The following is a 144,179-nucleotide window of genomic DNA, read 5'->3' on the forward strand; positions in this document are numbered from 1 at the left end:
TAGTGCACGCCCTATTTTTCATCACCGCTGCATTCATGTTACCTTTAGACGTTACGTATATTTCGTGTTCCCTTAGGTACTTGGTCCTATTGCTCATTCGTACACCCAGATATTTGTATGTATCTGCTAACTCTAGCGCGACCTCCTATATCCTAAGCTCACTACATTCATTATCATTAAAAATCATGACGACTGATTTTTTCCTTACTGAATCTGAAATCTAACCTATCTCCCTCATTACCGCAGATGTCTAATCAATCTCTGCACATCTTCCTTTTTGTCGGCCATTAGCACTATGTCATCTGCATACATCAATGCTGGTAGTGTCTGTTCAATGAGGTTTCCTTGTTTGATGAAAGAGAGGTTGAAGCCAAGTCGACTCCCCTCTAACTTGGCCTCTAATCCTTGTAGATTCATCATGAATAACAAGGGTTACAGAAGACACCCCTGCGTAAGCCCCCGTTTTATTTCTGTGGGCTTGGACACCTGTTTTTTATGGTATATCTACCTTCCCTATTGAAAATCCTGGGTTGTTGGATGCTTCATTCGTTGGAAGATATGGTGGAAATATTAGTGGACATGGTGGGAAGTGGAGTGGGCATAATGGTTGATGACGGTGAGAGTGGAAAAAATGATGGCAGATGCTGGTGGTGGCGAGCCAATGGTGGTAATGGTGGAAAATGCCGGCTGATGACGGCTAGAGTAGAAAAAACGGTGGCAGATGGTGGTGGTGGTGGCGAGCCAATAGTGCTGACGGTGGAAAAGGCCGGCTCATGGTGGCGAGGCAGAACGTGTTTGGTGGAAGGCTTGGTGAGCAAAGTGGATGACGGTGGCATGATGGAAGCTTGGTGGATGGCGGTGGCATGATGAAAAGCACATGACAGCAAGTGAAATCACTTATTTGTAGTGTTTCATTCTTGAATGCGCAGAGATATATGTTCATGGTCAAAAGAAACCAACGCTGCTCATTACGCTTTCTAGTACGTTTTTTTTTAATTCCTGTGGTGTCAACAACGCTTCAGTTTTTGTAGAGCATAGAGTATGTTGCCGGGAATATGTTTACGTGTCACGTACGTACTTTCACCAGTTTGACATCCGCGATGTGTTTTTTTTGTTGGTGTGTTTAGAAGACTGGAGTTGTCACTGTGAACATGACAATAAATGTTTTACATCGGCGCGCAGTTGTCAACAAATAAATGGGCTCCAGTTCGCAATTTCCCCTTTCAATGTTAGAACAGAACACAGTGCGGTCACTTGATGTCGCCACGCTAGAAACGCAAGTCTGGCAATTCTTGCACACTTTATTGCTTGAGCCGTACCTCTAATTTAACAAGGTGCGTGCGAATAGGCATAAACTTCCAACTTCCGACATGCGTCGAGATGAGCCCCAGCGAATTTGACTTTTACCCTTCTGTTCTACCACCATGATTTCCACCAAAGATTAGTCCAACGCCTCCTCTAGGAAGATGCCTGCCGCATGAGCAGAAAAACAGCTGCCACACCCTTCCCTCTATCATTTTAAATTGTTCTCGGTCGCTAGCGTCACCTGTGGCGGACGGTGCAACAACGCAACACTTTGCATAGCCTCGGAAACAGTAATGCACAGTTGCAGGTCTCGAACAACTCTCGACTGACGCGCCCCTATGGGCCGCAAATGAAGAATGCTGAGCTGGTACCGGCCGTCGCCGTGATGATCGATGGATGGATGGATGGATGGATATGGCCGTACCCTTTAGATCAGGCGGTGGCTAGCGCCACCAAGCCGTAATACCTAATGAACCAAAAACTATATTTATTTTTTTTCCTTAAAAAGTGAGTTTGAGGATTCGTACTTTGCAGTGAAGAGTTTAATTTTCACTCGTGTCTTGACTTTAGCCACCAATCAGATAACCTCCTTCTGGTTAAGTCTACCCGCTTAAAGTTTATTTTGCCATCCCGGTCCCTAAAGCCCAGTGCTTTGAAAAACTCTGCGCCATCATCCTGAACTATAGGGTGAAGCCCTTTACAGAACATTATCAAGTGTTCGGCAGTTTCTTCTTCCTCTCCACACGCACTGCATACTGTGTCTACCCCTTCGTATTTGGCCCGATATGTCTTGGTTCGCAGTACTCCCGTCCTGGCCTCAAACAGTAGGGAACTACCCCGAGTATTATCATAGATCCTTTCCTTGGCAATTTCCTGCTTAAAAGTTCGATAGATCTCTAGTGCGGACTTCTTAATCATGCCCATTCTCCACATGTCAGTCTCCGTTTCCTTCACTTTCTTCTTAACCGATAGTTCTTTTTGGTTTGGCCACCTGCTGTTTTCTAAGTATTTACCAGTCAGCTTCCTGGTTCGCTTCCTCCATTTTGTATCGACATTCTTCATGTACAAGTAGCTGAAAACCTTCCTAGCCCAACGCTCTTCCCCAATTTCTCTCAATCGTTTCTCAAATTTTATCTTGCTGCTAGCTTCCCTGCCCTCAAATGATGTCCATCCCATATCACCTTGTACTCCCTGATTTGGTGTATTCCCGTGAGCTCCTAAAGCAAGCCTACCTATTCCACGTTGCTTAATTTCTAATCTTGCTGGAACTTCTGATCTCATGCACAAGACCGCATTGCCGAACGTCAGCCCAGGAACCATGACCCCTTTCCATATTCCTCTCACAACATCATACCTATTGTAATTCCACAGTGCCCTATTTTTCCTGACTGCTGCATTCCTGTTACCTTTAGTCGTCACGTATATTTCGTGTTCCCTCAGATACTCGGTCCCATCGCTTATCCATACGCCCAGATATTTGTATTTATCTGTTATCTCTAGCGTGACCTCCTGTATTCTAAGCTCACTACCTTCGTTGTCATTGAAAATCATGACTGCTGATTTTTCCTTACTGAATCTAAAATCTAACCTATCTCCCTCATTACCGCAGATGTCCATCAATCTCTGCAAATCTTCCTTGTTGTTGGCCATTAGCACTATATCATCTGCGTACATTAATGCTAATAGTGCCTGATCAATAAGTTTTCCTTGTTTGACTAAAGAGAGGTTGAAGCCCAGTCCACTTCCCTCTAATTTTGCCTCTAATCCTTGTAGGTACATCATAAATAATAAGGGTGACAGGGGGCACCCCTGCCTAAGCCCCCGTTTTACCTCTGCAGGCTTGGATACCTGTTTTTCCCACTTTATAACTACCTTGTTACCTTTATAGATACCCTTTAAAAGATTAGTGACTACATGTTCCACGCCTAGTGTGTCCAGTATTCCCCACAATTCCTCTTGAACCACGCTATCGTACGCTCCCTTGATATCCAAAAATGCTAGCCACAGGGGCCTGTTTTCCTTTTCTGCTATTTCGATGCACTGCGTCAGTGAGAACAGATTGTCTTCCAACCTCCTGTGTTTCCGAAACCCATTCTGCAGTTCCCCCAGCACCCCCTCATCCTCTATCCACGCCTGCAGTCTTTGTTTTATAATTTGCATCGCCAGCCTGTAGACCACTGATGTCACTGTTGTAGGACGGTAGTTGTTTATGTCAGCTTTGTCCCCCTTTCCTTTATAGATCATGCTCATCCTGCTAAGTTTCCATCCATTGGGAACTTCACCATCGATTATTATTTTGCTCACTGCCTCTCTCAAAGCCTGCTTAGACTTCAAACCTAATGTCTTTATCAGCCTAATTGGAATGCCATCAGGGCCTGTTGATGTACTACCAGGAACCCTTTTCTCCGCCCTTTCCCACTCTTGTTGTGAAAATGGAGCCATTGCACCACTTGATTCGTCCTTGTCTATTGTGGTCCATAAAGTACTTCTTTGTTAAAATTTTTCTGTCACCCTTGTTCTTATATATTATAGCTTCGTCCCCTTCTAGCCTAGCACCTTGGGCTGTAGTTATAAAACTCTGCTCTAGGCTCGTCTCATTTCTTAGGGAGTTTAGATGGTTCCAAAATTTCGCAGCTGCCTTTCTATCTTTTTTATGTACTTCTGCCAGCCACTGAGCTCCCTTACTTCTAATCTTTTCATTGATCAGAAGGGATGCATCCCTTCTACAGCTTAGAAAGGTTGCCCATTTTCTTTCAACATCATCTGTTGGTTCACCCCGCTGTTTAGCATGTCTGTGTTCCCTAGAGATGAGAAATGAGACGAGAAATGAGAAATGGGCTGTAGTTATAAAACTCCCTAAGAAATGAGACGAGCCTAGAGCAGAGTTTTATAACTACAGCCCAAGGTGCTAGGCTAGAAGGGGACGAAGCTATAATATAAAAGAACAAGGGTGACAGAAAAATTTCAACAAAGAAGTACTTTATGGACCACAATAGACAAGGACGAATCAAGTGGTGCAATGGCTCCATTTTCACAACAAGAGTGGGAAAGAGCGGAGAAAAGGGTTCCTGGTAGTACATCAACAGGCCCTGATGGCATTCCAATTAGGCTGATAAAGACATTAGGTTCGAAGTCTAAGCAGGCTTTGAGAGAGGCAGTGAGCAAAATAATAATCGATGGTGAAGTTCCCAATGGATGGAAACTTAGCAGGATGAGCATGATCTATAAAGGAAAGGGGGACAAAGCTGACATAAACAACTACCGTCCTATAACAGTGACATCAGTGGTGTACAGGCTGGCGATGCAGATTATAAAGGAAAGACTGCAGGCGTGGATAGATGATGAGGGGGTGCTGGGGGAACGGCAGAATGGGTTTCGGAAACACAGGAGGTTGGAAGACAATCTGTTCTCACTGACGCAGTGCATCGAAATAGCAGAAAAGGAACACAGGCCTCTGTGGCTAGCGTTTTTAGATATCAAGAGAGCGTATGATAGCGTGGTTCAAGAGGAATTGTGGGGAATACTGGACACACTAGGCGTGGAACATGTAGTCACTAATCTTTTAAAGGGTATCTATAAAGGTAACAAGGTAGTTATAAAGTGGGAAAAACAGGTATCCAAGCCTGCAGAGGTAAAACGGGGGCTTAGGCAGGGGTGCCCCCTGTCACCCTTATTATTCATGATGTACCTACAAGGATTAGAGGCAAAATTAGAGGGAAGTGGACTGGGCTTCAACCTCTCTTTAGTCAAACAAGGAAAACTTATTGATCAGGCACTACCAGCATTTATGTACGCAGATGATATAGTGCTAATGGCCAACAACAAGGAAGATTTGCAGAGATTGATGGACATCTGCGGTAATGAGGGAGATAGGTTAGATTTTAGATTCAGTAAGGAAAAATCAGCAGTCATGATTTTCAATGACAACGAAGGTAGTGAGCTTAGAATACAGGAGGTCACGCTAGAGATAACAGATAAATACAAATATCTGGGCGTATGGATAAGCAATGGGACCGAGTATCTGAGGGAACACGAAATATACGTGACGACTAAAGGTAACAGGAATGCAGCAGTCATGAAAAATAGGGCACTGTGGAATTACAATAGGTATGATGTTGTAAGAGGAATATGAAAAGGTGTCATTGTTCCTGGGCTGACGTTCGGCAATGCGGTCTTGTGCATGAGATCAGAAGTTCAAGCAAGATTAGAAATTAAGCAACGTGGAATAGGTAGGCTTGCTTTAGGAGCTCACGGGAATACACCTAATCAGGGAGTACAAGGTGATATGGGATGGACATCATTTGAGGGCAGGGAAGCTAGCAGCAAGATAAAATTTGATAAACGATTGAGAGAAATGGGGGAAGAGCGTTGTGCTAGGAAGGTTTTCAGCTACTTGTACATGAAGAATGTCGATACAAAATGGAGGAAGCGAACCAGGAAGTTGACTGGTAAATACTTAGAAAACAGCAGGTGGCCAAACCAAAAAGAACTATCGGTTATGAAGAAAGTGAAGGAAACTGAGACTGGCATGTGGAGAATGGGCATGACTAAGAAGTCCGCACTAGAGACCTATCGAACCTTTAAGCAGAAAATTGCCAAGGAAAGGATCTATGATAATACTCGGGGTAGTTCTCTACTGTTTGAGGCCCGGACAGGAGTACTGCGAACCAAGACATATCGGGCCAAATACGAAGGGGTAGACACAGTATGCAGTGCGTGTGGAGAGAAAGAAGAAACTGCCGAACACTTGATAATGTTCTGTAAAGGGCTTCACCCTATAGTTCAGGATGATGGCGCTGCGTTTTTCAAAGCACTGGGGTTTAGGGACCGGGAGGGCAAAATAGACTTTAAGCGGGTAGAGTTAACTAGAAGGAGGTTATCTGATTGGTGGCTAAAGTCAAGGCACGAGTAAAAATTAAACTCTTCACTGCAAAGTACGAATCCTCAAACTCACTCTTTAAAGAAAAAAAATAAATATAGTTTTTGTTTCAATAGGTATTACGGCTTGGTGGCGCTAGTCACCGCCCGATCTAAAGGGTACAGCCGTATCCATCCATCTATCCATCCATCTATCGACCGAAACGAGACCTGAACGAGAGACTGCAAAGGGCATTCGTGACCGTGTTCGTGAGGCAGAGAGAGAAATGTGGCATTCAGCCATGCTACCTAAGACTACCTTTAACATCTACCGGGAAAGCAAGAGAGATATTGCGACGGAGCCAGCGCTGTACGAGAACAGCTGTGGTGGTACCCTCCTCCTCGAGGGTCGGGCGGGCGCGCTGCGCACTCTCGACTATCGAAGCCGTTATGATTGCGCCCCCAAGACGCGCGCGGCGGTGTGCAGGTCCTGCAGTGGCGAGCGGGATACTATCGAGCACTTGCTCCTACGATGTTCAAAGTTGACCCCCCCTACGGTAGAGGGCACCACCCTGCCGCAAGTCTTCGGATTTCTTGATGCGGAAGGAAACCGCTGTGGCAAAAGTGTGCGCACCACGAAAGCTCGCCTCGAAGTGTGGTGGAGGGACGCAAGACGGTCACCCACGGCGGACACACACGGCGCTGGAAGTGTATGACTTGTGAACCCTGACGTTTGTGTTTTTTAACTCATGTTTTCTTTCGTGTTTTTTTTTCTCTTTTTTTACAATATAGTTAGGACACTTCATTGAGTCCGCCCGTTGCAAAGGGTTGCTTGCCACATTATCTATCTATCTATCTATCTATCTATCTATCTATCTATCTATCTATCTATCTATCTATCTATCTATCTATCTATCTATCTATCTATCTATCTATCTATCTATCTATCTATCTATCTATCTATCTATCTATCTCATCACGGCGACGGGCGGTACCAGCTAAGCGTTTTTAGCTGCGGCCCGTAGGGGCGCGTCAGTCGAGAGTTGTTCGAGACCTGCAACTGTGCATCACTGTTTCGGAGGCTATGCAAAATGTTGCGTTGTTGCACCGTCCGCCACAGGTGACGCTAGCGACCGAGAACATTCCAAAATAAAGGAGGGAAAGGGTGTGGCAGCCGTTTTTCTTCTCATGCGGCAGGCATCTTCTAGAGGAGGCGTTGATCATACCGACCGAGCCAGTGACCGAGCTCGTACAGGTGTTATCGGCGCTTCTGGGTTTCAGAATACACAATTTCGACGAGTAAAAATGACAATACAGCACAGCTGTGGCCTCATTTACCCTAAATGAAGCCTTTCTTATTGTGTACGGTGTCCGCGCAAGAAGCGACAAACACCGATGCGACGCGCTTGGAGCACTTCCACCAAAGGTACGCCTCCCCTCACCGACCGCCGCCGGTCGCACAGGCCGGCGCTTCGCTGGCTCTTTGCGAGAACTTACACACGTCAATTCGTACGCTTACTGAACCAATATGATAGCATAATGTTTTTGGCGCACTGCATTCGCTTTGGACAAGTCGTTATGTAGCTGTTCTTAACGACAGAGCAACAGCGGTGCGCTGGCACGACTGCGGTGTGCGCTGCGCGAAAAACATCAAAATCAATCGAGTGGGCGTATCTATGAAAAGAGCATAGAAGCGTTATAAAGCCTGAAGTGATATCGCCCTCTGGGAGGAGCGAGAAACGAATAATAAACTTGCCAGTAGTAACCGCCGATAAATTCTACCGGCTCCTCAGTCCACTGAGTTTTTTTTTCCTTGCGGTTGTAAATTTTAACAAATACATAGCGCCGTTGCCATTATCGCAGTGGCAATCATTACAGGCAGCAGTGGTTCGTGTTTATCAAATGTGCAAAGTTTATTAGCAGGTGCAGATCCCGGCCCTCCCGAGTAAACAACAAATAGAACTGAAGTTAAACAGTGACTTTGGGAGTTGACTACTGCTTTAACAACCTACAGCCACCTGTCGGCGTGGTGCAGTGGCTAAGAAAGTATTGCAAGCTTCAGCTCTCCCAAATATCGAAAGTCGATAGGGCACAAATGTCTGGGCCTGTCGTTCAAGCTTAGGGACTTTACGATTTATTGCAACTTATTCATTGCGCAAGATTCTATATACAACGCTTTCATCGGATTTTCACTACTTTCATATGGTCCTTGACTTTTGAGCCCATGCGTCGTGATTATATATTCAAGCCAGTTAGTAAGGGTGGGTTAGGACCAAAACACCTTTATCTATGGCAAATAGTCCCGATTCTTCTTCTTTCGAGACAATTCCCATCCTGTAATCCGTTCCTTCTTGCAGGTTACACTTGTTGATTGCTTACCAGATTTAATTGTTTCATCCAATTTCTCCGAACGCCCATGCTTGTGGGGATTCATGCAGGAAGTTTACCTCGCAGTTCAGTTCCTTAAAGCTCGCTTCTCTGTTGAATACCTGTACACAGTATCGCGCAAGGTGCTGTATAAGGGCCTACTGAGTACACTCTTCCCACCTCCATTGTACCGTTCATTTTACGCCAATCTTCCAGGTCACGATGTGTTGAAGCGAGTGCGCAAAATGTACATTCCACCGAATTTAAAAACATTCTTCTATAAACTCCACTCTGAAACATTGGCGGTAAACACATGGTTCGAAAGAAAAGGTATTTTCATTCCGTCTATTAACTGCCGTCTATGTGATGTGCCGGAAACGGTTGAACATTGCTTTGTTAGCTGCAAAGATGCCATACTATTTTGGGATGTCCTTCAGCGAGCACTGAAAAAGCGTTTCGTAATTAATTCTCACACAATACGTTATCTTCTGCCAGCTGCGCTTGATGAAGTACCATATAATATGCTTTTCCTCATGGGTATGCACAGCTTGTGGAAGACACGAATGCAAGACCGCAATGCAGAGCCCACCACCTCTTCAAGCGCACACTTCATTCAAATGGCTATCCACCTAAAAAACATTTACGACGAGCTAGACTTTATACCGGACTGGTACTCCGTCTTAGAGAACTGTTTGACCTCACCCCTTTTTTGTTTGTATAACACGATGTGAAGAGCTCTCCATGTGAGGAACTCGCGCTGTATTAGCCATTTAGTGTTTATGAGTAACACTTGAACGCTTACTTTCGCGATTTGATTGTACTTTTGTTCGCTTGATTTTGTCTTTATTGCCCAAGTACTTTAATAAATACTATGAAGAAAAATTGGCGTGGTGCAGTGGTTAGTGTGCACGGTTCGTAATTTGAAGGTGGCAGGTTCGAACCCCCGCTGGTGCAGGGTTTTTTTTTCATGGGTGCTTGCTACATTCTTTTTTATACAATATTGTTTATTATTTCTTTAGTGGCAGCTCGTCACGGTGGTTCTGACGCTGCTTCGCGCTCCACCATTGCCGGCTTGAGCGCGCCATCCACTATCCGTTCCACCATAGCCACCATACAACATGTGCCACCAACATTTCCACCACCATAATCCACCAAAATGGTGGTTGTTGGAATCCACCATTCCTCTGGTGGAAGTTTTTTTTGATAGAGTTGTTACTATTATAGATATTTTTTAAACGATTCGTGACTTCATCTTTCATACCTAGGGTGTGCGGTATTCCTCACAAGTCCTCGTGCACCACGCTATTGTACGCTCCCTTGATATCCAAAAAATGCTAGCCACAGGGGCCTGTGTTTTTTTTCTGCTATTTCGATGCACCGTGTCAGTGAAAACAGGTTGTCTTCCAACCTCCCGTGTTTCCCAAACTCACTGTAAAGTTCTCCCAGCACCCCCTCATCCTCTATCCATGCCTGCAGTCTTTCCTTTATATTCTGCACCGCCAGCCTGTAGACCACTGATGTCAATGTTATAGGACGGTATAGTTGTTTATGTCAGCTTTGTCCCCCTTTCCTTTATAGATCATGCTCATGCTACTAAGTTTCATAGCCTGATATCACTCCACTGGATTTCTTACTATGAGGATACGTGAATGATTCTATGTGTACATGACCAAGACGAAGACTCCAGATGACCTGAAGGCCAGAATAACGAATGTATGCAGCAGAATTACTCCGTCGGTCGTCTAAAAAGCAACTGAGCATGTTTTGAAGCGGGCTCAGTATACTGTGTAGCTGCAGCTGCAGACACGTTCAATTTGGACATGTTCTGTAAGCGGTATCGAGTGCTCAATAGTGCTTGCAATTGCACCAGTAATGAAGCAACAATAAAATCTGACTTTTGCTTTTATATAGCGCAAATATCGTGTTTGTCAAATACGCACATTTGCCAGTGGCACGCTCAGCTTTTTCAACGCATCGATTTTCTTTCTTTCTACAAGTCGGTAGCTTTCCGGTGGGTTCGTTTCAGTTTTGTGCCACGTCGTGGTGGTCTAGTGGCTAAGGTACTCGGCTGCTGACCCGCAGGTTGCGGGATCGAATCCCGGCTGCGGCGGCTGCATTTCCGATGGAGGCAGAAATGTTGTAGGCCCGTGTGCTTAGATTTGGGTGCACGTTAAAGAACCCCAGCTGGTCAAAATTTCCGGAGCCCTCCACTACGGCGTCTCTCATAATCATGTGGTAGTTTTGGGACGTTAAACCCCACATATCATCGTTTCAGTTTTGTTTATATTTGAAAAATACCAGTTTTTTTTTGCGGCACGTAATTAGAAAAAAAATCAAGCCCGAACTTTTATTTGGCCTTGCTCCAAAGCGAGCTTCTGACACAAGATGTAGCTGCACGTTCACACTGCAATCGCGGTGGGAGTAGAACTGATATTTTGAATTATTCTACGTCTGTAATTTGGTTGTATTTCGGGTTTAGTCCATGATTTAAACAGCGCTTTGACCATGCTGTCGAAATCCATTCTTATCAAATGAATCAGTAAGTTTTAGGGTAAGAAAAGCGATGTATAACTGACAGGAATGAATCGCTGGTAAGCTGCCTAGCTTGCTCCTGCTTCCATATCACAAATAAGTGGATTCGCTGTCTCATCGGATGTGCAATCGGCAAAGGAACCCCTGTCAATCAGCTTATTCGGGGGCGCTGCTTTACGATGTGGCTAATATAAGTGCTTTGACGTGGCACTTATATTTAGCGGGGATCGTTTATAACCCAGAAAAATGGAGTATGGAATTCATACGTCACTGAAAATAGCGCAGTTTGGTGCCGCACGTAGTTAACACCAACTTCCTCATTGACACTACAACGATTAGAACAGTAGTTCTAGAATTGGCTGTTTGATTAATTCACGTAATCAAATGTAAATAATGAAAATTACTATTGGCTAATCCACTGGACTAAGAACAATATGAATAAGTTTGTTTGTTGCTTCGAGTAACGCTGGTGAGTTTTAGGGGCGAAGCTCCTTAGGGCGTGGGCTGTGCGTCCCCTGTATGTAGCCACGTCTAGTTTAGTTCTTGCAGTGTTCACTAGATCGCGGTACCGTCCCCTGTATGTAGCCACCTCTAGTTTAGTTCTTGCAGTGTTCACTAGATGGCGGTACCGTTTCCTGTATGTAGCCACCTCTCGTTTAGTTCTTGTAGTGTTTACTAGATGGTGGTACTTGTAGCTGATGATGAAAAGATGCAAGATGTTATAAACTAAAAAGCGGTACTTGTAGTTGATGAAAGACGCGAGATCTTATAAAATAGGAATGATGTCACATATGGCGCGTGTCATTGGTTGAAGGCAATCGTTCGATTTAGTGTGGCGACGTACGCTAAGGGGAGCGATGTAATAAAATCGAGTGGGCAAAATGCACAGAGGATTCATGGTTTACCAGGTTTACCTCCGGAGCTTCGCCCACTCATCATCATTCACTTCGTGGATATGGCGGCACTTTTCTTTATTGTGTTATATATATATATATATATATATATATATATATATATATATATATATATATAATTGAGATCTAACAGATAGTAATGCCAAGGAATGTACAGGGGAAGTTATTAGAACCAATAGAATGTAAATAGGAAGAAAGAAAAGTGGATGAAGAAATAACCAGTCGTGGGCAGGAACCTACGCCCTTCGAATAACGCGTTCGATGCTCTAACCACTGAGCTACCACAGCGGCCTTCCCTCCATCCACTTTTTTAGGTTAATATGTAAATTTAGAAGTAGGAGTGACAGTCAGCGCCATCCTTAAGCCAAACGACGAGTGTGAAAACACTCTTATGCGCATGTTTGGCGTCATGTAGCACGTGAACTTATTATGAGCAGGCAGCTGATTAATTGTCCCTCTTATACAACCTAAACACACCAAGTCTGCCAGTACGAGACCCTCGCTCAATGAAATAAGAGAAAGAAGTGTATACCTAAGGGCTCATTTTTCCGTGTTTTACCACAATAATATTGAGATCTAAAAGACAGTAATGCAAAGGAATGTACAGGGTAAGTTATTAGAACCAATGGAATGTAAATAAGAAGACATTTCTTCATCCACTTTTCTTTCTTCTTATTTACATTACATTGGTTCTAATAACTTCCCCTGTGCATTCCTTGGCATTACTGTCTGTTAGATCTCATTAATATTTTGTTAAAACACGTAAAAATGAGCCCTTAGGTATACACTTATTTCCTTTATATATATATATATATATATATATATATATATATATATATATATATATATATATATATATATATATATATATATATATATATATATATATATATTTACATATATACATATATATCCTGATGAAGGCCAGACTCTCTAGGCCGAAACGTCGAAATAAACCACGTTGTGACGCTCACGGAGGATCTACTTGACTATATATATATATATATATATATATATATATATATATATAGTCAGTGGGAGTAATAATTCAATGGGCCAGTTAGTCTTCGTGAAGGTATGGGATATGGCACAACGGGAGCGTTGTCAACAAGGATAAATATATTTATTTCCCAACAGTTAAATAAATATATTAAAATATATAAATATATACATATAAATATATTTATCCTTGTTGACAACGCTGCCGTTGCGCCATATCCCATATATATATATATATATATATATATTGTAGTGAATAAGAAAGACGTTGATACCATCAGCTCAAATATAATCAACTAAAAAAAAGGCTCGAGACCAGCGATCGAGCACCGTCATCTGGGTCCGCCTGCGTTCCTTTCGAGCTACCTACCGCTTGCTCAATTCCTTCAATAAACCCCCTTCACATTTGGTGGATCATGCTAGGTAACTACATCACCTACACCCTGGAAGTCCGATCCCGCACCCTGCCGTCAACCATAAAAGTTGACGCTGCCCAACAAACACCACCTCTCGCGGCCGCTACTTGCCCCGGCCCGGTTCACCAGCGAGACCTCATGATCTTTTCGGGTGCCAAAGACCTGTACGTCGAGGACTGGCGGTCGTCCTACGAAAAAGTCAGTGGACCAAACAGGTGGGATGACGCTGCCAAGTTGAGTACCGTCATATTTTACTTCGCTAATGTGGCGAAGCTGTGGTACACAAACCACGAATATCCCGGCTGCGGCGGCTGCATTTCCGATGGAGGCGGAAATGTTGTAGGCCTGTGTGCTCAGATTTGGGTGCACGTTAAAGAAACCCAGATGGTCGAAATTTCCGGAGCCCTCCACTACGGCGTCTCTCATAATCATATAGTGGTTTTGGGACGTTAAGCCCCACATATCAATCAATCAACAAACCACGAATCCGGTTTCGAAAACTGGGCCGCTTTCAAGCAGGCAATATCCTCTGTTTTCGGTCGCCCGGCCGTGTGGAAGTTGCACGCCGAACAACGCCTGCGTACACAGACACAAGAACCTGGCGAAACGTTTACCGCCTATATCGAACACATTCTCGGTCTCTGCAGGCGCGTCGACGCCGCAATGAGCGAAAGCGCCAAGATACATCACATTATGAAAGGTGTCGATGACGATGTATTTAAAATGCTCCTTGCGAAGTCTCCTGGTACGGTGTCTGAAGTTGTAACTCTGTGCCAGAGCTACGACGAATTGCGACGGCTACGAGCTTTCACCCATCGTTCATTTCAGCTTAACCAATCACTCGCTGCACTGGACGTCGTGCCTGACCAGTTCCGGCACAAATGAAAGACTTTGTGCGTAAGGAGGTCGCACGTCGGCTTTCTCTCTTGCCGTTTTGTCAGCGCCAAGAGCTCCCGCAGCCACAGCAAGAGCGACCACCGACCCCGTTAGCTCCCATGATCTGACATGTGTTTCAGGACCAGATTGCGGAGGCTATGCCAGTGCCCTTTCAGCAGCAAGTAGTCGCTGCACCTCTTACTTTTGCTGACGCAGTGAAGAAGCAGCAGCCACACAAGCCCTCGCCGTTCAATGGACTGCCGTATGTCACCGCTCCTACTCAGTCTTCCGTCGCATGGGCCCCTTCCCTTGCTACCACAGCTCGACTAAGCCGTATGTCGCACGGGCGGCGCCCCTCACTGCAAATGCCTGGCGAACGCGTGATAACCGGCAGATCTGTTTCGCATGCGGCGGCCCTGGCCATATCTCCCGATACTGCCGTCGTCGCGTGCCCGGCTACACAGGTGCCCGATCACGGAGCAACTACATGGACTGACCCCCTTTTGGTTATGAAAGTTTGGATCATCTGTCAAGCACGTATTCCCGTGACTATCTGGTAACTTTGTCTAGTCGTTTACCTTTACCCAATCGTCGCTCCTTGTCACCCATGCGTCCACGACCAGCCCCTAAAAATGAGGAAAACTAGCTGTCGCAGTTCAGGAGGCAAGAGCTGCGCTATCGAAACGTTCAAGTCCTCGCAGTTTGCCGTGAAATATCGTCGAAGTTTTTGTAGACGGCACCCATGCATACGCTCTTGTACATACCGGTGTTGCTGTGTCTGTTACAGACGCCAAACTTCGGCGCAAGCTCCGAAAGGTTACCACGCCGCTTGATATGATGTCCTTACGTGCAGCAAATGGAGAACCTCTTTGACCTATAGCCGCCTGCACTGCCCGACTCACTATTGCGGAGACTACATTGTTGAGTTTATCGCCCTTTCCTCTTGCTCTCATGACATAATACTTGGCTGGGATTTCCTATCGCCTAATCACGCCGTTATAGATTGTGCCCGTTCCGAACTTGAACTGCTTCCGTTGTTCGACCAGCCCTACAACGACACGAATCAAGCCGCGCACAAGCTAGTTGTCAAAGAAGACACTGACATTCCACCAACAACAGCTGTTTTGTTCCCAGTGGTCTCCGACTGCATGCGTGATGAAGTAGCATTTTTTGAGCCACCAAGCCTCTTTCTAAGTCGAAAACCACTTCTGGTCTCTTATTCAGCCCTCTCAATTTGTGATCGAGCCAGTGCTGTCTGCCTTACCAATCCGTTTCCGCATACTATCAAACTGTTTAAAGGCGAATCTCTTGGATGCGTACAGCACATCGATAACGAACAAATTTTTACCGTGCCGCAAGAATAATCGCAAAGTGGCCTCGCCACCGTCAGTGCTATTAACCAGTCTGACCTTTAGGCTTCGAAAGTGTTTGATTCGGCGATCGCAGAAGGACTATCACCATCTGAACGATCTTAACTCCTCCAACTGCATGCTGTACCAGTACCGCGAACCTTTCGATGTTGTTCAACCTTCACTTAGCCGCACTTCTGATTGATTGATTGATATGTGGGGTTTAACGTCCCAAAACCACTATATGATTATGAGAGACGCCGTAGTGGAGGGCTCCGGAAATTTCGACCACCTGGGGTTCTTTAACGTGCACCCAAATCTGAGCACACGGGCCTACAACATTTCCGCCTCTATTGGAAATGCAGCCGCCGCAGCCGGGATTTGAACCCGCGACCTGCGGGTCAGCAGCCGAGTGCCTTAGCCACTAGACCACCGCGGCGGGGCTAGCCGCACTTCTACCACTCTACATTACATCGATACCGGCTCCCACGCGCCACTTCAGCAACGACCATACCGTGTTTCTCCCGCAGAATCCCAAGTTATTACCGAACATCTGGACGATATGCTGCAACGCGGCGTCATTTAACCTTCACAAAGTTCATGGGCCTCACCTGTAGTGCTCGTTAAAGAAAAGGATGGTTCCGTTCGCTTCTGCGTGGATTACCGGCGCCTAAATAAGATCACTTGAAAAGACGTGTATACTTTACCCAGGATTGACGATGCCCTTGATACTTTACAAGGTGCCGAGTTGTTTTCATTAGATTTGCGCTCAGGGTGCTGGCAGGTCCTTCTTGCAGATGCCGATCGACCAAAAACAGCCTTCGTGACACCCGACGGTCTATATGAGTTTAATGTCATGCCCTTCGGCCTCTGCAATGCACCTGCCACTTTCGAGCGCATGATGGACTCGGTTCTTCGGGGTTTGAAGTAGCAAGTATGTCTCTGCTATCTCGACGATATTGTCGTCTTTGCGCTAGACTTTGCGACACATCTCGAGCGCCTGAAACACGTCCTCACGCGCCTGAAGAAAGCTCAGCTCCAACTCAACCTCAAAAAGTGCCACTTCGCTGCTTGGCAACTTACGATTCTCGGGCACGTCGTATCAAATGATGGTATACTTACAGTACCGGCTAAGTTACGTGCTGTCGCCGACTTCCCCAAACCAACTACTATGAAGCAGTTACGGAGCTTCGTGGGGTTATGCTCCTACTTTCGCCGGTTCGTGCGCAACTTCACCTCTATCATTGCGCCTTTGACCGAACTTCTAGGCAGGGCCACCGATCTTTCGTCATGGTCTTCTGAGTATGACCAAGCCTTCTGTACCCTTCGTCGTCTCCTCACGTCCACCAATACTGCGTCGCTATGATCATACGGCGGCAACTGAGGTCCACATTGACGCCAGTGGTGTCGGCCTCGGTGCGGTTCTCGCGCAACGCAAGCCTGGATTCACCAAGTATTTCGTCGCCTACACCAGCAGAACTCTCACCTAGGCTGAATCGAAGTACACCGTCACCGAAAAGGAATGCTTGGCGAACGTTTGGGCGCTTGTCAAGTTCCGCCCATACCTTTATGGCCATACTTTTGATGTAGTAACAGACCACCACGCATTATGATTTATGATGGTTGTCTTCGCTCAAGGATCCATTGGGTCGTCTTGCCCGTTGGGCTCTCCGGCTTCAAGAATATGATATCCGCGTTGCATATCGTTCCGGCCACAAACATACCGATGCTCATGCACTATCGCGATTTCCCCTATCCCCGGACATCGCATCTGTTTCCTCGGACAACACGTTGTCAGCTCTTGACGAGGACACCATCTCTTCTGCACAACGCAATGACCCATAGATCGCTTCGCTTCTTGACGCGTTATTCGAGGCACCGACACTTCCAACCACTCGAACCCTGCGCCACCAGGCTCCACACTTCAGTAATCGGGATGGCCTTTTGTGCCGTCGCTACTATTCAGCAGATGATAGGAAATGGCTTCTAGTTATTCCCCGAACGCTGCGCTCTTCTATCTGCGCGTCGTTTCATTTTGACCCGCAATGTGCTCCCACCGGTGTTTTCAAGACCTACGAGTGCCTACGAAAAAGGCATTACTGGCATGGAATGTTTACCTTCGTCCGCCTGTTCATTCGTGGCTGCCACGAATGTCAGCGGCGGAAAAACCCGCCACATCCTGCAACAGGTTCATTGCAGCCACTTCCATGCCCAGACCGCCCATTCGACTGAGTAAAAATTGACCTCTACGGACCACTACCATTGACAACGGCAGGCCACCGATGGGCTATCGTGGCTGTGGATCATCTTACTCGGTACGCTGAAACTACTGCTCTCCCCACATGTGCAGCACAAGACGTCGCAAGTTTCTTACTCAGTCGTTTTGTGCTTCGTCATGGTGTTCCTCGTGAACTCCTCAGTGACCGAGGGCGCGTTTTCCTTTCCGATGTAATCCAAGCGCTTCAACAGTGCCATATTGTACACCGGAAGAGTACATGCAGCCTACCACCCACAGACGAATGGTTTGACTGAGCGGTTTAATCGTACTCTGCGGAACATGCTCGCGACGCATGTCGCTTCTTATCAAACAAACTTAGACATAGTTCTTCCATTGGTGACATACGCGTATAACACCGCTGCGCAAGTCACTACCAGGTTTTTGCCATTTTTTCTCCTGTGTGGTCGCCAACCATCGCACACCATCGACACTTTACTGCCATACTCGCCAGATCCCTCCAAATGCATGCCTGTCTCGGAAGCCGCTCGTTACGCAGATGAGTGCCGCAAGCTAGCCAAGCGGCTTACTACAGCCGACCAACAGCGCCAGAAGGAGACCCGTGACGACGACCATCGTTCTGCACCAACGTTCGTTCCTGGAGCACTTGTATGGCTGCATGTACCACCCTGCGCCCCTGGTGTATCACCCAAGCTACTTTCTAATTATCATGGTCCCTACCGCGTGGTCGAGCGTACCTCACCCGTGAACTACGCCATTGAACCCCTCACGCCACCGAGTGACCGTCGTCGGCGTGGACGTGAGATATTGTTCACGTAAACCGCCTCAAGCCCTACTTCGACCCACTTGTCCCCACGTGTTAGATTGCCAGGATGGCTTCAAATTTTTCGCCGGGGGTAATTATAGTGAATAAGAAAGACGTTGATACCATCAGCTCAACTATCATCAACTAAAAAAAAAAAGGCCCGAGACCAGCGATCGAGCACCGTCATCTGGGTCCGCCTGCGTTCCTTTCGAGCTACCACCCGCTTGCTGAGTTCCTTCAGTAAAGCCCCTTAACAATATATATATATATATATATATATATATATATATATATATATATATATATATATATATATATATATATATATATATATATATATATATATATATATATATATATATATATACATATATATATATATATATATATATATATATATATATATATATATATATATATATCCAATAAAGTGGCTGAGGGGATAGCTGTCGTGGTAGCTCAGTGGTAGCGCATCGAACGCGTTATTATTCGAAGGTCGCAGGTTCGGATCCTGCCCACGGCAAGTTATCTTTCACCCACTTTTCTTTCTTCTCATTTACATTATAATTGGCCTAATAACTTCCCCTATACCTTCCTTGGCATTATTGTGTGTTATATCTCATTAATACTGTGTAAAACACGAAAAACGAGCCCTTAAGTATAAACTTGTTTCCCTTATATATATATATATATATATATATATATATATATATATATATATATATATATATATATATATATATATATATATATATATATATGTATATATATATATATATATATATATATATATATATATATATATATATATATATATATATATATATATATATATATGTGCAGAATCAGAGGAGATGAAGCTGCACCTATGCCCAGTTCAGCTTCCAATCATCAACTCACAGCATTGCAACTGGCCCACAAGGTGGCAAGCCGATTCCTTCGCGGTACTGAACATGGTGCGTGATTCCGTCGCGTTCCGCAGAACCAAATAAAGTTGTTTTAAGTTTGATTCACTTCTCTGCAGTTTTGGTATCCTCAGTAACGTGGGCGCTGTTAGTTTTGATTGTCCCAGTGCATAGATACAAATCGCGCTCAAATGGCATATTCTCGACGTTCACATAATTTATCATATTCGTGATTTGACAATAGCAGACCCATGAAATCAATATATGTTCTCTTTTTCACTCTCTCTTGTGCCCATTTACCTCGCATATCTCTTAGCAGCAGATCAGAACTGCTTCATGCCAGCACGCCACCACTTTTGACGGACCGTAAACATCTTGGTGTCAGATTTCTGTGTTCCTTTCATTTTTTGTTTTCTTAAAAAATATACATTACTGTATCGTTACTTTTTTTTCGTGCCCTTTTCATGTTGTTTCAACTATCTCTCGAACATTTATTCATTCGACACTGTAAAGGCGTCCTAATGATTTTCTTATATCGAAATGTTGTGGCACGTGCCGAATCGCAAGATGGAATAATTTCACGAAACATTTGAGCACTATACGACACTTTTTTTGTTCGCGCATTCTGTTTTCCTTTCTTTCAATGTTCAGAGAGTCGTATAGAATACAGCAACATGATCATCCTCATTACTGTTTTACTACGGGGCTTGCGGCTTATCAGGTAAACCAAAAGAGATCGAGAAAATAAGCTAGTGTATGACGAAGGCACGTATCTCAGACTCTATATGTTTCGTTAAAGGGAGGTTTGCATCGAAATGCGCGCTATAGAAGTAAGAATTCTGAATTTTTGGCAGCCGGTGAGCGGGGATGGTCCGCGGCGCTGACAGATAGTGACATATGTTTAATAAGTAGTACTCATGGTACATCATATATATAGTATGTTTAATATATAGTACTTTATATATAGTTTCATATATAGTATGTTTATATACCGTATATAGACTGTGTTACACTGACGTGTTGAAAGCTCCACGTAATGATAACTCCCGGAGTTTTCAAACCACATCCTGCATCTTATCTCCTGTCCTACAAGGTCTTTCTTGCTCATTGTGTGGTTCGCTTTCAAGCCAGTTAACGTTGTGGGGTAATTCGTAGAAGATTAAAAACTAATGTGCATGAATTGGGAAAAGTTTATTGGCAGACACTTCATTCAGCCAAACAGTGCAGTCGTCCGTCTGAGTGAGACTTGTGACGTCGCGAGGTGACGTCGGCGGGCGAGCGCTCCGCTCTTTTCAGCCGACGCATTGGCAGACGCCGTTCCTTCCGCAGAAGCCGTGGCGCTTGCCGGCGTCGACGCACTGTCTGACACACGCAAACTCGTTGTACGGGCAACCGAAGCCACGACCTGCGGGCAACAAAGCGGGGGTACGTCGTATATAGGTGTCACATACAAACAATTGCACATGAATGTAGAGTGTGAAGACGAAGGCGTGAAAACGCGTGGTCTCTCTTTTCACCTCTTTATTGGCTCTGATCTGTGTGCGCTCAATCTGTAGGTGACTGAAGCTAAGAACTAATATTTCTTGAATCATTTCTCTATCCCACTATTTGATAGATAGAAATCCAATGCAGAAATTCGATGGAGGCACTGCTGTAATAGTAAGGGTGCCGATGTTGTTGTGCATGGGAGCGGATTTGGGGATAAAATTCCTTAGTGGACTTAAAGTAAGCCTCTTATTTATTCAAATATATTAATTGCGAAGCATTTCTTAGGGAACTTCGGTGACTTTGACTGTATCTATTTATCTATCTGTCTATCTATCTAGCCGCTTAGGTTTGGGTGCTCTCGTGGTCGCCCACTTAATTTGGCGGGAACCAAAATTTGCATAGGAGGCTAAGTTGGTTTCACGAATACGACGGGCTGGTCAAGACATGAATGATGTAACAATCCCGTCGCGTACGTTGTCAAACACTTCCCGCCAGACAGTGGCACATACCCATGGGCGGCTATGTGCCGCTGGTATGTGACTGACACAGGTGATTGACACTTAGTATCTACCCAGGAAAGACGAGAACATACATGGGAAATTTTTATGTGCGAGTGTTAAGAAACACCCGACATCGGTAGCGTCGACCCGACGAATGCAAAAAATAAATGTCTGGGTCCAAGGTGGAATCGAACCCAAGCATTCTACGTGGCACTGAGGTATTTTATCAACGAGCTACGAGAGGTCTCGGAACTAATTTTCAAATAAACGCTAATCTTCATGAAACGCCAATAGTGGTCGCAGTGCTGCCTACCCAATTTTATAAACATTACACATGCCATACTCTTGTGATGCAGCCGTCACGTCGTGTTAACGTCAATTGTGGGTAGTTGCCATGCGCTGAAGTTGATTTATGTAGCAGTGTCCAGGGCCAGCATCTTTGAAAGTATCAGTGCTTCATATCAGCTTCAGGTGTGTCTAAAACGCATGTACCAGTTGTCATTGCTGTGCAAGTGCAAACAACTGGTTTTATAAACATCTGCAACTCTTCAATATATGCCTGTGTGTGCATGCAACATTTCCACATATATTTAGCGTCATTTCATGATGCGTCTTCCAATAAAATATTTGCAACACGTGGTCACCTTCCCTCCACATGCTTCGTAACACGTCAATTCCTGCCAAATGTTTAAATGTGATCAAAGCATTTCTTAGCGAGCCTGCCTGCCTGCCCGCCTGCCCGCCCGCCCGCCCGCCCGCTCGCCCGCCTGCCCACCTGCCTGTCTGACTGTCTGTCTGTCTGTCTGTCTGTCTGTCTGTTGAATGCATGCTCTTAGCAGAGTAGGAAATAATCGTCGAGAAACAAGAAACAGTTTACGACACCAGTTTCATGTTGCTAAATCTCATGTGAGGCCAGACTGATATTAACGCTTTTTGTGACGTAGAAGTCTGTGCGACTGACTTCAACAATGCCGAGCGACGCTTGAGGTTTTACGGTGCACTGTTTTAATAAGCTTTAGCTCTCACAGAGATGGTTGCAGGTGAGCGAGACCGTAACGGTGTGAATCGGTATAGCTAGCCACTTTCTAATACCATTACCGTACGTGTCACGGCAACCATAACGGGAATCCTCGAGAGCCTCAGGGAGAGCAAAAAATAATATACCAGGCGCGGTCATTTTTGTTGTAACAGTGAAAGTTGTAGACGGAAGCAGAATCGTTTATAATCTTGAGTTAAACGCATGCGTCACGGCTACTACAGAATGAGGTTACACATCACGTGCCAAATTAATTTCTTAGATAAGCCATCATGGCGTAGTCGTGGAAGCAGCTGGTGCTATGTAGTCAACTTTCGTATGTACTTGACTCATGAAAAACGCGTGGACATTGTGTTCCTCCTCAAAATATTGTCTACACATGATCATTTAGACAATAAGTGCCACTTCGATTGGCTGTATGAGTTCGTTTGAACTTCGTATTTCAGGTTGAAACGGTTCGGGAAGGGGGATTTGCAAATTGATCACATCCAACATTGCGATGGGTTTATAAATGACATAATTCGCAGTGAATATCTATGCACGCTCGCACGCACAGTCTTTTTTGTTTTACTATATCAATTGTTTTTTTTAAATCTGGAACTCTAAAGTGGATTTTGCTGTATGTGTACAACAACTAAATGGCCAAAATCATAATATTCATGTACTAATCACCACTTCTCTTATTTCGGTAGACTATTGCAGCGACCCCGTTCTGCCATGTAGCGTCTGCGAGAAACATTGTTCACCGGGGCGTTTTTTTCAACGTGTATACGGTGGCACATTTTGCCGACAGTCTACAGGGCTGACAAATGGTGCCTGTGAGATTGTTATAACTGCAGGAAGTGGCCCGCTGCCAAGTTGCATAGTCTCAGGTACACTGCAATACTAGGAATCGCGCCCTACATACAGATGCGCTTTTCACACGTTCTCGTTTTAAATTTTCATTTTTGCAAAACATATGGACGCTATTCTATGCGCACAAATACTGGTATTTATTTCTGCACAACATAAGCTCACTCACGATCATTAATAGGTGGACATAGCAAATGAATTAGAAACTACTTATGCAGTAATAAGTGCACGTTTCCATAATACAGCGATCAGTAAAGATTTCGATTTTGGTATATTTCAATATTTATTTATCTATTTATCTGTGGGGAACTCCTCAGAAAAATTCGGCATGGCTGGTTTGAAAATATGGCCTGTGGAAAGGTTGATTTTTTGCCAGTGTTGTACGGAACGAAGTTCCAGAAACTAGTTCTTTTTCGGAGGAACGAAGGAACACCACCGTCACATTCGGGATCGATAGAATGGTCACGGCAACTCGTTACGTCTAAGCACGAACGGCAGGGACAACGACGTTCCATTTCTAAACGTTCCATCGCGTTCAAGAGGCGCACGCACACAGCACATCATGCACAGCAGAGCGAATGGCCGATAGCGTAATGGACGTGACTATGCTGCATCGTGGTTTTCACTTCGAGGCGCCCGCCCGAGGCGCAGGAAAGTGCGCAATGTCGGGATCGACCTTGTGAGGGAACGACACTTACTTAATTTTGTGAGGAGAAATATGAAAAAGAGGAGAGAACGAGTAATTACAATAAAAACAATAAGAAAGAAATAGAAAGAAAACGACAGAAAAAGAAAGATGTATGAAGAAAGTGATACGAAAGAAACACTGATAGAGGAATTTTTAAAAAATAAGCTGGCCGACTGCTAACAGAAGACTTCACTAAGTTTTCATCATTATTTTCATTAATTTCTACTCACACGGAAATATTCAATGTGCACTCAATAAAACGCCTAAGTATATGCTGTCCCTTTTCATCTAATTTCCTTGGAAAGAAATTTAGTTATAGAGGTGCATTCGCGGAAATTTCCATTCGACTGTCCGGAGGAAATTATATTAATTGCACCTTTGAAGGCTGACTTCGAAAGTGTCTCGTGTGTGGGACTTGAAATTGACGAGCACGCAAGTTGCAGTTATACACATAGGCTTGTAGTATAACCGATGGTCTCGGAAAACAAAATGTACTGTAGACATTTTTTTTCTTCCTTTTTGTCGACGATGTCAAATTCGTGTAATATATGCAGCTTGATGTGAGCCATAAGTTCCAAACTTTACTTCGCTCCTGGATTAACAGACACTACATTTTTATATAAATCAAGTCAAATTTAACCTTAATGTAATGACACCTTACAATTTCGGAAACGTAACTGTTACGAGTTTATTTCGGATTAAAACAACTTTTGTAATGAGAACTCGTTCTAAAACTTGGAAGGAACGAGGAACACGCATTCATTCTTGTTGAGAAGGAACGTGTACTAAACTGCATTTTGCTTAACAACAAAATGTGACACTCACGCGATTGATAAACAGGCTTTCAATCACAGTTCTTTAATTTCTTTAATCGCTAGTTTTAGCTGTGAATCAGAAATAGGACGACATCGAAGTGATATTTTATTCATATTCCTGATTTGTACATCGTGTATACTCAGGCAATATTTTTCCTATATCAATAGTCAAAGCGTGCTGATTCCCGAATCGGTGTTACAACCTTATTCTAAGATAGCAAGTCATTTTACGACGCTGATAACAAGAACGAATATACAATTTTCATCATCATTTTTTTTTCATAAAACCACGAATTTAGGGTTGCTTGTTATCGCAATTTAAGCACAATAAAGGTGATTGACCGAAAAGGCTTCTTGAGCAGTTCACCTCAAATATTGAACCATATATTGCAATTTGTTGGGTAATAATCATCGTGACCACATAATGCCTCTCTGAACAACGTAAATAACTCTTGCACAGGCGTCGATGAAAGAAGAAAACTCAGTCACTGTGGAGAAATTGAGGGAGTTCTAAGGCTCCGAAGAGCTTTTTCCAGCTTTCATCTTTCGGGTGATGTATTAAAGTACTTACGCACCTTCACATCGGCCATCATTTGCCAAATTTATTCGCGCGAAACAAAGTCCTACCACAGGCAATATACAACGAACACAGCGTCAGCTGTCGGTAATCTCATGTGCGGTGTGGATCGTCGGCATTTACACATGTGGCATCAAAAATTTGAGATTTACTGGTGCTCGCGTACGCTCTAAAATAAACTTCGCTATTCGCTTGTAATTTTAAAAAAGAAAGAACTTTACAATCGCGAAGCTTCTAAAATATTGCGCCTTGGAAAAACCGCAATATCAACAAACAGTTCCATGACTTACCGCACTAGGCCACCACAGCTTTTTTCCAGTGTTACAACGATTTTTGGGAGAAAGGAGAGCTGCCTGAGGTTTGGAAGCACTCGGAGACCACCATAATATTCAAGCCTAACAAACCTATCAGCCTTGAGAACCTTCGCCCAATTTACCTTACCTCGTGTGGGAAAGCTATTGGAACATAAGGTACACGACCACTTGACCCGGTACCTAGAAAGTAGCGGGCACCTACTAGATATGATGTTTGGCTTTAGACAGCACCTCTCGACGCACGACGTGCTCCTACTACTCAAAGAAGACCTTCTGGATCACCTGAGTCACCGAAGAAGGTACTCAATACTCAGAGTCGATGTCAAAGAAGCCTTCGATAACATAACTCGTGAGACGATCCTCACCAACCTCGAAGGCACCGGCTGAGGCGTTAGGACCTACACGTATGTCAAAAACTTTATGACAGACCATACAGTAACTGTGGGCATCTGGAACACATCCGCAGCAGAAGCTTCCAACTACTTAAAAAAGGCACGCCGCAGGGTTCGGTCATGTCACCGCTATTGCTCAACGTGGCCTTGATCAATCTGCCTAAAGTTCTCGATAAAATACCAGATGTGTGGCACCCAATATATGCTGACGACATCACGCTCTGGACCAAGGCTTTGGACATCGGTAGACAATAGAGCTGCTTACAAGCTGCCGTAAACACCATTGAAAGGTATATCCGACACTGCGGCCTCAACTGTGCCCTCGAGAAGTCTGAGTACTTTGTACTCAAATGAAGGACGAGAGGCAGGGCTCCTATGTACGAAGAGCCCTACCCTTGCATCACCCTCGATGGGAAAATTATTCCGAAAGCTGGTACTTTGCGGGGGCTCAGACTTCCCATATACAAGATGTAGGGGTGCTGACCCGCCCTGTAGAGTTGTTTGCGCTGTGTGGCGCACGTGTCTGGCCCAAAAAGCTACATTTCGGGTTACAACTGCCGGGCGATAGGTGGAGTTGTGTACGCGAGCAGTGGCGTTGTATACGCGAGTTCGGTTCAGAGTGTCACGCTGGATGGACGTGTTTTTTGAGCGCTCCCGATCGACTGCGCAGATAAGTGTTTTTGCATGTTTTGAGCTTGTATTTTTAATTATAAGGCAGCAGTTGAAATCTTCGTAGCACTTGTTTTATGGTACAGCTTTTTCGGGGGCCAGTCACCAGGTATTTATTAGATAGTGTGTGTGTGTGTGTGTTTCAATTTTTTGTTGTTTGTTTGCCACCAGTGGGGGAGGTGCGCGTACATTGAAGACGCAAATTTTTGTAGTAGAGCTTAGACTTTCTTTTTTTGTAGTGCAGGGCTCGAGTTTAGTAATTATCAAGTATAGGAACAATTGGTGTCAGAAAGACATGGTTAAAAAGACTGTAAAGTGTTCAGGATGTGGAGTGGGTTTGAAAGTGGACCCAAGTGTTGACGCGAATAGAGAAGAGGCTGACGCGAAGTGTAGGCAATGTGAGGTCAAGGAAAAAATGATGGTTGCCCAGAGTGAACTGCTGATGAAAATCGCCGAGCTCGAGACTGCGTTGGCGACAGAGCAAGAGAAAACGAGGGCAATGGGAAAAAGACTGAAGTCCGCCGAGGAAGCACTAGCGAAGCTGAACAAAGGAGCGGCTTAAGGAGAGAACAGTAGGGAACCGGCAACCAGAACGGCGGAGGAGGAAGAGCAAGCAAGTTTGAAAAAAAAAACAGGTTCAGCCGGTTCAATTGTCGCAAGGCCCAGCTCCAGCGAGGTAGTGGTGGGGCTGGGAGGGGACAAAGCAGCCGGCGTCACAGGTGCGATCAGCCCCCAGGTGCAGGACGCTCCAGCTGAAAAGTCACAGGATGTGATAATTGCCGGAGACTCGAATTTAAATCGATGCACAAAAGCCATCAAAGAGAGGGTAAGAGGTGACAAGAGGGTTGCAGTAGGGGCGTTTCCAGGACGCAAGCTGGAAGCAGTCATGAGGCAAGCGAGCGCAAAACTCAAAACTACCGCTGATAGACGAAACCTCGTGATAATTTCAGGCGGTTTAAACGATGTCCTAAATGAAGATACAGCAGGACTAGCAACCACACTGGCGAAAGGCGTCGATGACATGCACGCCACTTCTCCTCAGGTACAGGTAGTGATATGCACGATACCGGAGGTACCAGTGCGGGATAGCAACCTGCAAAGAGCGGTTGTCAACGCAAACCAAGAGATATGGCGGATGAGTCGAGAGAAAGGCTTTGAGGTGGTGGAAATACACAGAGAGGTGCATAGGTGGGATGGTTTTCAACGAGACAGAATTCACTTCGATGGGTGGCAAGGTCATGAGGTGGGTTGGCGACTTGCAGGACGCACAGTAGCTTTTTCGGGGGGCTAGCGGGCCCTTCGGGGTGAAGGATAGCTAGTAACGAGGAAAACAACCAGGGAGACTCTTTGACAAGTGGTATGGACAGATACGATTCCAAAGTGGCACCAATATCTAAGCTAGGTAGAGTACGGGGAAAATAGACGTAGCCACGAGTGTCGAGCTAATTAAGACAGGGTATATTAACATGCAGGGTGGTAGGAGCAGGCTGAAGTGGGAAGAAATAGAAGAACAGCTAAGGGAAGAGATGCCGAAGGTATACGGTTTTGTAGAAACACATCTCAGGGACATGAAACCACCTCCGAACAATCCGGACTACGCGTGGGAATATTGTAATAGAACAGAAGGCAGCAGAAAGGGGGGTGTAATTGGGGCATTCATTCATAAAAGTACAGACTAGCAAAGGGTCAAGCAGGAGTGCAAGGAACATTTATGGCTAAAAGGGAAAGTGGCAGGCCAAATGACACTCCTTGGTTTTGTGTACTTGTGGACGGGAGCAAAGGCCAGAAAGGAAAACCAGGCAATGGTAGAGTGTATATCAAAGGACATTCAGGAGTTGAAAAGAGAGTGCGAGATAATTATACTAGGAGACATGACTGCGCACAAAGAAGATATAGATGGGTATACCAACCTGACAGGCAAAATGATCATGGATATGTGCGAAATGCTTGATTTGATCATTTGCAACAGTACCGAGAAGTGTGAAGGGCAAATAACATGGGAGGTAGGAAGGGTGCAGTCGACGATTGATTAGGCACTGATGTCACATAGGATGTATGATAAGCTCAGGGGAATGCACATAGATGAAGGTGGCTCTAGAAGTCTGGTTAGTGACCACAAAGGTATCAAGGTAAGTTTTGGAAGAGCAGTGAAAGTGGGAAGGAGACAAGATGAGCAACTACAGGAAAATGTTTATCCAGAAAAGCAAATTGAAATAGCCACTAAACAAATTGAGAAAATAATCACGGAGGACAATAAAACAGTGTGGACATACACGAATCTAATTAGACTGTTTAAGCTAGAGCTTCCTAAGACGAGTGACAAGTCACCCCAAAAAAGAAGACACAAACGCAAAAGTTGGTGGGATGAGGAAGTTAAGAGAGCCATAGGAAAACGTCAGGAAGCCTCTAGGGAACACAGACATGCTAAGCAGCGGGGCGAACCGACAGATGATGTTGAAATAAAATGGGGAACCTTTCTAAGCTGTAAAAGGGATGCATCCCTTCTGATCAATGAAAAGATTAGAAGAAAGGGAGCTCAGGGGCTGGCAGAAGTACATAAGAAGATAGAAAGACAGCTGTGAAATTTTGGAACCATCTAAACTCCCTAAGAAATGATACGAGCCTAGAGCAGAGGTTTATAACTACAGCCCAAGGTGCTAGGCTAGAAGGGGACGAAGCTATTGAATATATAAGAACAAGGTTGACAGAAGAATTTCAACAAAGAAGTGTTTTATGCGCCACAATAAAGAAGCATGAATCAAGTGGTGCAAAAGCTCCATTTTCAAAACGAGAGTGGGAAAGTGCTGACAAAAGGGTTCCAAGTAGTACATGCAGGCCCAGATGGCATTCCAATTATGCTGATAAAGACATTAGGTCTGAAGTCTAAGCAGGCTTTCAGAGAGGCAGTGAGCAAACTAATAATCGATGGTGAAGTTCCCCATGGATGGATACTTAGCAGGATGAGCATGATCTGTAAAGGAAAGGGGGACAAAGCTGACATAAACAACTACCGTCCTATAACAGTGACATCAGTGGTCTACAGGCTGGCGATGCAGATTATAAAGGAAAGACTGCAGGCATGAATAGAGGATTAGGGGTTGCTGGGAGAACTGCAGAATGGGTTTCGGAAATACAGGAGGCTGGAAGACAATCTGTTCTCACTGATGCAGTGCATAGAAATAGCAGAAAAGGAACACAGGCCCCTGTGGCTAGCATTTTTGGATATCAAGGGAGCGTACGATAGCGTGGTTCAAGAGGAATTGTGGGAAATACTGGACGCACTAGGCATGGAATATATAGTCACTAATCTTAAAGGATATCTATAAAGGTAACAAGGTAGTGATAAAGTGGGAAAAACAGGTATCCAAGACTGCAGAGGTAAAACGGTGGCTTAGGCATGGGTTTTCCCTGTCACCCTTATTATTCATGATGTACCTAAAGGATTAGATGCCAAATTAGAGGGAAGTGGACTAGGCTTCAACCTCTCTTTAGTCAAACAAGGAAAACTCATTGATCAGGCACTACCAGCATTAACGTACGCAGATGATATGGTGCTAATGGCCGACAACAAGGAAGATTCAGAGATTGATGGATATCTGTGGCAGTGAGGGAGATAGGTTAGATTTTAGATTCAGTAAGGAAAAATCAGCAGTCATGATTTTTAATGCTAACGAAGGTAGTGAGCCTAGAATACAGGACGTCACGCTAGAGATAACACATACATACAAATATCTGGGCGTATGGATAAGCAGTGGGACCGAGTACCTAAGGGAACATGAAATATATGTGACGACTAAAGGTAACAGGAATGCAGCAGTGATAAAAAATAGGGCTCTGTGGAATTACAATAGGTATGATGTTGTGACAGCAATATGGAAAGGGGCCATGGTTCCTGGGCTGACGTTCGGCAATGCGGTCTTGTGCGTGAGATCAGAGGTTCAAGCAAGATTAGAAATTAAGCACCGTGGAATAGCTAGGCTTGTTTTAGGAGCTCACGGGAATACACCGAATCAGGGAGTACGAGGTGATATGGGATGGACATCATTTGAGGGCAGGGAAGCTAGCAGCAAGATAAAATTTGAGAAGCGATTGAGAGAAATGGGGGAGGAGCGTTGGGCTAGGGAGGTTTTCAGCTACTTGTACATACAGAATGTCGATACAAAGTGGAGGAAGCGAACCAGGAAGTTGACTAGTAAATACTTAGAAAACAGCAGGTGGCCAAACCAAAAAGAACTATCGGTTAAGAAGAAAGTGAAGGAAACGGAGACTGACATGTGGAGAATGGACATGATTAAGAAGTCCGCACTAGAGATCTATCGAACTTTTAAGCAGGAAATTGCCAAGGAAAGGATCTATGATAATACTCAGTGTAGTTCTCTACTGTTTGAGGCCAGAACGGGAGTATCGCGAACCAAGACATATCGGGCCAAATACGAAGGGGTAGACACAGTGTGCAGTGCGTGTGGAGAGGAAGAAGAAACTGCCGAACACTTGATAATGCTCTGTAAAGGGCTTCACCCTATAGGTCAGGATGATGACGCCGAGTTTTTCTCAGCACTTGGGTTTAAGGACAGGGAGGGCAAAATAGACTTTAAGCGGGTAGACTTCACTAGAAGGAGGTTATCTGATTGGTGGCTAAAGTCAAGACACGAGTGAAAATTAAACCCTTCACTGCTAAATACGAATCCTCAACTTCACTATTTAAAGAAAAAAAGATAAATCTAATGGTTAGTTCAATAAGTATTACGGCGAGGTGGCGTTAGCCGCCGCCCGATCTAAAGGGTACAGCCACATCCATCCATCCATCCATCCATCCATCCATCCATCCATCCATCCATCCATCCATCCATCCATCCATCCATCCATCCATCCATCCATCCATCCATCCATCCATCCATCCATCCATCCATCCATCCATCCATCCATCCATCCATCCATCCATCCATCCATCCATCCATCCATCCATCCATCCATCCATCCATCCATCCATCCATCCATCCATCCATTCATCCATCCATCCATTCACCCGTGAGCACCACTATCATCATTATGGGTGGTAGATTGGTAGCACCGGCGGTAACCCCTGGCGGAAGGCAAGCCTTGTTAGCGGGCGAGAGTTGAGCGAGTCTCTTCTGCGCGTGGCGGTTGCCGCGAACGCTTGTCTCTAGCGTGGATCTCCGGCGCATGGCACCGCGGGCTGCGCGTCGGGGGCCCTCGTGGTAAGTCAAGCGTCGGCACCGCCGCCTTGGGTGTGTTATTGTGTTTGTCGTGTTATTGTGTGTTTGTCATGGAGTGTATGGTAGTATTGTGTAAGGATGTCCTAGCGTGTTGATAACGATTGATGTATCGATTTGGCAGACGATATCTTCGTTCTAAATTAGTTAAATAAATGCGTGTTGTTGTTTGGTTTGTACCGACCGCGTCTGCTGTGTCCGTTCACTCCAAGAGCATGGCACTCGCCATTTCGAGACCTCTCAAAGCATTGATCTGGAGCGGCCACCATACCGAGATTCCAAAAAACTCTCTCGGAGCTCACCGCACTTCTTCAAGAGGAGCGCAAACCAACGCAATGGGCTCAAAGAACACGACACTCTAGGAATAATGCAAGCTCTGCTCACCAGCCGCATCACGTACATCCCTATTGAAAAAAACTTCCACCATAGCAATGGTTGATTCCACTATGGTGGTGGAAATGGTGGCACATGGTGTATGGTGGATGGCGCGCTCCAGCGGGCAATGCTGGAGCGCAAAGCAGCGTCAGAACCACCGTGACGAGCTGCCGCTAATGAAATAATAAAAATGATTGCATGAAAAAGAATGTATCAAGCACACGTAAAAAAAGAAAAAAAAAAGGTGCGTCAGTGTGGAATCAAACCTGGCACCTCCGAATGTTGAACTGAGTACGCTAACCACTGCGCGACGCCGACAGATGGCGATACGAGTGGTAAAAAAGTGGTCAACTCACAAAGTCACTATTTAACTTCTGTTTGTCGTTCACTTGGGAAGGGCGGGATCTGCACCTGCTACTAAAAGTTGCACATTTAATAAACACGAACAACTGCTGCCTGTAACGATTGCCACTGCTGCAACAGCGCTCTGTTTGTGTTACAATTTACAACCGCATGAAAAAAAAAACAAAACAACTTAGCGGACTGAGGAAGAGGTAGAGTTTATCGTCGGTTACTGCCAAGTTTATTATCCGTTTCACGCTCTCTCCAAAGGGCCATATCAGTTCAGGTTTATGACGCTTCTATGCTCATTCGATAGATACGCCCACACAATTGGTTTTGATGTTTTTCGCGCAACGCACACCGCAGTTGTGCCAGTGCACCGCTGTTGCTGTGTCGCTAGGAACAGCTACGTAACGGCTTGTACAAAACGAATGTAGTGCACCAGAAACATTATGCTATTATATTGGTTCAGTAAGCATACGAATTGACGTGTCTAAGTTCTCGCATAAGAGCCAGCGAAGCGCCGGCCTGTGCGACCGGCGGCGGTCGGTGAGGGGAGGCGTACCTTTGGTGGAAGTGCTCCAAGCGCGTCGCATCGATGTTTGTCGCTTCTTGCGCGGACACCGTACACAATAAGAAAGGCTTCATTTAGGGTAAATGAGGCCACAGCTGTGCTGTATTGTCATTTTTACTCGTCAAAATTGTGTATTTTGAAACCCAAAAGCACCGATAACACTTGTACGGGCTCGGTCGGTATGAGTAAACTTTGGTGGAAATCATGGTGGTAGAACAGAAGGGTGAGAGTCAAATTCGCTGGGGCTCATCTTGACGCATGTCGAAAGTGAAGGTTTATGTATATTCGCACGCACTTTGTTAACTTGAAGGTACGGCTCAAACAATGGAGTGTGCAAGAATTAGCAGAGTTGCGTTTCTAGCCTGGCGACATCAAGTGACCGCTGTGTTCTGCTGTAACATTGACAGGGGCAATTGTGAACTGGAGCCCATTTATTTGTCGACAACTGCTCGCCGATATAAAACATTTATTGTCATGTTCACACTGACAACTCTAGTCTGCTAAACATAAAAAAACACATCGCGGATGTCAAACCGATGTAAGAACGTGCGCGAAATGTAAACATATTCCCGGCCGCACATTCTATGCTCCACGAAAATTGAAGCGTTGTTGACACCACAGGAATAAAAAAAAAGCACTACAAAGCATAATGAGCAGCATTGGTTTCTTTTGACCGTAAATGTATCTCTGCGCATTCAAGAATGAAACACCTCAAATAAGTAATTTCACATACTGTCATGTGCTTTTCATCATGCCACCGTCATCCACCAAGCTTGCGTCACGCCACCGTCATCCACCTTGCTCACCAAGCCTTCCACCAAGCACGTTTTGCCTCGCCACCATGAGCCGGCATTTTTCACCGTCACCACCATTGGCTCGCTACCACCACCACCATATGCCACCATTTTTTCCCTTCTCGCCGTCACCAGCCATTATTCCCACTGCAGTTTCCACCATATACACTAATATTTCTACCATATCCACTATTCTTTCCACCATATCCACCAACGATTCCAGCATCCACCAACCCAGGATTTTCAATAGGGATACCTCAGTTTAAAAACCACGACCATTGAAAAACTTAATATTATGATAAGAAAGGCAACCAAAGCCGTCTTGGGACTACCATTCAGTGCTTCCACTTAATGACGTCTTTAGATGTGTGTCCACAACACGTGGCAAGAGCTCGATGAGGCTCACAAGAACAACCAGCTGGAATGAATCAAGCTCACGCCCACTGGGAGGTTGGTACTCTGGTATCTCAACTACAGCGATTCATACATTGCGTATGCAGACCGGGAAAAGTGCATCCCGATGGACGTTCGAGAGTCCCTGTCCATCGTGCCTATCCCACGCGGCATGCACGCGATATTTCACACATGTAGACAAAAAGCTAGAGCCGAAGCTCTTCAACAAAAGTTCAGGCAAAACCTGAATGCCCGCTATACTGACGCGGCCAAGTATCCAAGTAGAAACACGTACGCTATAAGTGTCGTAGACTCTCAAGGCCAAGAGTTAGTGACGGCCACAGTCAAGGCACACAACTCAGACGCAGCGGAAGAAGCGGAATTTGCTGTCGCCACCACCACATGTAAAAACACCACGATGCTCTTCACTGACTCGCAAGCCACTTGCAGAACTTATGTGAAGGGCCGCGTTTCAGCCGAAGCAATTGACATACTACAACGGTGAAGCTCTCCACTTCCATATACCAGCGTAATCTGGGTTCCTGGACGGGTTGATATACAGGGAAATGAAGCTGCTCATGCCGTTGCCCACGAGCACGTTAGTCGGGCTGACCTGGGATTAAAAAATACCCGATCCGTGGCTGCATAGATGGGGATAGTAGGAAACACCTACTAGTCGCTACTTCAACACTAAAAACTGTAGCGACGGGTGTACTCTCCAGCCCATCCAAAACTAAGCAAAGAAGAAAGCATGATCTTCAGATGCCTGCAAAGCAACACGTACATACGTGGAATGTTAATGCACCGCCTCTACCCAACGACACATAGCTACATGTGCCCGCTCGCTAGTGTACCGGACACCCTGGCACATTTGCTCTTGGAATGCCAGTGCCATGCAAACTGGAGCGCGACCAAGCACCAAGAACAAACGTCGTCCACCTAATCAAAACATGAGAGGCCTAGCTCGCCCCCGAGGACCTGAAAGACCAGTGACAACTCGTCGCCAGGGCCTAGAGGGCAGTCGAAGCCAGAGGGTTACTCGACTAGGGAACCCTCCAGCCTTAGGGTGATACCGGTCCTCATTCGGAATACTGTTTCGAAAGGAACATTTATTTTTCTCTCTCGTTCTGCGCCTTGCGCTGCTAAGTCTCGGTCAGAGAAAAAGAAAACAATGAAATGCTTGGCAATACGTAGCAGGAATATAGTATCGCGCAGATTTGTGCAATCGTCATTTTCGTCATTGACATAATACTGATGTGGTAAAGGCAGCAAAATGTAGCGCAAGCGCAAGCAAAGGACTGCAACAACAACAAGAATAAATACAAGGTGGTGTTATCTTGCTTTTTTTTGACATCTTCTTGAACGCTTTCGGGAATTCCTTGCACGGGGACATGAATTCTAAGCACTCTTCGCAATGTATATCAATGTTTCTACACGGTCTCCCGGCGGAGTCTATTTGTCGAGGGGCGTTTTTCAAAAACCAAACAAATGGAAGTGAGAGTTTGAGCGTGCGCGAAATACATATACTGCGTCCGCGTAGCACCGGAATTTTGGATATCTTTGCCACTCTATGTTTTCGTATACCGCCGCTATACATGATCAATATTGCTTACTCATACAACACTTATTGTCGTTAAAGAGAACAAAATGTAGTTAATATCTGGAAGCACTTACGCAGCCTAAGGTGCGTGCCCTGTTGAGCATCCTGCATAGAACCTGCAACATCAGGGAACAAATATTACACGCGGCAAAATAAGTTTCGAGAAAGCAACACTACGAGTGAAGAAAATGTTCACAAAATAATATCATCTATACTACTGAGCTGCACGAATGTACAAATTAGTTCTGCAAGAGTTTTTCATTTGCACTGATGCGTACGAATTGACTAAGTATTTGGGAGAAAAATAAACTGTACACGACTCCTTAAAGTGATACACGCCCCGCCGTGGTGGTCTAGTGACTAAGGTACTCGGCTGCTGAGCTGCAGGTTGCTGGATCTAATCCCGGCTGCGGAGGCTGCATTTTCGATGTAGGCGAAAATAGTGTAGGCCCGTGTGCTCAGATTTGGGTGCACGTAGAGAAACCCAGGTGGTCAAAATTTTCGAAGGTCTCCGCTACGAGGAGTCTCTCATAATCATATGGTGGTATTGAGATGTTAAACCCTATATATCAATCAATCATCACTAAACTGATACACGAGCTCCTGAACTTGCAGATAGCCTGCAGAGTCACGGTTTTTAGTGAAATGCTCACGGATATCTCTCTCAGAAATTTGCACAATTTTTATAGGTAGCTCTTTGCTACAAGTGTGTCCACGACAGTTTCCATTGCAGTGAGAACACAGTGCAGGTTACCTGCGACCTAATAATTTTATGTAGCAGCTTCAGGCGTCGTGTATCATTTTTGTCAGCCTTCTACAGGTATACTTAGCTGCCTTCAGTTTGTTGATGACCAGTTTTATTAAAAAAGAAGTTGACAGATTAGGGCCTTAACAAGAAACCGGAAAGGTTGGCGTTGACAGATGCTCATGTGTTACACCTAATCAGAAAACGAGGTCCCCCGCCCCCCCTTTTCCCTCCCAAACATGCAAGCATGAGCATGTATTTGAGTACCGACCGTATATACTGCTCGTGCACAAAGGTTAATCGGCTGAAGGTTGATGTCGCTAAGCGCAAGATGATGCATTTCGCAACATGCACCAATAAAAGCACGCTGATCTTGACACGATAGACTGTTTGCTGCGCACACTTCACCAGAGCGGTTCATGTCACTGCAGACTTGACGAAGTGACCACAATATAATGCTTCAACTTGGCGCGAACACCGTCTATTTATACAAGTGTACAATCGGGCCCGAAGCGACTAATGAAGGCGGTAAGTTCATGCCAATTACTACTACTACTACAGGTAATAATAATAATAATAATAATAATAATAATAATAATAATAATAATAATAATAATAATAATAATAATAATAATAATAATAATAATAATAAAAATATATTAGCTACAAAAAGAGCAGTTTTTCAAAAAAACTCTGCGTGTTTCAGTTTTATTGTGATGAATGAAGCGGCTTTGTGTGCACTGCTCTGAATATACTCGTTCGGGCAAAAATGAAGCTGGCTGGTCGTTTCTGATGCAAGCTCTTGATTTCTATATGGGACAAAGGCGTGGTAGTTTCAGTTGTAGTGTCATTTACTGAAGTTTGCAAACGCCACAAAAATGAATAGCGACCCATTTCAGTAAAGTTTGTATACAAACGTGGCCTAATTTTTCTGCCAGTCAATGTTACTATACACACGCTCGTTCCGTGTATCCGGTATTTTCGTTTTAGAGATATTCGTTTATTCACAGTTGCCGCACTAGTTTGACTTCCATCTAAGATTTTAGGGTATGCTAATATGACAGGAAAACAATCATCCAGTTGCGCTTCAATTAAAAAACACCAAACTCTCGTGCACTACGAATATATTAAAGTTATTGCGGTTTTACGTCCCAAAACCACGAGATATACTTACGAAGGATACCTATGGAAGAGAGTGCTGCTTGCGATCGTTGCGCCAGCAATGAAACAATAGAGCACCTTCTCTGTCACTGCTCTCGTTACAGCATGCAAAGACGGCAGCTAGCTGCTGCGTTAGCCCGCCTTGACGACAGATCCTTGTCAAAACAGTCAGTGGTCAAAAGCCGACATGATCTGTTTTCGTACAGAAATTCAGTGAAGGCCTTATTAAACTTTTTGCGTGGTAGTGGCCTATTGAATAGGCTTAAACACCCCCGCTCTCTTTTTTCTTTTTCGCGCGTCTATTTTGCTCTTCGCTTTCTTCCTCGTCTTTCTTCCCCTTTTTCTTAGTAGAGGGTAGCAAACCCCATGGCCCAGTTTCTGGTTAACCTTCCTACATTTCCCTCATTTTACCCTCTCTTTCTATGAAGGACATCACATTAGAGGGCTTCAGAAGTTTCTCTCAGTAATTTAACATTTACCTAAATTCAGTACAGGCCATCTGCATGAGTCATTCATCAAAAATGCGGTCTCTGCGGCCGGTATTGGCGGGAGATCCCACGACTTTGGGGTCATCATTAGAGTACCATATACAAGGCCGCCGTACGTCTACTTTGTTGATAGATTCCGAAAAAAGCATAATCGATCAATAGAGCAGACGTGCGACCCCGCCCGCCACGGCGCCCTTGTGGTGCTCCGATGACCAGAAAGTCGCGGGATCTTACCGGTTCCCCCGGTCTCGCCTGGCCCTTTATCCCGGCCAGTATCCCTTTATCTTCCTAGAACCATTCTTGTTTCTTACCCATGAATTTGCGTGTGGGCTAGCACCAGCTCAGGAGTAAACGAGTCGGCTGAAAACAGTGAAGGCTGTATATTTGTAAAGCTAGCTTTTCCGCAATGCAACTTGCCTTGCTAATAGACGCTAACCACTTACCAGAAACAGTGTATTGAAGAGGAGTTTTTTCAAAGACGATAATCTTTCTTGGGGGCCTTCGGCGCAAAAATTTTGGTGTGTCTGTACATTTGTCTGTTTGTTAACTTTTAACGGCACCGAGTATTTGAAACGGCCGACCCCATCCGCAGTGCCCACCAATGTTGCTCAAGCTTTAGCGTTCATACTAGTGCAACTGTCAAATAATGAGCAATCATTGCGCAAGTCTATGGCATCATAACGACACGTATATAATCTGAATGTGCATCTTTAACGAGAAAATACATACATTAGTAATTTTAAGGACCGTAGCGCTTATCACGCTGCGCTGACCATGCAACGCTTGCACGAAAAGGTGAGTGTTTCCAAGGCTTTGCTAAGACGTGATCGTGGTGGCAACTACACATCGCCTTGCAGTCCTCCCCTTATCACCTCTGAGACGGGCGCGCACACGCGTCCGAAAGCCACGCGCTTCGTTTTCCAAGAAGACTGCCAGGTGGCGCTGATGTCTCACGTGGGAGGGAGGCATTTTACGATAATTCAAGGGGAAGCGCTTTACTGTTTGAAGCGAGATCGGGTTGCCTTAGAACGCGTAGTTATAAAGCAAGATTCAGTAAAGAAGAAGAACAATGCACATGCTGCGGGAAAGATAAGGAAACGGCGGAGCATGTTCTGATTGAATGTGGAGATATCCACCCAGGTGTACGTTTGGGCACGAGCCTACAGGAAGCCTTGGGTTTTAGGGACAACAATGGAAAGCTGAACACACCCGCGATTGAAATAAGTAAGAGACGGTTAGAGTATTGGTGGCAGAAAATTAGAGAGAAAGGACAAAAATAAATATTGGAAAAATAAAATATGGACAGTGTGCCGTAAATGGCAGAGAACTTAAGCTGAAAATTTACCTTTTTTTCCATTAAGATAGAATTTATCGAAGTAGAGGCATTAGGCCAACATAAAAAAAAGAAAAAATGTTTTTTTTTGTCGAGCCTGGTGGCATACCTGTCACCACCCCGTTATAAAGGGGACGCTCATAGCATCCATCCATCCGGACGTGACTTGATGCGCTCGTTCGCTTCCGCTGCACGCTCGAGGCACTCTAACGCAGAGCCTCCAGAATATCATTCACCGATTTTCATGCGCAGAACATCAAATTAATTGTTCACTCTCTCCACACGCAAGACTAGCGTCTTTCGACGACGTTTACACACTACATGCAGATACGGGGTCAATTTTTTTTTTCGCGCTATGAAGTGGGAAACTTAGACTTGGTTCTCCTGTCATATATTCATAATAGAAAAGCTCCAGTACGTGCAACTATGGGGCCTCGTCTCCACTGTATTGATGATTGATACGTGGGGTTTAACGTCCCAAAACGACTATATGATTATGAGAGACGCCGTAGTGGAGGGCTCCGGAAATTTTGTCAACCTGGGGTTCTTTAACGTGCACCCAAATCTGAGCACACGGGCGTACAACATTTCCGCCTCCATCGGAAATGCAGCCACCAAAGCCAGGATTTGATCCTGCGACTTGCGGGTCAGCAGACGAGTACCTTAGTGACTGGACCACCACGGCGGGGCCGAGAATGCAAGCAGATGCCTGTTAACGGGCGATCGAGCACATGCGCGCTTTCTCCTCCTACTTATCTCAGAGTTATCTGCTTCTCTTTTTTTGTGTCGTAGTCTGCGCAGCTTCTTACACAACAAAACATTCTTGGCTCAACGTGCTGAGCAATTCCATTCAGCACGGATTTTAGCTATCACTGCTGTGCCCCTCGAGACAAGTGTTGCTATTAGACGATGGTTTACCTGCAACCAGCATGGCCATCAAGAAGAGCAATGCCAGAGCCATATGGAATCCGAGCGGGGCAATACAACCCACTTGTGCTTTTTTCACCTGCTCTTCAAAGCGTCTTTCGGAGGCCGCCGAGGTCCCTCGTCACCTTATGAACGAAAGGGTTGAACAAAAAATAACTATAAGTGGTCGATTTGCGCATGCTCTGTGAAGCGAGCACTCGCTCGACGCAATTCGCTTTCCAACGGGCCATGCACGATGTCGCGAGCGTCGTAAACTTGGCTCGCGCGGCCAATTTGTTTTCTTCTTTCTTTGCCGCTCAAGCGCCCACACTTAAACGTGTCGTGTAATAAGTTTACTTTTGAGCGTTTCGTGCGTGACTGGCGAAAGAGCATCGCAAGGCCTCGTAGCACTATTTCTACGTGTTTATGTTATGTGCATACATAGCTTGGGCATCTGCATAGCATTTGCTCGGAAGCGTTTTCTGTTGATTTTCTCGCTGTGTTGGCTTTGGGTTAATAACTTGTTTCATTTTCGCTATTAATATTTTTATTCTCTTTCTCTTTTTCAGCTTCGCCTTGGTTGCAACAGCAGGGTCATGACCGTGGGTGGCCTGGCCATTCATCGTGCTTACGAAGGAGACTAAATGTTGCGAGTCTGCTTTCCGATGAATCAGCTTTGTATACAGCCCCATTTCTAAAACGTTTCCTGTCGTTCAGAGTTTTGCCTCATTCAACGAAGACCTTCATTAAAGTGGTGGTTTCATCGCAGCTACCAGTAAACGTTTCGCTGTTCCTTTCGTCCATTTCTACATATTTCATGATGCTTAGCAGGTGCGCTAAATAACGTGAGTTAACAAGGAGGCCATGGACCATTTTGTTCATTTGAAGTATATACTTTCTTTAACGAGCAACCTGGTATTCTTTGTATTGTTCGCATTGTGAAGCAGAAGCGTTGGGTAGGAATTAGAATATCTTGTACGTGATTTAACGGCCATGGCTTCATAAAATACTGGCTCACCAACATGATTACCATCATGGCATGTGAAGGCAACATATTCACACCGCGTTTAACCTACTTCAATACGATAACGATGCTACCAGAAGACGATTGGCCTCTGTGCGTCAATAACAAAATAGCTTGCAAGTGATTATTTATTTACCACGTGATAGTACAAACCATCCGTTTGCCTTGGGGTTTAACAACATGGCGGTCTCAGTGACATCAGTGCAAGAAATCTAATAAATGCTCCGAAACGAAAGGTGACAGCGAAGCTATGCGCAATGACTGCAGCAGTAACTGCGCGAACATTCGCCTGCTAAACCGAACACTATCATCATCACGAAGGGCTCTTGCGTTCAAAATAGAATAAAATAAAAAAAGTGATGGTAACCACGAAGAGAGTGCTGAAACAGAAACTCTGCAAACGAACGTTTTCGTTTGGAAGATAGGCTTGCAGGAAAGTCCACTTATACATACTTCTGCAAAGTACTACTTCAGACATGAACGAGGACTCTTGCACTGGTGTTTCAAAGAGGACATACAGCGCCACTGCGGCAGCTGCTGGCGAAATCTCCCTGTTCTCTCTGCACAGTCGTGCCTGGCCACCGCCGACAACCGCGCCTGGCCACAGCAGATTTCGTCCACACGTCCGTCCGTCCATCTAGTTAACACTCCAAATACCGCCATCTCACATATTTTCATCATCTATTCATCATATACAAGTACCGCCATCCAGTGGGCATTCTAAAGATTAAATGATAGGTAGCGCAGCTGGGCTAGACTGCACCTGCGCGCGCTTCTTATGACCTTTTCTCTCATTGCTAAAGCAATGAGAGACTGTTTCCGAGTATGCTTCACCACCCATCGGCGGTAGGGGCACTGCCACCCTGACCGTACATCTCCTGCGGCGCGCAGGCGGCACAAGGGTGCATGCTCGATGTGAAACCGCCGAATGAGGGTTCTCGACAGAGAAGAGAAAGAGGGATACTTCCAAAAGGGGTGGTGGCAGAGAGGCGCTCGTCTCTTTTAAAACAAAAAAACAGTAAAACTAATGTTATCAGACTGAGAAAAATTGCGCTACAATTACTGCGGAAAACAAAGTTAAGGAGGAGACAAAAAGAAGGGGACAGTACAAGCGCAAACTATCAACTGAAGTGTATGCTATCAGACTATCAACAGAAACTATCAACAGAAGGGCCCTAAATTTGCGCTAGAGCCAAGACTGAATGCTGCAGAATGCGTAGGAATGGTACGCACGGTCACCGACAAAGGTCTGAAACAAGCGAGATTGGCAGCCAATAAGAAAAACCTAAATGAAATTCACGTAAACAGAAGAGGGCCGAGAAAAAAATGAACCGCTGGAATAAAAGAATTGGTGACGTACTTCAGGCAGCATGACTTGAGGCTGCTTCTATCAGACAAGACGGGCGTGTTTGTTATAACAAGCAACGCCATGTACATTGAAAAAGCGATAGAAGCAGTTAACAAATATTTCGTGCAAGACAAGGAGATAAACCTAAACAACCTTAAGAAACGTCGCTGAGATGCGGAAAGTCTCTGCCTTGAAATTGGACTAGAAAATTTAGCAAGGAGCCTTAGAATGAGTGATAGAGACAACCTAAGACCGTTTTTTGCAGTCAAGACACATAAAGAAGGAAACCCGTTTAGGCTTATTCTAGAAGGATGCTCTACCTGGCAGAGCACCTTGGCATGCTTCTTCCAGAAGTGCCTGAAAACCTTGCCGTAGACAATCCTTTTCTCATTAAAACTCGGACCGTGTTGCGGAATTCCTCGAGACAACTTCATGCACATTCATTTTGTTTTCGTAGATGTGAACGATCTCTACTATAACATCCCACAAAAGGGGGCTCTCCGAGCTGTTGAAGAGTGCATCGGCGAACTTGGAACCGTTCAATTTCAAAACCAATGCGGGATAAGTATAGCGAACTTTATAAAACTTCTCGAAATCTACCTAGACTCGTTGTGGGTAGAATACAATAGTAAGGTATACAAGTAAATCGGCTGCCTATGCATAGGATCAGGCTTGACCCCCATACTCTAAGACTTGTTCCTGGCGGTGGGACACAAAACACAATACAAGCCATTTCAAGGATCCAACATGGTCAATTGCTTCAGATACGTAGACGACTACCGGGTGGCACGACCAAATCAGGCATTTACTTAGCCTTTAGTCGTGTCCCCCAAGGCAATCTTGTTCAATTTTGCCTTGAATAATCAAAGCAAACCAAACCAAACTACCTCGTATGCCTAGACTAGCCACAAAACAAAATCAGCGGGACAACAATAGTGAAGATATTTGAGGACGCACACGAAGGTTTGCAGTTTATGGACAAAGTCCCCGCCGAAAACTCTCTGCAATACTTACCTTCGTATTCTATAACGTACCTTCACTCAACGCTTCACCTCGACTTGAAAACGCAGATGGGAGCGCCGTCTCTAGGCAGAGGAAGTGACTGCATATCATCGATAATCTGCAGTGATTCTCGAGAAGCACAGCGTCATTATCAGTCAAAGGGTGGCGCAGTGATCAACGCTGTCAAGTGAAGGGTGAAATTCGAGTCGAGGAGCGCTTGTGAATACTGGGGTTATACCTCAACATAAAACAGAAAAGGAGCGACATGTGCTAAATGTACCGAACGAGAGGAGAAAATGGCATGCTTCGCTTCTATTCTGCCCAAACGAAACCAGTGAAGAGGGCCATTGCTCACGTTAGCAAGACACGGTCTGTAAGAAGATCCTGCACACACACATGCGATAATAGCTTCAACCCACAAATACAGCACCTAAGAGAAAGCGGCTACCCAGACGGCGTGCTGGCATCAGTTGGGGAAAACATTCTAAAAAAGATAAAACGAAAGAAAATCAAAGCACCGAACAAGCATGACAAAAATCCTGCAGTAATCCCGTATGTTCACAAGGCATCTCATAAATTTAAGAAGATTGGAGCCAGGCATGAGCTGAATGTTGTGTTCTCAGCTCCAGTCAAATTGAAAGGAATCTGCAAAGAGGTTAAAACTGGTTTCACAGCAAATTCGTGCAGGGCGGGGCCTCGCCTCGATGACCTAGGCACTAACATCAGGTTCGCGGCAAGCGTTCCGGGTGCTGGTGGTGTGGTGGTCTTTTTTTCTTTTTTTTCTTTCTTTCTCGCTCTCGAGCGCAGTTCGTTTGCTTCGAAGTGTGGCAGCTTGGGCTAATTGGTATGACATGACGAAAGTAATAGCGTGAGAACAGAACGACAACAAAGATTGATGGATTGATTACGTGGGGTTTAACGTCCCAAAACAACCATATGATTATGGGAGACACAGTAGTGGATGGCTCCGGAAATTTCGACCACCTGAGATTCTTTGACGTGCAACTAAATCTGAGCACACGGGCCTACAACATTTCCGCCTCCATCATAAACGCAGCCGCCGAAGCCGGGATTCGATCCCGTGACCTGAGGGTTAGCAACCGAGTACCTTAGCCACTAGACCACCGCAGTGGGGAACAACAACAAAGAGACAAGAAGCAAACGAAGGACACGAGCGCTAATTTCTGGCGCTCGTGTCCTTCTTGTCCCTTTGTCATCGTTCTGTTCCCGCGCTGTTCGCTTCGTTCGCAGCGTGCGCTGGGGACTTTTCTGCTGGGTTCACGGCAAGGTGGGGGGGGGGGGGGAGTGTTTTTAGGTGAAAAGAAAAGTGAGCCGCGTAACTGTTTCTCAGGGGGAGGACACCTCAACAGTAGCTCACGAGGGATGTGGATAGAGAAGGGATCAAAAGGATATGATTAAAAGGTAAAGAGATAGAGAGAGAGGAAGGAGAGAGCGAGGCGCAGGGACAGCGAACGACGGAAGAAAAGACAGGAAAGATTGACAGGGTTGCAGGAGTCCGAAGACGGGGCACCACTTGCGAGAGCTCTTGTCGGCGTCAGGAGATAGCGTAGAGCAAGTCGAGTAGGCCAGAGCTACGCTGTAGTCGAAGATTGGCGTCAGGATATGGCGTTGGGCCAGCCCAGTCGGCCAGAGCTACGATGACGTTGGAGATCGCGAGGGGCAACCGGTCGGCACGAAATCCAGCGAGCGAGTCTTCAGGTTCCCGTCAGGCGTCCAGCATGCGTTATCTCCATCGCTTGTTGCCGGAGGGCCAATACGACGATGTACGAGCCTTCTGCCCGGCAGAATTCTAGTTACGGGCCTGTTGCAAACGTTTCTGTCTCTAGCAAATATCCAGAAGCCTTTCTAAATAAAGATTGTGTGCAGGGAGTGTAAAAAGAGGGAGAGAGAAAAGGATGTGCAGGGAAGTACCAGACTGGTTTGCTACCCTACACATGGGGACGGGATGCGGGAGAAGAAAATAAGAGAGGCAGAAATTTCGCACATCATCCAGGATTATGTTACTAGAGATTAGGTTACTTCAGGTTGGCTCTAGAAATCAATGTTCTTGATTTCATTCACAGGGTTCCAACATCATTGACTGGCCAAAGGAGGTGTACGAAAAGAAGCGAATGAATTTTCAATGAACAAAGAAGAAGGGTTGTGCAGCAACAATGACCTTGAAATGGATAGAATTGTATCTAGATTATAAGGTACTTAATATTCTACCAAAATTAAAAATATTTGTCGCTTACTTTCTGGGGACCTTTAACATGGCCCTTATACCTGCAAACCAACAGAAATCAAGCAGTTTTGAAAAATTATGCATTGCCCTTGCCATGGCTTGTGAAAAATGAGGGCCTGATGTCCACTATCAATGCTTGTGCTTCTGGTGACATTATGAAGTTTTAGTAAAGCAATTGGATAACGATGCCTCTTCTCACCTCTGACAGTCTTTTGAACACATAATGTGTCTTGTTACAGTATCGCTATCGGGGCTTCAATATAGTCTGCTAAAAGTCTCTAATATTAACTTTTACTGTGTACCCTAGTGCACGGTGCAGACAACTTCATCTGGCATAAGGTGGGGCACATAAAAATTTGTAAATGTTTGCTTAAAACAGGTTTGTTTAGGGTAGTTGGTTGATAATCATTATGGTTTAAAACAGCGCTACAAGATGAGGACAAAGTGATGAATCGACAGAAGACTGGACTTAGCAACTGAAAGTTTATTGCCACTATTTGCAATATTATATATTATAGTGTTGTGTGGTAGATTGGGTGGGATGACCAACATCAGACCAGTGATGAAATCAAATCTTCCATTTTAGAAACTCGAAAAAGTGATTTATTTACATTTAGAGAAAATGTTTACTGGTCCTCATTGATGCCGCTTCTGCCATTACGGCATTTTCGGGTCCCTCATCTCTCCTCGCTTTTCGTACTTTTCACCTCCGTCCTTCCCACCTTTCTCGCTCTCCCTCGGTACCTAGGTCCATTTCAAAAAAGTCAGGGGTGGCTCTCAGTAAGAGGAAGATCAAAGGGGTGTGAATCGTCAACCCGGAGCCCGACTCCCCCTCAGCTCGAAGGGCACGATTGCTCAGTTCTGTTAAGTCGACCCATCCACTTCCAGAAACAGCGTTAACTCTTCCCCTTCCCAAAATAGCCGCCGCATTCCGCGGGGCTTACTTGTGGCGCCAGCCCACACGTATCACGACACCATGGTCAGCTTCTAGTAACAGTCGCTGAATCCGCGGAAGCGAGTTGTGGCGACAGCGCGCCCCTCTCGGACATGTAACCTTATGACAGAAACCACATGGCACAAAGAGCGAAACATGGACACAGCAACGCTGTACAAGCACAAAGATGAGCGCACCTGAGTCATTGTCGAGGACGCGCAGACGGCACGTGAACAGGTGTCCTGCATTAGCAAGCCCTCGGTGTCTCTGTCCGTGAAAGAACTTATACCCCTGTCACACGGCCACCACCAAACTCCATTGAACGCCGTCAACGTAAAGCTTCCCTAGGGGGTTCGACGGAGAAGGTGTTGTGGTAGTGTCACACGGCAATGACAAGGTTGTAACAGTCACCGCGAGGGGGCTCAGCTGGCGCTGTTTGATTTTCGGGAAAGTATTCTCATTTCATGTCTATTGATTTGTAAATCCTCGTTATGTGGTTTTTACAAAAAAACACTATTAAGTAGGTGTGCTACTAACAAATCGTTAAAAATAATTTCAAATAAAAACGCATTTGCTAAATGTAGCGACGCTGCTAGTCACGCTGGCCACATTGTGCTTTTAGTTGTTTTGTTGCCCGTGAACACAGAGAAAGGTGCCCGTGTACATGCCCGGCACGAAAATTTTTGTGCTTCCTTGCTTCGTGAGCGCAAATTTTGTGTTCTTCAGCCATGAGTGACACAGCGGACGACGTGAGGAAGTGGTACGATATTGCGCTGGCAAAGACGTTGATCGGCTCCATGGATATTGAGATTGAGGCTGCTAGAGCCCGTGTGCGTGCTATAAGGCACCGTCTCGTCGCGAACAGCCTGACGCTGAATGCGATGGCGTTGTCATCGAGGCGTGCGTCAAGGCGAGTTTGGGCATATCCACGATTCTCTCGCTGGTTTGAAGACACGCTCCCAAACCTAGGCGGGCAGAACTTCCGGCAGTCATTCAGAGTTTCACGTACTACGTTCAAATATCTCGTAGACGTATGCAACGTTACTAGAACCAGGTCAGTTTCGCAGCTCCCCGCGCGCGCCGGCACGAGCGGCTGACGCGTGAACTAATGGCGCTGCTGTTCCGTCTTGCTTCACATACCACGCCACGCGTCGCGACGCTCGTGTTGCCGCTTAGACACGACAACACGTTTTCGGCGCTCGGTTGCTTCTTCGCGCCATTATTTAGTGAACTGTCGTTCCTTACGAAAGAGTTCCAACATGTGACAAGAGCGCCAATAAACAATGCCTTATTGTTGTGCCCTGGGCCACAAAAGCGGCTACGGAAATGACATTGATCATTATTTCTTTGAGCCACCCTGGGATCGCGACGAGTTTAAAAAAAGCCACCCGCATTTTCCCGTGGAAAGAAGTCGAGTAAATGCGTCGCAGATAGGGGGTGGGGGTATCGCGTGTATGTTGCGTAATTAGGTATTGTTATTTCATCTTATTTACGGAATGATACGAAGCGCATCCTTCAAGGAGTGTTTGGAGGCTGATGTTGGGTTGCGCCCCATTACTGGTTAAAGGTACTGTTGCTTCCAGCGCATCTACTCGAGTCATGCAAAGCGTAGCCAGAAATTTTTTTCGAGGGGGAATTGGGCGGGGGGCACCTGCTTCATTTCGGGCAAGGCACCCCCTTGAAATGGTCATTTGTTATTCTCTATGCTATCGCGGATTAAACCAACCGGATTAAAAAAAAATAATAATAAAAAATCCGCGTGTTGATGGAACTGCATTAAGAGGCCTGGGGTGCGGCCTCACCGGCAAACACCGCCGAGAACGCACTCCCTCACCAGAGAAGGATTGGCCACCCTGGTGCAGTATCTGGCCACTACCTCCCACATGCTTACGTCAAATAACTCACGGCCCTCAGTCCCCAGCAGCTGCGAAGCAACTGACCATGGCGGCGGTCAGATCTGCAACGCAGCAGAGGGTGCTAAGAATCTCTGGATCCGGACAGGCCGCCATTGGAACCTGAACTTGGCAACGTTTAATGCTAGAACCTTATCTAGTGAGGGAAGTCTAGCTGTACTATTCGAGGAGCTAGAGGGTGTTAAATGGGATATAATAGGGCTCAGTGAGGTTAGGAGGACAGATGAGGCCTACACGGTGCTACAGAATGGGCACGTCCTTTGCTACAGGGGCTTGGCAGACAGAAGAGAACTGGGAGTGGGGTTCCTAATTCACAGAAACATAGCTGGCAACATAGAGGAATACTACAGCATTAATGAAAGGGTGGTAGGTATCGTAATTAAACTGAATAAAAGATACAAGATGAAGGTAGTACAGGCTTACGCGCCTACATCCAGCCATGATGACGCTTCAGTTGAAAGCTTCTATGAAGACGTGGAATCGGCAATGAGTAAGGTAAAAACACAGTATACTATAGTGATGGGCGACTTTAATGCAAAGGTAGGGAAGAAGCAGGCTGGAGACCAGGCAGTAGGAGATTATGGCATCGGTACTAGAAACGCCAGAGGAGAGCTACTAGTAGAATTCGCAGAACGCAATAATTTACGGATTTTGAATACCTTCTACCGAAAACGAGAAAACCGCAAGTGGACATGGAGGAGCCCTAATGGCGAAAATAAGAACGAAATAGACTTTATAATGAGTGCACAACCTGGAATCGTGCAGGATGTGGAAGTGAATGGCAAGGTACGATGCAGTGACCATAGAATAGTACGGTCTCGAATTCGCCTAGACTTGAAGAGGGAACGACAGAAACTGATACGCAAGAAGCCAATCAATCAGCTAGCACTGAGAGGGAAAGTACAGGAATTCAGAGTGTCGCTGCAGAACAGGTACTCGGCTCTTAGTGAGGAAACGAACCTTAGCGTAGATACAATGAATGATAATCTAACGAGTATCATTACGGAGTGTGCAGTGGAAGTTGGAGGCAGGGTAGTTAGACAAGACACTGGCAAGCTTTCCCAGGAAACGAAGAACCTAATTAAGAAGCGCCAACTCATGAAAGTGTCAAGTACAACAGACAAAATAGAACTGGCAGAGCTTTCGAAGTTGATTAATAGACGTAAGGTATGCGATATAAGAAGGTATAACATGGAGAGAATTGAACACGCTCTGAAAAACGGAGGAAGTGTCAAAGCATTGAAGAGGAAACTTGGGATAGGCAAAAGTCGGATGTATGCACTAAGGGACAAAGAAGGCAAAATAACTACCAATATGGATAGGATAGTTAAAATAGCAGAGGAGTTTTACAGAGATCTGTACAGTAGCCGTGACAACCACGGCCTTAATACTATAAGAACTAGCAGTAACCCAGATTACACCCCACCAGTAATGATAGAAGAAGTCAGGAAAGCTTTGGAGAGCATGCAAAGGGGCAAAACTGCTGGTGAGGATCAGGTAACATCAGATCTGCTGAAAGATGGAGGACAGATTGTGTTAGAAAAACTAGCCACCCTGTTTACGAGGTGTCTCCTGACGGGAAGAGTACCAGAGTCATGGAAGAACGCTAACATCATCTTAATACATAAGAAAGGAGATGACAAGGACTTGAAGAATTACAGGCCGATCAGCTTGCTCTCTGTAGTATACAAGCTATTTACAAAGGTAATTGCTAACAGAGTAAAGAAAACATTAGAATTCAATCAACCAAAGGAACAAGCAGGATTTCGAACAGGCTACTCAACAATTGACCACATTCATACTATCAATCAGGTAATAGAGAAATGCTCAGAGTATAACCAACCCCTATACATAGCCTTCATAGATTACGAGAAAGCGTTTGATTCAGTAGAAATATCAGCCGTCATGCAAACACTGCGGAATCAAGGCGTAGATGAAGTATATATAAACATTCTGGAAGAAATCTACAGGGGATCAACTGCTACCATAGTGCTTCATAAAGAAAGCAACAGAATACCAATCAAGAAGGGTGTAAGGCAGGGGGACACAATTTCCCCAATGCTATTTACCGCGTGCTTACAGGAGGTTTTCAGAAGCCTAGAATGGGAACAGTTAGGGATAAGAGTCAATGGAGAATACCTTAGTAACCTGCGCTTCGCCGATGACATTGCATTGCTGAGTAACTCGGGGGACGAATTGCAACTCATGATTACGGAGCTAGACAAGGAGAGCAGAAAGGTGGGTCTTAAAATTAATCTGCAGAAAACGAAAGTAATGTACAACAACCTCGGCAAGGAGCAGCGCTTCGAGATAGGTAATAGTGCACTTGAAGTTGTAAAAGACTATGTCTACTTGGGGCAGGTAATAACCGCAGAGCCGAACCACGAGACTGAAGTAACTAGAAGAATAAGAATGGGGTGGAGCACATTTGGCAAGCACTCTCAAATTATGACAGGTAGTTTGCCACTATCCCTCAAGAGGAAGGTATATAACAGCTGTATCTTGCCGGTACTTAGCTACGGAGCAGAAACCTGGAGACTTACAAAGAGGGTTCAGCTTAAATTGAGGACGACGCAGCGAGCAATGGAAAGAAAAATGGTAGGTGTAACCTTAAGAGACAAGAAGAGAGCAGAGTGGATTAGGGAACAAACGGGGGTTAAGGATATCATAGCTGAAATCAAGAAGAAGAAATGGACATGGGCAGGGCATATAGCGCGTAGACAGGATAACCGCTGGTCATTAAGGGTAACTGACTGGATTCCCAGAGAAGGGAAGCGGGTTAGGGGGAGACAGAAGGTTAGGTGGGCAGATGAGATTAAGAAGTTTGCGGGTATAAATTGGCAGCAGCAAGCACAGGACCGGGTTAACTGGCGGAACATGGGAGAGGCCTTTGTCCTGCAGTGGACGTAGTCAGGCTGATGATGATGATGATGATGATGATGATGCTATCGCGAAAAAAAGTTCCGTGGGGGGGGCATGGGCCCGGTGTGCTACCTCCTGGCTATGTCTGGCATGGACACAAACTGCACTCTGTGTAACGAGTGGGAAACGGTTAGACATGCTGTGAGTGAGTGCTGGGATCCGATATTCTTTTGGGATGTGGTACAAAACACCATGAAGAAATATCTGCCGATAACACCTCATGGCATACGTTATATTTATATACAAAATGAAAGTGGTGTTCCATATAATATGATGCGATTACTGGGCCTTTACAGTCTCTAGATAAAACGCATGGCCGTGAGGCACATGGATCCTAAAGCAAAATCGGCACTGGAAACTTCATTGAATGCGTAATATGTGCGGAAGATAGATCGAACGTTTATATAACCTCAAAATCGTATGCAGGTGTTTGATGAATTGGTGAAAATGAACCGTTCTTAAACCGTCAAAGTGGTGCGAGTAGACCAATACGGTTTTTATGAATATGTATTTATTTATTTCTCAGTAAAAAGGTTCTAAAAAGCACACGCGTGCCTGTGTAGTAGAACTCCCGCTCTCCCCGCAAACTGCCCGAGTTCGACCCCCACTCAGACCCAGAACTTTTTATATTTGCATCTTGCTAAATTTTCCAGTCGCGCCAAAGATGATTTTTCGCTCACAACCAACGAAACCGACGCCGACGCGAGAATTTCTGCGAAACAAACTCTTTAACGCTGTCGCGTTAAAAATGGGCACAGATGCTGTGCCGCAAGGATGAGCGGCAGACTCACAAGTCCGCTATATGTGAGTGACATTTTGAGGTGGACGATAATGTCAAATATCATAAGTACATTATAAATGGGAAATGAAATACTTCCACCTCGAGGAAAATGGGCGCTAGTGCCAAAACCATTACCTCACTTTTTTACCGGTCTGCCAGAGTGCATATCGAAGGCACATGTGATGACAAGAACAAGGAGGTCTCTCTCTCTCACACACACACACACACACACACACACACACACACACACACACACACACACACACACACACACACACACACACACACACACACACACACACACACACACACACGCACGCACGCACGCACGCACGCACACACAGACACACACACACACACACACACACACACACACACACACACACACACACGTGCTAGGGTGAGCTCATGCCAGTGCCAGAAAATGAAATAGAGAAGTCATGGTCATGGAGTCGGTCGAGTGATTTTAGCGACGACGCATCTCCGGGCAGATCCGACGTCTCGTCAACTACACCGTTCGCGCTCAATGAAGCGATGAAATTCTCGTTGACTTTCGCGTGCAGGAGCCAAAAATTAATCGATGATGCCGTGTCAGGGATGACGTGCGGTGTTTTTCTACTGCAGAAATCTTGCACCAAGAGCTGCTACAACAAAAAAATTGTTATTGTGGAATGAGGTGGTAGCTCTAGATTGCACCCACAACTATTAGTGTTCATCGTTAACACTGTACAGTGTTTACAAAGTGGCCTACTAGCTTTCTCTGCCTGTCCTACGGAGGCCACTGCTAGCCAGAAAGCCTTCAAAGGTGGTGAAAACCAGAAAACAAAAGGTCCGCAACCTCTCGAAGAGGTTTGCCTGTGCGGCTGCCTCAAAAAAGAAGAAACATAAGGAGATCTTGGCTCTTGAGCGAAAGCTTTCCGAAGTTTCGAATGAGGGAATCGAAAATACCCTTGCTGAGCTTCCTCATTTGCTAAGGCTTTCATTTATGACATCACTAATGTAACGAGTGTTCGGCAATAACCCAGCGAAATTATTTGAGAAAGATGGCTAATACTTTAGCCATCTTTCGCGCGAGAGTTGGCATGATAACTACAATTTTTTATTGCCCTCATGAGAGAATTCTCTCGCGAGAAAGATGGCTGATAACTACACATTATAAAAAATGCCACCTTGAGCAAACTGTATTTCTGAAAAGTGTTTTCATTATAGTGCAGTGAACATTTGGCTGGGAAATTTCGCAGGCCGACGAACACTGGAAAGAACGTGAAAGATGCACAGCTGATTACAAAATAAATTACGCTTAAGATGAGCCACCAATATAGAAGGACGATCGCATACTAACAACTCGTCCTGTGTACTTCTATTCTGGCGTCTTGTGTTTCGAGCACTCTATTTCTACAATGTATTGCAAACTAGCGCCCAACACAAGCTAATCGGGCACAGCCGATTCTGTTCGAAAACAGCGTTCAGGGCACTGTTTGTAAATAAATAATTAAAGAAGTGAAGAATAATTAGTTTCCCGATTGGAAAGGCTCCTGACTTTTAGTGGCGATTATGAAACAGATGTTTTACAAATTTTAGTTTTTGAAGTAGTTGAGTTTACCGCTCAAGTGTCAATGGCGAATCTCGGTTATCACGATTGACGAGAGCTGCGACGAGAATGCGAATCACTCGCGCTGCAGCAGACGACGCGCGCGGCTTGAAGCAAATTGGCACAGCAGCGCCACTAGTTCTCGCGTCGGCCACCACGGCCACTTCAGAGAGCGCGCGCCAACGGGGAGCTCCGAAACTGACCTGGTTCTAGTAACGTTGGACGTATGTACGCCAGTAATGCAATGACAGACTACAAACATGCGGGAAGCGGTGTCTGTGCAAAAAAGGGTCGCTGTTGCTCTCTACAAGCTGTGTTCCTCTGCTGAAGATAGAACAGTCGCCAATTTGTTTGACCTGGGCAGGTCGACGGTGAACACGATACATAGAAAGTTTTGTAACATCGTCGTGGAAGCCCTAGAAGATCAGTGGGTCAGGATGCTTGCAGCTGATGAAATGACCCACCACATACGTGAATTTTATGCTGTCACTGGCTTCCCTCAGGCAGTTGGAGCACTGAATGGCTGTCATTTCCCTGTCTCGCCTCCCAAAGAAAATGCCATCGACTACTACAATTACAAGGGCTGGTAAGTGTGTACAACTTACATCAAAGTTGAAAGCTGGGCTGCTTGATAGATTATTGTATACGAAAACTTGGTGAACACACAATGAACATAAAAATATCAGCCCATGGGTATAAACAGATAAACTCTTAAGTGAATAAAATATGAATTCGTTATTGAAAGCGACACTTAATAAAAAATCATATCAAATGTATGATGCCTGTTTTGGATAAGCTTTAGTATGCACTAAACAATATTTCAGATGTTAATCATCATCTATATTATGGTGTCTCATTCCAGCACACAGCTCAAGAACAGTTTTGTTCTAGCATGGCCACACATACATGCCACATCTCGCCTCATAATGCATGTGTACACGGCATCGGCATGTTTCTATTACAATTGTATACAATGTGACTGTGAAGTTGTTTGTGCACTGTCATCTCCTTATTGTGATGGTAATATACTTGCAGGTACAGTGTGATCTTACTGGCTTTGGTGGACCACAAATACCGCTTTCGATACATCAACGTCGGTTCCCCAGGCAGGTGCCACGACGCCCATGTCTAACACAGGCTTGCCAAGCATTGTGACAGGACCAACATTTCGGAGTCCTACAATTTCTATCAACAGTTTTGTTGTGCCACCATTATTATTATGTGACCAAGCATTCCCACTGACGCCCAATTTGATTAAGCTTTTCCCTGGTTCAAGTAAAACCTCTGCCGAAAGAGAATCCAATTACCAGCTGTCAAGGTCTAGGCGAATTGTGGAGAATGCCTTTGGAAGACTGAAGGCCCGCTTTAGATTTGTCATGAAGCGTATGGAGTGGGATGTCACGAATGTTGCTGTTATAATAAGAGCATGCTGTGTGCTGAACAACATTTGTGAACACTTCAATGACAGTGCATCCCAGCAATGTATAAATGAGGCAGACATGCAGAACGCACTGTACGAGCAACCACACCACACCACAGCCATGCAAGTTGGATGTGGCAGAGATGTTAGGGATGCACTCGTGCAATATTTTCAGCAGCACAGAGACAGCTAGGTTTAAGTTGAATTGGGTATGAAACAAAAAATAATATATTTGCTCTAAAAAGAGATCAAGAAGCTTCAGCTTAAAGCTCAGTAGGTTTACCAGTCTGCTTTGAAGGTGTCATTGAGCCTGCTGTATTGCTGTGTGTTTAAAAACATCCCGTGAGCTTCTTGGGATGTGCCTTGGAGTCGATATTGCTATTATTTGTGTGTGCACGAGCAGTTTCCTTTTTTTAAGTATCCATGTTGAATCTCTGTTGTGTAATCCCCTTTCCCCACCTAGTACCACACATATGTATGTTTTCTTTTTATTTTTGAAGTTTGTAAAAAAATTTCAAGTGTGCATATTTCACACATTCTTTTCTTAAATTTGCACATTTTTATCTCCATTGATCTGTTCCTTTTTGGACCTTGTAAAGTATGTTCACCGGGTCTGAAAAGCAAACGTTCGCTGTCATCTTTTGAAATTGGGAAGGACTGGAGATCATATTTTGAAAAGTTATGGCTTTTCGTAAATTGGGTATCATGTTTACTTTAGACTTTATGTTATAAATGTGTCTGTAATATTAAAAACATGTTGTGCCCTTAATAATTGTCTGCAGTTCAACCAGTGAAGCACATCAGTATGTATACTACTCAAACAATAGGGGCCTGAAAGAAACAAATGCTTATTGTAGTAATTAGAGAAACTTATTTATTGAAATATTTTGAAAACAGGTCCACAAGTTTTTCCTGTGTTGCCACCTGCCGTTCACGCAGATCCTGCTCAATTTGCGTGGCAGTCTCCAGTGCTGCAATAAGCTTCGCTTGCTGTTCAAGCAGCGCACTTTGAAATTTTTCATTGGTGGACATCCGCTTTCTTTTTTGTGCTCGACGCTTCCCATGTGGCTGGCTCGTGCTGGTGCCAGGTTGTCTCGTGCTAGGCTGGGGTTCCTGCTGGAGGTCCGAGGCACTGCTGCAGGCATCTGTCGCGGAGCAACCCTCAGTAGCCCCGTCTTCATCTGAGGACAGACTTGACCCAGTCTCCATGCCCCGAATAACCTAAAAGACAAAAATCTGTTAGTGCGTGCCACAACATCAAGCTGCTTTCAGCCTAATGTGGCATTTATGATGTTGCACATTCTTGAAGTATTGCAAGAATGAAGCATGCAAAAAAATGAACTAATCATATCGATTAGCCTTAGAAGGGCGTACTCCAAGCTTTAGTTGCGACAAAAAGCTTGTTCTTTGGGGGCACATTAGTGCAATAGTTTCATCCCATGCTGCTTTTTTATTGTTTCCATTGCTTGTAGATATCAAATGCCCTTTAGTGAAGTCTATAATCACAATTGACATTAGAATTTAGAGCTCAGTTAGGAGTGTCGCATTCTTAGGTTGCATTTTGCAATCACCAATTGGTCGTGGCACCGAAAATTTTTAGTTCTTATCGTAACGGCATTACCTTATACAAATGATTTACATACCTCATCGACATTTCCCCTTGGTGAAGGGCAACTCTCTTGCACGAGAGAGCGGTCGTTTATGGGCAGTGTGCCCAGAAACCTGTGAAGTTCGACGAAAAACGGCCAGGCGCTAGGTGCAGATCCGGTAGTTTTCTCCCGGGCTTCTTTCCTGATAACACAATTTACCATTAGAAAAGCAGTGATGTAATGTATAACCACATTCTCTCTGGACTTCCTACATAACTTTCGGTTAATTTCCTAGCAGGTGAGTGCGCTGCATTATACATTCGCGTCAAGCTCCATGTCACGGTTAGCAACGTTTGTTTCTTATTTTCTTGTGTAGACGCGCAAGCCTGTGCTGTTGCGTCATGCCAAAAATGAAAACGGTGAACAATGTATGCAAGGCAACCGCAAGCTATTTTTGATGTTTCAGAATGAAGACCTAAATAAAGACTAGTAGCTCGTGCACGCAATTTTACTCAATCATGTAGCTCATTTCGTAGGTTGCTTACCAATGCTCACAAATACTGGGAGTCCTAAAAGATAAGATAGGATGCGTACGCAGGTAATCAGTTGAATACTTCGATGTTCATGGTGACCCAAATGCACGTTTTTTTAGCCAGGTAACGCGCACGAGCTGCCTCATTGCTATAACAAAGCCTAACAATTGCCTCATTCCAGATAAACAAAGTTGAACGTTGAGTTGACACGCAGAAATAACGCAACGGCAGAATATCTACACAGAATTAGCCCCTCAAAATAACTCCTTGTAACGAAATGTGCTTCGTGCAATTGCACCAACTAGAACTGCCAACAAAAACTTACACGGGTTAGCACATGACTACACACCAGCTGTTAGGACACGCGTGCTTTTCTGCTGTATGCATTCAACAGTCTGCGAACTCACCTGTACTTCTGCGTGAGGTTGTCAATTTTGTTTTGCACTTGTCGGCGCGTCCTCAAAATACCCATCTTTGCAAGAGCGGCGACAATGGCGTCATACACTCTGGCGTTATGTTTTTCTCCTGGGAGCTCAGGAAGGTGGTCCTCCCAGATTCCAATCAACACCCAAGTGTCATTTTCACTCCATGTTACTCTTGGATTTGGTGGGGTCCCATTAATTGTTTCTGCAGCCGTCGAGGCAGGTGATGATGTTCCAGCGTTGTCAATCATTTCTTTTAAACGTCAACACGGCGACGACCACAACCACACACGTGCACGAAATATTTTTCAATGGCACCGGCACGCGCGACTCCCGAGGCACGGTGTGCAGGGCATCGGTATTGAGAGTAAGTAAACTGTGGCAGGCGTAAATATATGTAAACAAACACGCGTTTTGAACGAGTGCTGCAACGAAAGAACTTTTAATATTGCCAAAATGTATTATTCTTTTACTGTGGCCACTTTAGTGCTCGAAATTTTTCTCTGAACTCTAGACAACTGGGAACGAGAGTACCTCGTTTCGCTGCGAAGGGAGATCGTTGAACGTCCTTCGCGAAATGCTCTGTTCACCTTCGTTTGCGTTAAAGGTGGCCGTGTGACACCAACCGCATCTTCGTTGTCGTAAAGACGAGGGAGTTAAACGGTCATTACGGGTGCCCGTGTGACAGGGGTATTAGGTTCCTCCAAGGTTTCGGTGCGTGCAAGTAGTTATATTTCCTTATATTTCTGTTTCGTTTCCATATTGACTTTTCTTTGCCTTTTTCTGTGCTTTTATTTTTTGTTTTTCTCTTACTCATGTTTCGGTCTTTGTGCCATATGGTTTTTGTCACATGGTTACTGTCTCCTCTATATATTTTCGTGCTCTGCGCAATAAACTCAGAAAGATGGTTTTCTTGCTCAGCACTGCACTGGGTGCAATTGTGTTCCCCTCTTCAAGGACAAAGCGACGCTGTACAAGCACAGAGATGAAAGCACCCGAGTCATTGTCGAGGCTGCGCAGATGGCACGCGAACAGGTGCCTTGTATTAGCAAGCCCTCCGTGGCTTTGTCCGAGAAGGAACGCAGGTTCCTCGAAGGTTTCAGTGTGGGCAGGTAGTTATATTACCTTTACCTTTCTGTTTCGTTTTCTTCTAGATTTTTCTTTGCTGTTTTTCAGTGCTTTTGTTTTTGTGTTGTTTGTTTTTGTTTTTTCCTACTCATGTTCTGCTCTTTGTGCCATATGGTTTTTATCAAATGGTTACTGTCTCCTCTATATATTTTCGTGCTCTGCGCAATAAACTCAGTTGGAAGTTAGCGCTCGTGTCTTTCGTGTCCTTCTTGTCTCTGTGTCATCGTTTTGTTCTCGTGCTATAACTATCGTCATGCCATACCAACTAGCCCAAGCTGCCACACTTCTAAGTTAGCGCTCGTGTCCTTTGTGTCCTTCTTGTCTCTGTGTCGTCGTTTTGTTCTGGCGCTATAACTATCGTCGTGTTAACACCACCTGGAAATATTGATTCCAGAGATCCTAGGCCCTTTTGCATTCCTTTGTACTGCAGGCCACGTCCATGAAGAATGCGAACAAAGTACGCAGCTTCTTATGCTCGCAAGCCACTAGCCCCGGAAATAAAATTTTAAGGCAAATTAGTTCTGCCTTATCTTTCTAGTTCATAGAAGAACATGGTTAGAAATAGAAATTGACAACATTACAACTTTTCGACAAGTAAGCAGCTGTGTTTTCTGATAAATCTGTATAAAATATCTTGTGGCCTATTGCTACAAGCAGGTTGATGTGGATTGACTTTTATCTCCGGAGCGGCTTGCTTTATTCTGGCAATTACCCACCATGGCTGCATTTGATTCAGTGCTTTGTCAATGTTCAGTCTACAGTATTTTTTTACTGGAGAAGGCAGTCGCACAACTTTCAGTTCGAGCATTACGCACATGGATATATATTACCTGCATGAAGGTGTATTGCTGTGTTCCGTCACCGCCTCTCGATCACCGTGGTTTCGTATTGCAAGTCCCGTTCGGGAAAAACACCCGGTGTTCCTTCTCACCAATTCTCCAACAGTACTGAGATGTGCGCCAAGTGACAACATAATAATGTGAGAAACAACCTCATCGTCAACGACAAGTCCGCATCGACAGTCGTAAGCAGCAGACACTTGTGCAATGAATACTATGTGCCTGCGTTCCACATGAGAAAACTTATTCCTGACTGCGCGCGTGTCTACTCTTTCTCAGGGCTATCCTTTCTTCTTGACTTCAAGTGCATAGAAGCCTCGCAAAGATCCTGCTTCACGAGTTTGGCACCTACATGATACATCGAAGAAGCGAAAAGCGGAGACAGACGAAACAGATCGGGATGTTGCAATTTCGCAAGCCGCTTTCACTAAACAAAAAGCAGCGAGTGTTTGCACGCAAACAATAAACAGCGCCGCTCATCGGGCGGGTCGATACCAGACTGTAATAGGAGTGTCGCGCCATCATTTAAAATGCGAGAAAGGGCAGTGATTGCTGAAAGAAGGAAAAATGGCGTCCCAATATTATCGCGAGCAAGCACGACCCATGCGTTTAGAAAATCGCAGCAGATGCTCTTTGCTGGCTGTGTCAAAAGCCCCGAAGTACGCGCATGATCGTAGCCTCTTTGTGACAAAAAGTGGCATACCACACAGCCCTTACAAAATCGCCCGGGTACGCTGAATGTTTTCTTTCGTCACGTTCTATTTGATGCACATTCTATTTGAGGCAAAAGAAACACGGCCCTTTTCTCTCCTTTCTGTGCACTCTTCAGAGGTTTATAGGCGGAAGCCCAGCGTCATCAAGTATGAGCAATGCCATAAACGATTTGTGATTTTTCATTGAATAAGCAACACGCGGTGAGTGGAGAAGCGCGCCCAAACTCAATACTGGCGTTGCGCGTGCTATACGGAGCGGCGGAAGATGGCTCCTCCACTGAGTGGGGGCGCTCCCATCGAGGCACCATAAAGATGGCAGGGTCACAGCGCCTTCCTCAAAGGAGTGGTGAGAGGCATGTACACACTACACCCCAGAACACCTAACTACGCCCGTTGCGAAGATTCGCTCGGAGGATTTCAAGCTGGACGGTTGTGCCCTCGCGATCTCCGACTTCAGCGTAGCTCCCGCCGACTGGTTCGCCCTCCGCGGTCTCCTGATGCCGTGCAGCTCTCGCATTGTGGCACCCCGCCCTTGGACTGCTTCGACCGGATCCCCACTTTCCTATCTCCTTCTTTTTTCCTCTCGTTGGCTGGCGGCTTCTTCTCCGTCTATTTTCCTTCTATTCTTTTTATCCCTCCTTCCTTCTCCCTATATCTTTTATTCCCCATATCCCATTCCTCTGCTGACCTGTTGAGGTGTCCTCGTAAGGAGAGACAGTTACGGGTCGGCACCTTCCTTTTCTTTTCTTCTGATATAACCACTTATATAAAAGGCCGAGAGTAGAGCCGAGGCGGTTTCGACCGGTGGTGGCGTGGGGCTCGTTTTGAGTCGGCGGCGGCGGCGTCGTCGGCGCACGCCGGGTAAAATCATCGGCGGCGGCGCACGGCCCCTTTTCGTTGGCGGCGGCATGGAAACCGAAACCACAAGTTCAAAAAGCTCTTTACTGTGTCTTTTTTTCTCAATTGGCTGAAATTGAGAGCTTTTAGCACTAACTGCAAAAAACGAAATATGACATTACTAGAAGAAAATTGGCAAACGTTTCGTAAATGCTTTGTTTCTGAGCATGCACACTCATACTGGAGGAAAAAAGTGGGGCGAGGAGGGGTGCTTATCTCAAGGTGTGTGCAGTTTAATATTAATTTTTGGGGACGCTTTGATCACTCATTTATCGTTCGTCAAATAGCAATTACCGCGGCTGGGATTGAACACGCATTGGAGCACCGTGGCACCGCGGTACGTATGTTGAATGTATGTTTATTGCTTCCACAAGTGTGCAGCATTTTTTAAGGCGAAACTCCTTAGGGTGTGGGTCTGTCCATCTTCTAATGGTGTATGTAGCAACCGGTGCCACATACCCGAAAGAGCGGTCCTCGACATTTCCGCTGGATGGCTGCACTTTTATATGATGAATACACGATGAAAAGATGTGAAATGGCTGTACTTGGGAGTGTTCAGTAGATAGACGGACGGACGGACTGATGGACGCACAGACAGACAAAGGGGCGGACGTACGGACGGACAGACATACAGAGGGACGGCTGCATGAACAGACGCAGCAACAGACTTACGGACTGATGCATGGACGGAAGGACGGAAACAAGAACGAATGGGCGGACGAAAGCACGAACGGACTGACGAACGCTTCGCCCCACCAGTCATCATTCAGTCCGTGGATATGCTGTTTTTTTTTGGTACTGTCTTTGCATATGTCTCACAAGTTCATGGCGGTAACCTGCTGGCATATCATTTGAAAGAATGATGAACCCAGCCTTGAAGGACGCGCGCACACAACAAAATACAACACGCAAGCTTCGATGTCAGTATTTTTGATGAAGCAACACGGTTCGAAATAAAAAAAACAACAAGACGAACATGTGCCCCACGTGATGCAGCTAGTACAGATGAAAACACTGCGCATGAGACAATCAGATAATAAATAAGCAACACGTGGCCATGTGCCGTGAAAACCATGAAGATTTAACCCAAGGCACGATACATTCTAGATTACATTTTTCTGAAAAGATGATCAGCGTCTTTTCGTGATAACGCTATGGGAGGTACGCGATCAGGATTATCTTTTTTCTGCGAAGTTTATATACTTCAGTCAGTTACCGATCGCATATTGTGGCATTTGGTATATTCTTTCATCAGTTTCCTCTCGCATTTATTTCATTGCTGGGTATCATTAAAATCTGGTGAGTAACTGTAATTTCTGCAGTCTAGTCTCCTCCCGCTGATGTGACTACATTTTAGGTTCTTTGAGTATCCCGCCTGGTCTATGCACATTTCATCGCACTACAAGGATTGGCTAACATCCCTGTCCTTTCTTTCCTCTTCCTCCTACAACAAGGAAACGGTATGCGATACGTATGATATCTAACAAAATAATGAGACCTTAAATGTACACTTCTTTTCTCACATTTGCGAGTAATTCGGATAATCTATTACATGGCCAGTAGTGCCTGATTCTTTTTTTGCAGTTCTTGATGATTTCACAAACTTGCCAAAGCAACATGGCGCCAATGATTCGGCAACTTTTGTCACGCTATGAGAAATCGCGTACTACCGCTCGCCTACTGTACCCACTTTCACGCGTACCTGAAGTTCCATCTGTTTCTTTTTCAACTTCCTTTTCGTTTCAAGTTGACCTTGGCGCCTTACAACGGCTGACTCAAATGCTGCAGCTTCTCAACGAAGGCTGTCCAAGTGCCGCCTAATTCCCTTCACGATTGTAGGTTTCCAAGACCCCCTGAAAATGCACGTTATTTCTCAAGAGTCTTTCCAAACAAACAAAAAAGTGGAAATGCTGCGAGGGGTGGGGAGGGCAGGGGGTACAAAACAGTATTTACTTTGCCAGTGTCAGAAGAAATTTTTCAGTTTTTTTTCTTTTTTTCTTAAACTGGAGTAGCTAGGGAATCGGCGAGTGGGAGATTATTTAGACTCCAACCAAAAGATTTGAAGAAACCCGACGTTTCCGAACCGACTTGGTTACTTTCTCAGGGGTGACTGCGGAGGCTATGTAGCAGCGGCGTTTTCAAAGCACTCGCGGGTTGGCTAATGACCCCCTCTCTCTCTCATTCTGCCATGTAGCGCAGTCCATGTGAATACACTGGGGGAAGGGTTCCGAGAGAGCGATTGATGCGATGAGCTGTCCTCTGTATGGGCCACGACTCGAGTAACAACCTACCTTCTCCTCCATTTCGGCTCGCTTTCAAGGTTGGCCGTCGCTTTGAAATTTATTTTGTGATCCAACGTCTCAGCATGTTCGGCGACTGCGCCGCTTTCTTTGTAGAACTTCCGTACATCTTTGCCGTGTTGCTTCAGTCGTTCCGGTAGGTTTTTGTCTCGCCCATATACGACGAGGGGCGCTAGGCGCATGGAATTTTGTAAACGACACCGGGGCTCCTGTCCATTGTTGGCCGGTCTTTCGGGCGGGGGAGGAGGCGGCCCAGCGTACACGAACCCACGTGCGCGATGCCAACCCCTTCCTTCCTGAAAATCCCCGCCAACATCTCGCTGGTTACCTGAACCTGCCTGAACGTATGAAACCGGTACGCGTTTCGGGGGGCTGCCAGTCTAAATCATCTCCCAGTTTCATACCCAACCAGGCAGACTTCTTTCAAATGTTTGCATTCAAGCTATGGAATCGCACACATGCACTTGTCTACGGAACACGTTGTTGGGTCGGTCCGGGGCAGAGTCGTGGAGAAAGTGGTGACCCCTTTGCTTTTCCTTCTCATACAAGAAACAGGTCGCCGGACGGTTGTGGGCCTGCTTACGGCAGTCCAAATATGTGCTCCCGACACGGGAAGTGGGGCGCTTGCAGCCCGACGAGGCAAGGAGTTCGACGAAAACTATTGCAATGGTTTCCGGCCACACGGCCCTCCTCTAGGGGAGCGGTGTCACGGTGGATGACAACCAGCCTCGATAATTGAGCGTGGCGAGCGGCGGTCCTTTTCTTGCTCCGTTGCACGAGCCTGAGACCTATGCCCCAGCTTTTCTCACATAAAGAGGCATGTTAAACTGTGGTGGCAATGCATAGTCGAAGACGTCGACCTAAAGGCGGGCGTTGGCTCAGTGGAGACATATTCATCTGGTTTCATGATATGTCCATGGTGTGGCAAAACGCTTGTCCTGTAACTATTCTAAATTAACGTCAAGCTTTCTTCTACTGAAGGAAACTTAGTATCTTCTAGCTGCCTCGACCCCGTCTTCGCGAATCTCCCTGTGCCAGAACGACTGGACGCAACACTTCTAGAACCGCTGATATATCTCTTGAGAGTTTAATGCCGTTTCGTAATCTGTCATACAGAGGGTTCTTTTTATTTGGCATTTTTATCAGTTATTCGATTACTCGCATAACGATGATCTACGGTAAAACACTATGCACAATTCAGATTATCTTTTCGAATATTTCGTATAACATGTTGAAAGGTGGTTGATCGGTCTGTATAGTTTGTGGATCAATGGTGAAACAGATGACGTCGTGCGTTGATGAAGTCAATTCGCATATGCGCACGATGGCAAGTTATCAGAAGAAGAGGAAGTGCGTGAGGACAGTTGTTACGTCACTCGCATGACGATAAAAGGGATCATCGTTAGCGAACTATACTTTTTGAGAAACCATCCAAAAGCACGAAAACAGTGAAGGAACAAGACAGGACAAGTGCAGCACTAACAACTAAATATTTATTAAAGGAAGCCTCCACCTGCGTGAACCATCAGCGCATGCGCAAATGGGCTATCAGAGCCTTGTATGTGGCACATTTAACAATGCAAAGCCAAAAATTAGGCATGTCAAGGTTTCGCAAACAGCGTATTTCCACAAAGCCAAAATATCAACGCCACGTGCGCCCATTGACTAAAAACTGAGGCTTCGCATCGCATATGTCACGTTGCCTTTTTTATTATATTGATGGGCTTCGCAGCTTTATTATTATTAATTGTATGTAAGGAGAGGTTGGTATCAAATGTAATGTCTCAATTTCTTTTTTATGGCACCCTGATTTGAAATCAGGGGCGCGCAGCTACAGCCTTTGCAGCACAGACGTACGTAAGTTTCGAAGTTTGCTTGTCATATGGCCGTGTCTACAAAGGTCAGAAGAACCGATCAGCTTCAATGACAGACTGCGTGAACACCGCATTCTACTCCCTACAGGTACTGGTGGAAACTCACCACTGCACTGCAATAGCTCTACGTCCCTGATTTCAAATCAATAAGTGTCATTGGCAAAGGAAATAAAAATAGGCTTATAAGCTTGTACGTAAATCATTTAAACCCTTCAAAATAAAACAAAACATGGCAAACATCATGTGTAAATTGTCCATCAGTTTTCCTTACAGAGAAAGAATTCGCGTTGCTACATAGTGATTGGACGGTAGCGTCGACTCAATAGTGTTTCGTGAAAACGCGCTGTTTGTAACACCTGTGCACTGTTAGGTGTGTCATTGTCAAATGACTCAAATAGCACAATTTATGCACGCGTTGCTGGGTCTTGTGTGGCTGGGCTTTCTGCAATGAACATCGTGTTTGAAGTCCAACGCCTGCTCTCTGCGGTTGTTCTCCTTTGTTGTCTTCGTGTCTTTCAATGGATTTCTCTTCCGAATATTATGAAGCAACTTACACAGCAAGCTGCGTTAGCAATGTACTGTTTCAAAAACCGCTGAGAAAAATTGGCCTCTAGACTTAGTCGAATAATGGAGACGGGTGAAGTTCGGCGCAGATTACTCGGTTATCCTAACATGTCCACATGGTTATATACGTATAAAATCAGCTTATTCCTCTATTCTAAAAATAAATTCGTTTATGTAATTATTTGTATGCATTACATTAAGCACCACACTTTCCTAGGCTATCGGTAATCTTTCTGTTATACCTTTATTATTCCAAATCTGAACAGTAATTTTTAAAACCACTCGATCCTTTGCCAATCCACCACAGTGGGTAAGCGCCCCTAACAATAGGTGAACAAGAACAACAACAATTACTCGGTTTTATTGTGGACGAATGCATGTCAAAGCGGAGAAAGCACAAGAGCTTAAGTACTTAGTGTTGTATCTGCATTAATGACAAAGTGGTGCTCGAACCCGGGTCCACTGGGTGTCGGCCCAGTACTCTACTACCGAGCCACACCAGTGCTTGGGTGCAAGCTTGCCTTTGGCAAGGTTGATGTCGTGAAAGCAATCACGTTAATACGACTATTAAAGCGTTTTAAAACAGCGAAAGAACAATTAACCAGTCGTCTCACAGTGTGAATAGCGTAGCATGTGGGTTGTTCAAAGCTCCAACCAATTACAAAAGATTGTTCTTGTTCAGCCAATAACTGTGGCACATACTTGTCTTGTACCAACAATGGGGATTGGGTACACTGTACCTTATAATGAATTTTTTTTATACAGCGCTTGCTAAAAAAAGAGAGAAATTAGGTAAGAACAATAATAATGTTCCTTTGACAATGCGTGAAAAGTGCAGAATAATTCAATAAAATTGAATATTTAAAACAAATTAACAAGAATGAAGAAGGAGAACAAGGCATTGGATATACCTGGAAGTACCACTAGCAGCGTATTCTTCTGGTTGCCTGAATGAATATATGTAATGCTGACAGAATAACACTGCGGCCCACACCCAACTGCTGGCTCCAAACGATAAAAGGGTGGATGTATTAACTGGAAATCCGAGCATACCGATCGGTCTCTCAAGAATTATTCGGCGCAGTGAGGCGAAGCGGTGGCATGTGAGAAGAAAGCGATTTATTTTTTCCGGTTCATTGCAAACTGCACACTGGTTAGTTAACGAAAATCCTGATTTTTTGAGATCAAATTTAACCGAGGGACTCTACAGCGAAAGCTTTTGAGGGTCATCTCACATTGACGGGAAAGGCATTTTGCGGGGTTCCATGTGAATTGCAAGTGCTCAAATTCTTTAGATTGCAGGAGCAATGTTTCGTTGATTTTTAAGATTAACAGGCGTTTGAATCGTTCGACAGTAAGAATAGGAAACTGTGGAGTTACTAGTACCACCGGGAAATTTAAAGATGCTGGAGCGAGCGAATCAGCAATTTCATTTAGTGCAATTCCAGCATGGCCGGGGACCCAAAGAAACCGAACTTCTGATAGGCTATGCGGTACGAGAGACCAAAATATCATGAGAAGAGGAGACTGTTTCGCGGACGTTAGATGTGTACAAACAGACAAAGCATCCGAAATAATAATCGATTTTTATTGCTGAGAACTTAGTTTAGGAAGAGCCAATGTAATAGCCAGGAAATCTACGAGATAATTTGTTGTGAAGTCAGGCAATTGGAGCACAAAAGACCAATTAGGCTGAGGAGAAAAAATACCTACTCCAGCCTTCTGAAGATTTTGCGTTACATCCGTCGAAATTATTACGTAATTAGGAAAATGACTGAGATGGTCTTGAATAAGGCCCTCCAGAACATGCTTTGGAAGTAACTTGGCATTTTTCGGAAAAATCTCATCGAAAATAAGTCAACTGGCACCGAGCATAGGTTTTGGCGAGTTATATGCTGGAGGAAAACATGATGATTTGATAACAGAGACTCGACGAAAATGACTTGAGGTCTTTGATAATGACACCCCGGGCGCCTAAAGAAACTCGATATGTGGTGAAAACTGTCTGTGAACAGGAGAGGGGCGCATCATTGAGTTTTAAAAATATTCTCACAATAAGCTGTCAAAATCTTGCATCAAGTGGAATGATTCGAGCTGGAAAATAAAGCACGCTATTCGCAACACACCTATAGGTAGCCCGAGACACAGCCGCAGAGCTTGCCTTTCTAGCAATAATAGAGGTCTTAATTTGTACTCAGCACTTCCGGAAAACAGAACGCCACCTAACTCGAGAATTTGGCGTACGTAAAGTTTGTATATAATAAGTAACGTATCCCTGCACATTTCTGAATTCTTATTGCAAAACCGGCGTAGCAATGCTAAGGCGCATACTCACTTGAGGCACAATTCCTCATAGTCGTCAGTCACTGCATAAACAATTGGCACAATATTCCTTGCAAGTGTCTAGCGGATACCAAGCTTCTCAGAAAAATGACGAAAAATAGCAGAGCGAATGCCAGCCTACTACCCTAAAATTTTTATTATTCATGCCATAGTGGCTTTCAAGCAAGTGTGCTTGCAGCACTTACGCAATGAGTGTTTAGAAAAGGCTCTGAAAGGCCACTCTTCTAGCTCTCGCTGTGACTAGGCCTTCCGCGCAGGCCTGGCGTTTTTTCTGATCCAGTTATTTAACTGTCATTGGCAGGCAAACTCATTGCGATGCGTTTATTAGAGGGAAGAAATAGAAAGGACCGATAATTTACCGGTGACAAAATAAACTGCCAAAGAAAGCCAGCTTTACTAAAAAAAAATTATTCGGCGCGCCCCAAAAAACACGGCAGCGGCGCGCCGATCAACTGGCGTACTCAGTGGTGTGCATGAGGGCAGAGGTGCAATCGGGAATGGATGTAAATCAAAGGACTGTGGAACGCCTCGCGTTGGGTGCTCACGGGAAGACGACAAACGAGGCTGTAAAGGGCGATATGGGGTGGGCAGGTTTTGAGGCGAGGGAAGCGCAGAGCAAAATAAGGTTCGAAGAAAGGCTAAGAAATATGAAGGAGAGACGATGGGCAGAGAAGGTGTTCCGTTATTTGTATAGGAAGAGCGTGGACACACAGTGGAGAAAAAGAACTAGAAGACTCACTAGTAAATATACGGCTGGTATTGTGAGCCATATGTCAACAAAGAGCGTTAAGGAAAAAGTCAGGGAGGCGGAGAGGATTTACTGGATGGCAGCTATGGAGAAAAAACCGGCTCTGAGTAACTACCGAAAGGGCAAAAATGAAATAAGGAGGGAGGCATTTTACGATAATTCAAGGGGAAGCGCTTTACTGTTTGAAGCGAGATCGGGTTGCCTTAGAACGCGTAGTTATAAAGCAAGATTCAGTAAAGAAGAAGAACAATGCACATGCTGCGGGAAAGATAAGGAAACGGCGGAGCATGTTCTGATTGAATGTGGAGATATCCACCCAGGTGTACGTTTGGGCACGAGCCTACAGGAAGCCTTGGGTTTTAGGGACAACAATGGAAAGCTGAACACACCCGCGATTGAAATAAGTAAGAGACGGTTAGAGTATTGGTGGCAGAAAATTAGAGAGAAAGGACAAAAATAAATATTGGAAAAATAAAATATGGACAGTGTGCCGTAAATGGCAGAGAACTTAAGCTGAAAATTTACCTTTTTTTCATTAAGATAGAATTTATCGAAGTAGAGGCATTAGGCCAACATAAAAAAAAAGGAAAAAAGTTTTTTTTTGTTTTTTTGTCGAGCCTGGTGGCATACTTGTCACCACCCCGTTATAAAGGGGACGCTCATAGCATCCATCCATCCATCGTACAAGGTGATATGGGATGGACATCATTTGAAAGGAGGGAAGCAAGCAGCAAGATAAAATTTGAAAAGCGATTGAGAGAAATGGGGGAGGAGCGTTAGGCTAGGAAGGTTTTCAGCTACTTGTACTTAAAGAATGTCGATAAAAAATGAAGGAAGCAAACCAGAAAGTTGACTGGTAACTACTCAGAAGACAGCAGGGCGCCAAACCAAAAAGAACTGTCAGTTAAGAAGAAAGAAAAGGAAACGTAGACTAACATATGGAGAATTGACATTATTAAGAAGTCCGTACTAAAGATCTATCGAACTTTTAAGCAGGAAATTGCCAAGGAAAGGATCTATGATAATACTCGAGGTAGTTCTCTACTGTTTGAGGTCAGGACAGGAGTATTGCGAACCAATACATACGGGCAAAATACGAAGGGGTAGACACGGTATGAAGTGCATGCGGAGAGGAGGAGGAAACTGCCGAACACTTAATATGTTCTGTAAAGGGCTTCACCCTATAGTTCAGGCTGATGGCGCAGAGTTTTTCAAAGCACTGGGGTTTAGAGACAGGGAGGGCAAAATAGACTTTAAGCGGCTAGAATTATTTTGAAGGAGGTTATCTAATTGGTGGCTAAAGTAAAGGCCCGAGTGAAAATTAAACCATTCACTGCAAAGTACCAGTCCTATACTTCACTATTTAAAGGAGAAAAAATAACAAATCTAGTTGTTGGTGCACTAAGTATTACGGCTAGGTGGCGTTAGCCGCCGTCCGATCTAAAGGGTACAGCCACATCCATCCGTAGCTAAAACTGTCGGCCGCGGCGCGCCGACGTCTCGACGCACACCTCTAGCCGTAAGGGAGCTCGCAGGTTCCGTTCATATACTGTAACTTTAGTCTACACCCGGACGTGATAAAATAGGCGTTGTCACCAGTGACAGGTGCGCGCATCCTGTTCGGCAGCTCAGCCTGTTCATGGTGATAAATGGGCAAAGTGCATTTTACTATCCCGAAGGTTCAGCGGTGTTGTATGAAAGTTGCACTACCAATTCACGTAATCTTGTAAAGTCATCAATTTTACCGCTATCTGTAGTTACCCTATTCACTAACACCGTTTGAATAACGTTAGAACTCGCTAGAAAATGCGTCACGTCTTACAATCTGTTCAAATTAACGCAGTGAAAACGTGGTGCGAACTAAAAGAACACTGAAAAGTGACGCTTTACACTTGACATTTTTTTAATTTGAATGAAATTGCAAGGAAAAGAAGGTATTGATCTGCGTTTCTCGAAAGCACAACTACATCGACACTCCAGACCATGCCGTGGCCCGTAGGTGTCGACATTGGTACGGAATGCACCTAAGAAAGACCAAACGTCAACGTCAGTTTTCATTTTCTTTATTCACGTTTCTAGCGGGTTACATCACTATTTCTGGTCAGGCCCCTCAGTTTGCGGCAGCGAGTATTCTCCTGCCACATTATTTTCCCTCGCTTGCTCGCTCTTCATCGCCGAATCCGCTAAAGCAAGTCGCGTGGTTTGAAATAAAATATTTACTCGATAACCCAGACGCTTTCTTGCCGAATGAACGTTTCATTGTTGCATACTGTGGTGGGAAAACGGCGACGCGGTCGTGACAACTTTTCCATGGGACTGCGAAGACTGTTCAGTTACTTTGCTTCTCCAGAAATGCACATAATGTCCCTTCCGACTCGCTTCTTCGGCGGGTAACAGTGCTAATGTTCCCAGCTTCCGTATCGAGCCTAGTAGCTTCGTGGGGCTTTTCGGCCGGTGTTTCTTCGACGACTGGTGCGTTTCTTTGGCAGCTCAAACTTTGTTCTTCACTTTCGGAGGCAGCAGTGGGGATCACTGGCACGTCTCCGGGTTGTACCGAAACCTTCTGCTGCTCGCCGGCGTCACCGGTCAGAGTTTCACTACCGCAGGCCGCAGTCGGGAGCACTGGTACGTTTCCGGGTTCCACCGGAGCGTTCTGCTGCTCGTCGGCGTCACCGGTCAGAGTTTCACTACCGCAGGCCGCTGTCGGGATCACTGGTACGTTTCCGGGTTCCACTGGTACCTTCTGCTTTTCTTCGGTGTCACTGGTCAGATGTCCACACTCATCACGGAAAGACACACACGTGTCGTGCAAGTACCTGTCGCAGCCGGTGCATGGTGGCTTCTCACAGCGACGCTTCCCATGACCTACGTTGTGGCATTGGGAACACATCGGTACTCGCCCGTCCACAATGATGGGATATTTCTCGTTCTCGAAACATGACCACAAGTATGGTATATCTGTCATTTCCATCCCTTTGTGCAGGCTCACACGAAAGTAACGGGTAGTTGAGGCGGCTGTCTCTTCTCCGCAAGAAGACGTGAAATAAGTGACCGTTTTTGTACAGCCAAAATGACGGTAGAGCTCGTGCTCCAAGCTTGAATTCGAGCGCCAGAGTGGCACATTCAGTATCTTCATCAAAGTCTCGCGCTTACCGGGATCGCTAACTGTGCAAAACAGTCCTTTCACCTTGAAAGTACGGTAGCTCTTCAGCATGCGCCAAGCGTTTTTTGTCGTCATCTTCACCAGCCATGTTCTGCCGAAGGTCAGTGGCCCGATGCCTGCCACTTTTTTGACTAGGTTAAGTTTCTTCAGTGCATCCCGAAAATCCTCGTTTCTGTACGGACGCCCACTCGGGTCGCAGTGGAGAAAAAGACACAGGTTCCACAGCTCTTCTTCCGATATATCGGACGCCACACATTCAGCAGGCACTACTGGTTCGTCCCGTTCTGCGAGCGATGTTCCAGGTGAGGGATCACTGGTTGATGTGGCTGGTGACTTCGTCATCCTCGCTGCCGTAGGTGTTCCGCTATGTGCTTCTGAATCTTGGGCAAGCACAACGGCTGGTACATTCTCTTTTGCGGGTGATACGCCAGACTGCAGGTCGTCACTAGGAGACAAGCACTCTTCCACCTGTGAAACGGCCGGGGCTTCAGCACCATTAGCCAGCACAACCACTGATGTGTCTTCTTCCGATGGTGAAACAGCAGGCGCTTTCGCATCTTGAGCAGACAAAACCAACGTCATTTTCTCCTTCACTTGTGATAAGGAAGGCTCTTCGGCATCTTGAGCAGGCACAAGCGCTGTTGCTTCTTTTTCTGAATCACCGGACATGACCTGCTTTGTCGCCAGGCGACCCTTCGTACGCTCAGCTATCGGAAGCCACTGGTGGAATGGCAGCGCCGGCGTGGTTTCGAGTGTGCCCTCTTTCCTCTCTCCCCTCATCTCAGTGCAGGCCTCTCCCTCACGTTGATTGGCTGAGCCGCTGGGCACCCTCCTTTCAGGTGACGACGACGTCATGAATTTGTACTTTTCTGGCGCATTTTCACTCTCTCTTTCACTCTGCCTTCTCCCACTCCACCAAAGACGCTGGGCCGATGGTCGTGTTGGTCGGGCTCCCTCAGAAGTCGGCGCTTTTTTCTTTCTTCCTCAAACCACTACCACCCCCTTTTCCTCAGAAATAAGTGACTGTACTAACCTGGTTAATGGAATGTCTTCTGGACTTTTTTAACTACTCTCGCACCAACTGTGGTGGTCTGTTTTAGGTGCCTTTACCCCTTCTTCAAGAACAGCGCATTCATCGTACTCGACGGCTGAAGGTAAAGTCACCGAATCGAATTCCGGCAGAAGCGGCCGCATTTCGATAGAGGAGGAATACTAGAGGCCCGTGTGCTTCTATTGTGGTGGTTCCAGGTGATAGAAAGCCTTGGAACCATCGACAACGGCGTCTCTCATACTCTTATCGGCGTTTTAGGATGTAAAACCCCAGAAAATATTATTAAGGCGTCCCCAGTAATCATATCGTAGCGCGATAGCGTTAGAACGGTCGTTTCACAGAAATTCCGGCGTCGTTGATTGTGAGCAAAAACTCATCTTTGCGTGACTTAACAGTCGACAATAGTTATAGCGCGAGAACAAAACGACGACACAGAGACAAGAAGGACACGAAAGGCTCGTGTCGTTCATGTCCTTCTTGTCTCTGTGTCGTCGTTTTGTTCTCGCGCTATAACTATCGTCACGCCATACCAACTTGCCCAATCTGCCACACTTGACAGTCGAGACAGATCCATATAAAAATATATAAATTGGCGTTTCCGAGTGTGGATTGACCTCACGCCGTTTGCGTGGCAAGCACGTTTTCTACCGCACAGCCACGCGTTTGCTCGGAAATGCAGAGAAAAGAGCGCTCATGCTTTCCACACACACAGATGCTGTACACGACCTTCATAATACATATAATATCACAGTAATATTTCGTGGTACAAGCCTTCGTGATACGTTGCCACCGGGTGTCAGAACTTGTGATTATATCGTAGTGACTACGTGGTTTAAAACTGGCCACTCATTACAAAAGGCACACACGCCACAGCGTGTTTTCTCTTGAGACCGCCGAGTTCGGGCATAGAAAGTTCAGTTCGAAATTATTTCTCGTGGTTTCTGCCCATTACACAGAAGGTAGCCACATGCGAAAGCTTCACTGGTGCCAGCCACTTTCAACTTTATCTATTACATTGAAGTAATCCACAATTTGAACTTCTTCTGTAACATCATACAATAAAAAGTGTGCACAAAGAGGTTGAAGTAGGCAATATGGGGCAGTATATCGCTTTCAACTCATAAAGGCGAAGCTTCAAGATAATTGGTATGTGCGGTTTACCGTCCTAAATTCAGCATATGATTATTAGAGACGCCGTATAGTTGAGGGCTTCGGAAATTTTGACCATCCGGGGTAATTTAACGTGCACCCAGATCTGAGCACACGGGCCTACAGACTTTTTACCTCCATTGAAAATGCAGCTGGGATTCGATCCCACAACCTGCGCCTCAGTAAAAGGCGGAGCTTAAGAGTCCCCCATTTTTTTTATTAGGAGCTCTTTGTTGGTGCACTGAATGAAGGAGGTTCACTGTAAGTAAATTTCCACGTACCTTCTCGTCCAATAAATATACCGGGTGTTCAAAGTTAAGCTTTATAATTTCTGTTTAATTAGGAGCTCGAATGCACGCGAGCACCAGTTAGGCAAATATGTTAAGCAGCCAGGAGACAGAAAGTTACATGATAATTATTGCCGTCACCAGCCCAAATAACTAAAATCTAATAGTTGACATTTTACTGGCTGCGGTAAGGTGGCATGTTTATATTGAAGAAAAAAATGTAGACAGGGGTTTTTGTACACAGTTTCATTTGGAAGATTTTTTCTAGCACGCCAGTGCTGCAAGATATCCGACTCCAAAGTTTAATTGTCTTTCGTACGATTACGCATGCATGAGGGTGAAGGTCCGCGCCAAGCTTCTCCCTAAAGTGACGCATCCGTCGTGTGCGCTTTTTTGGTGTGTGAAGAGGGTGGAAGCGTAGGGCATAGGTGATAACGGTTAGCCTTGCCCTCTCGGCCGTTGAAATGAAAAATCGAAGAACCCCTGCAACCAGTGTCGTAACACGCAACTGCAGAGCCTTTAACGATAGTGACAGATACCATGGCGAGATAAAAGTGCGAGCGGAGAATCTGAATGTCAGTGCGTGTGCGTAATAAGGACCATGAGAAGCGTGCGTGGTCATTGTCTGGTCCACGCGAATAGCGTGGCTGCTGACCGTAACTTTTATTAAATTCAAGAGCAGCAACCCTATCAATAATAACTGAAGCAGTTTTATCCTTGCTAACACACATTTATTGCTGCTACATGTTTATTTCGGTCATGCACAAATCTCTTCGAAACTCTTCGCCTCTCAAACGTCGATGCCTAAAAAAGTGTTCAAAATGTCTGCCTTCGGCAGCAACGCAAAGAGTGGACCACTCTCGCGTCGTCTCAATGACTCGGAGCACTACTTCTGCAGGAATATTCGAACCGGCCGATGTTATTCTGTCCTTCATGTCCTTAACATTGCTGGGCTCTGTTACGTAAACTCGATGATTAACGTAGCCCCAAATGAAAAAAGTCGAGTGGAGAAAGGTCAGGAGATCTTGGTGGCCAAACATCGCTCCTGCGCGCCCAATCTACTGTTGTGAAAAACGTGTGTACAAACATTTCTTTACCCTGGTAGAAAAAATGTGGTGGTGCTCCATCGCGCTGAAACCATACTTGGCTCAGGGGAATAAGGGAAAGGCTGCAGACAAGGTTATCAATGACAACACCTAATATTCTTCTGTGTACATAATTCCGTTGAAGTTGTCCTCGAAAAAGTGAGGTCCGATGATCCTGTCCCCGAGTACGCCGCACCATGCATTCACACTCCTGCTAACTTTATGCTATGCTGCCTCAGCCAGTGTGGGTTTTCTTGTGCCCAATAACGGGCGTTAGAAGAACAACACTTCCATTTTGGCCAAACTGAGCTTCATGCAGTCCATATTATTCTTCGCTTAAAGTGATTTTCTTGATCAATTTTGATGGGGCCCCAATTGCAGAAGTCAACTCGCCTTTCAATATCCACCTTATTTAGGTCCTGATGAAGGTAAACGTGCTTTGGATGGAGCTTGTGCTTTCTTAGCTTTCTTAGCACATTTGCGACTGTTCCGATGCTGCAGGCACTGATCCGATATCTGTCGGATGCCGAGCTCTGGCATCGAGATTACGCACGCGACAACGTCAATATCAGTGTCTTCATTGACGATTGCCTTCGCGGTCCGTCTTGGGTGGTGGACAGAGCCTGTTGTGAAATAAGTGTCGAAATAGGTATATGAAAGTTGGCCTTGTTGGAAAGGGATGGTGTGGGTGGCGAGACGCATAAATCTCCATTGCGAATGAAGCGTTGCCAATCATCACAGTCATTGAAATGACCACGTTTACTTTTTCTTTGGTAGAATACCTCAGACCAGAAGCAGCCATGTCAGCTCGAAAGGACTTTACGTAGATTTCCTTGATAGGACTTCAATGCATGTAGAGACGCCGTGCTACCGAAGGCACCCTATACAGTACGGTCAAGCTAACGCGTTCACAAGATATCTCCGTGTGATCTAAAGTCACGAAATATCATCGCAAAAATTGGTCTCCTGTTGTCGTGTTCATCATGATAATGCGCAATGCTCATGGGGCGCCGCGCTTTCACATAGGGATTTCACTGGCCGACAGGGCACACGTAATTGTTATCATGTTCCTACGCTTCCACCCTCTTCACACACTAAACGCAACAGATGTGTCACTTCAGGGAGGAGCTTTGCACGGACCCTCATCTTCATGCATGCGTAATCATGTGAAAGACAAATAAACTTCGGAGCCGGATATCTCGAAGCACAGAAGTGCTAGAAAAAATCCTCCAACTGAAAGTGTATACAAACAGCATTGCCTACATTTTCTTTAATATAAGCATGCTAACTTACCGCAGCCAGTAAAAAGTTATTTATTAAATGTTAATTAATTGGGCGGGTGACAGTGATAATTATCATCTAACTTTTTGTATCCTGGCCGCTTAACCTATATGCACAAGTGGTTGGTTCTCACATGCCTTCGAGCACCTAATTTTGAAAAAAAAATCATTAATATTAAGTTTGAACACCCGGTATTTACCAAACGCTCACTCATTTATACCGAAGCGTCCTCGAAGAAAATCTGAGTCGGGACGTTTTATGGGAAGTATACGATCATTGTAAAACTGTCTGCCGGTATAGGCGATAAACTTTGGGTGCTTCTAGCTGTCGAGCCAAAACCACACCAATTTACTGCCGTATTCACAAACGCTACTCGACTCGACTTTCACCTTCGGTTGACTGAGTTGAGTACTGTGCCGCTGCTCGGCTGAAAAAGATACTTCGCTGCTCAAGAATTGCACCACATTATCGGTGATACACAGTGACTTGCCGTGCCTATAGAGACGGCGCTCCCATTGGCTTTCTCAAGTGAAGGTGAAGCATTGAGTGAAGGGATATTCTATATAGAATACTGGAGGGGAGGGGGGGGGGGGTTAGTGTCGCAAGTCTGGGGTCAAGTGAAGCCGCTGTTGTCGCCCGCAGGATGTCGTGGGTACGATGTCGTTTTGAGCACCACGTGATCAGAATTTCCGGAGACGTCCTCTACGGTGCGCCATATAATCTTGTCGTAATTTCGGCACGTTAAACTCCAGATATTGTTATCCCTGCATGTGTACACGGAAATCCCACCACATGGAACAGATAGATGCGGCAGTACCGACCAAATTCTATAAATTCGGCTTGGAGCAACAAATGATGATGCTGCCCCAAGATGCGTGGGAACTGCTCCGCTTCACCGCACTAACGATATTGGTCACGCAGCAAGAATCTTTCCAGTCACTTATCGAATGCGATAATTGTCTTTTCAAAGGCAAAACATGGTTGTTCGCATGAGTGTGCCATCTCGGTCTTAGATGAGAGCTTATCTTTTCAGATAAACAGGCGTGTTTGTAATGCACTGATTGGCACGTGGCGCTTAAAGCCTCGGCGATTGTGTTTACGAAAGTCGCGCGGCCAGTGGCTTTCCTTTATTAACATAGCTGTCTTTTCCATTCAGTGAGATTGTCTTCTTTTTTTCTGCTATTTCTCTCTGCTCTGAACCAGGTTTGAAGTCCAGGTTTGACAGGCCAAACAAGTAGGGGCATGCGAATATTCGAAAGTTTTGAGTAGCAATTCGAATAGCGCGCACACGGCAATAGTAGAGACATATGCGAGACATACGAAGTAAATGTTCAACAATTAACTAAGATCAAGTATATTTGCGACGGAACAAAATAAGATATCTACAAGCACATAAACTGACTTCAACGTAGACATTTGGACCATTGAGACCTAGCAACGCCCACTCGTCATCATTCACGTCGCGGAGATGCGTTAATTTTTTTTTTGTGCTCGTGTGTGTGTGAAAATGTGTCACAAAACGTTTGTGACTTCGCTAATGTCAACTCGCATGATTTTTTTCCTTTTAAGACAAAGCTTTTTTCGTGTATCCTACTCAGACGTTACCGACGCTGTTACATATCGGCAGCTAAAATATAATCAATCTGCAGATTAGTACCAATATGTTGTTTGAGTTTTTGGACGCGACATCTCCTTAAGAAAGATCCATATCTGTGATTATGTGATGTGGCGTATATGTCTGGTCTCTTTCAAAATTATTTTTCGATCTATAGCCCCCTCCCCCCCCCCCTACCGCTGTTGTTGCGACAGTATTCGCTACCCCTGCCTTTGCGGAGGCGAAATTGTTGACGGCGCCCGCCAGCTGAGCTGAGTTTGAGACGCCTGTTCTGGAGGATGTTTTATCGATACGCTATAAAAACATTGTGCCTGGTCTGATAAGGCCCAGTATGTTATGTGGCTCCGGGTTCATAGGCGTGGTGTCGAGAGCCAGTCCCAGTGTTTCAGTTGGTGGTGTATGACAGCAGGACGACATCTAGAAAGGGGGAAGAAGAGTAGTAGTCATTCGCGAGAGGCGTTACAGCGGTAGTCGCCATGCCCGTGAGATCGCGTGGTCGTCATCGTAGCAGTGCAACCAAGTTGCTCGATCGCTGCTGCTTTTTTTTACATCGTTTCTCATTTTTCCACCCGACATTGAACTGTCGTATGCAGTATTGCTGAACGACGATAACTATGATGTCCGGGCGCATGCAGGCACTCACTGGTAGTCCGAGCTTAGCTAGTAAACCTAGCCTAATAAGCCCCTCCCCCCCCCCCCCTCCTCCTGGTGTAAATGAACTTCACCTAAGTAGAATGGGATCTATTGGTATGAAGTCATTTGATGAATTAGGCTTCAGGTGACCGTTTGATATGTACTACGTGATACGACGATTCCTGCCGGGCTGTGTACACAGTTTCTTTTTGTCACTGTTATAGATTCTAATTTATTTGTCTTATTCCCGTCTGAAACAAGCCTTTCTTGAAATGATGGAGTGCTCGTGTATTTCATTTCATTTTATTACCTTAAATACCTCTCAAGGGGGTGTTACATAAGTGGTGGATATAGAGAAAGTATATAAATGGTAACCACAAATATGTTATTTGTGAGACAGGTAATGCGTTACACTTTGCAAGAATAAGGTCGGACAGGTATTGGCGGCAATGCTGTCCTTACATTGCGGTGTACTAAGTATTGTTTGTTTTTGGGGGACGGCAGCGGAGCCTCCCAGAAGTCTCGCAACGAGCCGCACCAACTGTCTCGTAAGCGATTCACTGGAACAAACCTTTTTCCAATAATGCTCAAAAGAATGGAATCTCTTTCGGAGGAACAGCGCACAACAGATATACGAAACATTTAGAACCACTAATGAGGGCGGCGCATAAATCGGTGACCCTTAATACGAGGGTGCCTCGATCGATTGTAGTGCACGCCGAACACAGAATATGAAAGCGCCAGTGGTGCCGTCTACGTTGGCCTCGCGTACTAACTCGGTGTGCGCATCACTACTATCTGACTGTCGGAATCATTGAATTGATGAAAATAACACACCATAATACACTGTCACTATAGCTTTGAAAAGGTAAATTTCTGGTGTTCTACGTGAGGCAATCGCCGTAAAGACAGCTCTTTCGTTTTCCGTTCTTTTTTTTTTCGCCAAATTTACGGATAGTTTGTCACAAGTTCTCTTGCAATCTCGGTGAAACCTAACCTAATATGTTTTTCCTTGCTCATTATTGGTCGTTTCTTGTGCCACAAGGGAAGCGGACATGCTGGATTTCAGGCAAAAGTAATTGTAATAAAATTAATTGGCTGAAGTGATTCACTCATTGTATGTAAAAGCTATTGAATCACTGTAAATTTACTTCTTCCACGTCGTTCCTGTGGCCATTTGTTTTTTCACGCTCGCCAGGACAGTGTTTGCCCTCGCCGTCAGCTGTGACGTCACCGAACCTGCTGCCGGCCGGATCGACAACGGGCGCTAAAAGTCGGCGACGAGTTGAAAAGTTGAAAATGATGGCTGGCACAGCACGTGATGCGGCTCTGTATTTGCCGTCAGCTCTTCTTTCGTAAATTTATAATGACCAAGCTTCAAGATTGCCACTCGACGCTCCTTCTTCTCAGCAAATTTCCTTCCGACCTTGGAACAGCGGAGAAAAAAAAACGACGCTTCGTCATGATGACATTCTTTCTATATCTATATTTTATCAGTTCTTGGTGTGATTTTGTGCCAACCACAAGAAGCAAAAACAGTGCTTATCAACGCAATGCGTGAAAGGTATACAGGCGTAGGTGCATCATTTCACGATACAACGTTCGGCTGCCCGAGTCGAACGTATTGCACGCCCGTGGTCCCAGTGTAGCGCTTGAAGAAGGCTCGCCTTACCCGCCATGGCCGTGTCGCGTAAACGGTCGTTCGACGTGCCTACCGAACACGTTGACCGTAGCATTTTGCTTTACTGCGATCCAGCGGACCGCCCGTACTCGCATCGGCATTTTCATGACGAATGGAAAGCAGCGGATGTTCACCGCAAGATTTTGCGCTTCCATCCGATAAAGTACAGCAACGCCTGGGTCTTGACGCTCAAAACGCCCGAGCACAAGCAAGAAGTGCTCCGGCTCGGTGCCCTAGTTGTGAACGGAGCGTACTGCAGCATGAAAGATGCCTCCACGCCGGAGCACCTCATCACCGTTCACTGGGTGCCCATTAGCGTCACAGATTTGACGCCCCTCCAGCGAGTGTTCGAAGAATACGGCCGAGTGATCGAAGTGAGACGCGTAATACGGCAAGCGCTCGGCTGGGACGAATACTACCACACCAGCGTGAAGGTTCTTATGTCTCTCGGGAAAGGAGTTACGGAGAGAGACCTGCCGTACGAGTTGCACATGAACGGCATGACCCATCTCGTGGTCGTCCCAGGGCGACCACCGTTCTGCCTCAAGTGCCGCGGTCGAGGACATACGTTCGTCCACTGCCATACACCGAAGTGCGCCGCGTGCGGAAGATGGGGCCACAAGCACCACAAGGCTCGATATGGACCCGTGGAAGGTATCGAAGCAGTTAGAATGAGTTCGTATTGAGAATACATCGCGCACAGAAGCAATGGTCGGTACAGGAACAATGGAACGTTGATTGGCAACAGAAACGCCACGGCAAATGGCGGATATAGCTTTCAGCTGTCCAGCGAGAGGATAACTCCTTTAGAGCGTGAACTTCCGCGTTGGATTCATTCGTTCGTGACAATGTTACGTTACTCTCTTCACATTGAAACGTGGCCTTCTTCACCAGTGAAGTTCTGAAATGTTTACTAAACCAGGCACCGCATCACACGTAGCGACCTGAAAATATCGTGTTCACGTCAGCTAGACACTTGGTTTTGTGCTATCTCATGACTTTTGTGGTGGCCAACGCGCAACGAACACTGCAATGTGTTGCAGGCTGGAAAAGATGAGACAAGGTTACTGCTGCTTAGAACGTATAAGTCTGGCGTATGGGTGGGCCTATATGTATACTCATAACACTGGCTAGCACGATGCATAAACCTCTATTATTTAGGTTCATCAAAGTTCGAAGTACTTAAGTAATGCAAGTGACTGAGATAAAAGCTCTCAATTTAGTGAATAAATTTCTGTTTGTTATTAGAATCTCGTGTGTCATCCGTCTGACTGTCCATACTAGTCCGATAAACTTAAGTGTCACTAGATGTGACAAACGACTACCACGAGGCCATTACGTTTTGCTCATGCGTGATAAAGATTACATGTGCACTGCCAGTGTGATAAACTAAACGGCTTTAAACTGGGTAGGTCGGTGGTGTGCAGCCCCATCTTCTGCAGGCCAGTATTCCAGTAAAAAAATATACTATATAAGGAGTGCCCAATCGAGCCTTTTCATGGCCGATTAAGAAAGAGTCCTACCAACTGCTAGATAACGTACCCATGTTCGCTTCTATTCCTTTGTCAAGACATGTAATAGCCGGCTCAGGTGGACAATCAAAACCCACGTTTGGCATCAAATTTTTTGCAAGAAAAAAATTTTATCGGTTTATGCAATTTTCTATATCTGCTCTAAATCATGTCACGCTGAGGTCGTTCAATGCTTTACCACAAAAATCATTAAAATTTGACTAGAAAGTGTCGTCTTTTAGCATTTGTTTTTGCGCAAAGGGTGTACGTTCATGTGGTTCAAATGTGCTGTACATGTATTCCCTTTATGGAAGTATGGGTGTGCTGCCTAGTGGTAAAGGCTTTCGCTTTCGAAGCATGAGGGTACGGGTTCAAGTACCAGCATTGGTAAAAATTTTTTTTGTTATTTTATTTATGCTGAAGACATTATCGTGCCTGACCAACCACTCGTGGCACTGAAAGCAGCGCAGTAGCTTGGCCGTAGGGCCCTACGGGAGTGTCCGCTTCTTATGTAAGTATGTTTTTCTTTGTGTATTCGTCCAGAATAGCCGTTTTACTTTCTTATACCACTCCAAGTCCGTTGCGCATAAAGATCTACCTTGCCTTACGCCGGCTGCGAAGGGAGCACATTCATCAAGGTGGTCATGCGGGTAGATCCTTGCTGTAAAATTATTACACTGTTATCAATACGCAACTCGTCATGTTGAAGCAATGCTATGGAGGTGTCCGCGATAAGGGCTGTGGCACTATAGGGAATCAGCGCTGGAGTTTCCACGACCGCCCTGGCAGTGTGAGCGCGCACTTCTCGGCTGCTCCCGCAGACTAGAGTGGCGGCTAGTACATGTGGTGCATGCGCACATCACCGTAAATAATTTAAAGAACGTTGGCGGTGCTACTGCGTATTCAAGTGCAGTAGTATATAAAAAGAGGAAGGACAAATAGGGGAAAGGGAGGACGTAGAAAGGGGAGGCGGCGTTGGATCCAAGTGGTCAGGCGAGCAAAGTTATCTCTCGCTCTCCTTTATAGTGCTGTCAGGCTCGTTTTTAAACCGAATTGCGCGTGCCTGCTATATATATTCGACGACGAGGACAGCCACCAGTAGAAACCATGAGGCCAAACAGTCGAGTTTAAGCGGCGTTTTGCCGGAAATAAAACGAGTGTGTTATGCAACATACGGCATATGTAAACTTCTTTTTTTTTTGTATTTGCCCCGCGGAGCTTAGAGTCATGCACTTGAGGACTAACAGAGTGTCCATGCGTCCATTCATCTGACCACCACCACCAAACTTCATCGGATGACACCACGTGAATTGTAAACAGTTGCGTGTAAAAGAAAGCTGCCTTGCCCACAAAACTTGTATGGGGCCACGGTCACCGACGCCTCTAAGCTGTTATAAAAGATACTATCGCGGCGAACACCCGATGTCGAGATGCCTCTGTTTACCTTAGTTTGTTCAGAAGATGGGGTTCTTGTTACGAACAAAACAGCGGACTACTCGAAGCTTAGTCTAATTTCTGGAGTCAGCCTATGCGGTAAGCGTTTTTCTCACTGGCTGCCATAACTAAGTAACATATAAATTTTTGCCTTGCTATAGAGAAGTATCAAATGTCTTCGATTTTTACTCGTCGTTTAGTTCGCCTAAGACACAGTTTAAGTTTCCCCGCTTGCCTGTGTTGGCCTAAAATTAAGGTGTCTGTTGAACATCGATAATTACAAGGATTTCATGTGCCAAACATGACATCATTTGGAGGAACGCTGTAGTGGGCGTATCAAGATTGTGACCACTCCGGGTTCTCCAATGCGCACATATATAAATAGGTTCATGGGTGTTTTTTTCATGTTTCACCTCCATCGAAGTACAGCTTCCATGGTCGCTAATCAATCCCGCACCCTCAAGAATAGCAGCGTGACACCACACGTGCTACGCTGCCATGGTGGTTTGCTTCATCAACGTCCACGCGTGCATGCATACCGCGGACAGGGCGTACAAATGATGCAAAAAAAAATGACGCAGTTACCACTTACCCCGCTTTCGTTTTGTTTTAGTGCAGGTTTTGGCAGCGTGGTGTCATCGAAGCATGGAATTATCAATGGGGGCATGCCAGCCAGTACTAGCATTAGCCCAAAAACCAGCACGCAACCATAAAATGAGGACGAGGGAGTTGTCATCATCCCCCTGAGTGGGCAAGAGCCATAGTGGAGGCATCATCATCATGATCCTAATAGCACAGCACTGTGCCTTCGATACCATATGTATAGACGCCATCCGCTTTACATGGCTTCTCTCCGTTTTTTAGTGTTTTTCATTTGAGAGTAGCCTTCAGACCAAGTTATTTCTCTTAACCACAGTGTAGCATTACTGGCCCAATGGCTTTTCAAACTGTTCTTTCCGAAATGAAACAAGGCAGCGGTGCATGCGCATGCTCTCCGAGTGATACATTGCAGCCGGTCGTCTGGGCGCGAGCAGCTGAGTTGTGTCGCGAGTTTCCGTCAGGTGCTCTTTTTCGGCGCGCCACCTATCCAGCGCTGGTCCCCCACAGGGCGCGTATTCCGTTCGGCGGCGCGTCTCGTCGGCGCTTATGGTACAGCCACCCAAGTTTATCTATCGTGCGTGAGCACCGACACCTTCTTCCGTCAGCTCCGTACGACGGCGCGAAGTTGAAAATCAGGGTGAGATTAAGCGCATGCCCACGAAACACGCTCAGTTAGGTTCATCGGCTGCTTGGCTATACCTCCGTGAAAACATGTTCTTTGATTGACATCACGTCAGGCGATCCGCATTTGTCAGCTTATTTCATGCGTGTGGGCGTATGACGTATCCGTGCGGATTTCATTTTCTCGGTTGCTTGCTGATCTTCGGAATATAAGATTCGGGCAAGATTCACTGCCTATTCGTCTGAATGGAGGGTGACGTTCTCACGACGGAAAAGCTGAGCACACGATGGCCCCAGGTCGCGGGATCGAATCCCAGCTGCGGGGGGCCGCATTTTCGACGGAGGTGGAAATGTTGTAGGTCCGTGTGCTCAGATTTGGGTGCACAATAGAGAACCCTAGGAGGTCGAAATTTCCGGAACCCTCCACTACGGCGTCTCTCATAATCATATAGTGGTTTTGGGACGTTAAACCTCACATACCCTATTGAAGAAACGTCCACCATAGGAATGGTGGATTCCACCATCCACCATTTTGGTGGATTATGGCGCTGGAAATGTTGGTGGCACATGGTGTATGTTGGATCGGATGGTGGATGGCGTGCTCCAGCTGGCAATGCTGGAGCGCGAAGCAGCGTCAGAACCACCGTGACAAGCTGCCACAAAAAATAATAAAAATAATTGTATAAAAACGATGTAGAAAGCACCCACACAAAAAAAGTTGCAACAGCGGGGATCGAACGTGCCACCTCCGAACTCTAAACTGAGCACACTATTGCGGCCCGCCGACAGATGGCGATGTCAGCGTTAAAGTGGTAGTTAACTAAGGAAGTCACTAACTTCAGTTCTGTTTGTTGTTTACTCGGGAGGGACGGGATCTGCATCTGCTAAAGTTTGCACATTTGATAAACACGAACAACTGCTTCCTGTAACAATTGCCACTGCAATAATGAAAACCGCGCTATGTATTTGTTAAAATTTACAACCGCAAGGAGAAAAAAAAACAACTCAGTGGACTAAGGAGCAGGTAGAGTTTATCGGCGGTTACTGCCAAGTTTATTATCCGTTTCTCGGTCCTTCCAAAGAGCGATATTAGTTCAGGCTTTAGACGCTTCTATGCTCATTAGATATATCCCACACAATTGATTCTGGTGTTTTTCGCGTAACGCAGAGCGCAGTCGTGCCAGCGCACCGCTGTTGCTCTGAGGTTAGGAACAACTACATAACGGCTTGGCCAAAACGAATGCGGTGCGCCAGAAACATTATTATATCATATTAGTTCAGTAAGCATGCAAATTGACGTGTCTATGTTCTCGCATAAGAGCCAGTGAAGTGCCGGCGAGTGCGACCGGCGGCTGTAGGTGTTGGGAGGCGTACCTTTGGTGGAAGTGCTGCAAGTGCGTCGCATTGATGTTTGTCGCTTCTTGCACGGTCACCGTCTACGATAAAAAAGGCTTCATTTAGGGTAAATGATGCCACATCTGTGCTGTATTGTCATTTTTACTCGTCAAAATTGTCTATTCTGAAACCCAGAAGCGCTGAAAACACTTGTACGGGCTCGGTCGGTATGACTAACCTCTGATGGAAATCATGGTTGAACAGAGAGGTAAAAATCAAATTCGCTGGGACTATTCTCGACGCATGTCGAAAGTGAAAGTTTATGCATATTCGCACGCACTTTATTAACTTAAAAGTACGGCTCAAACAATAGAGTGTGCAAGAATTACGAGAATTGCGTTTCTAGCGTGGCGACATCGAGGGACCACTGTGTTCTGCTCTAACATTGACAGGGGCGATTCCGAACTGGAGCCCATTTATTGGTCGACAACTGCTGGCCGATGTAAAACAGTTACTGTCAAGTTGACAGTAACAATTTTAGTCTTCTAAACATCGCAACAAAGAAACACATCGTGGGTGTCGAACTGATGTAAGTACGTGCGCGAAATGTAAACATATTCTCGGCCGCATAATCTATGCTCCACAAAAATTGAAGCGTTGTTGACACCGCAGGAATAAAAAAAAAAACGTGCTAGAAAGCGTAATGAGCAGCGTTGGTTTCTTTTGACCGTAAACATAAATCTCTGCGCATTCAAGAATGAAACACTATAAATAAGTGATTTAGCATACTGTTCTGTGCTTTTCATCATGCCATCATCATCCACCAAGCTTCCATCATGCCACCGTCATCCACCTTGCTCACCAAGCCTTCCACCAATCGCGCTTTGCCTCGCCACCATGAGCCGGCATTTTCCACCGTCACCACAATTGGCTCACCACCACCACCATTATCTGCCACCATTTATGCCACTCTCTTCGCCATCAGCCATTATGCCCACTACAGTTTCCACCATATCCACTGATATTTCCACCATATCCACTAATCTTTCCACCATATCCACCAACGATTCCAGCATCCACCAACCCAGGATTTTCAACACGGATATAAATCAATCAATTAATCAACGATGGCCCCAGCTGAGCGCGCTTCATGGTCATGCGCTTAATCTCGCCCTGATTGCAACTTGGCTCCACCGTACGACGCTCATGATAGTTAAAAATTTGGCGGCTCTACGTTGAGGCAAAGAGGGAGATTCGTTTCGCCATCGGTGTAGCTGGTTGTCAGCGAAAATTCAGTAAGTAAAAAAAAATGTCCGTGCAGTGGTGCTAGTCAAGCATTCCTATTAGTCTCGTCGTGGTTTTTTCTCGCATGTGCACAAGCCGGCTATAAACAGTCGTCACAACGTTACGCCGTATGGTTATTGACAGGATTCTGCAAAAAGCGCGTTCACTTTATCACAGTACGAAGAAAAATCTTTCGGACAACTGGACACGTTGTAAATGGACGAACTAGGACGTGCGACGCGAAATGCCATGGATAAATATTGAACCGCACAACGTTGTCAGTTGAGCAACGCACATGCCGCTCGCTCTTGTATTGTGTACCGCTTATGTTCATATATAGGTAACCATTCATTCCACGACTCATTTCCTTCCGTTTTGTTTGAATAACATTTATTTACCGTGGCAACTGAACCCGAACAATCGCTTTTTTACGAAAATGTTGAACCTTCTAGAGGGTATAGTGCTCAAGGAACGTCAGGAGGAAAGGGAAAGGTGTCGCTACCTTGAAAAATTGTTTCATCTAGGGACCTTAAAATTCAGTACCTTACAGCGCCACCAAAAGTTTAATGTATTATAATTACGAACGATCCTTAAACGACAATTAAGATAAGACAGGCCGGTAATTAGATCGTTCTATATTATCGGACTGAACTATAAGGTTTTCCTCAAATAAGATGTGGTTGGTGGATTCCCAAAGGCGTCATACAAATGGCGGAATGTACCTAACCATTTTTTGTGTTTACTAATTATTCAAATACAATCGTGCCATAAATGTCGAAATGCATTCGATACTATAGTTTAGCTCAGTGTTGTACGGAACGGTGTTGTAGGAACTGGATATTTTTTTGGAGGAACGCCACCATTCAATTTATAGGATCGGTGGAGCTGTTACGCCTGCAGAGGGAACAGCGTTACTTGCAAAATAGCGGCACATCATGCAGTTCAAAAACGTGCAAAATAGCGGCACATCATGCAGTTCAGAGAGGATCGGCGACCGCGTGAAGGGCAAAAAATGCATGTGACTGATGCACGCTGGTTTTCACTTCAAGGTGACCACCGTGGGCGCAAGGAAGCGTGAAACGCCGAGACCGTGAAAGAGGAAAAGCTATTCTGATTTTACAACAGAGCTGTTACGAATCCGCCATGGTGAAGCACTGGATAAGGCGTTCAGCTGCTGACCCGCGGCTTTAATCCTGGCCGCAGCGGTCGTATTTTGGCTACACGGTAGAGGCCCGTGTACTAACACATGTTGTAGGCCCGTGTGCTCAGATTTGGGTACACGTTAAAGAACCCCAGGTGGTCGAAATTTCCGGAGCCCTCCACTACGGCGTCTCTTATAATCATATAGTGGTTTTGGGACGTTAAACCCCACATACCGATCGATCGTGTACTTACACATACTCTGTGATGCCGAAATTTCTGGAGCCTTCCTACGTCTCTCACAGTCATAACGTGGTTTTGGGACGTACAACCCCAGAAACTATTAACAGTGTTCAAGGCCTGCCGTGTGTCAGATATATTGAAAGCAAGTTATCCTTATCATGAACTAGAACGCGCTGTCCTCGCCCGGGTTCACTTCACTCCCAGAACAAGCGCGCTCGTTTGTGCGATGTGGAATGCAATTACACTGACGGGCAAGATGACTCACACAGAGAGAAAGAAACAAATATACGAAATAAAGAAATCTTAGAGACAGAAAAATTCTTTGTGCAAAAAAAAAAATAAAAGAAGTCGGCAAGTTTCGAACGTGCCTATAGCCACGTTGGAACGTGGGTAAACTAGTTTGTAACCACTCGACTATCGAGTTTTTTTTTTACCTTTTCGGTATTTATTCAACGCACGAAGGCACTTGGAAAGGATTCATTTTTTTGGTATTTATTCAACACACATAGGTAACATGTTCATTCTGTTCGTATAGCGGCACAACGACAAACACAGAGCACTGAATAATTCGCATTGAACTCTATAGAGCGAATACATTAAGTAACAAACCTTATCTAATACAGTAAAACAGCAGCAAACGTAAACAGCTCGCCAACGCAATATACCGTTCCGGCTGACTTATTTTTTTTTTTTTACCTGCTGTTAGTTGAGTGGCCATCCAAATGATCCGGCTGTCGAGGAAAGTAATGAACATACGTTTGTCTCTAGCATGCCTGCATGCAAAAGCGTAGCATGCCTCGTATATAGCAAGAAGGTGGGGAAGGAAAGTTACGTTGAGGAGAAGAGAAACTCGAAAGGAAGAACTAGTATAGATTGAGAGAGAATAAATAGGAAGATATCTAAGCAAACGTTAGACAAAAGGGGCTGAGAATCACTGCGGAGTGAGATAGAAAAGGAAAGATATATGAATATTTAGAAAGAAAAAAAGGAAAAATATTGAGAAGAAATAGAGGAAATGAGAAAGAAAAAAAATAAGAAAAACGATAGGAAGACAGAGAAAAGATTCTACGCAAATACGTTTGCAGACTGCGAATACGAAAGTTTTCTAAGTGCAAATTGGTATACTGCATGTCATTTTCTACTCATAATGAAATATTGAGTGAGTGCTCAATAAACATTTGCGTCTTTTCGACACGGTTTCCTGTGCAAGACATTTTGTTATATTAGTGCATGTGCGGGGATATCTAGTTGAATGTCTGAGCGCAGTATTCTTACATCCCCTTTAAAACAGTTGGATGGATTGATATGGCTGTGCCCCTTAGATCGGCCGGCTGCTAACGCTACTTTGCCGTAATACTTAGTGAACAAACACTAGATTTTTCTTTCTTTCCATTGTAAATATTGAAGTTAAGGACTGGCATTTGCTGTCAAAAAGTTAATTTCCACTCGTGCCTTGATTGTAGCCACCAATCAGATAACCTCTTTCTAGTTATTTCTACGCGCTTAAAGCCTACTTTGCCGCCCCGCCACGGTGTTCTAGTGGCTAAGGTACTCGGCTGCTGACCCGCAGCTGGCGGGATCGTATCCCGGCTGCGGCGGCTGCATTTTCGATGGAGGCGGAAATGCAGTAGGTCCGTGTGCTCAGATTTGGGTGCCCGTTAAAGACCTCAGGTGGTCGAAATTTTCGGAGCCCTCCACTACGGCGTATCAGATAATCATATGGTGGTTTCGAGACGTTAAACGCCACATAGCTATCCATCCATCTTCTGCGGTAGCAGTGAATGATTTCGGGGGATAAGGACGACGCATATTTCTGCAAGCCGTATATAGGGAGCACGGTTCAGCGCCGTTCACCTCCTCGCCGCCGACTTCCGCAAAGAGACAACCATGCTTCCCGGCGCATGCTCCCGAGTGCGCGGCAACCGATTTTCTGCGCACTTTTAACTGTAACTCAATTACGCGCCTGATGATGAATTGTCGCTGATCCCTCCGTAATGAGCTGCCACCTTTAAACACCACACCCATTGCGCAGTTCGCATTATGTGATATCCGGTGCTTTTATACACACTTCGGCCACGTAATGTTACATCTATTAACGTGCCTCTTTGTCTGACATGACGACTGGATAGGCTTTTTCTGAAGGAGTTTCAAGCACTGCGTTTTCAAGGGCTAGCTGTGTTTACAAACGTTTATTCATTCCGACTCGAACCACAATTTTTCTTGGCATCCATTGGAACTTTTTTGTGACGGCGCACTTTTCGCTTGCCTCCACTCAAGGCCACCGACCACAGTTAGGCATTGGAGTTGAAGGGCCCTTAACCCACCGAGTGCAAAGGCGAGACAGCAGTTTCCCTCCCACTTTCACTATCTTTCCCACTAACGCTATCTTGTCCTCGCCACTTGTTTCTTCAGAAAACACGTGGAATGTCACTAATGTTGGAACTAGTCAGCATTTCGTGCTTTTCGAACATACGCTGTTATCACCGCTTGCGCTGCCTCAGACGCAGAAAACGAAGTGAAACCATTTTATCGCGCTCGATAGTGACGCGTGACAAGAAAGCAGGGCATGCGACTGCATAGCAAAACAGACGAGAATTCACAACAAATACTTCTCGTACATCTAACTATCGTGAGCTTATTTTATCTTGATGTCATGTGAACAAATAGCTCCATGGCGTCACAAACTGTGCCGCAAAGACGGAAAATGAAAAGAGGTAATAGGGAGTTTTAGAATACCGTTTGCAAGCGCTGCGCGCGCTGCGGGCGTAGCGGGAGCCATTTGAGTTTTAGAATAGCGTTTGCCCTGCTGCGATCCGCAATGCACGATCGCAGTGACACCGCAGCCTCGAAACCAGCGCTTGCGGGCCACATGCAGGCCGCCATCACCGCGCGCAATTTCGGATTTTTCGCGTGCGGTCCGCGAACGCGAACGCCGACTCGCATTACGACGCAGTAAAACAGTAACACTTTCAGTACTCTACAGGCCACCTTGCGGAAACAAAAAGGATTTCTTTTCCTATATGGATAAACTTCTATCTTACCTCAGCGAAACAGGCAAAATGTTCGCCGTACTAGGTGATACGATCATAGATATGATGGCCGAAAATGCAACAACTAGAGAATATAAGCAGTGGATGTATACTCTTACGCATGCTCGAATATGATAACCCTGCAAACACGAGTGACCGCTTCTAGTGCCACCCTGTTGGATGTTTGTATCACCAATGTACATGCTCCTACTGTGGCTGCTGGTGTCATGTCCGCCGACATAAGTGATAATCTTCCAATTTTCTGTTTTCTGCCCTGCTCCGAGAAATTCAAGCGTAGCACCTTTTCCTATCGTGTCATTGATGAAACGACGATAGCCCTATTTTGCTCACTTATTAGCGAAATAATCTGGGAATCTGAACTGCTTGAAAGTGACCCAAATAAGGCACACAATTCATTTTTTGGCGATAAAATGATTGCTAGTTACGATAAAGCCTTTCCGCAACACAGTGTTACAAAACGATCTAAAAAAATTAGGAAACGATGGGTTAATGCTGCGCTTATCACAAAAATCAAAAGAAAAAATCAAATGTACCACACATTCATTAAAACACGGAATATTAATCAATAATCCAAATTTAAGACTTATCGTAACCAAGTAAATTCAGAGCTAAGAAAAGCGAAGGAAAAATATTACGAAAGGGTTTTCTCGCGTATATATACGAATCCAAAAAAAAATGGCTAAAAATTAAGAAGTTGTCTGGAGCGAATGCTACTTGTAAAAACGTACGAATATCTTCGGTAAATGGTGCTCTTACTGACGGTGAAGCTGCCAGTGCCCTAAATACTCACTTTGTTGAATGCTGTAACAGCAATTCCTTTGAAAATCCCGAGTATGTAAGACTCGGTGTAACGAAACAATCTGTACCAAATTCTTTTGTATTATTTCCTACGACTGCAGGTGAAGTTGAAAAGGTAATCAGTAGTTTTAAATGCAATGCAGCTGCAGGATTTGACGGTATACTGGCATCTCCCATAAAATATGTATCGGATATCATATCTATAGCCCATATTATCAATGGAATGTTCGAATGCAGAATTTTTCCAAGCAAACTTAAAATAGCCCGTGTCTCTCCAATTCACAAAGGGGGTGCAGACAGTTCTGTAAACAATTTCCGACCTATTTCCATACTACCACTCTTCTCAAAACTTTTTGAGGTTGTTATTAGTTCATGACTGGAAGGTTTTTTAAATAAGTATGCTATAATTAGTGCATATCTCTACGGATTTCGGAAAAATAAATCATGTGAGGATGCACTCCTCAAAATAAAACATAAAATACTACAAAACATTGAAAATCGTTTATACACGGTTGGTTTATTCGTTGACCTCCGTAAAGCATTCCACAGTGTGAATCGTAAAATACTGTTATCTAAACTTTATAGCTATGGGATACGTGGTACAACGTTAGATCTCATGCGAAGCTACTTAACGGATCGTTTTCAGTATGTTTCATTAAATCAGGTGACCTCTCCATATCTTAGAGTACAGACTGGCGTACCGCAGGGATCCATACTTGGCCCGGTATTATTTAACATATACATCAATGACCTCCCAAGCATTTCACCTACACCGAACACAGTCATGTATGCGGATGACACCATCTTTTCTTTTCAAATTCATCCCTACAACAAATTGAAAAAAATTATTCATTATTCAGATTTATTATCTGACTGGCTGAAGCTAAACTGACTTCAATTAAATGTCAGCAAAACTTAGTATATAATATTTAAACCAATAAATAAGCCAATGCCTGTCAAGATTACTGTTTTATTTAAAGGAGAGCAGATAGAACAGGTAACAACGCAAAAGTTTTTGGGGGTATGGTTTCAAGAAAACCTCTCTTGGGACAATCATATCAATAAACTCAGCAGTGACCTCAGTAAAGTAGTAGGTTCTATGTATAAAATTAGTAGTCGTATACCACTAACACTAAAGAAGGCATTGTACTACGCCCTCTTTCACTCAAAACTTAGCTATTGTGCATTAATATGGGAAACAAAAACTGCAAAAATTTACAACAAATTAATAAAACTGCAAAAAAGGGCAATGCCAATTTTCGAAAACTATCACGGTAGACCGCGAGATTTACCCACACACAATCTTTTTGAGAAACACTTGTTAATCAGAGCTAATCAAATCTACTATTATAGATTACTTTTGCACATAAAAAAGCGCAGGCTCCATGTTAGTAGCCTGCCCGTTTCTCCCCCTCGATATCAATTACGCCACCAAACGAGAACTCCACCACTTATGCGAACGAACTACGGGCGTCAGGACCTTGAGTATCAAGTACCCCGGCTATTGAACAATCATATAGATTTTCATGCACCCCGCTTTAAAAAAAATACAAAGAACTTTCTGTTACATTCCACGATAACTTATCAATAAAATATATCTGTCTAATTTTCTACCTGTATACCGCATGTGCAGTTTGTGCTACAATTTGAAAGTTCACAATTTAATGCGTATAGGTATATATTCTTAGAGTGTCTGTATGATATGTTTGTTTTCATGAAGAGTTTTCATGTATGATGTCTACCTGTAATGCTTTATTTGCGGTGACAATTATGTACATGCATGTTTTGATTTTTCTGGTTGCTCTATTGTTTGTATACTGGCATCGCATGCAAACATATACACGCATGCCGAATGCGCATGGGAGTAGGAGCCTTTGTCAGGCCATACGGCTTTTAGCTCTTACTCCTCTTTCTGTATCAAAAAGAAATAAAATTAACTTCAAACTTCAAACGCATGCGCAGTGGCAGTGACCGCACCGCAAGGGCTCGCGGTGCGCTATTCTAAAACTCCCTAATAACGCGCTCACTTTTCGCATTTTAGTGGTGTAGGGCCGTGTTGGGCTCGAACTTCGTGCGTTCCCCGAATACCTTATGTTACCCACCCAGCGGCCGGCGACCCCTCGCCAACAAGGAAGCAGGGCCACCGGAATGCGGGACGATGACTGTCTGCTGGCCACAAAGGACGCGACAACTCCCGTGCGGCTGTCGGGCTCAATTATGGCGCCTTACAGGAGACCAAGCCAGGGTGCAGGTGGCCGGTACACGTGGCCGGTACACGTGGAAGGTACACGTACGCGTCCGCCGGACAATCAGAATCAGCGGAGGCGACGGCATTGGCACATGGGCCAATTGTATTGATGGCCTGTCAACCCGGCATCGCGGGAACTTACTCGGAGGCGCTTTTCCACGACCTGGCAACACCCGTCATCGACCATTCCGGGAACCGGTGTGAAAGAAACCCGAGCGACGGCGGAGAACCGATGAGTGGGCAAGAGGCGGTGGGTCTTCGAGGTTGTGGCGAGGAGAGACACATCTGTGCGTTTTGATTGGACTATAAGAGTGGTGCGTTTTGATTGGACTGTAGGAGTGGTTGAATGGGGGGGACAGGGGATAAAACCAGGGGTGCAGGGACAGTGAGGGAGAAGAGAAACGAATAAACGTCTCTATATCCAGATGATGTCGGAGCGGTCATTTCCTCAAGGTGCCAGCAGATAAAAAGTTCTCGTCTTCGGCTTCCTTAGCGGCAGCAGCAAATGTCGCTCAACAAGCGAGAGGCGAGTGGAAAGAACCAAACGGAACGTAACTGGCCGTATAAAAACGCCGAAATTAAAGAGGCTGAGACGATTTTGAGTTTGACAAAAAAGTACGTTCTATACACTACTGGAGGCGTGAGAAGCGAGGAGAGTGCCATGCCAAAGTGATCACTGACCTTCCTGTAGAATACTGCCACGGTTACCTCGAAAACTGTGATCCACGCAATCATAATGCTCTTTAGGATTATCACTTCCTCAAAAGGAAGCAAATTAGGTTTTAAAAAAAGAAAAACGTCAAGGGATCGATTACAGACCAACCCCGCCACTCGGAGAGCAAGAGCCTAGAGTTACGTGGAAATCATTTGGCAGCGTCTCTGGCCAAGCTTTAGGATGTCAACGTTGAATGGTACAGAGCTTATTCAGCTTATTCGTATGAAATGCGATAAACAAGGTATCCCTCTGATATGATATGACTTATCCCGTTATATACATATATAGAAGCCATGAACCATATGCGAAGGCCCTTGAAAAAGAGGGCGAGAGCGTGTGCATATCGTGCAAGGCCGTGGAACCTTTGTCTTAGCAATACTCTGTATCTATAGCTATTTTGATTCAAGGCTTTTGACGTTCCGACATTTCAATGTTCTTGATTTTTGTTTATTTTTTAACATTTTAAAATTTTAATTCTTTGTCAAATCTACTTTTTGAATTTTCGGTGCTTTAAACTTTGATTTTTGGCGGTTTGAAGGCCACCTCCCTCTAAAGGAGTCATGCGTCCATGACACCTAAATTTCTACCATAATATATGTCTTGTGTTCCCTGTTCGTACGTGAATAGGCTGGTAAAGTTTTAGAGCATTTTGTAGAGAATAGTTATTTAATTGAATATGTTTTGTTTCTAAACAAGCCAGCTGCCCGAGAGTAGAGAAACACTGAGAAACTCGCGAGCCGTGATGAAATTCGTGTGACAAGTGACTAGCCATACAAGCAGCTGCATACCAGTGTTCTGGGGTCAGTTGCGCGTGAAATCAGATATTTGAGCTTCCGTGGGCCTGGCACTGAAATAAAACTATTTCAAATGGCTATATATAATATACCCTCTACTTATGTGGCGACACGTTACACAGCACCCTACAACGCATGACGAATGCGCATACTGTGTCAATCGAATTATGGGCCTTCACATACTGATATAGTGATTTACGCCATCACATCGACATAAATCCAGCTTGAGTGCAAGTAGCCACACCAGGTTTCATCTTCAGAAGCGTCGAAAGAGCGCGATACCTGCGGTGCACCCTGATGTTAAAGCGATTTTTAAATTGAATTCAAATAGTATAGATGTACCGGTGAATCAAACGCTTGGGGTCTGAATGTCCAACGAGACGAGATGTCCATCGAGACGGAATATCCAATAGCGGACATTCCGTTTCGATGGGCATTCTGTCTCGTTGGACATTCTGTCTCGGTTAGACATTCCGTCTCGATGGGCATTTAGTCTCGGTTGGATATTCAGGCCCGTTGGACATTCAGGCTCGTTGGACATAGTCTCGCACGTCATGTGACCCATTAGACATTCCATCTCGTGGGACACTTCGTCTCGTTTAGAAAACGAGACTCCCCCGTACCAGGAACGAAAATTTCATTTGTGTTTATTTAATTGTGCATCGCTTTATAGGGACGGGCTGTCAGTGTATTGTAGTCCACTACACGTGGCAGCACGTGTTGCTCTCGCAGAAGTAAGATTCGCGTTGTCTACGCTACTAGCAAGGAATACGGTCGAGTATGTGTGACCACAGCACTTGTGAATGCAAACGTTGCAGCCACAGGTGCTGGTGCTCGAACGCAGCGCAGTCAGTGACGTGAATGTAAAAATAGAGGCCGAAACGGGGTTGGTCTAGACGAGTTTACGTTCGCGTATACTCAACGCCAGTAGTGTTAAATTGTTTATTCAATGTACTTTACATGCCCATTAAAAGGCATTGGGTAAGGGGAGCATAAGTAAATGCACTGCAAAAATACAGACAAAAACAAAAAAGAACAAAGAAACAAACAAAGAAAAGAAATAATAAACAGCAAGGTCCAACAATGTTATATAATAGTAAAATGCAATGACTGCAGGTTATCACAAAACGTTTCACGATTAGAGATGGAAACAATGCAATCTGGAAGGCCGTTCCAATGTGCTATATGTGTCTCGAGGTAATGGTGATGAGGTCAATCTTCATGTTTGACAATGAACGCGCATGAAACAACGAGCATTGTGAATGCGTCGAAATGTGCGCAGAGGAAGATGAAGTGGCAAACAGCGTGATTTATTACTTCTTATGTATCTATGAAATAAACATAAAATGGAATTGACGCGGCGTTGATCCAGTGACATATATGCAAAGTCTTGTTTCATTAGGGTGACGCTTGAACAATAGTCGTAGTTACCAGCTATGAATCTCGCTGTCCTATTTTGGACGGCTCACAACATACGCACAAGGTAATCTTGTTGTGGTGACATGTCGATGATGCATACTGCATTTGTGGGCGAACATGAGTTAGATATGATGATTCGCGTGCGTTAGAAGGAGCTTACCGCAAGTTTCTACGAAGATAGCCGAGAGATTGGGAGGCTTTTGAAGAGACAGCTGCTATATATGTGTGTAGTCCAAGATAAATCCCATGATAAAGGAACGCTGAGATATTTGTAAGATGGTGTGACTGAAACAACAGTACGAGATTAACTTACATTTGGAGGCGTAAAGGGACATTTGTCAATCTTGGCACCACCTGAAGGTTAGAATAAGGTTCTTTAAAAAGCAGAATGATAGTCAATAGAGTGAATATTGCGGTAAATGACGCAATCATCCATGAACAACCTAACTGAAGATTAAAGGTTAGTGGGCAAGGCTTTAATGTATATTGTCAAGGGGTCGCGATGTGGATGAAGGAAGCCGACAGAGTAGTCAGTTCATTGAGCTGCACTTGTGGCCACTTAAAAGCAATGTCAGATTATATACAGCAAGACGGTACTCGGCTGCTGATCCACAGGTCGCGGGTTCTGTTCGAATCCCGGCTGCGGCGGCTGCATTTCCGATGGAGGCGGAAATGTTGTAGGCCCGTGTGCTCAGATTTGGGTGCACGTTAAAGAACCCCAGGTGGTCAAAATTTCCGGAGCCCTCCACTACGGCGTCTCTCATAATCATATGGTGGTTTTTGGACGTTAAACCCCACATATAATTCAAGATTACAGCAAGACACTGGCACTGATTGCGGCGAACAGAGCGTCGGTCGTCGACCAACTACAAATGATGACGCGCGTCGGCATTTATATGTGCCGTCGAATACTCTAGCGCTATCCTCTTTTGTTTCCCCCCCCCCCCCTCCCCTTGTGCCGACCTGTTGAGGTGTCATCCAAGTGATAGACAGCTACGCGCGGCACTTTTTTCTTCCTTTCCTTTTCAGAATCTCTTAGAGAGAGGTTGTCGCGCAAGCTCTGGAATAATCTGGAGTGTTCTCTTCTTGCGCGCCGTCTTAACAGAACGATCTACAATGATCGCGAACCTTCCCGAACAATCAGACACAGTTTGTGCTGAGCATTCCTGACAAGCCTTGTGGGCGACAACCGAAAGAAACAAAAGTGAAAATAAGAAACACGCGTTGCAATATTAAAACGAGTAATGGACCCAGTACACTGCCTTGAGGAACACCAGACGTGACATTGCAAATCTTGTAGGTGAAGTGTCGTTAACAACCGTGAATTTCTGACTGGAAGAGAATAGGTTGCATATCCAAGACAGTGTTAGTGAATCTATACAGAGGAAGGACCATTTTGAGATTAATCGACAATGAGGGACAGTATCGAGAGCTTTGGCAAAGTCGAAAAAGAGGCAATTGGTTTGATCGTTATTGTTCTTATTAAAGTAAAGGTCAGCGGTGAATCCGAATAACTGAGTGTCGCATGAGCAGCCACTTTCCTGAAGCCATAGTGATTAGGGGGAAAAGTTTTTCGAATCAAGGTGATCATAGATATGAGTAGCTATAATATGTTCAAGTAGCTTGCAGGATATGCATGTTAGTGAAATGGGGCGATAATTGCGGGATGAGTGCCCGTCCACCCTTGAATACGGGGACTACCTTCCCAGTCTTCTTGTCTTTAGTTAACTCACCGGATGACAGAGATTGGTTAAAGGTACATGTACTACATTCAGGAAGGTTATACAGTAACTCTAAACGCGAGGTTCAACACCATAAACTGCTTAATAATAATAATAATAATAATAATAATAATAATAATAATAATAATAATAATAATAATAATAATAATAATAATAATGAGAATACCTTCATGGTGCACAGCTAATTGTAGCACATTTCGCATTGTATTTGGTCCCGGAGCTAATCCCATTCGCGGCGGGACGATTTCAAAATTTCAGTTTCAATATCTAGGCATTAGGAGTTTCTTTCCGGGAGACTCGAAAGTTTTCATGATGTAAGAAAGGTTTTTTATGCATTGAACTGGCTCGCACTTTAATATTAGTAGGTGATGTGTTTAGAGAGCACACCGATGACAGTCTATGACGAAGTAGAAAGAGCAATTTATGTTAATGCATGCTACGAAACTCACGTCATTTTTTTCTAGAGGAGAAAAGAACGTGTAGCTTAGCAAGATACTAACAAGCGAAAAAAACTGAACAATTCTTGATCATTGCATTATTGTGTGTCTCATAAACGTTCGAAATATACGAACATGGAAGTATACGAGGGCATGGAAGGGGGCTGTGCAGCATGTTATGACACATGTGCAACTCCAGGCCAACTTTATTACGGGACTTCGTGATTCAGAATGAGCTTGGTCTACAGTTATGTACACAATCAACGAAGAATGAGTGCAATGATGTGGCTTCATCGTTCATGTAGCTTAAAAGGTGACAAAGCAGCACGGTTTGCGAGATGGAGCACCCCTCCTCTACAGTTATGTACCCGATCACTGATGAATGAGTGCAATGCCATGGCTTCATCGTTCATGTAGCTTAAAAGGCTACAAAGCAGCACGGTTCGCGAGATGGAGCACCCCTTCTCTATCTGTTGCATTGAACTGTTTGTGTGCTCAAATGCCGCTTCGTGTTTTTCATGATTAAACGTGGTTAGTGGGAAAGTTATCACATCACATCACATCACTTTATTTCCTTAAAGACCCCTCAAGGGTGTATTACATAAGGGGTGGGTATACAGCGTAGCCAGGTGACTTTGCTCAGTAAGAAAATTTGTTACTTTGTCCAAGAAGTTAGATGGATTAGGAATGACTGCAATGGTGTGGGAAAGGCAATTCTAATCTGTTGCTGCTCGGGGGGAAAATGAAGAGGAAAATGTGGGGGTGCGAGCACGTGGGCGTGACACTTGCAATTCATGTCTGCGGTGATGACGTATGCGCGTAAGGTGAACGATGTAAGGTAGAAGACAGAGATCACTGTAATAAAGTTTGTGGAATAATGATAGCGTAATGAATGGTAAACAACTTATTCACAAGAACGAGAGAGACAGGACGGGTGAATGTGAACGTCTTGAGAGGACATAGTTATGTGCTGGAAATTTCCGATAGCTATGCACCATATCGCCGAATTTTGTTCTGTTATATGTAGCAACGACAGAGACCATCAGATTTTGTCATGTCCTTCGCTTCACATTAAACAGCGGTTGCGTTATTAAGGGTACCTTGAAAGTTGAAGCAGCCAGGTTTCATAAAGGAAGGGGGTAGAAACGCAGCGTTTACGCCGTACATGACGCTTTATCACCTCCGAAAACAAATTCCTTCAAGCTTTAATGTGGTCGAGAAAATCTGTTACGTCTCGGCAATTAGAAGGGTGTTTAAACTTTAATGACTTGTTCGAATTTCTGAGTCACCGTATGAGATATTCTCTAATTTCCCAACACATCTGCCGTTCAGTCATACCGACACAACATAGCAACACCCGTGTTTTTTGTGTTTTTTTTTCAGACGCCTTTTTATTTATAGTCAGCTTTGTTGTGCCGAAGCACTTTCGATGGTCCATCAGCCATGATTATGTTCATGCAGTCTATACTATTTTAAGCTTGGCGGCCCAGTCGTTTACCAGGGTCAAATTTCTTGTACCTGTTTTCGCGGTCTTTGTGCATACCAAGGAATGCAGGAAGCGTACAAAACAAGGCAAAGAGCTCGACACCGCACCGTCGGGACTCGTATGGTAGTCGAACTGCTCGCAGTGTTATGCTAGTGCGTTCTGTAAGCTGTTGCATTGACGGAGGTCATTCTTATACTGCCGCATTCCTTCATGGAATTTCGCGGTTTCTTCAACGTACGAAGCGGGGCACTCGGCACATGGGATTTGGCACACTATGCTCTGCGCTTTTTCCGCCGGTGCATAGTCTATGAGCTGACGGACAAAGCTGCCGATGGTCTCGATAGACATTCCGTCTCGCCCATGACGTGATCATTAGACATTCGGTCTCGTTGGACATTCAGGCTCTGATTCTGAATCAAGCGTGAACTGCAGTGAAATAATGGACATTTTGCGAAAATTTAGAAGGCGGCCTCTCTGTAAGGTTATTTTTCAACCAAAAACTCTCGTTCAAAGACTGCTTTTCTCGCTCATTGTGCTTTTACTGCTCCTAATTCCAGTGACGGCACGCCAGTACGACAAAGGAACTTTTTTCCACCAACAATGTGGTTCTCCCGCCTCGTGCACACCCTCACCTTTCGCATGGTGGACGACGTAGCACGTGTATATCGTGAGGAAAGAGAGTGAAGCAAAATCACAATGGGCGAGAAAAACAGTCTGTGAACGCGAGTTTTTGGTCTGAAATGGAACTCACAGGAAAGCCCCCTTCCAGATTTTTTGCAAAGTATTCAGGTAGTAATGATAAGCAAATCATTAATATGTTGATGTGAATCATATGTGATCGAACTTTGAAGTGTGCAATAACTCTAATCAAATGTAGTGCTTTTGCATTAGCCAAAGCGACAGTAGGTCTTTATTTTGCGCGCGTGGGCACGCGCACATGTTCGCGTTTGTTCAGTACGTGTACGGGCAGGTGGCCTTGAAGAACCTGCCTGGAGTCTGTCTGTAGTCATGCTTCTATGTAAGATTCTTGCTTTGCTCGAAGGTTTCTCTATGGTTGTTTTGTCGGCCCGCTCCCCTCCGAGAGATTCGCGGCGAAGCCTTTGTAGTAGAAATGTATTGCCAGTCTGGGGACTACTTTTGGAATCTGTAGTTGATCGTCTGGGGTGGCTTTCTCGAAGCAAATGACCATCGCTGGAGAGGTTCGTTCGTGAAAACCTTTTGCGTGCCACGGCCTTGTTGGCCGAGACTGACTTCTCGGGAAAAAAAGAGTGGTGGGAGAACGGCGCTGCACGTGGGCACAGGGACACAAGGAGCACTCGGGCACTGTGCTGTGCTCCCGACCGGGCTGCAGAAATTAGGTGCATTTCTTCTCTTCTAACCGCTACCACCACCAACACGCACAGGCATAGAAGGACCATGGTCACGTGATACGTCACTGAAAAGTGGGAAGAGCCCAGGGATAACTATGCTTCAAATATGTCCATACAAGAGCCACTCATTGTTCCTCTCGAGTATACCGGCGAAACCTTGCCGAGACGACGTTGTATTGCAACGTTTCATTACTTATGCGTGGGTGAATGCCACACCATGTCCTAACGAGATGTTATGATTGGCGAGGCTTTTCGTTTCTTCAAAATGTTTTGCAAAGTACTTAAAAGTACTGTGCGTCTTGCTCTTTTTCTTAACATATATACGGCGTCAGGACAAAATACTGGTTATAGTATTATTCCTCATTGCACACGTTCTCTAGCACATATATATATATAATATTAATGAGATCTAGCAGACAGTAATGCCAAGGAATGTACAGGGGAAGTTGTTAGAACCAATGGAATGTAAATAACAAAAAAGAAAAGTGGATGAAAAAATAACCAGCCCACGGCTGGTTTTACTACCCAATCAAATGAGCCATGCATGACATGCCCAACTGCAACCCTGTGCACAGCTGGGAGGCCCCCACTACACGCGTAATCCAGAAGCGGGCAAGGAATTCGCATTGCACCCGCTTGCACAGCCTACCGCAATACGGAGCACCCCTCTTTTTACGACGAAATGTTGACAGGGCGCGGAGTAGTTAAAGGCTTAGAACTTCCTAAAAATGCCCGCTTACCAGCCTCTGCCACAATACGCGGCAACCCTCCTTCTACTACGAATTGTTTGCGGGACCCCGAGTAGTTAAAGGCTTAGGACTTCCTAAAAAGCTCTTTTTTGCCCCACACCGAACCGCCAGTGCCAGGAGGGGCCGTCTGATCGGGAGGAATGCGTTAGTGAACGGAAGCATACACAGACCGCTGACATCAGAAAGGTGAAGGGGAGAGGGGGAGAGAGATGAGGGGGGGGGAGTGGAGGGAATAGTGGAAGAGGGGCACCCGAGCGGCGTCCACCGTATATTATTTTCTCTTCTTCTTCTCTTTTCTCTTCTTTTTCTTTCCTTTTTCTTTTTTTCCTTTTTTTCTTTAATGTATTTTTTTACTCTTTCCTTGCCCTCCGATTTGAGATTTGAGAGGCCAGACTCTAGGGATTCGCTCGCAGGATTTCAAGCTGGACGGTTGTGCCCTCGCGATCTCCGACTTCAGCGTAGCTCCCGCCGACTGGTTCGCCCTCCGCGGTCTCCTGACGCCGTGTAGCTCTCGCATTGTGGCACCCCGCCCTTGGACTGCTTCGACCGGATCCCCACTTTCCTATCTCCTTCTTTTTCCTCTCGTTGGCTGTCTTCTTCTGCTTCTACTTTCCTTCTATTCTTTTTATCCCTCCTTCCCCCCACCCCCTGTAAGGCACTGCGCCGTGTCGCCTGAAGGCAGACAGAAATTAGGTGCCTTTTTCCTCTTCATTCTAATCACTACCACCACCACTCTAGGCCGAAACGTCGAAATGAACCACATTGTGACCGCTCACGGAGGATCTACTAAACTATATGCAACGCTACGGCCACTCAGCCACCATGCCTGTCTATATATATATATATATATATATATATATATATATATATATATATATATATATATATATATATATATATATATATATATATATATATATATATATATATATATATATATATTGAATAGATGATCAGAGTTTTTTCCAGCTACCGTAATAAAAAGTTATAAACTTCGAGAATAGGGCAGTATCGGAAACAAAACAATAAAATATTTTTTTATTGCTAACAGTTCCGGCTGCTGGACCAGCCTTCTTCGGAGGATCTAAGCGAAATGATACAAGTTCCAGAACACACGGGAGCGCGAACAGCGGGAGGCATACTTCATAAAGAAATTCAGATCACTTACCCACGGAATCAACGTAAGCCCTGGGCGACTGACGTGCCTCCGCGACGTTTCGTTAAACAGAGAAAGTGAATTGCTCAATTAATTTAATTACACATATGTAAAGTCGCACACCTAGGATGACCAATATAGCGCGTGAAAATAAACGAATTCGATACTACGTGCACCAACCGGCGCGTGTTAGTACTTTTAGATTTTATTTTTTACTTTTAAGGTACTTTTTATCATTTTTTATTATTTTTTGTTTACGTTACTGTTTGTTCATCCTTTAAAAATATCCATTCATTTATTTTGAGTATGACTGGTTGTACACTTTTCTACAATAGAGGGCAGAAGGGGGAAGGGGGAGAGGGCACATTAGCTTTGCATCGTGGCCAATATTTTTCTAAAGCTGGAACGGGTCGTATGTTGTTTGTGTGTGCGTAGACCGATGTCGCGGGCCAGCCGCCGAACCGCGGGAATTTTAACTCGACCCATGTGTGAGATGCGAGTAAGCGGCAATATGTTTAACTTTTTCCCTTTTCCTGGGTCACCTCCACTGGCGGTGCGTCTTATCTACCCCTAGTAACAATGCAAGGATTACCCGCCCACTGCCGGCGGCTCTCCGTCACTCCTTTCTTCTTCCTCTCCTTCTTCTTCTTCTTGTTGTCTGTTGCTGCCTCATTAACCCGTTTGTCTCGTTTTTTTTTTCCTCTCTGTTTCTTTTGTCTTTTTTTTAGTTTTGGGGGCTTCAAACTGTGAGGGTGGCCCTCTGCTACGGGAACTTGTGCTTAGATCCTCCAAAGAAGGCTGGTCCACCGGCCGAAACTGTTAGGATTAAATAAATATTTTATTGTTTTTTTCCCTATACTGCACTATTCTCGAAGTTTATGTCCATATATATATATATATATATATATATATATATATATATATATATATATATATATATATATATATATATATATATATATATATATATATATATATATATATATATATATATATATCTGTGTGTGTGTGTGTAAGCCCGTTGCTCCAAATGTAGGGTTTGAGTACTTTCACTCTCTGCGTGTGTGCACTGTGTAATTGCCGTACGAAGAACAAAATGCTGTAGTCAAGAAAATACGGTTTTTTTTCGAGTTTTTTTTTGAACAGCATTTACGAGCGATGATAAACTTGTATAGTTGAGGAATCGTTTTGGCGCTTATGATCTCGTAGTTCAATCTGCGTTTGTAATGCTTGCAGAATCTGCATCATGTCATCTGTAATGAAAGAGCGATCATTACATTTTTATCAATGTCTTTATTGATCACCAGTGCCGGTCAGGATGCGTGATGCAACCGGCTGTCGCCACATCACGGATTTATTATGGCGGTATCTTCGTTTTTCATGAAGACTTGAAGATAGCGCCATCACCTTTCAATAGATGTTTTTTTTTCCAGCAAGAGCCTCCAAGGTGGCCGAAGAATGACATGCAATAATTTTATATTCAGATTCTAGGTGCATATTTTATAACTCACACATTTCCTTAGTGGCGTCGTTCGCAAAAAAAGCAAAAAAAACCATGACGCCGCGGGGCGTTCACAAATGCTCACGCTCGCGAATAGCCGCCGCGCGCTGGCAATCCATCAAAAATACACCCAAGTTTCAAAAATACGGGAAATAAAGTTTGTTCATCGGAACAGTGGCGTCTTCCTTAAAAAATTTTGAAGTTTCGCTAGTTTTTCCAATTCTTGTTTTGTATCTACTGAAAGAACTTATTTCGCAGGAATTCCACCATCGGCGTCGTTGGTTGAGAGCGAAAAGTAATTATCTTGTGCGGGACCGAAAAATCGGGAAATATTCAAATCAAATGAATACTGAAAAATTTCGAGTCCGAGTGGGGATTAAACTCAGGTTGTTTGTGTGGCAAATAAGTGTTCTACCACACAGTCATGCACATGCTTGGATATACAGTGAAAAGAAATTTCTCGGCATGAAAATACAATGAACGTAACGTTCATGTTTTACAGACACATGCGTCCTGTATACAGGCTTCGCCATACAAGGTGCAATGTCGCAGTGATAGTGCGTGGTTCAAGCGTACACTGGGCGTGAGAACATGTGATTATCATAACGACTACGTCGTTTAAAGCTGGCCACACATTACAAAGGGCACCCACGTTGCGGCGCGTATAGCGGGTGCATAGGAAGTTCCAAAACGTTTCACGCGCATAATTGCTCGGGGTTTAAAGCAACACAGCACGCAGCCATTCGGGCAAACTTCACTGACACAAGCCACTTTCAACTTTATTGATTACATTATACTACTCCAAAATTCAAACTTGTCGAGCAACATAAAACAATAAAAGCGTACCCTAAGTGGTTGAAGTATGCGCAATACGGACAGGATATTGATATCGCTTCTAAAGACATAGCTTGAGGGTCCCCCGATTTTTGCCTTGACCATATCTCTGATGAAGGCTAAACTACAATGCACATGATGAAACAAGAACATAAGGCCGACCTCAGGCTAACCGAGGAGCGCCTCAGAGGAAAAGTCCGTGTCCCTCGATCTTAAGAGGAAAAGTCCGTGCGCGCATACACACACACACACACACACACACACACACACACACACAAAAGTAAAAGGCAAAATGCCACGAATAGAGCTTGCCAAGTGATTTGGTAAATAAATTGGCACGACAGCGTTATTTTCAGCTGCACAAGATCATGGTCTGTCAATGGGTGATATCGACAAATATTTATATGTACCGCAGGAGTTATGGCCGGTTACCGCCAACGCTTCATACCTCTTCCCTTTTACGATTTTCGAGGAAGAGTCTTTCGTACGGTGGTTTGAGGTTATGGTAGTGGAGATCTTATAAGTTTTTTTGTTGTTGGTAAATACGTGCTCTCATGTAAGCCACTGTTCAACCTTTTTCGTCAGCTTTCTCACCAGCTAAAACAAGGAAGACAAACATTATTTTACGAATAAATGAGAGGAATCTGAGGCAAACGATAGATGATTCAAGACACATTCGCTTGAGTGACAAATTAATTTAAAGCAAGAAATCGTTTGACCAGGAATGAGCTTATTCCCATAACAGCTTGACCTTGTTGTCGCCTGACCTTCATGTATCTTGCATTCACTTTGGGCTACAAGCACCTAGACAATTCACTAATTGAAACAACGAAAGCGATCCTCACTCTTCCAACACCTCGTTCCACTGCAGGGTCTCCTCCTCAGAGCTGGTCATTCATATAGTATTCGAAGTTAATTAATAGACGTAAGGGATGCGATGTAAGAAGGTATAACATGGAGAGAATTGAACACGCTCTGAAAAACGGAGGAAGTGTCAAAGCATTGAAGAGGAAACTTGGGATAGGCAAAAGTCGGATGTATGCACTACGGGACAAAGAAGGCAAAATAACTACCAATATGGATAGGATAGTTAAAATAGCGGAGGAGTTTTACAGAGATCTGTACAGTAGCCGAGACAACCACGACCTTAATACTATAAGAACTAGCAGTAACCCAGATTACACCCCACCAGTAATGATAGAAGAAGTCAGAAAAGCTTTGGAGAGCATGCAAAGGGGTAAAGCTGCTGGTGAGGATCAGGTAACAACAGATCTGCTGAAAGATGGAGGACAGATTGTGTTAGAAAAACTAGCCACCCTGTTTACGAGGTGTCTCCTGACGGGAAGAGTACCAGAGTCTTGGAAGAACGTTAACATCACCTTAATACATAAGAAAGGAGATGACAAGGACTTGAAGAATTACAGGCCGATCAGCTTGCTCTCTGTAGTATACAAGCTATTTACAAAGGTAATTGCTAACAGAGTAAAGAAAACATTAGAATTCAATCAACCAAAGGAACAAGCAGGATTTCGAACAGGCTACTCAACAATTGACCACATTCATACTATCAATCAGGTAATAGAGAAATGCTCAGAGTATAACCAACCACTATACATAGCCTTCATAGATTACGAGAAGCCTTGACACTTCGCAAAAGCTACGATTGCCTTAAATAATTGGAATCAAGGCAGGACCACCTTTTTTTCTTCATTTAGGCACGTTCCGCATAGTTATGTTTACAAATGCTTAAAAAATAGTTTTGCTACTTTTTTAGCTCCTTGGTGAATTTTAACAACCATTTCTAGCTACTTTTTTTACTGCAATCTAGCTATTTTCGCTCTGAGACATTTGGCAACACTGCCCGGCACGATGCCTACTGCAATTTGTAAGAGAAATACCGGCAGATCTCACGTGCCATGGGAATCAATTTCATGCGAAGAGAAGGTAACTGTGTTTTTTTTTGTTGAGCGAAATGTTACGAAGTTACGCTAAACATGTGTACAAATGTTATGGGCACAGACGTGTATGTTGAACAGTCACATATGTTTTATATAACCAGTCATTTAGAGTTGCGTAGCGGTGCCAAGAGCAACATGGGCATTACCAACACAAGAAGGGGTAAGCTGAAATGTAGCGCTTGCACTTGCGAGAATGGTAGTGCTGGATAGTGCTACGTAGACTAACTTCAGTGGATGACACAAATGACACTAGCCCGACATGACACCTGTATCATTGAGTAAACATGTAATATTTATAAAATTAGAGGGCCAGCACCGCAAGCACTGTTGATGTTTCACCCACGTTATGCCAGCAGGGTTTCTTCCGTAAAGATTTCCGAGACCCGGCACGGCTCTGTGGTATATAGCATGTTTGATTGCCAGCAGAATGCTTGGGTTTGATTCCTGCTGGGACCATAACATACAGGGTGTTTCTGCTAAAAAAGCAGCAAGTAATTACAAATCAAACATGAACTCTACGCATCTCCGATTAGCGCAGTATTGTTCTGGGCCATATAGAGCATGCCAGAATAATTTGTTTCCGAGCTGCCAAGTTTGAAAATAAACAGTATTGTTTAATGAACTTTAAAAATGTAACTCTAGAGAAAAACCTTCAATGTCAAACTTTTAGCGTTATCAGAGATAAGTTTTTCAATCTGTGGTATGATAACTGCACTGCTCATTTTTTCGAGAGATTGTTTAAAGTGCGCGAAATTAAAAAAATAGGATGCCACGGGAATGCCCTCTAGCGCACGGCGTTTTCAGTGCCCTCGAATGTAAGTTCAAGGAAAGACTGCTCACACACGAAGTGGCCGCCACGTGCGAATGTGACACAAAACTACGAGCAGCATGTCACCCTTTCTCCCTCCGTCACGTTGACGGGAGTGACGGTGCGCAGCACCCGCATGCTTCCGCGAAAAGCTGCAAGTCATCTCACTCGTGCCTGCCCGTCGCCTTATTTTGCGCGTATATCCGTAGTTTTTCGTTGCTTATCTGTTTCTCTCGAACTGCGCTAGGGAAAACTGGAACAGTAATCTTGGCTTCGCCTGGGAAGCATAAAACAGTGGGTCGGTCCCTCCACGGCGCTGCTACAGATACAATGCAGACAGCCGAAATAGCTTATCCTACTTCTTCATAGACAAACACAGACATGCATAACCCATCTCACGCATACATTAAGCTGTGTGCTAGCGTATTTCAGAATGCTTGCCGACTTTTCTGACCAGAATTCCTTCTGGCACACATTCATTCAATTTTTCTTTGCCCCGCCACAGTGGTCTAGTGGCTAAGGTACGCGGCTGCTGACCCGCACGTCGCGGGTTAAAATCCCGGCTGCGGCGGCTGCATTTCCGATGGAGGCGGAAATGTCGTAGGCCCGTGTGCTCAGACTTGGGTGCACGTTAAACAACCCCAAATGTTCTAAATTTCCGGAGTCCTCCACTACGGCGTCTCTCATAATCATATGGTGGTTTTGGGTCGTTAAACCCCAAAAATCAATCAATTCATTCAAACTTCGTCTCTTCCCTGCGTTGTGTTCAGCCACTCTTGGCATCGCCGGGTGCGATCAGTTCCAATTTTGCCCGTGAAATTATATGTGAATATCTCAAACTACTAGCAACTTTTTGATTTCTAAGACACAGGTATGCCATAAATCGGCACGCGCTAAGACTTTGTATATAGATGCTTACACTGAGGTCAATAATAAAAAATTAGCGAGTTTTTGTTCAATATTGACAACAGTGTAAAGTATTCCCACATCGATGCACAGTTCGCGTGCGAAAATTACAGAAGCCTTAGGGCTCTTTACTGTGACAGAAGTTTTATAAAGGATCTGTATTGGTTAAACACACACGCATACATAATTACACACAATGGTCTAGTGATAAACGTGCGCACCCGGTGTATTGTGCATATTTGCGAAGGCGCACTACACCTTTGCGATTGTGCTTGCTGCTTTTCCCGTTTCATTTGACATGGACTGTTCACTTACTTTCGACGCATAGGACTTGTGCATGGCTTATCTTATTGCAATGACTTAAAGACCATTTGAACCACCTCACTTAACTAAACAAATAAGTATTCCAAGGTGTATTTCGGGATGAAAGGCTCACTTTCAAAAATGGAAAATCAAGAAAATCAATCACTTTCTCTTTGTGTTTCACGCCCTAACAGAAATTCCGGCACACCACCGTGGCATTGCCCGTTTTAAGAGAACAGGATCCGAATAAGCAGAATGGACTGTGGGGTAAGTTCAGTTTGACAAAATCACGCAAAACCAACAGATCACAAAACCTTGAGTATTTAATGGTTCCTCTTTCAGAATAAATGTTTTATAAGCCTGCGAAGTTCCACCATCGGCTTCTTTGAGATATGCGGTTGACATTTGCCTATAATAAATTTGCTATAATACTCGGTACAAAAAATGTAAGCCTCGCCCATTTAATCGCGGCACCCTTGTGCTGCACTCATGAAAGTCAATTGTGCTAACTGGTTTCCACTCGAGCAATCAGTCTTGGTTAATGAACATTCTACGCATAGAAAGAGCTCAAGCTTCGTTATAATAGCAAGAACATCCCGTTTGCCTAAACCAAGCCCCCCCGCCCCCCTCGCCACAAAATTTACACGGACACTGAAGTACCTGACATAAACTAAAGACGCAAACAAGTGTCCGCATAGAAAAATCCACGATCTGTAACACTCTAGAAGTACTTGACGTCATGCAAAGGAATAAGCGCTTTAGGATATAACCCACGCAAACATTTTCGGCGTGGGTGGGGAGGGGTGGCGATGGTTTCGGGTGGTGCTACATCCATTAGGTATTCAAGAGAGAAATAGAGGCTATTTGAAAAACTGATATTTGTAGGCATCTAGCGCTGCCACGATAATCTACACAGCGATGGGAAGCAAAATATAAAAAAAATAGAGAGAAGAAAAACAAACTAATAAAAAAAGAATAAAACAATTATATAGCGCGCAAGTGAACCTTAAATTCAACAAAAAATAACAAATCTGAACTACTGCGTAAGCTGCAACGCTGCGTCGCAAGCAGTTTTTACCATTTTAGCGCCATTTTTTCGCGCTGAAAAAAGTATGCTTCTCAGTTTTCAAACCCGGAGAGTCCTACATGCGAGTGAACACTGCTACCGCAGTAATTTTTATCAGAAGCACCCATTTCGGGTGGCTTAATAAAAAAAAAAAAAACTTGCGGCCTGGGCCAAAAAAACAAAAACAAATGAGAGAACACTGAGACGCTAAACGGCGCTATAAAATACACATATACCTAATGCTTCTTCTGAGTGTTCGCGTACAAAAATTTCACGTAAACCGTAAATATACAAATGACACGTTAGCTTCAGATCGCGTATTATACCATGCACGTATTCAAGAGACATGTCCGGACAACTTGCCCGGTTGGGGATTTCGGCTCACAATTTGGATGCACATTGCAAAAAACAATAGAAGGAAAGAGCAAAGAGAAAAATACATGGAAATTTATTGTACCTTTCGGTCAGTGAAAGATATGACACACCGATGTGTAGTCACTGTAAAGCAATAGACAAGCAAAGCCATGGTCAAAATATGTTAATCAGGACTACTCATGTAGCAACACGTTTTCTTGTTTCTTACCGTATGACAGAAAAAAATTTGCAGCAAAAGTGTCGCCGAAAACTAGCGCGCTCCACAAAACGAACTTACGTAACAAATGTAACAAATGTACCACCCTTTGTCTGCTCTTCTAGTAGCAAATAACTGAAAAAAAAAAACACTTTTCGTTGAAAGGCCTCACCGTGATATCGGTCACCCGCTGGTGATAACGAGAGCCAAAAACAATCACAGCAGAAAGTTCTCAGCGTCGATTGTCAACAATGTACGATTGTTCTGTCAATGCACACTTCTGAGAACGTTGACTGATTTGTTGGGTTGAACGTCCCAAAACCACCATATGATTATGAGAGATGGCGTAGTGGAGGGCTCCGGAAATTTCGACCACCTGGGGTTCTTTAACATGCACCCAAATTTGAGCACACGGGCCTACATTTCCGCCTCCATTGGAAACGCAGTCACCGCAACTGAGAACATGCAGGCAATATTTTTATATCGAACGAGCGTTCCGAAGTACTGTTTGCTACCGAGTGTGGAAGTAGCCACGTAGTTCCTATGATTCTTGGATGCCGACGCTGGCCACTGAAAATTAAGTTCGACTATTGCCGCAAGGTTCAGGTGGGCGGCATTTTATCGTCTGCCGAGGACGCGTTCTGGTCACTCTTGCTGGCGCTGTCAATTTCCGCATTTGACTCGACTTCATGGGGCCTTTCAGAAGTTGCTTCTTCGCTAGCCTGTGCAGTTTCTTGGCTGCTCATGCTTACCGCACTTCATAGCCACCTGCCCGTCTACGCGTGCATCGAGTGGCGCACGCGTGCCATCGCACCTTTCGTTGCTGCTGCTGCAACGGGTCTCCCACAGAAGACGTTTGGTACCGCACTGCAGGCAGAGTGGCGGTCGTCCTCGAGCAATGATAAGAAATTGTATCCGGTCATTGTAATCATACAGGTACGGTAGATCTTCCACTCTCACTCCCACGTTGAGAGTGAGGTAGACGTAACGGGTGGTGGTTTCGACGGTAAGTCCAATCGGGGACCATTCTTGACGTGCCACCTTTCTTACTTCACCAAACTTTTGAAACACTTGCTTCATGGCCCCACTCGGTATGTTGAACGGCACCCAGTGAACCTCCACCACGATCTCGCGCTTTGTGGGGTCCCTGATGGCGCAGTACCATCCTTTCACTTGTATGCTTTTGGCGTTTGCGAGGGTCTGCACAGCCTCGGCCGTCTTCAGCTTCACTAGCCATGTTTTGCCGAACGCCAGTGGTCCGATGCCGACAATTTCGTGTTCAAGTCCCAATTTCATCAGTCCATTTTTAAAGTCTGAGCACACGTATGGTTGTCCGCGCTGGTCGACGTTCACACGAAGGCACATATTCCACATATCCTTATCTGGCGGGTCGGGGGCTTGGTAGTGTTTATCAAACACGGCGGGTGGGCTTGACATGTCGTTTTCTTCGGGTAATAGGCAACACGCTTCATTGGATGCGTCCAATGACTTGGACATCTCATCTTCGTCAGAAGAGGTGTGATACGCCCTAACTGGATCACTAGGCGCCAACCATGCACATTCAGCAGCCGACGTGTATGACTCATCTTCTTCTACAGACACAAGCGATGACTCCATCGCCTTTTCGGCAGGTGCTTGAGACATGACTTCGAGCGGAACTTCTGACTTCCGCACTGCACGGGAGCCCCGGGAATATTGTCGTCAGTTCAAGAGCGCCAGAGGCCGCGTGTATTCGAGTGACGTCACGTGGCTACAACAGCGCCGTTTTGTTCCGGAGTGGCGGCCAACGTTCGTAAAAACCGGCTTACGCTGCTGGAACCGAAGCAAAAAAAAAAAAAAACGCTGCTTTAAAGTCACCTCGTTTTTCTTAGAGAAAAAAGGGTGGGTGTCTGCAGGTGGCTTTGGGCGTACTTTGTTACACTCGACGAGAACATTTTTTGATAGCACTGTGGAAGCTACATAACAGAAGAGTATGGGTGCTATTGCGCATACTTAAGTGTACTCATAATTTTCAATTTGCGTCGGTGCAATGAATACTGCTTTATTTATTTACAGAATCAAACACTTGCGAGAAGTCGTAAGTAATATACAGTTCTTCCTCATTTTGCAAGAATACCTTCTTTTTCTTTCAATTTGTTAGCACACCTTTTCAACGCTTTTCTTTTTTAAAGTAAACACGGTGTCTATGACTTAGTCGGTCAGCGTGCGGCCTGAAACACAGTTTGTTTTGCTATCAGAAAAAATTGACAGATCCCACGTACAGTGCAAACGATGATATGCGAAGCACGAATGTCCGGTTGATGCGTCACTTTAAAATCAGCGCAAAAGTACAAGGCAGACGTAAATTATGTCACGCATGACTTCCATGCCTTAATTATGGCATGCTCATGCCCAACTTCTTTATTTTACTAATGACATAGCATCGGCTTTAGATCGCGGCTCAGTTGTGCATTGCATTTTTCTTGACCTTCAAAAAGCTTTCGATAAAGTACCTCACCAATTACTCCTCTTGAAAATTAGTGCCTTAAACATTGACCCGAACATTCTTAAATGGATTGAATGCTTTCTGACTAATCGCACTCAGTTTGTAACAACTAATGGCTATAACTCACCTCTTTCTAAAGTAACATCCGGCGTACCCCAAAGTTCCATATTAGGCCCTTTACTTTTTCTTATATATATTAATGATCTCCCAGACAGCATTAACTCCGCTATAAGGTTATTTGCAGATGATTGTGTAATTTACCGCGAAATAAACAATGAATATGATAACCAATTTCTACAGTCAGACCTTGACACTGTCTCAACCTGGTGCAATAAATGGCTTATGACTCTCAACTCTAACAAATCTAAATGCATGTCAATAACCCGGCGATCTATTTCTCCCCCCTGTACCTACAGAATTAACGCCGTTCCCCTCCAGCATGTCTCTTCATATAAGTACCTCGGCGTTTACATTACCAACAATCTATCTTGGCACACGCATGTTACCTACATCTGTAATAACGCTAACCGAACGCTAGGATACTTACGCCGCAACTTTTCTCGCGCTCCGCTGTCCCTCAAAATTCTATTATACCGATCACTAATTCGCCCAAAGCTTGAGTACGCGTCCGCTATATGGGATCCCGTGCAGCATAATTTAATTAACGCGTTAGAATCTGTTCAGAACCGCTCAGTTCGGTTCATTTGTTCTAATTATTCCCGTACTGCTAGCATATCAGAAATGAAATCTAACCTTGACCTACCCAATTTAACTGTCCGGAGGAAACTGGCGCGACTGCATTTTTTTCATAAGATATTTTTTCACAATCCATCAATGAAGCGAGACCTCATTTCACAACCGTCATACCACTCATCGCGCATTGATCATCAGCATAAGGTTGCCATTCCGTTTTGCCGCACCAAATTCTTTTCAGCAGCCTTCTTACCGAAAACAGCCGCCGATTGGAACCACCTTCCCTCTTCCGTTGTATCAATAACAGACCCTTTGTTATTCAAGACTGCAATTTCTCAGCAATGCTTGTAACTATACGCAGTTTCCATTATCTATCTTTGTCTTGTATGTGCTTGAATTCTTATACATTTTTAGTTGACTTATGTTGCCTTCCTGATTTGCGCATCTGATACTTGTTTCTTTATTTTGTCCTTTTTTCTTGTGTGTTATATATGTTGTACCCACCCCCTCTGTAATGCCCTACGGGCCCTGAGGGTATTCTAATAAATAAATAAATTATCATATTTGCGTCTGGCATTTGTGTTCGTCATTCATTCACGTCGCGCAATACCGAATTCGGTATATTTGAAGCTAGCGAAACGCCCGTGAGCGCGCTCTGAGTGTAGCATGTAGTTATGTTTTACATGACACGCATGTCATGATTATCATGTTTCAACCAGTCAAATAACTTCTTCATTCACTCACGTCACGCAATACCGAATTCGGTATATGTGAAGCTAGCGAAACGACCGCGAGTGCCCCATGAGGGTGGCGTGTAGTTATGACTCACATGACGTGCATGTCATGATTTCCACGTTAGGGCACGCCGCTTATGTTCGCCATGCAGTCATGCCATGCCGTACTAGTTGGGTAGTATGTCATATGAACGAAACCACTGCAAGAGCAGCAAGACCGTGACATGTAAATTATGACATTCATAACATAAACGTCATATTATCATGTTATGAATAGTCAACTATGCTCGTCATACAGTCATGTTGTGCCATACCGATTTTGGTATAGATCTGATTATTGAAACGGTCACTAGAGCTAAAGGCTGTAGGTAGATGGATAGATAGATAGATAGATAGATAGATAGATAGATAGATAGATAGATAGATAGATAGATAGATAGATAGATATGGTCAAAGTCGCCGAAGTTCGCTAAGAAATGTTCTGCATTTAAAACTTACAAGTAATACGGCGCTAAAATGAACATGAACCATTGAAATGTTTTTATGATTAATATTTTTCACGTATATAATATTGCCCTACCATGGTGGCGTAGTGGCTAAGGTACTCGGCTGCTCACCCGCAGGTCGCGGGATCAATTCCAGGCTGCAGCGGCTGCATTTCCGATGGAGGCGGAAGCGTTATAGGCTCGTGTGCTCAGATTTGGCTGCACGTTAAGGAGCCCCAGGTGATCGAAATTTCCAGATCTCTCCACTATGGCGTTTCTCATAATCATATGGTAGTTTAGGGACGTTAAACAACACATGTCTATCAATCAAACAACGTCTATATTATTCTAAACACGTACGTTACCTATGCGAGCGAGAAAAAGCGAAACAGGACGCAAGCTGCCACGTGCCCTTGGCTGCAATGTCAAGGTGAGCTATCGCCAAATGAACGGACAAGAAACGACCGTGCCTCCCCTGCGCATCAATCGACATGTTTTTCGAGCGAAACTTGCAGATTGCCGCGGCGGCCTTGTGTACAAAGAACCTGGCGCCGGCGAAGGTACGTAAATTGGGCCCTCGAAGACGCCCGGTCACACGTGTATTGATATGGGCCCTTTACCTGTAACCACGCTGATAATAGATAATGTTCACTCGGACTTTCCACTAATAGGCAGTCGTACGCTTCTGTTTGCCAACCCTGTTAAGGCACGAACACACTAGCGGCGCCACGCTCTGCCGCGCACCGCGCGCCGCTCGCGAGACGCCGCTTTTCTCTCTTTCTCCCGCCGAGCGTCGAAGAATTTCTGCCGCCGACTCAATCGCTCCTTGCGCTATTTCTGCCGCCGCCGCCCAAGCAAAGCGCCAATCAGCGACGTGCGTGGTAGTCGCCATAGCAACGCACGGAGCTTGTTTTCTTTTTTTTTCCGGCTGTCATTTTTCTCACGCCGTCGTTTTTTGAAGCACGCACCATGGACACCGAACGCTTTTTAGAGGAGATTAGACTCTACCCTTTCTTATACGACAAAACGATGCCTGATTACAAAGATAAGGAAGCAAAAATTAACAGATGGGATCTTATAGGATCTATGTTTGGATTGACAAGTAAGTGGCGATTGCGTGGCTCATTGCATGTTGAGCGCGAATGAATAGTATGTTTTATTCACTCACTTGTGCAGGAACACAGGCCATGCTGAAGTTTAAAAGTATTAGAGACAGGTGGATGAAGCTCGTGTCGGGAGTCGAGGCGAACACTCGGAGCGGTGCGCCAGGCAATCATGGCAAAATTAAGTGGCCCCTGTTCTCAATTATTGACAGCATGCTGAGGCAGACACCTCACTATGCGGAAAAGTAAGTGATATATGACGTGCCGTTTCATATTGCAGCGCACGCAGGATACCTGTTTCATGCCTTCAGTATCTCTGTACCTCCAAAGCGGATGGACCCAATATCTTCGCGGCGCATTTCGAGAGCGGCGACGCTGAAGCAACAGCAGACACGCCATCACGGTAACGTTGAGCGTTGCGCGGAGATTGTCGTCGCCTGCCATCGTTCGCACGATTGCACCGTAAAGTCGGAGAGCTCAGAACCAACGCTTCCTAGTACAGGAGGCGTTGTCAAAACAGACGACGAAAAAGCGCGCAAAATCTCGCGAGCTGCGAGACCACTCGAGACTGTTGTCACGTGACTCCCGCAGATGTGGCCATCGTGCCGCTTTTCACCGCTCGGCGGCGAAGACGCGCGTCATGCCGCGGCGGCACGCTTCCCGCTAGTGTGCTCGTACCCTTAGACAGGCAGACAAAGAGATATAGATGTGTGGGGTTTAACCTCGAAAAACCTCCATATGATTATGAGAGACGCCGTAGTGGAAGACTCCGGAAATTTTCCCCACCTGGGCTTCTTTAACGCCCACCCAAATATGAGCACATGGGCCTACAGCATTTGCACCTTCATCTAAAATGCAGCAACCGCAGCTGGGATTCAATCCCACGACCTGCGGGTCAGCAGCCGAGTACCTTAGCCATTATAGATGATCACCGCGGGGCAGACAGACTGAGGCACACAGGTTGGCATGGAGGAAAGAAAATAATAGGAGGGATCATTGCGCAGTGTGAAAGAAAGTAATACAAGGGAAAAAAAGCAAACAATAGTTGTGGGCAAGGCAGCTTTCCTGCTAGCTTTTTTACCTGTCTTCTAGCTAAAAGTGCCCGGTGGTGTACAGTGATGTCGCGTGCTACGCCGAAGAATTCCCATTCAGAGACAAGAAAATTTCCTATTTTGAGAACTTTCCCCGGCAAACTTTGACGAAATTCTCTGCGAAATTCTCTGCACAAAAGGTCTAATTCCCTGACCCCATCAACGCACACACATACTATAATTACACGTGTTTCACATATGCTGGCGACTTTTGAAATCATGACTACTCCCTCCACTGCCGCACATCAAAAGCATGACTTAATTAATCTATGTACTGTTAGTGCACTGCATATTGTAGGCTTCAAGTCTAACACCACTGGTGAACTAGAAATGGCTCCGCGTAAACGTCAAAAACAAATTTTAAAGGCCATGTTAGCGTGGTAAATGCGTCAGAATCGATTACAGCAGATGAAGGTGCACTGGGACCACTAATTGTCGGTTGTCATAGGAGAATTTAATCATTCCCGAAATTACCTGCAATTTCACGAAGACACCCTTTTTTCTTTTGGGCTCAAAATGACAGGTGAAAATTCCCTTAAGGAAAGATTCCCCACACGGAACGTCACAGCCTCTGGTGTAGTAGCGGCTACGGTTCTTGGCTGCTGTCCCCAAGGTGGATTGATAATGCTAGATATGTGAGGTTTAACGTCCCAAAAGCATCATATGATTATGGGAGACGCTGTAGTGGAGGGCTACGGAAATTTCGACCACCTTGGGTTCTATAACGTGCACCCAAATCTGAGCACACGGGAGTACAACATTTCCACCTCCACCGGAAATGCAGCTGCCACAGCCGAGATTTAATCCCGCGGCCTGCGGGTCAGCAGACCCCAAGGTGGCAGAGGAAATAATAGTTATAGCGCGAGAACAGAACGACGACACAGAGACAAGAAGGACACGAGTGCTCGTGTCCTTCGTGTCCTTCTTGCCTCTGTCGTCGATCTTTTCTCGTGCTATAACTATCATCATGCCATAACAACTAGCCCAAGCTGCCACTAATCTAAATGGCGGGGGAGGTACCGGCCGGGGCGGTCACCTGTCGATGGAGGCAACATGCTAGAGGCACGTGTACTGTTAACCAGATGTCGAAAATTTCAGGATCCTTTTTTTTTCTACAGCGTGTCTCATAAATTCATAATCGTATGGTGGTTTCGAGACTTGAAAGCCTTAATATTTCATTTAAGCCTCAGATAGCAAAACAACCCAAATTTTGGTGCTTATAGCGGGACTGCTATGGGCACCAAAATCGCACTCAATTATGCGAACATATTTATAGGAAAGGTAGAATCTTGCACAAAGTTCCTAGAAACCACTGTTATAAAGAAGATACATAGACAACATATTTATTGTTTGGACCCACAACGAGGATGAACTTCTCAGCTTTATTGACACTTACAATGCTGTACATCCGAACATACACTTCACACACACCTACTCGCAAGCAACCGTAAATTTTCTTGCTGTTACCATAACGATAGAAGAAAAGCTTTCTACAACCCTATATTGCAAACCAACGGATCGACAACAATACCTCCATTACCAAAGTGATCACTTGCGCCACTGTAAAAACAGTATTCCATACAGCCAGGCTCACCGGTTTAAGCAAATCTGCTAAAGAGACGCTGACTTTGACACGAGCTCACAGAGGCTAAAACTTATGCTCGATAAACAAAAATACCCCCCACATGTAATTGATGACGCCGTTCAAAAAGTGAGAAAACTGAAGCGCGATGACTTACTTATGAAGCGACCACCTCAAGAAGACCCACAGCGAACAAACCTCTGCCTAATTTACAGCACAAATTCCCCAATGTGAATAAAATCCTTAAACGACATTACAACATTGTGGAACAAAGTGAACGTCTGAAACGCGCATTCCCATCCGCTCCAGGCGTCGTTTACCGACGACCATGCAACCTCAAAGGCACACTTGTCCACTCTCAAATCAATACCTCACCCCCTAGTAATCTATGCCAACCTTGTTTAAAGTCACAATGTCTTGTATGTAAGGCGATGCGAGAAACACACAAAGCAACCAGGAACACAATCCAAGTTTTCGATTAACATACGAGGAAACCTAACATGCGATTCCTCTAATGTGGTATTCCTACCCGAATACAACGTGTGCAGTATGCAGTACATCGATCAATAATCACAGAGCCCATGCGAAATCAGCCCCAAATCTACCTCTATCAAAACATCTTAATCTTCCCGACCATGCGTTCGACAAACTCTCAGTAACGCTCTTAGAGACGGGATTTAAATCAAATCGAGAACGTAAACAACGAGAGTCATACCTCATCCACCGATTTAACACCCTCGATAGAGGAATAAATGAGAATCCGGATACACTTGCAGCAATTAAAGCATTAGAAAAAAATAACGGCAACAATGAAACAAATAACTGAGTGCACGGCCCTGCAGCTGCGAAGGGCACTGGACAACTCGAAATAATTCCAAGTATAACTACTCTTCCTAAGTACAGCTGTCGTCTGTTTCTGTTTTTACCTCACTATCCAATCACTTGTGCCAAACACGACATGCCGAACAGCAACCCTGTGCACAGTCGGGAGGCCTCTACTGCACGCGTAATCCAGAAGTGGGCAAGAATTGCCATTGCACCCGCTTGCCAGCGTCTGCGGCAATACGCAGCGCCCCTTTTTCTACGGCGAGATGTCGATGGGGAACTGAGTAGTTAAAGACTTAAACTTCTTAAAAAAGTTCTTTTTCCCCCACACCGAACCGCCAGAGCCGGGAGGTGCCGTCTGGTTGGGAACAATGCGTTAGTGAAATGATACACAGATGGCAGACATCCTAAAGATGAAAAGGAGAAAAGGGAGAGAGATGGAGAGAAAAGGGGAAGGAAGAGTGAATGGGGGCACCCGGGGGAGTCCACCTTATATTCTCCTTTTTCTTTTTTCTCTTTTTCTTTTTTCTTCTTTTCTTTTCTTCCTTTTTTCTCTCGTTTTTTCCTCTTTCTCCCTCCTTCTCTCACTTAAGATTGTATAAAGCTGAACACCAACAAACTGCACCCTCAATCCTCATGAAGGCCAGACTCTAGGCCGAAAGATAGTTATAGCGCGAGACTAAAACGACGACACAGATACAAGAAGGACACGAAAGACACAAGCGCCATCGTCATGCCATACCAACTAGCCCAGGCTGCCACACTTCTAGGTCGAAACGTCGAAATAAACCACGTTGTGACCGCTCATGGAGGATCTACTTGACTACTTGCAATGCTACGGCCACTCGAGCACAATACCTGCATAAATATATATACTTATATGAACTTTTCTTTTTTCCTATTTGCTTTACATTGGTTCTAATACCCTCCCCTATACATTCTTTGGCATTATTTTCTGTTAGATCTCAATATATATATATATATATATATATATATATATATATATATATATATATATATATATATATATATATATATATATATATATATATATATATATATATATATATGTAGTGGGAGTAATAATTCAATGGGCCAGTTAGTCTTCGTGAAGGTATGGGAACAAGGATAAATATATTTATTTCCATCCCCTGATGAAGGCAGGACCCCTCCCGAAACTGTTGGGAAATAAATATATTTATCCTTGTTGACAACGCTCCCGTTGTGCCATATTCTATATATATATATATATATATATATATATATATATATATATATATATATATATATATATATATAGTTATAAACTTCGAGAATAGTGCAGTATAGGAAAGAAAACAATAAAATATTTATTTAATCCTAACAGTTTCGGCTGGTGGACCAGCCTTCTTCGGAGGATGTAAGTGAAATGATACAAGTTCCCGTAGCAGAGGGTCACCCTCACAGTTTAAAGACCCTCCAAAAAAAAAAAAAGAGAGAGAAAAAGACAAGCGGGTGAACGAGGTAGCAACAGACAACAAGAAGCAGAAGAAGGAGAGGAACTAGAAAGGAGCGACGGAGAGCCGCCGGAAACGAGCGGGTAATTCTGGCATTGTTACTTGGTATAGGTAAGACGCGCCGCCAGCGGAGGCGACCAAGAAAAACGGAAAAATGTGGAACATGTTGCTGCTTGCTCGTATCCCACACATGGATCGAGTTTAAGTTCACGTGGTTCGGCGGCTGGCCCGTGGCATCGGGCCACACACACACACACACACACAAGAAGCATACGACCCGCTCCAGCTTTCGGAATATAATGGCCACGTTGGAAAGCTAATGTGCCCTCTCCCCCTTCCTCCACCTGCCCTCTCTTGCAGAAAAATGTACAACCAGTCATACTGAAAATAAATAAATGGGTATTTTTGTAAAGGATGAAAATATAAAAAAATATATAAAAATAAATAATACTAAAAAAGTACTCAGAAAGGAAAATAAAGTCTAATAATGCTAACACAATCCGTTTGGTTCACGTAGCATCGAATTCGTTAAGTTTCGCTATATTGACCAACTTGCGTGTGCGACTTCACGTATGTATAAATAAATTAATTGAGTAATTCAATTTCTGTGTTTCACGAAACGTCGCGGAGACACGTCAGTCGCCCAGGGCTCTCGTTGATTCCGTGGGTAAGTGATCTGAATTTCTTTATAAAGTATGACTCCCGCTGTTCGCGCTCCCGTGTGTTCTGGAAGCCGGATTGTAGGAGTATGACACTTACGCGTTCGAAAGAGTGACCAGGAAGATTGATATGTTTGGAGAACGGCAAATTGGGGAGGCCCTTTACGTGTGCCCTGTGGTTGTTGAAACGCAAACGGAACGCGGTTTCCGTGTGTCCAATATATTCCTGTTTGCACACCTCACAGCGAATTTTGTATACCACATTGGCTGAGTCACAGTTAAGGTCGTCTTTAATTTTGTACACATAGTCTGAACAGGAGGCTTCGGCCGTATCTGTGGTCACCATGTGTGTGCACACCCTGCAGTGAGGTTTCCCGCACGGTCTACAGCCCTGATGGTGGTCGGATTTGTGTGTTTTCGCCTTGACCAGTAAGTCTCTCAGGTTTTTATTTCTTCGGTAAACCACCTTGGGCGGAGTCTGAAAAATGGCAGAGAGGCGACTACTCTGTTTAAGTATGTTGAAGTGGCGGTTTAGTATAGAATTCACCCGAGGGGCGGCGGCGCAGTATGTGAGGATTAAATTTGCCCCTGAAGTTATATCATCTTTATTCCCACCTTTTTCTCCCATTGTTGATTCTCGGTCCAAAGAGCGAGCGCGCTCAATTGCATTGTCAATTATTTTTTCGGGGTACTTTTGACGCAAGAAGGCTGTTCTCAATTCCTGTGCGTGGGTGTCAAATTGCGTGATTTCAGAGCAAATTCTTCTGTATCTGTGGGCTTGAGAGTAAGGAACACCTGTTTTGCAGTGATGGGGGTGACTGCTATGGAAATGCAGATACTGTTGGCGGTCTGTTGGTTTTTTATACAGGGAAGTAGATATGGTGGTGCCACTGAGTGATACAGTGACATCCAGAAAGTGAACACTCCTCTGCGAATACGTGTGCGTGAATGTTATCGAAGGATGCACGGAGTTGAAACCGGAAATGAATTTGGAAAGATTATGTTCACTATCGGCCCACACGAAGAATATATCATCGAGGAAGCGTCGGTAAAATATAGGTTTGAATGGAGAATTTTCGAGGAAAGGAATCTCTAAAGAGGCCATGAAAATATTTGCGTAATTTGGGGCCATTTTAGTTCCCATGGCAGTTCCGTTTACTTGCAGATAATGGTTTTGGTCGAATTCAAAGTTATTATGTTTAAGTACCAGATTTAGGAGCACCTCTAAAGCGCTTTCGTCGAATTCACTCGTCGATTTACTTTTTCCGTAGGCGGCGACTGTGGCGGCGATTCCTTCGGTGTGGGGAATGTTTGTGTACAGTGATGAGACATCCATGGTGACCAAATAGCAATCTAGAGGTACCACAAGTTTTGAGACTTCTCGAAGGAAGTGGCTGGTATCTTTGATGTATGATGGGAATGATTGTGGGATGTGCCTAATCAGAGAGTCAATGAAACTAGAAATTTTTTCAGTAGCAGTACCGTTGCTGGAAACTATGGGTCGGCCGGGATTGTTAGTCTTGTGAATTTTGGGTAGTAAATAGAAACGCCCGGGAGACGATTTGCCAGGTGACATCATTTTAAGCATAGGGTAGGTTATCTTCCCACTTTTACGTAATGATATTAGTGAGGCCTTAATAGTACTTTCATACTCCTCTGTCGGATCACAAGGCAGTTGTTTATAGAAATTTTCATCTGCCTATACTGCACTATTCTCGAAGTTTATAACTTTTATTACGGTAGCCGGAAGAAACTCTGGTCATCTATATATATATATATATATATATATATATATATATATATATATATATATATATATATATATATATATATATATAGGTCGCATGTTCGGATCCTGTCCACGGCAAGTTATCTTTTCATGCACTTTTCTTTCTTCTCATTTACATTACAATTGGCCTAATAACTTCCCCTATACCTTCCTTGGAATTATTGTCTGTTAGATCTCATTAATATTGTGTAAAACACGAAAAACGAGCCCTTAAGTATACACTTGTTTCCCTTATTCATTAACGAGGGTCTCATACTGGCAGACTTGGTGCCTTTAGGTTGTATACGGGGGACTATTGGTCAGCTGCCAGTTAGTAATAAGTTCACGTGCTACGTCACGCCAAACAGTCTCATAAAGAGTGTACCACACTCACCGCCATGGCTACTAGTGGCGCTGACTGACACTCCCACGTTTAAATTGACATAGATACCCAATAAAGTGGCTTGGGGGATGGCTGTCATGGTAGCTCAGTGGTAGAGCATCGAACGCGTTAGTCGAAGGTCGCAGGTTCGGATCCGGCCCACGGCGTTATCTTTTCACCCACATTTCTTTCTTGTCATTTACATTACAATTGGCCTAATAACTTCCCCTATACCTTCCTTGGCATTATTGTCTGTTAGATCTCATTAATATTGTGTAAAACACGAAAAACGAGCCCTTAAGTATACACTTGTTTCCCTTCTTCATTAACGAGGGTCTCGTACTGGGAGACTTGGTGCCTCTAGGTTGTATACGGGAGACTATTGGTCAGCTGCCAGTTAGTAATAAGTTCACGTGCTACGTCACGCCAAACAGTCTCATAAAGAGTGTACCACACTCCCCGCCATGGCTACTAGTGGCGCTGACTGACACTCTCACGTTTAAATTGACATAGATACCCAATAAAGTAGCTGGGGGGATAGCTGCCGTGGTAGCTCAGTGGTAGAGAATCGAACGCGTTATTAGAAGGTCGCAGGTTCGGATCCTGCCCACGGCAAGTTATCTTTTCATCCACTTTTCTTTCTTCTCATTTACATTACAATTGGCCTAATAACTTCCCCTATACCTTCCTTGGCATTATTGTCTGCTAGATCTCATTAATATTGTGTAAAACACGAAAAACGAGCCCTGAAGTATACACTTGTTTCCCTTATTCATTAACGAGGGTCTCGTACCTATATTTTTGTTATATCTTCATGATTGCAACATTGCGAAATTGTGCTCGCTATTTTTTCATCGCCTATCGTGATTGTTCACGCGTGCGTTGGCTAAGCTACACAGACAGGGCGGGTCTTTAACATTTTTTTTTCTCGTATGGCAGCCCATGTAATACATCGGTATCAATTTGCTTCTGAAAACTTGACGTCAAAGCCCTTTCAGAAATTATCAATATTTGAGATGTTCGAAAAACGGTCTACGAAATGGTAACGTTGATTGATATGTAGGGTTTAACGTCCCAAAACCACCGTATGACTGATATGAGAGACGCCATAGTGGAAGGCTCCGGAAATATTGACCTTCTGCGGTTGTTTAACCTGCATCCAAATCTGAGCACACGGGCCTACAGCAATGTCGCCTCCATCGGAAATGCAGCCGCCGCAGCCCGGATTCGAACCCGCAGTCTGCGGATCAGCAGCCGAGTACCGGAGCCACTAGACCACCGCGGCGGGGCGAAATAGCAACGTTGGCGCTGACACGTTAGCGCAGATATTTTGTTGTAACGGGTGTGTAAGATAAAAAGTTTGGGAGAAAGCGGGCATCAGAGAACAGACAGGGGTAGCCGGTATCCTAGCTCACAATTTTAGAAAAATATGGGCTGGCCAACAGAGGCCTTGGAGGATGGCAGTTAGGTGGAGAGAATAAAGAGTGATGAAAAGCAACATTTTGCACAAAATCGCTGCGAGAGGCCTTTGTCCTGCAGTGGACCAAAATAGGCTCATAACTTGTTTATTTATATTTATTTATTTATCGAACATTGCCAACCAAGCACTGGTCCAAGAGGCAGGATATACGCAAAAACTAATGTGATAACATTTGAATATATGACAACAAATGGAATCGAGACACCTACTAACAGTACGCGTAAAAGATAACATCCCAAATATTACATAAAATGAAAACATAACACAAATTACCAGTGCATATTGAAGCTCCAAGCTACCGAAGATGGGCTCTGGTCAGTTAGACAGTTCTCTTTTGATACGCTACGCGCGAAAAAGAAAACTGGAAATACGGCACTGTGGTCATAAATGTCATTATTTTGACTCTCCCTTCTTATCCCTGGTGGTAGCCTGCTCGACAATACAGAGTGCAACGAGCGAAAGCTTCTCACGGGCGCACAGCACCACTAAGAATGTTCTCTTCAGAAGCAGGGGATACGTTATAAAAATATCTATCAAACAATTGCTATAATAAAAAAACAGTTCACCTTTGTTTGTTTTCTCAGTCTGTGGCCGAGAACTTAAACTTATAAAAAATGAAAAAAAAAATAGGGGGGTGGGTAGCTTTTGCACTTTTGACAAGAAAAGGACGATATGTCCTCTAACACATTCGTATATACACACGGCTACGATTGCTTCATTATCAGGTTTCGGGAACTCAAACGAAAATGTTTTGTTTGTTCTTGTGACTACAACCAGAGTCCTTTAGTAGTATCAAAGGGCAGCAGTATCAAAGAGCTACAACTGAAAAACATATATTTTTTCATCTAAATTATCATATATGTGACATTTCACAAAGTCTACTGCATAAATCTCAGTCTGTCGAAATAGTAAAATAGGTTATTTTTTTTTTATTTCAGCTTATATTGCGCAAGTCATCCTATAGAAAGTTCATGTTAATTTTTTTTATCTGACAATCAAGGGACATGCATGCTTGAGCGTGGCTCGAGTTCAAGGGACGCGCTTGGAGAGCGTTTGTGTCTCCCAGTACAACGCGGACACAATGCCTGATCAAGTGAAATGGATCTGTTTTTGCCAATATTTCACTTCCGTTGAAGCAAATGTACCGCGAGATATGCGACAATCAGCGCTCGGTGAGTGTTTGTTGCTGATTGGGGGCGTAGCATGCCACGAGGTTTTGTTTCCTGATAGCGATGTATCTAAAGGAGACGGTTGTGTGAGACACTGCCTATCACAATTGCTCGTGGCCGACCGCTGCATTTTTTGTTCAATGTGCATCCTTTGTCAATTGTTTTAGCGCCTAGAAATGACATATTCGTTGTCTGAATGTTTGAGGGAGCTATTGACACAGCATCTAGTGTACTTTGGCTTTCTGGACACGGATAGCCAACAACTCTGAGTGAAATCATATGGAGATCAGTTGGTATACGCGCTACAAGCTTTTCTTTGCGCCCTTCGTTTTTTTTTTTTAGTAGCACTTAATCAGTTCTGTAGGCTCAAAGTAAACTATTCATAACTGCGTGAATGGACGTTGAATATACAGTGTTGGCTTCATTCTGGCAATGCGCTCTTCAAATTTTTCAGTTTTGTCACGCACGTGTGTGCTTATATGCATGTTATATCCAATACTATACGTATGTTATGAACCGCAGTAGTTCACAAACTTGTCCAGTATTTGCACAACACGTGTTTTGTTGTCTGTACCGGGATGGAGACCACAATTAAGATTATTATGCGTAGCGATGGAACTAAAAAGTCACAAATAAGAACATTTCGAGGTATCTTACGCCTTTCCGACTCACAAGCTTGCGCAACAGCATTTTCGCTGATCGGAGTGCTGACAAAGACGGCACACGGCAGCTATGAATGCGAAGCACCCGAGACTTAGACGGTGACGTAAGGCACGTGAGAAATAAAAAGGGCGCTCGTGGTCAACAGTGGCACATGCATATACGTATCGTTTCGATAGCGTGGTGCAGTGACATGCAGCTATATAGACTCTGAGCTCAGGATAAAAAAAAACAACTAACGAAGTGCAAAACAAAAAAAGAAGTGACATGGAATTGAAATACGCCAACCTTAGATTGCGTGCAATTGCTTGAATCTAATGAAACGTTTATAATTAGCCTACTTTAGACTAATTAGCGTTTAGCCAACACGATATGATGGTGAGAGACTCGGTAGAGGAGGCATACGGAACCATGTGGGCTTCTTTAAAGAACGCTTGACCCCAAGTTTGGAAACTCCAAATGCTTGCCTTGTTTGATAGTCCTTCATGCGGGGAGACCTCTGACCGACTAATATTCGCGAGTGTAGCCTAGAAGAAATTTCAATTTGGTTTTAAAGTAAAGGTGCATGCTCTTTCGAGTATTCAGCTGCAATTGACATTTTCTGTGGTTTGACGTAGACCAGACCTCCTCTTGTGATGTTGTCAACATTAGCGGGTTCGCACAATTGGGCGCGAGGCCCACCACTGGAGGAGCGAGTGCTGCAATCGCGGTGACGTGAAAGCTTGGATCACGTGATCTTGCCTCGCTCCGACGAAGGAAAGCTGCCGGTTTGATGCGTTCTTTCTAACTGCGACTTCGCCGTGTTTTTACTTTTAAACAGCGTTGTTTTGCTCTCACTTTATGTGTGTGGACTTCTACAGACTACACAAGCCGGAAAGTTGCAGTAAAAGTTATCGGCGGGGCGCCATAGCGCGCTACATACGTGATGCCACTGTTATGTATGGTCGCTGGCAGTGCCACTGTCACTTCTCTCTTTTATGTTGTTGTGGTTGTTAATTCAAGCTCATGGGTTTGAAATGAGCACTGACCACGATTGTTCACATAAAAGCAAAACGTTTCAATTACCGTACGGCAGGCTCGTTCACGCGGAAAAATAAATGTGCAAGCAGCCCTATTATATACATTTTAAAATACGACGTACGCGCGTACGTGTGGGGAAGTTGCCGTCATTACATTTAAAAATGTGCACCGTCATAGAAATTGTCAGAGAGTCAAGATAAATCTCGGAAGTGCTGTTATTTCTTATAATTTTTGTTAATCTAACCCTATTCCAGTCTATTTTGTGGTCAGTTGCTGCTGCGTGCTCGGCCAGCGCGTTTGACGAAACGTTTTTTCTTACATCGTACATGTACCGCTCCAGTCTATCAAAGCTACGTCTTTCAGCAATGCACATTTTAGCGCATTACCCCTCACTCTCCTCCCCGGGTGTCTGTCTTCATGTGTGTGTTCGACAACATGGACTTCCGTGCACCAGTGGTGTAACCAGAGTGTATGTAGCACACCAAGCCCGTGATTACGTGGCACCTCCGGAGCATTTTTCGCGGGTTTTTCACTCCGGCTATCCGGAGCTTTTGTGTGGTACTTCCGGAGTAATTTACGAATGTACTTACTTCGTCCGGACAGAATTTCAGTAAAGTGGACCAATACTTTTTTAAAGCGTTTGCTCCGGTGTTTATTTATTGTATGCTGATTGTTCACTGTAAGCAAAAGTTAGCCGAGATTGGAGTTTCTCCAGCACATGAGCCCACAAAACTCCCCTACCCCAATTATTTACTCCCTGGTAGGGAGTGAACTCGGCACATGTCATCGTAAAACGCCCCCTCCTTAATCACAGAGTTTATGAACGACATGACCTTGTTAAACTTCCCAGGGAGTTTCAGGTCACGTGGTTACAAACTCCCTATAGGAGCTTTAAAAACCCTCTTTGGGCGTGACGTGTGTGTGTGTGTGTGTGTGTGTGTGTGTGTGTGTGTGTGCGTGTGTGTGTGCGTGCGTGTGTGTGTGTATGTGTATGTGTGTGTACGGGCATATGTTTGCACGTCGGTGTGAAACACATGTGCTTTGTGTGGCTAACCGTGTAAGCATGTCAACAGGCAACGAAATTATAGGTGCAGCGAAGAATAGCAACGACCGGTTGGTATTTACTGGGAACATTTCAATATATTTCGCACCGTTAAACCACGCTGCACATCGGTCCGATTCCTCAACGAAACGTCGTGAATGCCGCGCTTCAAAGGGCCGAGTAACAAAAAACTTCGAAGAATAAATTAATGGTAGCAAAAGTAAGCTGTTAGGATCGTCAGCGGCTGCTCCTGGAGTTTCACCATCAGAAACTTCGAAGTGGTCTGAAGTAGGCTTCGCTCGACTACGGCAGGCTGGCTGGCAACCAGTCTGAGAGTTGCGCCCGCGACGCGCTCGCCCCGTCTCCGCCGATAGTGGCTTCTCGGAGTGTCACCGGTATTTCACCGGCTGTAACATCTATGTGGTAAGAAGGCCTCGCTATGCCGTCGGTATCAAGCCGGCATCGTATCGAACTCGCACTGCGCGCCGGCCACCGCGGCAAGCGCTACGAGCTAGCACCGACCACCGGCGATGCAAAGAATGTGTTTCACAAAAAATGAAGGCTGCTGGGATGTATAACAGTCTTCTGCGCCTTGCGACCGCAGCTGTCAATGACTAACTACAAGGCGAGCGCCGAACGAGGCGGAGTACGATCGTCAGCCATTGCACCGTAAAACTTCGAAGCGGTTCGAAGTAGGCTTCGCTCGACTACGGCAGGCTGGCCGGTAACCGGTCTGAGAGTTGCGCCGGCGACGCACTCGCCCCGTCTCCGCCGATAGTGGCTTCTCGGAGTGTCACCGGTATTTCACCGGCTGCGACATCTAAGCGGTAAGAAGGCCTCGCTATGGCGTCCGTATCAAGCCGGCATCGTATCGAGCTCGCACTGCGCATCGGCCGCCGTGGCGAGCTTTGCGATCTATACATGCAATGCATGCGAGCAACGGGAACAGCGACTGCGAACCGTCTCATTCGTTTAAGCCCATCGCTCCGTAGCTTAAACTGCGTGGATAGCGGACACCTATTTCTGTGCATGGGAAAAACGAGACGTAAACTGCACATCATCAAGCATTTTGTGATCGCCAGCTGTCATTCATCGAATCGCTGTGCCGTACTCGTGAGTGAGGCCTAGTCGTCGAACGCGGTAGCGGCGGTCTACCTAGGTTCATCGCTAAAGCTGCTAAATGGGCCTCGTTAATGTGTTCATTCAAGACCGCGCGCACTTTGTGTATGATTCCGTGCATTTTACGGGTCCACAAACAGTACTGCTAATGCAAATTCAGCCCGTACGACAGAGCGTCAACTGATGAAACTTTTTCGCTATAGTAAAAAAATAATAAATATTAGGCAGGCTTAGGATAAAAGGCATGTGTGTTGAAGTGCTTACATCAGACCACCGAAAGTTCATACTTACGCCGTGCGTACTTATTGTGTAATTAATAGCGAAAAAAGGATTTCACCAGGGCTACATGGGAGGTAAAAATGTGGTGCATATATATACCCGGTGACTATATGGTAGGCGTGTACTGCGTGTGGCAAGCTGTGAGTGCGAGTGTTGCGATATAACGTGAACATTGTGATAATGTTTGTGTATTGTAATCATTGTTGTGCGCAATAAATGTTATGTAATTAAAGTTACGCTTGCGCATGGTATGGCGGCTGACGTAATTTTTTTCTTTGTCGATGCAAAAAATTTGCTCCCATACTGACCTGAAAAACCTCCCCAATGGATGTAAATAAAAACCCCCCTGGCACCCTGCAAAAACCCCCTACTGATGGGGAGTAAATTTTTTACTCCCAATGGAGGTGTTTATAAAACTCCCATCGGGGCGTGTGCTAGAGGACAAGGTCATTTACTCCCATCTCGGCTTATTTCTGTTTACAGTGAAATTTCTCGCATTGGTTAGATGAAGGAAGTCCCTATTTTAATGCAGGCATGGCAGGGATATTTTTTTCTTCACAGATCTCTAGCAGATGGAATTCAAGAGAACACTTGAGTTCTTATTATTTGATTTATTTAGAATAGGCTGTCAGTTCTGGATGATTATCCAGCATTTAGGAAAAGGAGACAGGAAAAAACAAAAATAATGAGACAGATCACATGAAATCAACAGCACTCAAGTTTGAAACGCAGCGTCTCAAAATGAACCCCATAATGCCCCGAAACGATACATGACAAACGAAGAAAGCGTGGCCACCGAGAACAACTTGTCATCATCCCCGAAGGACTATCCATCCATCAGATTCAGTGATGACGCAAGGGTTGAGCTGATTGCTTCCTGCACAATTCAGCAAAAAAAAAAATATTTATACATGAGAACTACAAATCATGCGAGAGACACGGAAACTGAAAACACTCAAGCCATGGACACTATACAGTCTGTGAGTCTATGAGAAGAAGCAACTTTTTAATCTGATACCCCCCCCCCCCCTCTATACAAAGACAGATAAGTGTTTAATGTCAAGAAGCACATCCGATGTAATACGGTGTAAGGCAACCGCAACATAATAAAAACACACCTCCCTGACGCGAACAAAGTTCAAAACTGGCCAAAACTTTTTATATATTTCTAAATCGATAGCTCTACCTTTCCTTGAACATTCAAAAGCAATTTATGACTTAAATAATCTTATTTCGGTACTCTTGTAGACGGCATCAGCAATGCTCCTCCCTATAATTTTCTAATTTTATCAAATAGTAATTTTGATTATTACAGTCGCATTTTAGCGCGTGCTCATCGTCATACTCCTGGCAAAGTGGGCCCTTACAGTTTGCATGGTTGCGGCCTGTAAGGAAAGCCTAGCTTCATCTCCTTTCTAAAATAATTCTCGAGATAAGCTGGCATTGTTTTATTTTTTAATTTGCACTGCCCTCTCTGTTGTGATACTTGTCTTTCTGAGCATTTTTCAAAGTAGATATTGTATGAGCATGTATTTCTTCAAGACGAACAGCTTCGGGCACAAAATAAGGAAAAGTTCACTACAACGTAACAAAATATATAAGCAAAAAATACACAAACATTACGCCACCTAATCCAACTGCATTTTCAAAGAAATACGGGAGAAATAAGGGAAGGTCGACCAGTTTACTCAACCGAAAGGTCCGCGCACACGTTCGGGGTCGTCGTTTTGTTCTCGCGCTATAACTATCGTCATGCCATACCAACTAGCCCAAGCTGCCACACTTCTAAGCCACAGAAGCGTCGCGACGAGCGTCCCAGGCTTGAAGAAATTTTCTTTTCCCCTTTTCTCTTCACAAGCCAGTGTTGTTGCATTTCGCGGGTCCAGACTACGTCTCAGCACTGTCCGCGCTCCCGTCTTCCGCAAAGAAAAAAACTGCAGCCACAGCCACGGCTGCACGACCAAAAAGAGAAAAAATGCAGGAGCAAGGACAGTAATCTCTCCCATCACCAACACAGAAAATACGGCTAGTTTTTCGAAAGGGTGCCTTCTCCTTTTCTCTCTCACTACCATGTGGCCTCCGTCTTAGAATGTTGAGCCGGGCTGTCACACGGGTAAACTTTACTACCCCCTCCTCCCTTTCACAGAAACGTCGAGGGCGGCACGACTCGTCCTGCAAAGCAACCACTATTCTTTTTTTTTTTGCATTCCTCGTCTCTAGTAGCATCAGTTTGTTTCGCCCCTCTCTTTCTTTTCCTGAAAGCACTACGTCCTGCGATGAGTCTAGTATATTTCTAGAATATCTCAGACACCAATATTCTAACCAAAATAACTTTTTTACAAGTATGACTGCGTGTATGGGTTCAAAAAGCCTGTGCCATTTACATTGCCCTACCCCAATTCTTTACATTTTTAAAGCATCAACACTAATTTTAGGTATTCAAGTTTTATTAGTTCAGCTTACATATTCTATCAAAGTATTTTTTACGCAGTGGTAGACCTCGACCTGGCGTTTATTGATTAGGAAAGTGGACAAATGTTACCGTTGATGTGTACTGACAAGACCAAAAATATCTTTTAACCAGTTAGGTTTACTTACACCACTTATTAACGTTTGATAGAATCAACCTAAAGCTATGATTTTGTATTATATGATTGATATGTGGGGTTTACGTCCCCAAACCACCATATGATTAGGAGAGACGCTGTAGTGGAGGGCTCCGGAAATTTCTACCACCTGGGGTTCCTCAACGCGCCCCAAAATCTGAGCACATGGGCCTACAACATTTCCGCCTCCATCAGAGGTGCAGCCGCCACAGCCGAAATTCGAACCCGTGACCTCCGGGTGAGCAGCCGAGTACCTTAGCCACTAGACTGCCGCGGTGGGGCGATTATCCGTTGTTGCATATTTAATCAGCGCTTCACATATTACAGCGACTTGATTCAATTTACCGAAGGGCTTATGGCGTTAATGCTGCGCAAAAAAGGACGATTACAAGAAAGTGAACAACCACAAGCGCCTGTGGTTATGTTAAATGAAACAAAAACACATTGTGCAAACAACGCATTATCGGAATTCTGCTGATGGTTCACTGACGTCTTGTGAAATTAGCCAAATATTGATAACATGTTTGGTTTATCAACCCAACATTATCCAATCTTAGCACTACCTGACAAAATTAACACAGGTAGATCAAAGAAAGCTCACTCACAATTTTTTCGCCTCACCAGCAACTGCCAGGTCCCTCAACACTCGCGAGATCACAATGTGTCGTTCGCTGTCACGAACATTGACACGATTACCGTTTGCGCCACTCCTTTCTGTCGTTGATAACCTTCGTTGCTGCTTGTCGCTTGTGATACCCAGAAGGTGCTCAGAACAATTTTTATTTCTCCAACACTGCTGAACGCTTTGTACAATCCTGCGGTTGTCAGATAGGAAGGAAACGCGGCACCGAAGGCGCTTTGTCTCAGAGTCGCACATAACGCATCAACCCATCATCATCCATAGGACTGTCCCCGCATGTCTTCTCCCCCCCCCCCCCCAGGGTCGTGTGAGGGGAAAGTTTTTGGTTTCAGCAGAAGGCCATACCCTGGCACGTCCCCAGGATTCCGGCCCACGCGCAGGAGGCGCGCTTTCCTGCACGGTGGGGGCGGGGCCCCGCGTCACTCTAAGGGACGGGAGAGAAAAAAAATAATAACTCCTCTCCCTTTCTGATTTTCTCATTGCTTTCACGGTTTCAAGTAGCAACTGCATGAACCTTTCTTCTGCCGGAGTTACAGTATTGTAGTTGAAATAGTGCGAGTTCCCTGGCTTATTAAAAAATAATGCACAGCGCCTATGGGCGCTCTCAGAAATATCGGCTGTTTTACCGCATTTGAATCGCTACCGTAGAGCCGTGCTTGAAGATATCCAATTGCTTTCTGGGATTTAGATACTGGCATATGTCTAGTTCATGATGGTGTAGAGCGTGTTTGAATCGCGTGGTAAAAAAAAGTTCCCTGGCCAGTTTTGTAGAGGGTGCGACAGCCGTCAAGCCCTCGTAGCCCCATCTAGCGTTGAGACGGTGTACTCTACAGTGCCACGCAAATATTAAAATAGGGTACGCGTAAAAAGAGAGGATTCTTATGGAAGGCACATTCATGACCTCGTAAAACAATATTTAGTGTTCGTTGAGGTAAAGATCAATAGTATAGAACATCAATAGGGTACTTAAAAAAAAAAAAGACGAAGTGCGCATTTCCGAACAGTCAGTGTATGTACCACATAGACCCCTCAATTTACAGCACATTCTCGAGTTTTACAGGTTCCATAGTAGTTTTAGGTATCTACTAATTAGTTAATTAGTGTTAATTAACGAATGCATCTTAGGTTAGGCTTTGAAAGCGCGAGTAATATTCACCGGGCGCGGTATTACGGATGGTGGTATCAACCCGCCGTCTGCACCGCTTAAATCTGGCAGACCTCCGGGATCCGCCCTCGGACCTCTTTTCGGTTTATATCAATAATGCCACCCGTGATATTGCAGCAAATCTAAAGCTTTTTGCGAATGCCTGTGCGCTTTAAAGTAGTTAACGCATCCAGTGACCAGGTTCTTTGAAATAACTCTTTTAAGATTCAAGATTTGTGCACAAAATGACAGATGACCTTTAACGCGAGAAAAACTCTGGTGATAACCATGACTTGCAAAAAAGATCTACTAACATTCCAATACAACCTAGGCAATCAATTCTTGTCCTTTGTCTCACAGTATATGCACCTTAGTATTGTTATCACATCTACATTAAGATGAAACCAACATGTTTGTTAAACTGAGAAAATGGCTTTGAATATACAAGGCTACTTACGGGCACTCGCTATGGCATTCGGCAAACCGAAATGTGAAACGAACGTAATACCAATATAAGAATATTCATCGGCTGTCTGGGACCCGCACACGCAAGCTAACACAGATAAACTTGAATCGATACAGCGAAAAGCTGTAAAATTCATATTCAATACGTAAATGTAACACATCTCCGTCAGTTCTTCTGGAAGACGCTAAACTAGAAACCTTGGAATGGAGACGTTATCGCGAAATAACGAAGCTGTTCTATCGCATATATAATAATAAGCTGGCAATACAAAAAAAAAGTCTAATTATATCGAACCAATTTTGCGCCACGAAACGCGTGCTTCCAATCTCGAAAGAGTGACTGAGCCCCTATATACACGTACCTTTTTTTTTCGAACAAGCAGAGAGCGGAACAATACGCCGCCAGAGATTCTTGTAAGTGTCGATCTCAACTAGTTTCTTCGTGCGTTAGCTGTTCACATGGCTTATAACTACACCTTCATATATATTACAGTGCACTTTATTCTAATACCCATCTTGATCAGACTGATTGCTTGAGGTTCAATGCCTCGCTTCTGCACGATTCTTAAATTCTTCGATTCTGCAATGTCTCGCTTCTTAACATTGCCGACTTTATTTTTGACACAGTTAATATTTGAGTTCTTTTTACTTTTTACCCAAACAAAATAACCTAGTGGACACTGTTTTTATAGTTTTTGTTTTGTTTAGTGTATTACGGCCATTCTTGGGATTGTGGACCATGTTTTATGTTGCTTCTTTTTTTTGCGTTTTGAATCATCGCACTTTCATTCAACACTATCTATACTGCTGTACCTCCTACACAATGTTGCGTCCACTGCGCCACACCCCTGCCCAATGTTCGGCACTAGAATGGCACTTTTTCTCTGAAATAAATAACAAATATTTAAATAAATAAATTCACTTCCTTTTTTTCAATGCGCACCTCTCCAATTTATTGATAGAAATTAAAAATATTAACGGAATTAAGTTAAAAGAGAGAGATATAATGCTGAAAGGCGGGGAGGTTGAATTTGTTAGGAACTAATAACCCTATTTGCACTGTGTTATGTCCATGGTAGCCATAATACCAAGCGTACGTAACAGGGAACTGACTTTATTACTTTCGAGAAAGGCATTTGCGCGCAGCATGGTCCAAAGGTCCAAGCGCTGGCTTTCGAGTCCACTGTGGGCCATAAAAGGGGCGAGGAGCACAATGGACAGGCAACCAGTGCGCGGACGCACTGATTGCCCCGATAGTCCGTCACTCCCTGGGCGCGCGGCGTCCAGTATCGAGGGGGAGGGGGGGCGGTCAAGGTGGAGGGCAGAGTGCATCCTTGCATCCCTGGAAGCGGCAATGCCCGGTCTTAAGCCTCTCCATGCGCTTTCCGGTAGAAGACGCGATGAAGGGGCTTTAACTTCAACAAACCAAAACTCCGGGTGAAACTTTTTTTTTTTTTTACGATGGCTGCCGTTCATTCGGGCATTCTTTGAAACTGGCGGGCGACCACTGGTTGTCGTTTGTGGAGCTACCGGCAATGCGAGGCGTCTTCCTAATCTGGTGTAACCTTTCAAGGCGGTTCTGGCAGAATGGCTGAGATGTGTGTTCGCAGCTCGCAAGAAAACATGAGATTCGCCGATACCTGGCCCGTCTGGCCCATTGTGAGTTGCTTGACAAAAAAAAAATAAACGTGCAATGCGCCGCTGTAATGACCCCGCAGAGTATCTTGCAAGAGCACGTTTTAGCTCTACCACGTAGCGTTTGGCCTGTCCGTTTGTGGCTGGGTGGTTCGGTGCAAATTTCACCACGGTGATGCAGTTGTCACTCGTAGGATTTCTGTATTTTGGCTGACAGGAATGCGATTCCGTTGTCTGAAACCACTTTGTGGTGTAATCCAAAAGTTTCGAACAACAAGCGCAGGAAATCGATGGCAGCTGTCGATGTTGTTCTGTTCACATGGCGACTTTCAACTCATTTACTGTAGGCACAAGAATAGGACAGCAGCGCAAAACTTGCGAACGAACCAGTACCTAGGAATGCTGCTATCTCCTGGGATAATCACTTGACCTGTGACTACACGTAGGGATCATAGCTGAGCGTCTCCTTTAAAAAAAAAATTCCAGTTTCCTGACGCATGTACCTGGTGTCCAATTGTTTTCTCAAGTTCTTGAAAGCTTTTATAATAAATTTCTGTAACATAGCCTGGGGTTCTGTAAACACAAGTAATGTTCATGAAGCTTTCATCATATTGTAGCTGCCTTAAGCATTTTGTTCAAAATGATTCATATTTATTTATTGGTTTCTTTATTATTTGTTCGCTGTGCCAGCAGTGTAGCCAGAAACTTCTTTCGAGTGGAGGCTTTGCCGTCCCTTATGCATGCTGGTACATCTCTTTGCATGTGTATGTGTACACAAGCACCCCCCCCCCCCCTCACCCCAGCACAGCCTTCGCCAGGCTCTGTGCGATTTTTGCTGCTGAAGTGAGTTCTGACACCAATAAGATGCCCAAATTGAGCATTACTATGGTTTTATTCTTCAAAAAACTGGAAGAAGTTACTGCAGTGGTAATGTTTGGTCGGTGATGGGCTCTATCTCATAAAGAGAAAATTGTTGCTGAGGCTTGATAAGGACAAGAAATGAAAGTACTTGTGAATACTTTATTTTTTATCCTTTGAATGTATACAAAGTGCATTTATTACCGATTACTGTGCTTGAGCATATGTTCCTTACTTCTGTTATGATCTTGGCATTCGCATCTGTTTATAGGTATAATTTGTAAATTTGTGCCCGTCATATTTCTTTTATATTTGTATCGGGATATGTATATAGGTTGCGCACATTTTTTTGGCGGCTTTCGTGTTTGATTTTTCGCGCATTTATTTCAAATGTGTGCCCAATGAATGTCTAACAATCTTTTTATTTGTTAGGCACATTGTGGAAATAGATCATAATACAGTTTTACAAAATAATTTTTTATAAAACGAGCTGCGTTGTATTTTGCATGTGCATTTTTTACTACAGAAGACAGCAAGCTCTATTGAGACTATCACTCCACACAGGTACTTTACCTAATCAGTGGAAGGTATAAGGGAGGTAGTTCCACTTCTCAAATTAGGTAACAAAACCTTAACGAACAAAAATCGGCCCATTTCTTTTACCAGCACGTGCTTCTAACTATTATATAATACTTCGTAATCAAAAGCACCCTCAATTTCTCTGAAAATAACATCTTTTCATCTTCACAACATGGTTTTAAGAAATCATAATCATGTGAGACTCAACCTGCATCTTTCACTGATCTAATTCTTGATTGTTCATCATCCGCTGGCTGCATTTGTTTTAGATTTTGCAAAAGCATTTGATAAAGTGTGTTATAAACTTCTCATCCACAAGTTACGGAACTTAAATCTTGACATTAACCTATTAAAATAGGTCGGATGCTGTCTTGCTAATCACTAACAGTACGTTACTGCTTACGGCTACAGTTCATAAATGTGCCACGTTATCTCAGGAGTGCCCCAAAAGTTGGTAATTGGTGTTTTGTTGTTTCTAATATATATTATTGACCTGCCTTCTCAAGTAGCTTCTAATATCCACCTTTTTGCTGATGATTGCGATACTTTTACAGCAGTTACTTTAAACGACTATTGTAATCGCCTACACTCCGATTTAAATAAATATCTAACTGGTGCAGCTTGTAGCTAATAGAACTAAATATTAACTTAAGTAAAGTTAAGCATATATTTAGGTCACCGAACTCTTTTCGGGTATACTACTTAAATAATTTACCTTGAGATCAAGTAACCTCATACAATACTTAGGAATTCATATCACATCCAATTTTACTATACGCATGGGCTTGTAATAGTGCAATGGTGATTACCCGGCACCCTATATACTCAAGCCAGGGTGTAGGAGGAAAATACCCATTTGACAGACAGACGTTTTTTGTTATCTCGTTGAACGCGAGCAAGGGTTCGTCTCAAGGTAGGCGGACTGACTAGGCAGCATGGTCCTCTGGCGTCGTCGTCCGCACAATGAAGATTCGGCGAACGCCTTCCTCAAACCACATTCCCACAAACACAAACGACACGCTGGGGGAAGGGGGGTAGGATGGACGCCAACCATGGTCAGAAGTTTAACCGAGCTCTCAACGAAAGAGAATGAACATTTTTTCTGTTTGCAAAGGCTAGCCCCCCCCCCCCCCCCTTTTTTTTTTTCTCAGTAGTCGGCTTGACGGAGGGATAATCATTACGGCGGGAGCAGGTTTTTCTTGCCAAAGTGGCGGTGTGTGGACAAGTGCGGAGGAGTCAAAATCGTGTCCGAGCGGTCCGAGTCGGATACGTGGCAGGATTCTGACTCTCCTTTCTGCAGAGATAACCACAGCATGCAGCAGTGACCCAGTGCTTCCATTTTGGACTCGCTCACTACATATAAGGCCTTAAGCTGGCTGCTCTCCGTCTCATCATATTTCGGTTCTGGTTTTACTGCGCATTTGCTACTGAACATTCTTTCTTTTTGTATTCTCTTTCTATGGTGTGCCTGGATGTTTGTTCACTCATGTTCTTACCGATGAAATGGGCACACGGGAGAGGTTTTGCTACATGATTCATTTCATTACAATAAAAATTGGCATATCCCACGTACAGTGGGAATCGATGATATGCGAAGCATGCACGAATGAGAAATGTTGATATGTCTCTTTAAAATCAGCACAACGTTACGAGATGGGAGTAAATGATGCCGTACATGACTTCCGTGTCATGATTATCTTGTTTGGATGTGTCGTTTACCTTCGTTATCTGTTCACGTCGCGTGATACCAAATTTAGTATATGTGAAGCTAGCGAAACGACCGCGAACACGCTGTGAGCGTGGGATGTTATCATGTTCTTACACGACACGCGGGTCAGAATTATCATGCTTGCACCTGTCATTATACTTTCGTCATTCTTTGACGTCACGTAACACCAAGTTTGTTATATGTGAAGCTAGCAAAATGGCCGCGAGCGCATCATGAAGGGCTCAGTATACTCCCATGTAGCGTTCACGCTCGAGCACACTGGGAACAGCGACGCTTCGTTAGAAAAACGCGAGCACTGTATAGTCTGATGCCAGGCGCGGCTATCGTGCGTCGGCGCCGCCCGACGGCAACTGGCGTGAAATGCGACATGCTGCATTTAGTGCCGATGCGTTACCAAGACAACACTGCGTCTCCCTCTTTTCATTATGGAGGGACGCCGGACGCGCTGAAACGCTCATGC

At 44.7% G+C, this 144,179-nt stretch overlaps 2 protein-coding genes across 4 annotated transcripts; both read right to left on the reverse strand.

Annotated features, from left to right (window-relative positions):
- Positions 1 to 20,737: 20,737 nt before the first annotated feature.
- On the reverse strand, positions 20,738 to 99,303 carry LOC119160904 (defensin-like). 3 transcript variants are annotated; one of them, XR_012888105.1, is made up of 3 exons: positions 99,265 to 99,303; positions 36,279 to 36,320; positions 20,738 to 20,966 (listed from the first exon to the last, which is right to left on the reverse strand). XR_012888105.1 is itself a non-coding variant. In XM_075881880.1 (3 exons), exons 1-3 carry the CDS (start codon positions 87,481 to 87,483, stop codon positions 20,854 to 20,856), a joined length of 186 nt encoding a protein of 61 aa, XP_075737995.1. In that variant the 5' UTR covers positions 87,484 to 87,515; the 3' UTR covers positions 20,738 to 20,853. The 3 variants fall into 3 exon arrangements, 2 of the variants coding, with proteins under 2 accessions (XP_075737995.1, XP_075737994.1); XM_075881880.1 differs by lacking the exon at positions 99,265 to 99,303 and adding an exon at positions 87,453 to 87,515; XM_075881879.1 differs by lacking the exon at positions 99,265 to 99,303 and adding an exon at positions 40,850 to 40,976.
- LOC142777458 (myb/SANT-like DNA-binding domain-containing protein 1) lies at positions 56,878 to 58,845 on the reverse strand. The gene is made up of 2 exons (XM_075881878.1): positions 58,547 to 58,845; positions 56,878 to 57,808 (listed from the first exon to the last, which is right to left on the reverse strand). Exons 1-2 carry the CDS (start codon positions 58,810 to 58,812, stop codon positions 57,640 to 57,642), a joined length of 435 nt encoding a protein of 144 aa, XP_075737993.1. The 5' UTR covers positions 58,813 to 58,845; the 3' UTR covers positions 56,878 to 57,639.
- Positions 99,304 to 144,179: the final 44,876 nt, after the last annotated feature.

This window comes from Rhipicephalus microplus, chromosome X, assembly GCF_043290135.1.
Source record: "Rhipicephalus microplus isolate Deutch F79 chromosome X, USDA_Rmic, whole genome shotgun sequence".
In the NCBI taxonomy this organism is placed as follows: Eukaryota; Metazoa; Arthropoda; class Arachnida; order Ixodida; family Ixodidae; genus Rhipicephalus; species Rhipicephalus microplus.

Bases quoted from the DNA above. Each gene is read 5' to 3' on its own strand.
- LOC142777458 (XM_075881878.1), bottom strand. From the start codon at position 58,812: ATGATTGACAACGCTGGAACATCATCACCTGCCTCGACGGCTGCAGAA. The intron at 57,809-58,546 runs GTGAGTTCGCAG...TTGTGTTATCAG, and splicing joins AACCTCACGCAGAAGTACAG to GAAAGAAGCCCGGGAGAAAA.
- LOC119160904 (XM_075881879.1), bottom strand. From the start codon at position 40,892: ATGGCTCTGGCATTGCTCTTCTTGATGGCCATGCTGGTTGCAG. The intron at 36,321-40,849 runs GTAAACCATCGT...CTGATGTTGCAG, and splicing joins GATGGCCATGCTGGTTGCAG to GTTCTATGCAGGATGCTCAA. The intron at 20,967-36,278 runs GTAAGTGCTTCC...TGTTGCCCGCAG, and splicing joins GGGCACGCACCTTAGGCTGC to GTCGTGGCTTCGGTTGCCCG.